Genomic DNA, 143,156 nt, shown 5'->3' on the forward strand with positions numbered 1-143,156 from the left:
GCAGGCCCCGACAAGTGGTGGGAGCAGGGAGCAGGGCTGGTGAGCAGCCAGCCAAGGTGGGTGCAAACAGGGGCCCCTGATTGTCCCGCCAGTCGCCCTACAGATCATCCCTGATCCCTGGCCAGGCCTAGGGACCCTACTCATGCACAAATTTCGTGCACCGGGCCTCTAGTTTAATTATAAAGGCTTTTCAGAGAGCAGAATATGACAGGTGAATGTCTTGCTCTTTGCAGTAAATAATTCAGAAGCTCAATTTCATGAAGGCAAAGATATATAATATGTATAGATTTATCTTGAACCAGATCTGGTTCCACAAGGCTAAACCTTCCTAATTACTAGTAGTAACTTGGGGATTACTGGGCTGTAAGTTACCCAGTTTTTTGTCTTTTTTTGTGTATAGCAAAGGTGGAGATTTATTGAAGAACAAGTACAGACTCCCACGTGGGGGAGGGGAAAGAATCTCACAGCACAGACTCCCATGTGGGGAGGGGGAAAGAGTCCCTCTTTTGTCTTTATTAAAATAAAATAAAATAAAATAAAATAATGACCAGCCCACCACTCTGAATTCTCCACACTCTCACAACTTCTCAAAGATTCTGATTGCATGGTTGCCCGGGGATGGACCCTGGGCAAGTAGCTCAATTGCTTAGAGCTTTGTCCTGATATGCCAAGGTTGTGGGTTTGGGTTCAATTCCCAGTCAGAGCACATACAAGAATTAACCAATGAATGCATAAATAAGTGAACAACAAATCCTTGTTTCTCTCTCTCTTTCTCTCTCCCTCCCTCCTTTCCTCTCTCTCTCTCTCTCTTTATTTTTAAAAATATATTTTATTGATTTTTACAGAGAGGAAGGGAGAAGGATAGAGAGCTAGAAACATCAATGAGAGAGAAACATCGACCAGCTGCCTCCTGCACACCCCCTACTGGGGATGTGCCCACCACCAAGGCACATGCCCTTGACCGGAATTGAACCTGGGACCCTTTGACGCTCTGTCCACTGAGCCAGACCGGTTAGGGCTCCTCTCTCTCTCTTAAAAAAAAAGATCAATAAGCCTGGCCAATGTGACTCAGTGGTTGAGCAACAGCCTATGAGCCAGGAGGTCACTGTTTGATTCCTGGTCAGGGCACATGCCTAGGTTGTGGGCTCAATCCCCAGTGTGTGGCATGCAGGAGGCAGCCAATCAGTGATTCCCTCCCATAATTGATGTTTCTATCTCTCTCTCCTTCTCCCTCCCTCTCTGAAATAAAAAAAATATATATTTTTAAAAGATCAATTAAAAAATTAAAAATATTTTTAAATCCTACCTAATAATAGACAAATATGCAAATTGACCATACCTTCGCTATGCCCGCGATTGGCCAGGAGGCGTGGGGGGGCGGGACTCGGGTTGGCCGGTGTGGCCAATTGGGCCGGCAGGATACTGAGCTTGCGTCGCCAGCGGCGGCTCGAGCTCAGCGTCTGCGCCATGGCTGTGCTGCGGCACAGAAGGGGCCTCTGGGGCAGTGAGCTCACGTCCCACCGCGGACCATCAAAAGCGGGGGAGCTGGGTGCCTGTCCACTCAGGCACCAGGCCTTTCAGAAGCCTTCGCCGCGCCGGAGGCTTCTGAAAGGCCTGGTGCACCAGCGGACAGATACCCAGCTCCCCCACGATCGAAAGCAAAAGCGTGGGAGCTGGGTGCCTGTCCGCTCAGGCACCAGGCCTTTCAGAAGCCTCCGCGGCGCTGGAGGCTTCTGAAAGGCCTGGTGCACCAGCGGACAGGCACCCAGCTCCCCCGTGATCGAAAGCGAAAGCGTGTAGGGGACCCTACACGTGCAAGATTCAATCATGCACTGGGCCTCTAGTAATATAATAAAAATATATTTAAAAAAAAAGAGATGGTGCTGGATTGACCTGCAGGTAGAGTGTCCTCAGTGAAAAGAGCACAGATGTGAACTTTGAGCTGCCTGCTGCTCCCCGTCAGCATGGCTTCCCAGAGCCTCTCAGGTTCCCCCTAAGAACCCACGACCAGCAGATCCCACCGGGTGGGAAAGGCTCCTGTTTTGCATGCTTCTGGTCTGTTTGTTTGGTTTTTTAAAATATATATTTATTGATTTCGGAGAGGAAGGGAGATAGATAGAAACATCAATGATGAGAATCATTGTTCAGCTGCCTCCTGCATGGCCCCTACTGGGGATCCAGCCCACAACCCCGACCGGAATTGAACCCGGGACCCTTCAGTCCACAGGCTGATGCTCTATCCACTGAGCCGAACTGGCCAGGGCTGTTTGTTTGTTTTTTAACCTTCTGATCCTCTTTCCCACCTAACACTTCCACAGGCTTAATTGTCCTGCCACCAAGTACAAAATGCCTCGGTATTTTCTGAGTACATCCTGTACGTTTTAACCCACACTCGGTGTGCCCTTTAACACACCATTTTGACCCAAGGGACCTATGTCATAACCTGAAACAAAACAGACCATTACAATGACATCGTTTTTAAAATATGCCATATCATGTGATCCCTCAGCCTCATTCCAGGACTGAGCTTCACTCCAGCCCCCATGGGGCATGCTTGGGGGAAGGGGTGGAATAACAGGGTCGGGGGGTTGGGACAGGTTCAGGCACGGGAGGGCTGCCTAGGAAGCAGGACAGTGGTTTGCACAGGACCTGCTAAGGCTGGATGCACCCAAACCCCATGCCTCAGCATTCCCACTTTGCAGGTTACGCACGGCATATGTGCACACGTGTGTCTATTAAAAGGCATTATGCAAATATGTTCACCGCAGAACCACTTATAATAGTCCCACGCCGGATATCATTGCATGCCCACCAACTGTAGACTGGATGGATAAGTGGGGGTTTATTCACAATACTGGTGAGCTAGACAAAAGTGTGAATGAGCCGAAACCGGTTTGGCTCAGTGGATAGAGCGTCGGCCTGCGGACTCAAGGGTCCCAGGTTCGATTCCGGTCAAGGGCATGTACCTTGGTTGCAGGCACATCCCCAGTAGGGGGTGTGCAAGAGGCAGCTGATCGATGTTTCTAACTCTCTACCCCTCTCTCTTCCTCTCTGTATAAAATCAATAAAATATATTTTAAAAAAAAAAGTGTGAATGAGTCCTGGCTGGTGTGGCTCAGTTGGTTGAGTGTCATCCCTTGCACCAAAAGGTTGCCGGCTCCATCCCCAGTGGGAGCAAATATAGGAGGCAACCGATCCATGTTTCTCTCATACATCAGTGTTCCTCTCTCTCTCTCTCTCCCCCTCCCTCCCCCACCCCTTTAAAATCAGTGTGAGGATTTTAAAAAGTGGGAATGAATGTACAACATAACTCACAAACATAAGGCTTGAGCAAAAGAAGTCAGACACCAAAGCTGACATTCTGTGTGGTTCCATGGAAGTGCAGTTCCAAACCAGGCAAGGGTGCCCATCGTGGGTGCCTGTGAGGTGGGGATAGTGATTGGAGGGACACTTCTGGAGTTCTGAGCATCTTCTCTTTCTTAATCTGGGATATACACGTCATTTGGTGAAACACTCATTGAGCCATATGTATGACTTAGGCATTTTCCTAACTATATGGTATACTTTGAAAAAAGTTTACTTTATTTTATTTTATTTTATTTTTTAATATATTTTTTATTTATTTTTTACAGAGAGGAAGGGAGAGGGACAGAGAGCCAGAAACATCGATGAGAGAGAAACATCGACCAGCTGCCTCCTGCACACCTCCTACTGGGGATGTGCCTGCAACCAAGGTACATGCCCTTGACAGGAATCAAACCCGGGACCCTTCAGTCCACAGGCCGACACTCTATCCACTGAGCCAAACCAGTTAGGGCACTTTATTTTTTTTTTAATTTAATAAATCTTTATTTTTCAGATTATTACAATTGTTCCTCTTTTTTCCCCCATAGCTCCCCTCCTCCCGGTTCCCACACCACCCTCTGCCCTTGCTCCCCCCCACCCACTGTCCTCATCCATAGGTGTACGATTTTTGTCCAGTCTCTTCCTGCACCCCCACACCCCTTTCCCCCCGAGAATTGTCAGTCCACTCCCTTTCTATGCCCCTGCTTCTATTATATTCACCAGTTTATTCTGTTCATCAGATTTTTTATTCACTTGATTTTTAGATTCACTCGTTGATAGATATGTATTTGTTGTTCATAATTTTTATTTTACCTTTTACTTCTTTTTTTTTTATATACCTTTTACTTCTTCTGCCACTTCTTAAAGAATACCTTTCAGCATTTCATATAATACTGGTTTGGCAGTGATGAACTCCTTTAGCTTTTTCTTATCTGTGAAGCTCTTTATCTGACCTTCAATTCTGAATGATAGCTTTGCTGGGTAGAGTAATCTTGGTTGTAGGTTCTTGCTATTCATCACTTTGAATATTTCTTGCCACTCCCGTCTGGCCTGCATAGTTTCTGTTGAGAAATCAGCTGACAATCATATGGGTGCTCCCTTGTAGGTAATTAACTGTTTTTCTCTTGCTGCTTTTAATATTCTCTCTTTGTCTTTTGCTCTTGGCATTTTAATTATGATGTGTCTTGGTGTGGTCCTCTTTGGATTCCCTTTGTTTGGGGTTCTGTGCGCTTCCTGGACTTGTAAGTCTATTTCTTTTACCAGGTGGGGGAAGTTTTCTGTCATTATTTCCTCAAATAGGTTTTCAGTATCTTGCTCTCTCTCTTCTTCTCGCATCCTCATAATTCGGATGTTGGTACGCTTGAAGTTTTCCCAGAGGCTTCTTACACTACCTTGATATTTTTGGATTCTTTTTTCTTTTTGCTTTTCCGGTTGAGTTTTTTTGCTTCTTTGTCATTCAAATTTTTGACTTGATTCTTGCGATCCTCTAGTCTGCTGTTAGATCTCTGTATAATATTTTTTATTTCAGTCAGTGTATGCTTAATTTCTAGTTGGTCCTTTTTCATATCCCCGAGGGTCTCACTAAATTTATCGGCCTTTTCTAGAAAATTCTTGAAAAACCTTATAACCATGGTTTTGAACTCTATATCCAATTGTTTACTTTCCTCCATTTCTTTCATTTGTGATCTGTTTCTTTGTCTCTGCATTTTGGCTGCTTCCCTAAGTTGATAGAGTGGCTTTGTGTGCTAGGTGTCCTATAGGGCCCAGTGGCTCAGCCTCCCAATTTACCTGAGGTGGACACTCTTGGTGCACCCCTTTGTGGGCTATGTGCATAGTCTTGTTGTAGTTAAGCCTTGATTGTTGTTGGTATCACTGGGAGGAATTGACCTCCAGGCCAATTGGCTGTGAGGATCAGCTATGTCTATGCTGGGAGAACTTCTGTGCTAGAGACACCCTTATGAGACAAGACCTGCAAAAGCCTCTGTGCTCAGCTTGGATGGGGCGGAGTCTCAGGGTGGAGCAGACAGAATTGGTTTCCCATCAGCCCTGCCCTAATAGGCCCCTGTGTCTCAGTGTCCCGTGGTAATCTCTGTAAGCACCTCTGAGAGAAAGCCACCCTCGAGGTTTGCCCACTGCCAGACAGTCCAGTTTCTCCCCAAATGAGTCTGGGTCCCCAGAGTCTTGCCCAGAACTGGAGTTCAGTGCAGTCAGGAGCTTTTGTCTCCCTCCCACTTGAGAAAGCCAGCCACGTACTCAGTTGCCAGCCCTCTCTGCGTGCGCCTCCATACCTCTGCCTCCGGCAGCTCCTCTGAGTCTCAGTGTGCTTTTCTCTTTCTTCCTAGTTGTAGAATTTCCACTCAGCCAGCCTTTCTGTGGTTCTGGATGATGTCCATTTTGTCTTTTAGTTGTAGTTTTGAAATTGTTGTGCGAAGCAGCAGTTTAGGTGTCTAACTATGCCGCCATCTTGGTTTCCTCTCGAAAAAAGTTTACCTTAAAAGAAAAGAGACAGCCCTTGGTGGATGGCTCAGCTGGTTGGGTGTACGTTCAATTCTCAGTCAAAGCACATACGTAGATTGTGAGTTCAATTCCCAGTTGGGGCGCTTATGGGAGACAGCTAATCGCTGTTTCTCTCTCACATCAATGTTTCTGTGTTTCTCTCTCACTTCCATCCTCTCCCTCCCCCACTGCCTCTCAAAAATAAATTCATTTTGAAACAGGAATTTTTAGGGGTGAAAAAGATAGGTTTAGGAAATTTTAGAAGAGGACCATGGAAGAATCACAGGGCTGCAGGGCAGCAGAAGGTATATTTCCATAGAACAGGGGAGCTGAAAAGCTGCAACAGGTACATTTCCATAGAATGAGGGAGCTGGGCCGAAACCAGTTTGGCTCAGTGGATAGAGCGTCTGCCTGCGGACTGAAAGGTCCCAGGTTCGATTCCGGTCAAGGGCATGTACCTTGGTTGTGGGCACATCCCTAGTAGGGGTTGTGCGGGAGGCAGCTGATCGATGTTTCTAACTCTCTATCCCTTTCTCTTCCTCTCTGTAAAAAATCAATAAAATATATTAAAAAGAAAAAAAAAAAAGAATGAGGGAACTGGGAACAGCAGGTCTATATTTACAAAATAAAGGGAAGGACGCCCTTCATCCAGAAGGAGAAGAAAGCCCAGAGGGAATAGGAAAACAATAAGGAAGGAGGGGAGGAAAAACCTCACCTGTCCCACGTGAGGTTCGACCTTTGAGCTCAGGAGTTACCATAGTAACCAGTCAGGGACTAGTGACTAATCAGAGGGGACATCAAGGCACAAAGGTCTGCAGCCTTTATAAATCATAGGCAAAGGAACTCAGTGACACTCTTTCCCCCTCCCCACGTGGGAGTCTGGACTTGTTCTTTAATAAATTTCCACCTTTGCTATTCATTCTTCCACTCCTGCGGACAAAGAATCCGGGACATCCTGACTAGTCCAAAAATTCTGCTTCAATGAAAAAAAAAAGAGAGAGACAAAGGGGAAAATTCTACAGTGCCTGTGGTAGTCAGAATAATGGCTACCCCAAAATGTCCACATCCTAATTCCCAGAATTTGTAAATATATTCTATTATATGGCAGAAAGGACTTGGTATGTGGCTTAGTTAAGGGTCTCAAGATTATCCAGGGGGGCATAACATCATCACAAGGGCCTTAGAGGAAGAAGCAGGTTCCAGAAGCATTTCTACGCAAAGGAAGGCCGTCCAGCGAGGAAAGTGGGCGGCTTCTGGAAGCTGGGAGGGGAATAAACAGACCCTCCCCTAGCGCCTCCAGGGGAGACAGCCCTGCTGGCACCTTGACTATGACCCACTGACACCCAGTTTAGACTTCTGACCTCCTCCACTGTAAAATCATAAACGTGGGTTAAGCCACTAAGTTGGTGGTGATTTGTTACAGCAGCAAGAGGTGCCAGAAACAACTTCCTTCTTCGCTTAATTAGATGCTTCTGGGAATAAGTTCAGATGTGACTCCAAGCTATTTAAATATGAATGATCAAAGTTAGTTCCGTGAGGCCACCTACATTCTTTCTTAAAGTTCTGGCTTCTAGCAATAATTGGAGTTCAACCACAGAAGCAGATCCCCGGGGTCTATGACGAGGAGCTGACCTGCAGGTGTGGGAGGAGCTGACCTGCAGGTGTGGAAGCTGGTTAAGCCTTCTCTGTGTCTCTTCCAGGCTGATATCTTCCTTTCTGATGCTGGAGCCTGAAGCCCTGGGGCAGGCAGCAGGGAGAGCACGTGGGGTGATGGAGGACAGGCTGGAATCCACAGGACAGACCTGAGTCCTTTGAGGATGGCGGTGTCCTGTGAGAGAAGGTGACACCCTTTGTCAAAGAGCTAAGTCACAGCTGGAGAATTGGGTAAAAGAGTAGCTCTGGAGAGGCTGGGTGGGCAGGTCAACTACATGGTTGCATGTGAACGCCAACAGCTCCTGGGTGCCCACGTGGCTCTGGCTCCACGCCTGCCTCCCCATCTGCTGCTGCTACATGGCTTTTGTGACCCACTCTGCGAGGAACACTCTGAGAGGAGAATGCTGGGAAGCGAGGCTCAGCTCACCAAGTCGGCCCATTTCACAGCTACCACGTGGCTGCACCCTGATTAGCTGGCATCCCTGGGGGAAAATTCCTTCACTCCATCTGCACAATGTAAACAATAATAATGACCCATGGATGGGATTTGTGGACAAAAAGGGGCCACATGCTAACCTGAGTCGTACAGGGAAGGCCTGCATGGCAGCTTTGCAAACTCAGAGACCTAAAGTAACCACAAAGGATGGTCAGAAATTAAAGCTTTTTTAAACTACTAGTAAAAGCAGTTAGTCATGTCCCAGGCCGGTATCTTCCCTGACAAAGGTCAATCTTTATCTTGATTAAGTCTGTCTATTGTCTTTTGCATCTATGATAAAATCCTTTGGAATGTCAGGGTAACTCCCCTTTTTTCCAGACCCCACACACAGGGCACAACTAGGGCAGAGACCGTAAATCCTCTCATTGTTGTACCCTGATCATTGTTGACTGTTGACTATCCTGTACACACCTTTGTAAAAGATGTATGTGTATATCATGTTACTTTTAATCCAATTCCAGAGGTTTCTCCCCCAACTCCACTTTGCTTTCTCCCACCTCCTCTTTTGAGTGTAATCCTATCTAATAAAAAGGTAATATGCAAATTGACCATACCATCGACACACCCACCAGCCACGCCCACCAGCCAATCAGAGTAAGTATGCAAATTAACCCAACCAAGATGACTACAGCCACAGAGAGCAAGGTTTCCCAGGTAACAGCAAGCCAAGCTTTCCTCGAGCTGTTGCAGGCCTAAGCCTCCACTCAAGCTACAAAGTTTCAATTATAGAAGGTAAACAAATTCAAACAGAAATGTCGCAGAACGGAGCTTGAGAGAGCAAGCCAGGGTTGCCGGCGGCAACAGGGGAAGCAAAGCTTTCCACACACCCTGGCCGGGCCCAGCCTCCGCTTAAGGCTACAAAGTTTCAATTATAGAAGGTGAATTAACTACCACAGAAATGGCTGCAGGCCGTGGAGAGAGCAGCAGGCTTGGCTCCGCTCCAGGCTACAAAGTTTCAATTGTAAAAGGAAAATAAATTCCAGATACCAGGGCCTCCTCTTGGGTTGCCAGGGGGCGTGGCTGGCCTGCAAACCACCACAGGCCCCTCGCTCAGGCCGCCCCATGCCCCAAGGGAACCCCCACCCTGATCCGGGACACCCTTCAGGGCAAACCAGCTGGCCCCCACTCCTGCACCAGGCCTCTATCATATCTAATAAAAGAGTAATATGCAGATTGACCATCACTCCAACACACAATATGTCTGCCCCCATGTGGTCAAAGATCCTGCCCCCATGTGGACACAAGATGGCCAGTAGGAGAGGGCAGTTGGGAGGTACCGGGCCTGCAAGGGAGGGCAGTTGAGAGGGACCAGGCTTGCAAGGGAGGGCAGTTGGAGGTGATCAACCCTGCAGGAGAGGGCAGTTAGGGGTGACCAGGCCAGCAGAGGAAGGAAGTTGGGGGAAAACAGGCTGGCAGGGGAGCAGTTAAGCATCAACCAGGCTGGCAGCGGAGTGGTTAGGGGATGATCAGGCTGGCAGGCAGAAGTGGTTAGGGGCAATCAGGAAGGCAGGCAGAAAAAAAATAAAAAAAGGCAGGCAGGCAGGCAAGCAGTTGGGAGCCAGCAGTCCTGGATTGTGAGAGGGATGTCCGACTGCCCGTTTAGGCCCGATCCCGGTGGGCAGTCGGACATCCCTCCAGGGGTCCCAGATTGGAGAGGGTACAGGCTGGGCTGAGGGACAACCACCCTCCGTGCACGAATTTCTTGCACCGGGCTTCTAGTGTATAAAATAAGGTGCAAAACTGCCATTCTCTGGAGCATAGTCTCAATCCCTTGAAATTCTGTTTCCTGCCATTTGTCGACAGTTTGGCTCAAATAAAATCACAAAAATTCTTAACAGGTTTGAATGTTTCTTACGCTAACAAATTATGTGAAATAATATAAGTTCTAGGTTCCATGTCTAGACTATAAGATACTCAAATTTTTGAATTAGTTCATTGATCCCATTACTAACTTAGATGCTCAAAGAATGTGCTTTTTGTTTAAATGTGTCACTCATAAAGATAATTAGTTCTTTAAAATGGTAAAAGACATCTATTACATGCAAGTGAATAAAGTATTTTTTAAAAAATATTTTTATTGATTTTAGAGAGGAAGGGAGAGGAAGAGAGACAGAAACATCAATGATGAGAAAATCATTGATTGGCTGCCTCCTGCAGGCCCCACACTGGGGATTGAGCCCACAACCTAGGCATGTGCCCTGACTGGGAATCAAACCATGACCTCCTGGTTCATAGGTCAACCCTCAACCACTGAGCCATACCAACCAGACTAAATTATTTTATTATTATTTTTTAATGAAATTATCTTTTTTAAAAAATATATATTTTATTGATTTTTTACAGAGAGGAAGGAAGAGGGATAGAGAGTTAGAAACATCGATGAGAGAGAAACATCAATCAGCTGCCTCCTGCACACCCCCTACTGGGGATGTGCCTGCAACCAAGGTACATGCCCTTGACTGGAATCGAACCTGGGACCCTTCAGGCCGATGCTCTAGCCACTGAGCCAAACTGGTTAGGGCTAGGCTAAAGTATTTTATACTAAACCAGAGGCCCAGTGCACTGATTTGTGCACCAGTGGGGTCCCTCAGCCTGGCCTGTGCTCTCTCGCAATCCAGGACCCCTCGGGGGATGTTGGACTGCCGGTTTCAGGATCAGGCTGAAACCAGCAGTCTGACATCCCCTGAGGGATGTAGTAGTGCATGAAGCGGCTGGGGAGGAGCCAGAGCCCGGGCTGGGCACCACACCACTCCCGCTCATCCCCGCTGTGCTGCGCCCGCCACCTCTTGGTAGCGCTGCCATGGTGGCAGGAGAGGCTTGAGCAGCCACAGCTGCACTCGCCAGCCCTGAGCCCAGCATCTGGCGCCCATCAGTCAGCTGAGTGGCGCTCCCACTGTGGGAGCGCACTGACCACCAGGGGGCAGCTCCTGCATGAGCGTCTGCCCCCAGGTGGTCAGTGTGTGTCATAGAAACTGGTTGTTTGGTCACTTAGGCTATTATATATATACTAGAGGCCCGATGCACGAAGATTTGTGCAATAGGCCTTCCTTCCCCTGGCTGCTGGCACCGGTTTCCCTCCGGCACCCAGGACCCAGGCCTTCGCTCTGGCTGCTGCCTCCCGCCTTCGCTCTGGGCGGGCTGCCATCTTTGTCACATTAATTTGCATATTTCCTCCTTATTGGCTGTGGGCACCTCCATCTTTGACACGAAGTGATGGTCAATTTGTATATTACTCTTTTATTAGCTAGGATACACTAGAGGCCCGGTACATGGATTTGTGCACTGGTGGGGTCCCTCGGCCTGGCCTGCAGGGATCAGGCTGAAACCGGCTCTCCGATATCCCCCAAGGGGTCCTGAATTTCCAAAAGGTGCAGGCCAGACTGGGGACTCCACTGGTGCATGATTGGGGCTGGGGAGGGTCCACGGGAGGGCTCCAGGGTGTGTTCAGCCCATCTCACCCAGTCCCGATTGGTTGGACCCCAGAAGCAAGCTAACCTACTGGTTGGAGTCTCTGCCCCCTGGTGGTCAGTGTGCATGATAGCAACTGGTCGAATGGTCAGACACTCAGCATATTAGGCTTTGATTATATAGGACTAGAGGCTTGGTGCATAAAATTCGTGCACAGGGGTGTGTGTCCCTCAGCTCAGCCTGCACCCTCTCCAATCTGGGACCCCTCGAGGGATGTCCGACTGCCTGTTTAGGCCCGATCCTACCAGTAGGATCGGGCCTAAACAGGCAGTCAGACATTCCTCTCTCAATCCAGGACTGCTGGCTCCCAACTGCTTGCCTGCCTGCCTCCCTGATTGCCCCTAACCACTCCCCTGCCAGCCTGATTGATGCCTAACTGCTCCCCTGCCAGCCTGTTTGCCCCTAACTGCCCTCCCCTGCAGGCCTGGTCCCCCCGCAACTTCCCTCCCCTGCAGGCCTGGGTCCCCCACAACTGCCCTTCCCTGCAGGCCTGGTCACCCCCAACTTCCCTCCTCTGCAGGCTTGATTGCCCCCAACTTCCCTCCTCTGCAGGCTTGATTGCCCCCAACTTCCCTCCTCTGCTGGCCTGGTCACCCCTAACTGCCCTCCCCTGCAGCCTTGATTGCCCCACAACTGCCCTCCCTTGCAGGCCTGGTCCCTCCCAACTGCCCTCCCCTGCTGGCCATCTTGTGGCAGCCATCTTGTGTCCACATGGGGGCACCCATCTTTGACCACATGGGGGCAGCCATCTTGTGTGTTGGAGTGATGGTCAATTTGCATATCACTCCTTTATTAGATAGGATAGAGGCCTGGTGCATGGGTGGGGGCCAGCTGGTTTGCCCTGAAGGGTGTCCTGGATCAGGGTGGGGGTTCCTTGGGGCATGGGGCGGCCTGGGAGAGGGGCCTGTGGTGGTTTGCAGGCCGGCCACGTCCCCTGGCGACCCAAGCGGAGGCCCTGGTATCTGGGATTTATTTATCTTCTATAACTGAAACTTTATAGCCTTGAGTGGAGGCCTGGGCCTGCCAGGGTGTGCAGAAAGCTTGGCTTCCTCCATCACTGGGGGCAACCCAAGCCTCCTGTTCACAGCCATATTGGTTGGGTTAATTTGCATACTCGCTCCTGATTGGCTGGTGGGCGTGGCTTGTGAGTTTGAGTGTAGCAGAGTGATTGTAGGTGTTTCTCTCTTTTCCGCGTCCAGAATGGAAAAGGAGCTAGGGATTAAGAAATAAAAGAAAGAGACCAGATAGCAGGAAAAAGCTGGGAGCCGGGTGGGACCGCTGTCCTCTCTGATGGACGGACAGGGACCCAGAGCCGACACAGCAAGTTTATTATATACCCCCAAATACCAGGGGGTTTCACCAGAACTTAGGATCAAAGGAGCTTATTTGCATTCTTGAGTAGGCCCAAGCATTCCTGGTGCTTGACTGGATTTAAATATCAAAGTCACACTCCCCAACACCTGGGCTGAAATGAAGGCCAAGCTGATAACACTCTTGCCTTTTTGGCAAAGCATGTTCCCAGGGCGCGGCTCTGCCTGTCGCCCTGAGTTCAGCTGACGATAATTAAAGAAATGCCCATGTGCCTTCCCAGGGGGCCTTCTACAGTGATGGTTAATTTGCATATTACTTTTTAAAAATATATATTTCATTTATTCTTCACAGAGAGGAAGGGAGAGGGAGAGTCAGAAACATCGACCAGCTGCCTCCTGCACCCCCCCACCGGGGATGTGCCCGCAATCAAGGTACATGCCTTTGACTGGAATCGAACCCAGGACCCTTGAGTCTGCAGGCCGATGCTCTACCCACTGAGCCAAACCAGTTAGGGCTTCTTTTCTTTTTTTAAATATATTTTTATTGATTTCAGAGAGGAAGGGAGAGGGAGAGAGAGATGGAAACATAAAAAAGGAAAGAATCATTGATCGGCTGCCTCCCTGCACACTCCCTACTGGGGATCAAGCCCTCAACCCAGGCATGTGCCTTGAATGGGAATCGAACCACGACCTCCTGGTTCATAGGTCGATGCTCAACCACTGAGCCACCGCGGCTAGGCATTCTTTGTGCTTTTTCTATGTCTTCAATATCGTCTGCAATAAACTTACACATTATTTTTGAAACGGATCACCACCCTTTGTCTTTTTTCGGAAGTCCTTTTTTTAAAAATACGTATGTTTTATTGATTTCAGAGAGGGAGAGGGAGAGAGAGATAGAAACATCAAGGATGAGAGAGAATCATTGATTGGTTGCCTCCTGCATGCCCCCCACTGGGGATCGAGCCCACATCCAGGGCACATGCCCTGATCGGGAATCAAACTGTGACCTCCTGGTTCATAGGTCAATGCTCAACCACTGAGCCATGCCGGCCGGCGGGGCTCATAAGTCCTTTGACTCCATTCACATGATCTCTATTTTTATCTTCTCCTCCATATATAAATGTTTAGAATTAGGTCCTTTCTGTGTTCCCAAGATCAAGCATGCATCTCACCCTTGCTATATAGTTTTCTATCATTACCCCATATTTTTGGCCACCTCTTGCTCCTCCTTCTGGCATTCCAGAAGAGTGACAACTTCTGTCTAACTCCTAACAGTAAATGCATCTTCTGAATAGCTGTACTGTAAAATTCAAATATGATTAGCCGAGGGAGAACATTTTCTTCTAGCCAGTAGGTAAGGTATATCCTGCCAAAATCAACTCTACCTTTTCAATGTCTGATTCAAGGAGCAAACGTTTCTCCATGGCTACCCTGTAATCTAAATTTAGAGGCTTCAGCAAAAGCATCCACATTTTAAAAATATTTCAAGATTCCAAATAAATGCAATGCCAAGTGTAGCAATGTCTAAGCACAAGCCTGTTTTATTAACCGAGTGATGGTTTTCTTTTTCTGTTGTTTTTATTCCTCCTCAAATTTTTATTTTGAACATTCTCAAGGCTATAGATAAGTTGAAAGAATGGTATAAAGAAATTTATAGCCCTCGCTGGTTTGGCTCAGTGGATAGAGTGTAGGCCTGCAGACCGAAGGGTCCTGGGTTCGATTCCAGTCAAGGGCACATGCCTCGGTTTCGGGCTCAGTCCAATGTGCAAAAGGCAGCCAATCAATGATTCCCTCTCATCATTGATGTGTCTATTTCTATCTCTCTCTTTCTCTCCCTTCTTCTCTGGAATCAATAAAAATATATTTAAAAAATTTACATATCCTTCATGTATATCAATTATTTACTTAAAATTGTTAAAAATGTTTTGATTTTTAGAGAGAGGAAGGGAGAGGGAGAGACAGAAACATCGATCAGCTGCCCCCTGCATGTTACCCACTGGCGATTGAGCCCAAAACCTGGGCATGTGCCGACTGGGAATTGAATCAAGGATGTCTTAGTGCATGGGAGGATGCTCAACCAATTGAGCCATACCGGCTAGGCCCAACTGTTCACTTTTTGCCCCATTTGTTTATTTATTATACTGAACCGTTTGAAACGAAATTGCACACATGACTTTCCTCCTCAAATAATTAAATATGTGCCTACTAAGAATAAAAGATATTTGTATACTTGTGTTCATAGCAGCATTCTGCAAAAAAGTCAAAAAATGAAAGCAACCCAAGCGTCCATGAACAGATGAATGAACAAACCAACTGTGGGACATACATACAATGGAATATTATTCAGCCTTAAAAAGGAAGGAAATTTCTGACATATGCTACAACAGGGATGAACCTTGAGGACATTGTGCTAAGTGAAATAAGCCAGTCACAGGACAGGCTATATAATTCCACTTCCATGAGGTCTGAGGAGTTACTGTTTAACAGGCACAGGGTTTGTTTTCCAAGATGAAAAGGGCGATGGCGATGGACTGTGCTGGTGGTTGTACACTATGGATGTATTTAAGACCACTGAACTGTGCAGCTGACACCGACCAAGACGCAGTTTGAGTCCCGGAAGTTCGGGAGAGCAGTGAGCTCCCTTGCCAAGCACTCAAGATTTTTTCTCCTGATATCTGAGGGACCATCTTATTCATAGTAGCTCAGTTAAATTTGTTGAATTTAATATTTAGTTCTCTTTGGCTTCAAAGATAAGAAGAAATGAAGCAAAAGTGAGTAATCAAGTTAAGACTGCCTTGAAATATATTTCTTGTGAAAACCCAAGTCAGCACTGGTAAAAATTATAACCTGTACAGTATAATGTGCAGCCAAACCTGACACGGACACATCCAAGCATGAAGACTGTCAGCTTTTCCTCTCTATGAATCATGCGTAACAGATAAGCGTACTTAAATTTCTCATGTAACTTGAACTTATCATTAGCTTTCATGTTTTTCAACTAGAATTTTCTATGGGTAACATAAAGTGCCCATCCATTTTATAAAGAGATAACATTTAAAGTTAACATTATTTACAGTTAAGAAGCAAAACTAAAACACAGCAGTAATCCTTCCAGTTAAGGATGTAAGGAAACACTGGATTTAATAATTGTCATAGACCAGTAAGATACCACAGCTGGGTCTTCTCCATCATAACTCTCACCTAACGTTAGTTAAGTCTAATGTATTTTCTAAAGCTTTCCTCAATAACAGATGTGTTTCGTTGTAAAGGTGGGGGGAACCCACCAGGAATCCAGTGCGCCTGGCACTGCAGATTCTCAGACCCTCTGAGAAAGGAATTATGGCTTCAGGTAAGCCCTAGTGCCCATCTTCCCTCCCTACCACTGGGGGGGTCACCTTCATATCCAACCAAGACGGCGTGCAGTGACCGCCCCTAACTCCACCTGCACGGGCACCACCCTGAGAGTCCCTCTTGCATCTCTGGGCTGTGGCTTCCCTCCTCCCGATGCTTTCCTATCATTTAATCACATCACTTTACATTTCCATGCCCTCAAAGGATTTCAAAACACTCACTTACTTACTTGGTTTTTTTAATCCATTCGAATTAGCTTCTGGAAAGACGTATGTTGATTCTAAAGATGGAACTAGCCACATTGGATTAAAAGAAAACTTCTTGTTAAGTTAAATTGAATTTGCATCCATTCCTGATAAAATGTGTAAAACTTAAATTTGCTTTATGTGAATTTTGTTCACTTTTAATTTCACATATATATAATTTTTAAAATGTTAATCTTTATTTGCTTCAAAATAATCTGGACAACAGTTTGATGGCTGTTGGGAGTGACTGACTGGTACATGGGGATCAATATACTGTACTGCCTTTGACTATGGGTAAAATTATTCCTAATTAAAAAACCGCACACATCTAACTGTAACGGCCAAATTATGGCATAGTCACAGGATTAACTATTAAGCAAATATTAACACATTTTACAAATAAAGAAAAACTCAAATATATATGAAGAAAATTCATCATGTCTAAAATAACTACTTTTAACTTTTGGGATTAAACGGTTTGACTTTATATTTATTTTTCATGGTTTTTTAAAAAAATACATTTTTATGGATTTCAGAAAGGGAGAGAGAGATAGAAACATCAATGATGAGAGAATCATTGATCGGCTGCCTCCTGCACACCCCACACTGGGGATCAAGTCCAGAACCTGGGCATGTGCCCTGACCAGGAATCGAACCATGACCTTCTGGTCTGATGCTCCATCACTGAGCCACGCGGCTGGGCTCAGGTCTTTGTTGTTTTTTTTAAACAAGGTATTACATATTATTGCTGTAATGTAAACCAACTTGTTACTGAGCTGCTTCCCATCATCTATTTAAGACTCTTTCTTACCTATTCAAAGCTTAATGTTTTGAAACTTGCAACTGTCTTGCAATTAAGTATTTTTGCTGCAAATTCATGGAACAACTGTGGATTGTGATAGGCAAATATATCTTTAGGATGTATCTGTAAAGACTAGTAGAAATTACCCATATTTTCATTCCACCATGCTTGTTTCAATGGGAAAAATCTCTAAATCAGACAAAACCATGTTCTCAAAATGCTATACAGCACTTACAAATGCTATAGAATTATACTAACATAGAAGTATGAGATCTGCCCTAGCTGGTTTGGCTCAGTGGATAGAGCGTCGGCCTGCGGACTGAAGGGTCCCAGGTTCAATTCCGGTCAAGGGCACATGCCCGGGTTGTGGGTTCGGTCCCCAGCTGGGGGTGTGCAGGAGGCAGCCAATCAATGATTCTCTCTCATCATTGATGTTTCTCTCTATCCCTCTCCCTTCCTCTCTGAAATCAATAAAGATATATATTTTTTTTAAAAAATGAGATCAGACACATACACATTTCTCCCCCTGCACCTGCCGAAACCCCTACACTTTTACATACACTTCTGAACATTGACTTCTACAACCAAATCTTTTCCCTTGGGCCTCCATGAGTACTAGGCACTGGTTCGGTGCTTTAAGACCTGATTAATCCTCATTGGAAAGGACAAATTCCACCTGACAAGCCCGAAGGGTGCTTGGTAACTGGTTTTACTAGTTAATTAGATTGACTTGTTTGCATCGTTATTAAAGTTATCTTCCTTGTCCTTTTAGGATGTCTGAATTGATGTCAAGCCAGACATTCTTTCTTTTTTAGCCATTCTTTCTTATCACACAGTTCTTTGTTCAGAACTAGTTGTTGAGCCCTGGCTGGGTCGTTTGGTTGGTTAGAGTATGGACCCCATACACCAAGGTTGCGGGTCTGATACCTAGTCAGGGCACATACAAAAATCAACCAATGAATGCATAGCTAAGTGGAACAACCAATCAAAGTGTATTTCTCTCTCTGAAAAACAACAAAAAACTAGTTGAAAGGGCAAGAGATTTTTTTTTTGTAACTGATCCCACATTACATCTCAAAGTGGATCAGTACTGTCAAAAGAAAAAAAAATTTCTTTTGACAATAAAGGGTTAAGGGTTCATTTTATCACAAAAGGATAATGCTTAAGGCAAGTAGCATCTGGAATTACTTCTATTCCAATTTTCTGTAGAGAAGACAATCTTTTAGGTATCAATCTATAAGAAATAAAAAACCCTTGTACTATTTTTAAAGAAAAATGTTAGTAGTGATGAGAACAATTGAGAAACTTTTTTTTTGAGAAACTTTTTTTGACGGTACAATTTATCACCATTCCTAGGGCTGAGGAAGCTGGACAGTACAAATGAATACTGCTGGATGGGTTAGTTAAAATTCAGCAGTTTGTTTTTAGGTATCCCTTTAACTGGTACAAATAGGAGCTAGAGAAATCCTGGCGCACACACAAAATTGCTCAAGTGTGAGAATGCTTTATTTAATTTACATATTGGGGAACCTGCTTGGAGTCCTTTTCCATGCCCCAGCGGTTGCCAAAGCCCTCCTTTTGCACCTGCTTTTCCTAGTCTCACACTTTTAAGATGTCATTACCTCACCACTCCCTGTGAACTCTGTTCAAAATGGTCATTTGTGTAGTCCTTGCAGAGATGTGATCCCCTATGAATCCTGTTTTTAAAGCATTCTTGCCTCCCACCCATCAGTCTACAGGCAAAATCACACACCGAGTGTAGAGAATCTCAACTTTGTCCCAAGGCCCCCTATTCAGCAGTAATCTTGGCAAGTGCCTTCTCTGGGCCTCATTTTTGCATGTGCCAAATCAGCACTAGTGCCCAACACCAACCATCTCTAAAGACTATTTTGATGGCAAAACTCCAAGTCCAATATACAAGAAAGCAAATTTCAAAAATATGCAAATACAAATCACACTGAGCCTAGATCTAGCAGTCAGTCCTTACAAGCTTACTTCCTGTGAATACTTACTTTGCTCCAGAGGACATTGGACTATTTCTCCCATTATTGAACCAATGTAGCCACACAAACATCTTTAACCCTTTGCACTCGCTTTTTTCTTGATTCCTTTATTCTAATGCTAACCGTGTCGAGTCACACTCGACATCCGAGTGCAAAAGGTTAAGGTACAATGCAGCCCTAGCCGGTTTGGCTTAGGGGATAAAGCACCAGCCCTCAGACTAAAGGGTTGCAGGTTTGATTTGGTCAAGGACAGGTACCTAGGTTACAGGTTAGATTCCTGGTCCCTGCCAGGGAGCACGTGGGAGGCAACCAATTGATGTTTCTATCTCTCCCCTCACTTTCACTCTCATAAAAATAAAAATCAATGGGAAAATATCTTCGGGTAAGGATTAACAAAAAAGTACAATGTAGATGTGTTCAAGTAATTTACAACCCTGGCGATCAATGGGGTAACAAATGTCGCAGCCAGATCGCCCACACATCCCAGACTGCCTTCACATCCAAGTAGTTTACAGTAAAATTAAATTTTAACAGTTTTGGAAGTGCATGGAACTTGTTTAAACAAAATTTAAGCCAGAACTTAATCCATGTGCCTCAAATAATTCTTTCATAATTGAGATTTTATTGTTTTGAGGATCAGTACACAGACATTTCAATTTGTACACAATTCTTAACATACGTACCAAAACTGTAAAGTCATGTAGTTGTGATTCTTTTCTAAACAGTTATTCCAGTGACTTTCCAGCTTAAAATTTAGAGGCCAACTTTCCTTAAGAGTATCAAGTACCAATATCTTCAAATGTTGATACGCTGTTACATCAAAGTCCCACTAATTCACAATTTAATATCATATATACTACATAATCAAATCTTCAATCTTTCACAGCACATTGACAAAGTTACTAGGAAAACTGGACTACCACACCAAAGATGTTACAGATGCACAAAATTCTGACAGGGAGAGCCAGGATCAAGGAGTGGTTTTCTTTAGGAAATAATTCTACCAAAAACATGTGAATAGAAGTAATTTAAAATGTTCAAGACATAGCAAACGCACGACTGACTCCAAACTGCCATTTAGTATGCTTTGTATTATAGGATATAAAAACTACCCCCATCTATGGAATGTTAAGCCGACACCCAAGACAATCAAAGTCTCCCATATTCAATATCCCACTATTTTCTGGTTGTACCAAAAAATAAACAACCAGCAAATGATTTCACCTCTTAAAAAAAAGCATTTACACTTAAAAAAATGGGATGAGGTGGAATTCCCTCCTTCTTAAAAATGTTTCTAGAGCTACTAAAAAACTTGCATTTACAAAATAGTTGATAAAAATATTCCTCTGGATTGTACAAGAAGGGAGACAGGGACCACTGATAAGACATGGTATATGACATTAATCAGACTTGGCTTCTTTTTCTCCTGCTTCATCTGAGGTTGGACTCTGCAAATCAAAGGAAAAATAATGATTAAACATTTGGTTTCTGTGTCATTGCTATGATCTTTGAGATTAGAATTTAACACAATATAAGCTTTACATATATATATATAACTAATATATACATGTAACTCTTAGGTCTTAAAAATACAGTCAGTTCTTGCCCTGGCCGGTGTGGGTCAGTTGGTTGATGTGTTGTCCCACGCACCAAAGGGGTGCGGGTTCCATTCCCAGTAAGGGCACACATAGAAGGCAACCAACTGTTATTTCCCCCTCTCCCTAGAAAAAATGGAAAAAAAAAAAAGTGCCCTCAGGTGAGGATCAAAAAAGAAAAAAGTCAATCCTCATTATTTGTAATTCACCCATTCACTAAAATTTATTTATAACCCCAATCAATATTCATGGTGCTTCCATGATAACACCAATAATCTCAGTCATCCAACATGCACATTCCTGGCTGAGGCTGTGCTGCCCCCCCCCCCCTTAAATATATTTTTGATTTTTACAGAGAGGAAGGGAGAGGGATAGAGTTAGAAACATCGATGAGAGAGAAACATCGGTCAGCTGCCTCCTGCACACTCCCTACTGGGTATGTGCCCGCAACCAAAGTACATGCCCTTGACCGGAATCAAACCTGGGACCCTTCAGTCCGAAGGCCAATGCTCTATCCACTGAGCCAAACTGATCAGAGCTGTGCTGCCTTCTTGTTTCAGCGCTAACACAATAAACAAGCATCTTTTCCACGCTCTATTTAGTGCCACACATTTCACATTTTTTCTTTTTTTTGGGGGGGTGGGGGGTGGAGTTGGGCGCGGAGCGGTGGGGGATGATGTTGTCTAGACAAGTATAGAATTGTCTTCTTGTATTGTCAAGTGCAAGAATGTTGTGTGTTATGGAGAAAATACACATGGGGGGGGTAGCTTCATGTAGGCATGAGTTACAGTGCTGTTTTTGTTGGCCCCAAGTTCAATGCTAATGTACTGACAACATGTATTAAACAGAAACACACATGAAATAAGGTTATAATCAGTTGATTGAAGTGTTATGATTAGAGTTGAAGGGTTCTAACCCTCCATTTCCCCTAACTGTTCAGTATTCACAGCAACCTCTTAAAACATAACCATCATGAGTAACAAGAATCAACTGTAGTTTGATAACATGTATTCAATACTTCCCTCATAACTAGTTTAGTAATGTCTTCTTATATCACATATTAGATGTTGTGGTTAAAACTAGGAATTCAAAGTATATTGTGATTATAAATCTTACAATTTAGAAGGGGATGATTACATTAAAATTTGATCTTTAAATAGAAAAGCTTAAAATTAAGTACCTAAATTATTTACCTTTTCTAGTTTAGCCAATATAATGTAAAAAGAGGCTTAGTTGGCTTAAGAAGTTATCAAAACCTTGCAGTCCACTTATTATTTATTTATTTTAAAATGCTTTTATTGATTTTAGAGTAGGAGAGGGAGAAAGATATAGAAAAATAGATGAGAGAAACATCAATCAGCTGCCTTCTGCACACTCCCCTACTGGGGATTGAACGCGACCTCTCTGTGCATGGGATGTCAGCCAACCACTGAGCCACACAATATTTAATATAAAAAATAGACTGTCTTATCAGCTACATAACCTACTATCTACTGTCGGAGTAAAAAAAACCAACAACAAACATGCCGACCTCCTCGTTCTTAGTTTCCCCGTTTTCCGCAGGTAGGTCCTCTTTAGGTTCCTGGTCAGCCGCTTCGGCCTGCTTTCCCTTTGCTCCCCGTTTCCCTTTCGTTTGCACTTTTTTGTCCGCAGACTTATCCTATGAGAGAGACAGTAGCCACAATAGTTGCAATGTTAAAAATGTTCTGTTGCACGTCAGCCTGAGTCACATGACACTTTTTACACGAGCCACCTTAAGGTCCACCCCCCCCAGTAAGCAGGACAACCAAGTCCACTAAGGAGAACTGTAACAGGACTTGCCTAGCAAGCCTTAATGATGTTTAAACCTAAGGCCTGAGCTACACAACTTCCCCCCACACCTTCCTCATCACCCACTATTTTCTGAATTTCCTCACGGCAGAACAAATGAGTTGGAGGGATCTCTTTCCCTGGTAACTCTCAAACTTCTCTTAAGCATGATCAATAATCAAACAGTCAAAAGTCCACTGAGCTGACAAGACAATCACCCTCACAGTAGCCCATTCACCTGAAAGATGTTGTATGGTCAGGTTGACTATCATATAATGAGTAGCTAAAAGGATCAATTTTGAGTTTATCGTTATCATTTAGGTGTTTTGAAGAATCTGAAAGCACACATATTAATTAGTATGATGATAAAATAGGTTTAAAATTTAAGCCACGTTTAAAGCACTACAGAACAATATTTTTGGACACCACCCATCAATGGAAAGTTTAACAAATATTTTAACATTTCCTATAAATAAAGAATGTAGCAACACCAAAATTAAATTATATTAGGTCACCAGAAGTTGTATCAAGACCCCTATCAATACTGATCAATACCCCCCATACTTGAGTTAAATGGCCACAAAGGCAGGCGTGTGGTCTCACAAACATCAATGCTAAGAGGGAAAAATCAAGTGCACTATATTCTGTACCAGTTGTGGTATTCCATACATAAAGATTGCTTGATAACTATTAATTCCATACCTTTAGGATAAATACTAAATTAGGTAAACAAACATATTTGGGATAATAACACTGTTCCACAGGTTGCTACCATGAAGTGGATTGAAATAATACCACTTTTTATTTTATTTTTAAAACATATTTTAATTTCAGAGAGGAAGGAAGAGAAACATCAACGAGAATCATTGAGTGGCTGCCTCCTGCACGCCCCCTATTGGGGCTCGAGTCCGAAAACCGGCATATGCCCTTGACCAGAATCGAATTCGCTCACTCTATCTGCTGAGCCAAACCAGCTAGGGCTGAAATAATACCACTTTTTTAACTATTAATAGTCAGACAACTAGAGGAAACAAAATAAATTAACACATTTCTCTAATGGATGCTTCTACTTTCAAAATCTTTCTAAGGAAATTATCCAAGTCAGGAGCACATATTGGATATATATGCTTTGAAAACAGCGTGTCTAACCTGTAGTATAGTAATCAATACAGCAAAAGCTTTACTTTCATTTAAGGCTTTAAATGGATTATGGGAACAAATAGATCAATTATAAAACCAAAGATGTACTACGTAAACTAAAGGGAAAAGCCACTGACCCTCTTTTTCCTTTGGGAAGACGAACTGACAGGCTTGCTCCTTAAGGAACACTGAGATGAGGACTTACCTGTTGACCTCTGAGAGGAAGGAAATAAAATGTTTATTACATTTGATGTCCCAAACTGGAGTTAAAATTGAACTGTTTACATTAAAATAATTTTAAGGCAGACCAAAATATAGACAGAGGTCGATAAGAAAAGCAAGAACAATTTAACAGGTAAGTAAGCATAGTCTTTAATCCAACTGGTTTATTAAAATAAAGCAAAGAATAAGCCCTAGCCAGTTTGGCTCAGCTGTTAAGAGCCCGATCCCAGTAGGGGGCATGCAGGAGGCAGCTGATCAATGATTCTCTCTCATCATTGATGTTTCTCTCTTTCCCTTTCCCTTCTCTGAAATCAACAATATATATTTTTTTAAAAAAGCAAAAAATAAAAGATGGGTAATAATAGTACACTGTTCTTGCCAACATTTTGCAACATGATCCACCTTTTTTTTCTTCAGCCAAGAAAACTTTCTGGGGAACTCGAACTTCGTTTACAGAGAATTTCTGCGTTATCTTCTGGTGTGACAAATTCTAAGCTAACATACTATGTTCATACCTTCCTTGCACCCTTAAAAAAACCACCACAAAGCAGAACTTTTCTTTTAAAGAAAAATTAAGATTTTTACACTCAGCTCTGTACAATGTTTAAATAAAGAACCGCTTTTAGAAAAGGGGCGTTTTTGGGGGAAGAGATCGAAAATACCAAACTCTCAAGTTCTGAGTGGACAGAAATCAATCACACCATGTGCTCGCCTTGAAGAACACGGAGAGCTCAGCAGAGGGTGATTTCTCTGCCATACCCAAAAACAGAGTTACAAATGATTTACATGTGTCCTGCCTTTCCAACTTAAACTTTCACATGTACACATCCCCAGGTACTTCATTCCAGCGACCTGCAAGGTGAGCAATGCGATCACCGATCTCTTCCAGAGCAGCAAGTGTCATGATGAACACGGTCAGGAAAAAATGGTTTCGTGAACTCCTCCACACACGACTGCAAGTGAAATACTTTCAGAATAGCATGTTCTCAGAGAACGCAACTCTGGATCTACCCACACACGAAAGAGAGGACCCGCTACCTCGGCTTGTGAACTTTACATGCAAAAACTTACACATTCCTTTCCTCCTGGCCTCAGTCCCGGCCTCGCTTTTATTGTCAAAAGAAACACAAGCATGCGACCACGGACAAGCACCGACTATACACACGCACACAACACAAAGGAGGGTTTCCTTGGCAAGCTCAAGTTAATATTTAATACTTTGTCATCTTAAGTTTCCTAAATTCTGCAGCAGCGTTAATGTGACACATTACAGCCCCGTAAGCCAGGACAATTATGTCCACATTTTACTCAGACCAGAAAAAAAAAAAAAAGTTTATAAAGATGTAAAGCTTAAAAAGGAAAAAAAAAAAAAGTGAAATGCCGACATTTCAGGAGCCTGACATTTAACTTTCCAAAAATCAATGTCTTAGTCGCCGGCACCGGCGTTCTGTTAAGGAAAGAGTCCCGCGTTCAGCAGCAGCATTTCGAAGACCCGAGGGCCCGTGAAGGTAAGTCGGGGACCCACCTTTCCCGCCGCCTTTTTGGGCTTCGCTTCCACTTTTGCAGGAGCAGGTTTCTGGAAGGCAAAGGGAGCAGCACTGAGTCTCCTCCCTGGGTCCGAGCCCACGAGAAGGAGACGGGGGTGGGGTTTGCTCTACTTACGGCTGACAACCGGGCCGACCTCCTCTTCGGCTTTAGGAGAGAAAAGGAAAATGAGCGACGAGTGAAGGCTGCGGCTCCAGCCCCCCCCCCCCCACCCCAAGGCCAGGAGCAGGGCCCTTACCTCCTCCTTGGCCGCCCCCTCCGCAGAGCTGACCTGTGGGAGGAAGCGCACGCGAGTGGGAGCAGCCCGCGAACAAAAGTGCCGAGCGCCCCGCGCCCGCCCGCCCGCCCGCCCGCCCGCAGAACAATGCCCGGCTGACGTCAGGGGCTTCCCGCCGCCGGTTCGAATCTCCCCCCGCACCCCCCGGAGCTGCGGGCACCGCGCGTCCCCCGGCACCGCGCACGAGGCCGCAGTGCGCCTGCCCGCCCGCCCGCCGCCGCCGCCGCCGCCGGTCCCGGGGCGCCTCCTGGGCCCACACCGCCGTGACCGCGCCAGGCCTGGGCCTCGCGGGCGCCGCAGCAGGCCCGGGCGGCGAGGGGGCGTGTGCGGGCCGCGGTCCCCGCTCACCTTCCTCTTGGGCATCGTGGCGGCGGGCCGGGCGCGTGCTGGGTGCCTGAGGGCCGCGGCGCGCCTACTGGCTTGGCGAACCTGGGCTGCCTGGCCGCTGCCGCGTCTCCCGCCGCCCAAGCTGCTCGGACCCGCGATGGGGGCAGTGGGAGAACCAGATGAAACCGGATTGGGAGCCCGCCTTCTCCTCCCCCCGCGTCCCCCGGCCGCTCGCTCCCCCTCCTCGCCGGCCGGGCCGGCCCCCGCCCCTTCCCATTGGCTGCGGGGCCCACTCGGCTGCGGTCCGCGTCCTGAATAGGTGAGGCGGGCCGTCACTCGACCACTGCGCCCCGCCCCCGCTCCCGGCGCCCCCACTCCCGCCTGCCATCTCGCGGGGCCCCAGACCCAGGCGAGGGGGGCGGGGCCTCGGAGGCCGCTCTCACCTCACGGCAGTTTGAAGCCGAGCCGCAAAGTGCGGTCTGCCTGCCGATTGGTGGACGCCCGCCACGTGACCTGTGCGTGATCCCACCCACAGCGCTCCAGGATACCTGGGCTCCAGCCAGCTCTGCGTGCCACAAGGATCCATTCCCTTCCATCCAGGGTGACTGGCGATGAGACACTTAGTCTCGTAGACTGCGAAGGGAGAGGGAATGGTTGCAAGTAGGATCCATTTCTCCCACCTCAGTCGGCAAGAAAGGATATCTAGGGTCTCTAGCTTCGCAGGCCGGCGGGAAGCTGGTCTCAATGCGCAGGCGCCGGAAGGGAGGCCGTGGGAAGGAAAGCGGGAGCGGGCGACTCGCGAGGCGCCAACCGCGCAGGCGCGGGTCTTTGCGACGTCCGCCGACTCCGGCCGTGTTCCCCAACCGGGCTGTTCGGAGTCCGCTCTTTCTGCGTAGCTTCCCTTTGATCACCCATCCATTCAGGAGTGCGGGGTGCACGGGGGTCGACTCAGGAGCCTTGTGCGTTCCTGAGCCACGGTCACCCTCTAGCGCTTAAGTGAAGCGGGAAGCACACCCACGCAGTTCCTGCCTGTTTTTCTTTTTCTTTTTTAAATATATTTTATTGATTTTTTACAGAGAGGAAGGGAGACAGTTAGAAACATTGATGAGAGAGAAACATCGATCAGCTGCCTCCTGCACGCCCCCCACTGGGGATGTGCCCGCAACCAAGGTACGATCGAACCTGGGACCTTTCAGTCCACAGGCCGATGCTCTATCCACTGAGCCAAACCGGTTTTGGCTCCTGCCTGTTTTTAACCGCTGCTCCCATGAGCACCTTTTAAAGGTGAAAGAAGGGCTTCTGACTTGGGGGTCTGAGCTAGGAACCCCAGAATCAGTGAGGCCGTACGTTATTCTGTTGTTGTTGTTGTTGTGTGTGTGTGTGTGTTTTAAGTGAAGAAATAGTTACGTGTAAAAGATGGAATTGAGTTGGGTGATTATAGAAAAAGGTTTTAATCGGAAAATTGTCAGCTGGAATTCTTGGAGAGGAAGAAACATTAGGCTACTCCGAACCCAAAAGCTTGGAGATGGACCAAATGTCGATCATTTGAGGGGCCCAGATAAACCATGGCATCTTCACATAGTGAAAACCGAGCCATTGGAAAGAAAAATTGAGGCATTGCTTTACTAAGGAAGTGAATTTTGAAAGTTATTAGACTTAACTCTTGATCAATAACTCTAGTGCCTTCGCTTCTCATTCAAGAAAGCCTGAAATCTTTAGAGTGGCTTATACAGCCCTCTGATCTGGCCCACTTCGATGATTTTCACTGCTGCTCACCCTGTTCCACCTTCCGAACCACAAACAGGCCCGGCACTCCTTGCTTCAGGGCCTTGTCGTCTGTTGCTCCCTCAGACCACTGCAGTTCTCTTCCTCAACCTCCTTCCGGTCTGCACAAATGCCACCCTCTCAATGAGGTCTTTCCTGACTTTTCCATTTAAAATAGCAACTCCTTATGTCCACCTCAGCCTTGCTTTTCCATAGCATCTATTGAGTATATAGGTATATTGAATGTGAAATTATACACTCATTGCATATCTCAGAAAGAATATACAAGGAAGTTGCCAGTGGATGCTTCGGGAGAGAACAATTGGGGCAGCAGGGTAATATTAAAATTGATCCTTTTCTCTCCGATCTGCATTTAAAAGAAAATGACACCAGAGAGGGCCTGGCACAGATATGTTCTGAATGCCAGGCATTATGCTTGGCCCTGGGGTAGAGAGACTGCAGGCAGGATACCTATCCCAACGACTCGGGGTGGTAATTTAGTGGGAGAGAAAGCACCCAAACTGGCGAGGGGGACAGCACATTCCACAGCATGCGGTCTTAATAGATCCTGACAGCCCTCTGGGCCTTCAGAGTGGCAGGTGATATGGAGATATGGAGAGTGGCGGTGAAGATTTAAGGGAAGAGACAGAAAACAGTAGAGCCACAGCCTACAGGAGGTGTTTGATGCCAGGCTAAGCAGTTTGGCTGTTATCCAAGGAGTGGGAGACACTACAAGGTCTTAAGACATTGATAGTGCTGAGATCTGAATTTAGCTCATAAAGATCTTTCTCCCTGGAGAACTGAAGATGCCTAGGTTAAAGGTGACAAACTGGTGGCATACACATTTTTAAAAAATAAATATTTATTGTTCAGATTATTACAATTGTTCTTTTTTCCCCCCATAGCTCCCCTCCACCCAGTTCCCACCCCACCCTCTGCCCTGACCCCTCCCACTGTCCTCATCCATAGGTGTATGATTTTTGTCCAGTCTCTGCCTGCACCCCCCCACACCCCTTTCCCCCCAAGAATTGTCAGTCCACTCCTTTGTATGCCCCTGATTCTATTATATTCACCAGATTATTCTGTTCATCAGATTTTTATTCACTTGATTTTTAGATTCACTTGTTGATAGATATGTATGCCCTTCAATTCTAAATGATAACTTTGCTGGGTAGAGTAATCTTGGTTGTAGGTTCTTGCTATTCATCACTTTGAATATTTCTTGCCATTCCTGTCTGGCCTGCATAGTTTCTGTTGAGAAATCAGCTGACAGTCGTATGGGTGCTCCCTTGTAGGTAACTAACTGTTTTTCTCTTGCTGCTTTTAATATTCTCTCTTTGTCTTTTGCTCTTGGCATTTTAATTATGATGTGTCTTGATGTGGTCCTCTTTGGATTCCTTTTGTTTGGGGTTCTGTGCGCTTCCTGGACTTGTAAGTCTATTTCTTTCACCAGGTGGGGGAAGTTTTCTGTCATTATTTCTTCAAATAGGTTTTCATTATCTTGCTCTCTCTCTTCTTCTGGCACCCCCATAATTTGGATGTTGGTACAATTGAAGTTGTCCCAGAGGCTCCTTACACTATCTTCATATTTTTGGATTCTTTTTTTCTTTTTGCTTTTCCGGTTGGGTGTTTTTTGCTTCTTTGTATTTCAAATCTTTGACTTGATTCTTGCGATGCTCTCGTCTGCTGTTGGATCTCTGTATATTATTTTTTATTTCAGTCAGTGTATGCTTAATTTCTAGTTGGTCCTTTTTCATATCCTCGAGGGTCTCGCTAAATTTATCAGCCTTTTGTAGGAAATTCTTGAAAAACCTTATAACCATGGTTTTGAGCTCTATATCCAGTAGTTTGCTTTCCTCCATTTCTTTCATTCGTGACCTGTTTCTTTGTCTCCACATTTTGGCTGCTTCCCTGAGTTGATAGAGTGGCTTTGTGTGCTAGGTGTCCTATAGGGCCCAGTGGCTCAGCCTCCCCAGTTACCTGAAGTGGACACTCTTGGTGCACCCCTTTGTGGGCTATGTGCACAATCTTGTTGTAGTTAAGCCTTGATTGTTGTTGGTATCACTGGGAGGAATTGACCTCCAGGCCAGTTGGCTGTGAGGATCAGCTGTGTCTATGATGGGAGAACTTCTGTGCTGGAGACACCCTTTTAAGACAAACTTGCTTCAGTGGGGCTTTGGTGCTCACTGAGTCTGCCCCCTGAGTGTGTCCCTTATGGATCTGAGGAATTGTAATCTGGATGGTCCTACTCTGACCCCTGGGTACACTGGCTCTTGGATCTCCAAGGAGGTGCTAATTTAGCCTCTGCCTGAGGCCACCCAGCAGGAGCAATGGAGAGATCTGCAGATTCCTCTTCTTTGTTTGGGTTTTGGAGGTGCCCAGATGAGGCCCGGCTGTGAAGCAATGCAAGCTGCTGCGGGGCCTTGGGCCTTCTGTTGGATGTTCTGGGTCTCACTAACTCAGCTGCAGTTTGTTAGGTAAGTTTAGAATTCAAAGGACCAGGCCATTCATATGCAAAAGCCTCTGCGCTCAGCTTGGATGGGGCGGAGTCTCAGGGCAGAGCAAACAGCAATGGCTTCCCGTCAGCCCTGCCCTAAGAGGTCCCCGGGTCTCAATGTCCCTTGGTAATCATTGCAAGCACCTCTGAGAGAAAGCCGCCCCCGAGTTCCGCCTGCTGCCAGACAGTCCAGTTTCTCCCCGTATGAGTCTGGGTCCCCAGAGTCTCGCCCGGAACTGGAGTTCAGAGCAGTCAGGAGGTTGTGTCTCCCTCCGGATTGAAAAAGCCAGCCGCGTCCTCAGTTGCCAGCCCTCTCCTAGTGAGTGCCTCCGTACCTCTGCACTTTACTTCCACAGCTCCTCTGAGTCTCAGTGTGCTTTTCTCTTTCTTCCTAGTTGTAGAATTCCCACTTAGCCAGCCTTCCTGTGGTTCTGGATGATGTACGTTTTGTCTTTTAGTTGTAGTTTTGAAGTTGTTGTGCGAGGCAGCAAGTTAAAGTTTAACCTATGCTGCCATCTTGATTTCTCCTCCAGATTTTTTTTTTTAAGTTGCCAACACAAGCACATGGAACAACTGGAATTCAGTAGGAAAACTGTTTGGCAGTATCTTCTTTTAAACAAATCCATGCCTGAGGACATGCTTATTGATTTTATAGAGAGAGGGAAACGGAGAGAGGAAAACATTGATCAATTGCCTCCTCTACCTTCCCCTACCAGGGATTGAACCCGATATTTGGGTATGTGCCCTCACTGGGGAATCGAACCAGTACCCTTCGGACATTGCTCAACCAACTGGGCCATACCAGGCAGGGCAGGACTTATAGTATTTGTTTAGCCAAGTCCGCAGGAGAATAAAGACTGGGGATGTTTTGTTCACCATCATTTTATACCCTGTAGTTAGTATAGTGTCTGACACACCCAAGGGTTTCATACCTTAATAATTAAAAAAAAATTAAAATTGTACTAAAAGACCATTGCATAAAACTCACTTGCTTTAAGTGTAAAATCCAATGATTCTTAGTAAATCTACAGTTTTGCAATCATCACCACAATCCAGTTAGAGAACATATAAAACACCTGGAAAAACTTCCTCCTGTCCATTTTCAGCCAATCTTTGTCACACTCTCAGGCCCTAGGCAATCACTGATCTGCTTTCTGCCACTAGTTTAACATTTTCTGCTCCTCAAAGAACATTTTTAAGAGAATGAAAAGACAAGCCACAGAATGGAAGAAAATATTTGCAAAACATATACCAGATAAAGGACTTGTATCCAGAATGAACTAAAAACGCTATCCAGTTCTACGAAAATAACTAAGTAAAAAGGGGGCAAAAGATTTCAACAAATACTTCATCAAGAAAGACGTAAGAGTGACAAATGAGCACATGAAAACCTGCTCAATATCAATAGTCATGAAGGAAATACAAATATAGCAAAATAGTCTAATGAGATACCATTACATACCTATTAGGATGACTAAAATGTAAAAGATTGATGTTGGATAGGATGTGGAGGAACTGAATTCAAATCTTGTTGGTCAGAGAGAGAGAGAGAAACATCGATTGGTTCCCTTCCATAGGTTCCCGAGTGGCGATCAAACCCACAACCGTTTGATGCATGGGAGGACACTCAACCAACTGAGGCACTCCAGGCACGCTAAAATAAAATTTTAAAGGTTATTTGGTTCTAGCAATTATTTTTTAAAATATATTTTTATTGATTTCAGAGAGGAAGGGAGAGGAAGAGAGAGATAGAAACATCAATGATGAGAAGGAATCATTGATTGGCTGCCTCCTGCACATTGGACCGAGCCCGCAACCGAAGCATGTGCTCTTGACCGGAATGAAACCCGGGACCCTTCAGGCTAACGCTCTAGCCACTGAGCCAAACTGGCTAGGGCGCTAGCAATTATTTTTTATTTTTTAAAATTGATTTTAGGGAGAGAGAGATCAATTTATTGTTCCACTTATGCATTTATTGGTTGATTCTTATATATGCCCTGACCTGGGATGGAACCAACAACCTTGGCTTCTGGGGTCAATGCTCTAACCAACAACTACACAGCCAGGGTGGTTCTAGCAGTTTTTAAAAATTTAGGTGAAATTTACATAACGTGCAACTAACCATTTTAAGGGGCATTTAGTATATTCCCAATGTTCAATATCTTTTTTTCTTTATTTATACCTAGCAACATCCACAGTGCTGTCTTTACATATACTTTAACATTTTTTCATATTTTTTAACAAGTTAAAAAACAGCAAAATAGCTCAAATTACAATGTTATGTTCTTCATTCTGATTAGCTCCTCACACACACATACACATATACAGTACATATATGTGTGTGTGCACAGAAAGGGAATACTTGAATATTCATCTATGCTAGAATTCAATTTCCTATGAAATCCTCATACTTCATTCATTATTAGTTATCCTGGATCCTAAAACAGGCTGCCAACCTATCGGACTGTGACAGCTAATGAAAAATATGATGGCTATAAATGTGTGCATTCAAGGTAACTCCCTGAGTTTATTTGGTGCCAGTCACCAAAATAAACACTGCAGATTTCACTTAATTCATTCTGGAAAGATGGTCAGTCTGCTCTTTGATTCAGCACTGTGTGTGCTCATCATCATCACTGTCGTCGTCATCATCATTTTCATTTAATAAAATCAAGTGGGCAAACCAAAGAATAGGTAAATCCATTCCCACTAAATTGTTTCTTCTCATTGTACCCTCTGTTTTCACTATTTTGGGAATAGTTGAGGCCATCTTTGCTTCACCTTGTAGTTCAGTGCTGCCTCTGGGTTGCCTGTCTTGAGAAGAATTCACTTTGTGCTGGCTGTCCTCAGTAACTGACTCTAAGGCACTCAGTTTTGAACACATCTCTAGTTCCTAGATCTAGACTGATTTCTCCTGAGATGTCCTGGCTTTCATATTTTCTTTCCACATGTTAGGAAACTTTAGCCTTCCATTGTGCTTTTTTTGAGCCCTGTCCAAATGAAGCAATAGGAGAGAGCTGAGTTATTCAGGTTGGGTTGCTCCTGAAGGCCAGGTCCTCTCCCATCACTGCTGCACAGTCAGGGATATTTCTCTTTTCGGTATGTTTTTTGTTTTTTGTCAAATTCTTGCCTCACCAGGAATTGGTGAACCTCTTCCTGGGAGGATGTAATAGTGGTGTATGGTGTGGTAGGGGTAGGGAACAGCGGAAACGCTCCTCTTCAGCCCAAACGGTAGAGACAGAGGGGGAGCTGCCATCACTTTCCATGAGGTGGTTTCTCCCTGTAAATTCTTCTAAATCGCTAGTGTGTAGAGGAGCCAGTAGCCTGGCTGCATTTGCTGGAGGGGAAGGCTATGGAGGAGAGGCAGACTCCGAGCCTGTCTTTTGGGCAGTTCAGCATCACCTACCAGCCAAGATGTGTTTCCACAGAAAGAGTTCACTCTGCAGTTATTAAGTAGCTTAGCTTCACGTGTTTTCTTGAAACAGAAATTTGTAGAACCACAGCTCCATGATCCGTTTTAATTAGGTTTTAGTTCTCAGACTCCAATCATAGCAGAAGAGGCAGCTAGACATCTTTTATTTACTATACATAAATATGAATTGCTGTTCTTTTGCTGTACTACCCCATTTCCACCTATATGTAGGGTAACAGGCTGATTGTAAACTGCTTTTTAATTAGGTATGCTGTTTTGGAAATCGTTACAGTGTTTAGTTTTGACATGTAAAAATACATTTTACATATAACTCCAAAACATTTCTCTTTACAGATACCTGCCACTATAATCATGGCAGTTTTCTATTTATAAAAAGGTTTATTTTATTTTTTATTTTTTTATTATTATTTTTTAATTTCTTTATTGATTAAGGTGTCACATATTTGTCCTCATTAAAAAGGTTTATTTTAAATAAAATAAAAGTGAATCAATGTAAAGAAAGTGGTACATAATAACACAAGTGGTTTGCAGATGCACCCAAACTAGAGACAGTGGTACCCGAACCACCAGAGTTTGGGAAACTGGTCTCGCGGGAGTTGAGGGGTGGGTGCGAGGAGACTACGGAAGCCCGGAAGACCATGGAGAAGGCCGGGACTTAGTGGGAAAGCGGCCCCGCCTCCCTGTCAGCGCGGCGCAGTGCGCAGGCGCAGCGGGCTAGGCCTCAGTGCGCAGGCGCGGGTGCGAGCGCCGGCTGGGTCCCCGGCGTCCGCTGGAGCGGAGTTCACGCTGCAGGCAGCGTCCGCGATGAGCGCCGTGGAGGCCGACCACTGGGCGTGGCTGCTGGTGCTCTGCTTCGTGTTTGGGTGCAATGTCCTCAGGATCCTCCTCCCGTCCTTCTCCTCCTTCGTAAGTGGCTGCCTCGCCTTCCAGGGGCCGGTGGGTCGCGGCCTCAGTCCCGCCGAACCGGGCGTGGACACGGGGGTCTCAAACTGGCCGCGTGATGGCCGCATTCGGCCTGCAGAAGCGTCTTGGTTGGACCCTTCTGTGTTTTAAGAAATACTCAAATCCATACATACACACGTAAAAGAAACACCTGGCAACACTTGGCCACGTTTTCAGGCGGCAGCAATGTTCAGGTTGGGCGTTCTCCCCCCACCCCCCGCCCGACTCCCCGCACTCATTTCCGTTATTTCCTCGTCTCTGGGGGCATCCGGCAGCCCTCGGCTGCTAGGGGCACAGTGCCCGGAGCAACGCGGCGCCCAGGGGTTGCCGGAGGCCTCGGCCTTCCTCGCAGGTCCCGGAGAGATGGATGTAAGGGTGCAGGAGCCCCATGCTGAGGGGTGGGGTAGTTGACAGTGTGGACCGAGAACCTCAGGATGGTGTGATGCCACCTTTCTTCAGGGCAGCGCCGGGCGCCGGGGAGCACTGTCTCAGCGGGGCACCTTACCAAGGCGCGTACATTACCTCGTGTCCAGCTGTCATGGCTGCGGAGAGAGGTGCATGTCGTCCCCTCTTCCTTGACCTCCCAGAGGAGTCTGACTCAGATAGTCATCCAGTTAGTGACTGTTGGGTCGGAAGTTTGAGCCTTGTTTTGTGATTCTCTTCCTTCTGCTCCGACTGGAGCATGAATAGGGGCTACCGTGGCAACTTGGATAGGGAATGTGTGGGAGAAACCTGAGCTGTTCCCTGGGGAAGGGCGCCCTCTGTTGCCCACAGTGGGAGTGAGGGGCTGTCTGACCTGGACTGAGACCTTGAACATGGATGGGTGCAGGGGTTGCAGCATTATTCTGGAAACTCACTTCTCCCTGCTTTTCTCTCCTGATACAAATTGCTGCTGGTGATGGGTATTTAAGACCAGGCAGGATTTCTACTTCTTTGTGTTTTGTTCTGTCAGTATTCACTGAGTGCTTGTTTTGTGTATTGCCCGAGGCCCTAATGTTCTGAGGCACAGAGACTTCTCTCTTAGCGCCCATTCAGAATCTTGCCTGATGCTGCTTAGTCTTTAAGATGATGTCCCAAGTTCTTAAAATTGCAGACTCTTGAAGAGCTGGCCCCTGGCCATTTTCCTTCTTTAAAAAAAATTACGCCCTAACTGGTTTGGCTCAGTGGATAGAGCGTTGGCCTGCGGACTGAAGGGTTCCAGGTTAGATTCCGGTCAAGGGCATGTACCTTGGTTGCGGGCACATCCCCGTTGGGGGGTGTGCAGGAGGCAGCTGATCGATGTTTCTAACTCTCTATTCCTCTCCCTTCTCTCTGTAAAAAATCAATAAAATATATATTTAAAAAATTATGGTGATCCATACATCCTCCTATATAATAAAGAGCCAATATGCAAATGGTCTTCAAGTCCTCACGCCATAATGGCTCAGACACTCAACACTGGGGAGAGAGGCATGGGGACCAGCCAGGCACAAATGAGCTCAGGAGAGAGGAATGGGGACCAGCCAGGTTGTGGCCCGGGAGAGGGACAAGCTGCCCGCCCCGCAGTCCTGGGCGCCAGCGGCTGTGCCTGCTCCTGCTGCTTGGCTGTGGGGCGAGGCAGAGGCAGTTAGGGGCAATCAGGCCAGCAGGGAAGCAGGTAGGGGCGATCAGGCCAGCAGGGGAGCAGTTAGAGCTGATCAGGCAGGCAGGCAGGCTAGTGGTTAGGAGCCAGCGGTCCTGGATTGCGAGAGGCAGTCGGACATCCCCCAAGGGGTCCCGGATTGGAGCGGGTGCAGGCCAGGCTGAGGGACACCTCTCTCCCCCGTGCCCCCCTCCCCCCCGTGCACAAATTTCGTGCACTGGGCCTCTAGTGTGTGTATGTATATATATATATATATATATATAAAATAATTTTAACCATTTTTAGGTGTAAAGTTCAGTGGCACTAAGTCCATTCACATGGTTGTGCAGCTATCACCACCATCCCTCTCCAGAAGTTTTTCATCTTCCTAAACTGAAACTGTACCCATTAAACACTAACTCCTATTCTCTCTCTTCCTGGCACCCACCATTCTACTTTCGGTCTCTATGAATTTGACGACTCTCAGTACCTCATATAAATGAAATAGTACAGTATTTGTCATTTTGTGACTGGCTTATTTTGCATATCATAATGTCTTTAGGGTTCTTGTAGTGAGTGTTAGGATTGCATTCCTTTTTAAGGCTGAATATTAGTCCATTATATGTATGTCCTACATTGTGTTTACCTGTTCATCTTTAGATGGACATTTGGGTTGTTTTCACCTTTTGGCTATTGTGAGTAGTGCTGGTAGAACATTGGTGTACAAATATCTGTGCGAGTCTCTGTTTTCAATTCTTTTGGGAATTGGTGTTGCGGGATCATATGATAACTCCACATTTAATTTTTTTGAGAAACTACCCTTCTACTTTTCACAGCAGCTGCACCATTTACATTCTCACCAGCACTGCACATTCTCCACCACTTGTCATGTTAGGTTTTCTTTGGGAATTGCCATCCCAGTAGGTGCAAATGGTATATCATTGTGGTTTTGATTTACATTTTTCCTTATGATTAGTGATATGGGACATCATTTCTTGTGCTTATGGCCATTTGTATCTCTTCTTTAGAGAAATGTCTGTTCAAGCCCTTACGCCATTTTTAAATTGGGCACCACGAGCTGTCCCCAGGGGAAGAGCGCCCTCTGTAGGCCCACAGCAGGAGTGAGGGGCTGTTTTGTTTTTTCTGTTGTTGAATTAGGAGTACTTTATATATTCTGGATATGAACTCTTTATTCCACATGATTTGCAGATGTTGTCTTCCATTTTGTGGGGTTACTGTTCATCTTTCATTTTTCCTCCATTCTTCCTATGTACCCCATCCCATTTCACCTCATGCTGGAGCCACATGCAACTAATCTCAGTTCTCAGAGGCTGTGTTTTACGTTCCTCTCTGAATTGTTTGTAATTGCTCCTTAGCTGAGGGGGGAGTTGAAGTGTGTATGTGGGGTATGCCAGCGGCTATAAAGAAGACCGGTTATGTCAGGCTTCTTCACCATGCCTACACCATGCACTGTCACAAGAGGTTATTGCTGCAGTCTAGACTCAGGTCAGCTGCTGCCCCGTACAGGTGGCTGTTCATCATTTAGAATGAAAGAGGATTTGGTTTGACCTTGGACCTGTGTCACATCAATGCTGCTTCTTACAGGCTCTATAACCTTTCTCAAGGCAAACCAGTTAGCTTTCTTAAATCTCTTTCCCCTTGGTTATGGCACTCTTGGTCGGGATTGTTAGCCAGGTTCAGGTTTTCTTAGTGTCCAGCCCTGTTGCTCCACCTGGTCTCTGGGTTGGTGCTGAGGGTCAGTGCACAGCCGTAAGGAATGTACTGGTCCCATGTAGGTAAAGTGCTGCACCATCACAGGCCCTGATTTAGGACCCACGTGGGAACGGCTCCTAGGAGGAAGAGTTGGATTGGGAATGGGCCACACCCCTGAACTTCAGATCAGAACCTTCTTGCAATGTTTCTGATGGTTTCCGCTCAGCCAGAAGCAAGGGAGGGGTGCACCATCCCACTGGCTGAGCGGCTGGCTGGCCCCCTGGCCCGAGCCCTTGAGGAATACTAATGTCGGGAATCCTCTGCCCAGCAAAGCCTTGCAAGGTCCTGGGTGGGGCTCTCAGCCGATTATTGGGATGGGATGCGTGCTTGGATAAGGACACCTAGTCCCTGGTGTTGACTTGGAATTTTCCTGAGAGCGCTTGCTTTTTTCCCCTTCCAGCTGGTCACAGGACACATGGATGAGGGGACCTTGTTCATTTTGCAGGACTTGCTTTAGTCAAAGGCGGCCGAGGAGGAGGGGGACTTCTTGAGCACCCAGTCTGCGTGGGGTACTGGAGGCGCACTGCGCAGGCGCCCCAGGACTGCGCGGCACAGGGCGCTGAGAAGGTCTCCGCAAGCAGTGTGCACTGCGCAGGCGCCCCGGACTGACACGGTGGAGGGCGGGGTGAGGGTCTCCGCGAGTGGTGTGCACTGCGCAGGCGCCCCAGGACTGACACGGTGGAGGGCGGCGTGAGGGACCCAGCGAGTCGCATGTTCTGCGCAGGCGCCCGAGGCCTGACGGTGCAAAAACTGGCTCCCCTTATCCTTAATATGTTTATTTGAGGAATCCTTTATAACTGCTCTCCCACTGCCACCCCCTGTCGAGAACGGATGCCTCTTGGGCTCTGCTAGTGTTTGGCTGGGTACCTTCCTCTTACCACGTATGTGCCCCTTACCCTGCTCCTTCTCTGACTCCCACATCGGGCTACGCTTTCTGGAGACCCCCATAGCGCTATGCTTGGCTCTGACCCCCTCCCCCGGCCCCTTCGTGCCAGGGTGCCCCTTTGCAGGAATGCCCTCTCACTGTGCTTGGGCTCTGAGTCCTCCTCAGTGGCACTCTGCGCCCGCACCCTGCTGCCTACCTAATTTAGGGCTGGATTCTTCAGGGAGGGAAGGAGATGCCTGGTCCCTGCACCTGAATGACAGCTCCGGGAATGGAAACAGTTTTTATTTTATAGTTCCGATTTTATAGTTATAGTGAAAGATACACATATTTGTACCATAGCAATCCATTGGCGTGTCTTCAAAAGGAAAAATGTAATGTGAATAGCGATTCAAATCACAGGGAGGATTTTTATTTTTTTAAATATATTTTTATTGATTCCAGAGAGGAAGGGAGAGGGAGAGAGATAGAAACATCAATGATGAGAGAATCATTGATTGGCTGCCTCCTGCATGCCCCCACAACCCAGGCATGTGCCCTGACCAGGAATCGAACCCTGACCTCCTAGTTCATAGGTCGACTCTCAAACACTGAGCCACGCTGGCTGGGCAGAAGGGAGGGTTTATGTTTGCGGCTGTGGGGAGCAGGACCAGGACCAGGCAGCAGAGGCTGGCTATCTAGGTAAAGGGCAGCCTGCCCAGGCGAGAGAGGCAGCAGGTAGGATGGTGGAGGCGAGGAAGAATTGTTCCCCACGGGGAAAGGCACTGACCCTGCTGTCCACTCCACCAGATGTCCAGGGTGCTGCAGCAGGATGCAGAGCAGGAGGCTCAGATGAGAGCAGAGATCCAGGGCATGAAGCAGGAACTTTCCACTGTCAACATGATGGACGAGTTCGCCAGATATGCCAGGCTGGAAAGGAAGATCAACAAGATGACAGATAAGCTCAAAACTCATGGTGCAGTTTGTTTTGTTTTGAAATTTTCTAAGAGTTTATTTGAGCCAAACTGATGACATTGCCGGGAAGCAAGACCTCAAATGCTCCCCTCATGGTACTGTTTTCATTTGTAGTTTTTGGAAAGCTTCCTAAGAGCTGATTCATAGAAAAATCTTTTCTGTGAGGATTCGTAGAATACATGCACTGATTCTTGGATGTTCTAAATGTTGATATAAACTTTGAAGTTGTCCAGAAGAAACCCAATAATAATAATTACTTTACTTTCTCTTTATTTTGCTGGTGTACCTTTGCTTTCTAACAGAAACATTCAGGATACTCTTAGAGTTTCTTCAGAGCCAACTTGATAGGTTGTCATTTTCAAATTCAACACTTTTCTGAGAGAAGCCTAGAAAAGAATCTTACAGTGGATACTCAGGGGCTTTCTTTCTTTTTTCAAAAATATATTTTTATTGATTTCAGAGAGGAAGGGAGAAGGAGAGAGAGGTAGAAACACCAATGATGAGAGGGAATCATTGATTGGCTGCCTCCTGCATGCCCCCTAGTGGGAATCGAGCCTGAAACCTGGGCATGTGCCCTTAACTGGAATTGAACCCGGGACCCTTTAGTCTGCAGGCCAATGCTCTATCCACTGAGCCAAACCGGCTAGGGTCTCAGGGCCTTTCTTATTCTGTTCTCTAAAAAGTGCTATCCGAGTGTAGACTCAGGCTAGGGCTCAGGTCTTCCTCATTTTGATGTTTGCCACTGTCCCTAACAGTCTGCTGTGATGACGATGATTTTCACAGGGCAGCCTGTGTGCTGAGAGCATGCACTGTGAGAGAGCCGTCTGCATGGCTAGTAAAACAGGCAGAGCGGCCTGCCCAGCACCCAGGCAATTCTCCTCCCTTGTGGATTAGTGTACAGTGTAGACCGGGGAATCGGGGAAGAACCTTTAGTCCTATTGATTGGTAGGTGCATTGTGAAAAGAATCTCTGATTTAGATGAATAGCTTTTTCTAAAAAATATATTGATTTCAGAGAGGAAGGGAGAGGGAGAGAGAGATAGAAACATCAGAGATGAGAGAGAATCATTGATTGGCTGCCTCCTGCATGCCTCAGACTGGGGATCGAGCCAGCAACCTGGGCATGTGCTCTGACTGGGAATTGAACTGTGACCTCCTGCTTCATAGGTTGATGCTCAACTATTGAGCCACACCAGTGAGGCTAGATGAATAGCTTTAAGGTTTTTTTTTAATTAAAGCTGCACATTTCCCAATCTGTGTGTGATTCTATTTTATTTTTAATGTTTGAAAAATAATTTTATTGATTTCAGAGAGGAAGGGAGAGGGAGAGAGAGATAGAAACATCAACGATGAGGGGGAATCATTGATTAGCTGCTTCCTGCACGCCCCACACTGGGGTCAAGCCTGCAACCCGGGCTTGTGCCCTAACTGGGAATTGAACTGTGGCCTCCTGGTTCATAGGTTGATGCTCAACCACTGAGCCACTTTGGCCGAGCTCTATTTTAAATAATAGCATAGTGGGCGATGTAAGACATTCTATTTTATATTTACATGCATAATTAGACAATATCTTGTGAGACAAAATAGCACTTCTGTGTATTTGAATATTTTCTTCTCTTTTTAGGGCTGATATAATCATTTCATCTTGTTTTTCCTTTCAGTGAAAGCACGGACAGCTCAGTTGGCCAAGATAAAGTGGGTTATGAGTGTTGCTTTCTACATATTGCAGGTAAGTGTCCTATTGTGTCACTGGGGTCATTAAAGTTGGTAATGGACTTTGCCCCACTTCAGCCCCTGGAATCCAGGTTTTTACCTTCAGCTGCTGTGCTGAGTGTCCTGCAAGCATGTAACTCCGAACACTCTGAATTTATAAGTTAGACGTAAAGGCTTTCTCTTGATTAGTGTTGTTAACTCTTGGGATTTTTAAGCAAATGAACGCCTAAGCCACTCCTCTGGAGTTCTTTATGTGGCCTTTACTCCAGCGCAGGTTTGGGAGGCTGGGGGATGAAGTGAGAGAAGTTTACTTAGAAATTGTGTTTTCTGAGATGGTCAGTGATTTTGGCTGTTGCTTCCTACATGGTATACAGATGGGTAAGTGACTGTCTACTCTCCAGGTAGGGAACCCGTTATTGTCATTGAAGTCCAGTACCACTGACTCACAACTTTCTTATGGGGGGACTTTTACTTGCTTTACCCTGAGGTTGCGGATCTGCTATGGCTGCTTTAAATGGTCTCTGAGGTTCAGTGTTGTGAATGATGTGGACTGGGGTAAAGGACTCAGGCTATTTGGTTATAGTAAGTACATTGATCCTGAGGCGCTGTCACTGTTGTGAGATAGGTTTTTCCAGGGACTGAAGTTAAGCCAGAGGCCCTCTTTTTATTAAAAAATAATAACTTATTGATTTGAGAGAGAGAGAGAGAGAGAGAAGGAGAGAGAGACAGACAGATAGAGTCAGAGACATCGACTTGTTGTTCCACTTATTTATGTATTCATTGGTTGCTTCTTGTATGTGCCCTGACTGGGATCGAACCCACAATCTTGGCGTATTGCAGGTGTGGGGACCTTTTCCTGCCAAGGGCCATTGGGATATTTATAACATCTTTGGGGGGCCGTACAAAATTATCGACTTAAAAATTAGCCTGCTGTATGTGGTCAAACATTTAATTAACTCACCCCTGATGCCTTAATAGGGCCAGACCAAATGATTTTGCTGGTCTTATATGGCCCGAGGGCTGGACGGTCCCCCCCCTGGATGTTGGGACAATGCTCTAACAAACCGAGTTACCGGCCAGTGCCAGAGGCCCTCTTTCAGGGCATATTTGAGTGACATATTCAGGGCCAGAGGGGACAGAAGACAACTTGAGGGAATGCTGCTGGGGAAAGGAGGGGAGAGAGAGCATCTCTTCTCTCCCCACCATTGAAACTTGCAGAGGCCCACTTCTGCATGAGAAGGCCAGCGCTAGAGTGTGGATGGAGAATTAACTACTTTTTCAAGGATCTAGAGGCGTAAGGTTGCGTTTGTCCCTGGTGCTGTGTATTTAAAAGAGATATTCAATGAGAAAAGAACACTTGTGTTATGGGAAATCTTCGTTATTTATCGGCTAATTTAATAGTGTATTTAGTTGATGTTCAAACAATATGGGTTTGAACTGCATGGATCCACTTATATGTGGATTTTTTTTCAATAAATATATTGGAAATTTTTTTTGGAGATTTGTGACAGTTTGACAAAACTCACAGGTGAACCACTGAATAGCCTAGAAATATTGAAAATATTAAGAAAAAGGTATGTCATGAATATATAAGAGATATATTTGTATTTTCTCTTCCTTATAATTTCCTTAACATATCTTTTCTCTAGCTTAATTGTAAGAACACAGTATATGATATATATAACATAAAATATGTGCTAGTCAGCTGTTTATCAGCAGTAGGCTATTAGTAGTTATGTTTTTGGGGAGTCAAAGGTTACACCGGGATTTTTGACTGTGTGGGGTCGGTGCCGCTCACCGTATTGTTCAAGGTCAGCTGCATATGTTACTGGCGGCCGTGGGCTGCAGGGACTGGATTGATAGAGCTGGAGGTCGTCGCTGTGGAGCGTCCTCTTCCTGTGAGGACTGGCCGCGTGACGGCAGGTGGTTTGCACTCAGCACAGTGTCTCCGCAGGCGGCCCTGATGGTCTCCCTCATTTGGAAGTATTATTCTGTTCCTGTGGCTGTGGTGCCAAGTAAATGGATAACTCCGCTCGACCGGCTGGTAGCATTTCCCACTAGAGTAGCAGGTAAGAGCTTCCTGGGAAACATAGTGGGAGACTGTGGAGAGGCTTAGGAGGAGGTGTGTGGTAGGTTAAGGCAACTCGACCTCATCATCCATTTCACAGGGGGGAGAGAAGAGGGGGGTAGGGCTTTGTGTCTCAGCCTTGAAGGCTGGCCGTGAGGAAATGCAGATCCAGAGAAGTTCTTTACCTTGTCCGCTGTCACCGAAATGTTAAATAGCAGAGCTAGAGCTCGAGCCACGTCTGCTTCTGGACTCGACCAGTAAGCCCATCCCTGCAGTTGATAGCCTGCTTATTCAAACACTACTTCTGGTTCCCAGGTTTTGCAGCCTCTTTTCAATTCTAGGCATAGCGAGGGCATTTATGGCTCTCGGCCATTGTTTTACATGTGAAAGATAATTTCTTGTGGATGTTAAAAGTAGTACATGCCATTATAGGATGACTAAAAATAAAAGAAAAATGAAAGAAAACCCATTAGCTATGGATAACCCCTCTTAGATTGTGCTATATTTTTCTATTAATTTTTATACAGGGGTGGGCAAAAGTAGGTTTACAGTTATGACTACATGAAACACAGTTTATTCTTGTATTATTATTTATTCTTGTATTATATATTCCATTCGAACAACTGTAGACCTACTTTTGCCCACCCTTGTATAGTTAAGGTTGTCTAGTTTTTTGTCCCTTTTTACTTTATATTGTAAACCTTCTCCCATATCAATAAACGTTTCTTTATTAAGGAATTTTGAATAGCTGTTCTTCATTTGGATGTGTCATAATTTACTAATTTTCCTGTTAAAAATTAGGCCCTAATTTTTTCTACCAAGAATCATGCTGTAGTACACCTCCTTTTCAGTCAGTTTTTGGTTGTGATTTGTGGTAATGCTGGAGGTGAATTACTAAATTAAAAGGAATGACTATTTCAATTTAACCACTTCCCTCCCCCACCCCCTCTGTTGGACTCAGCCTTGAGGGCAGTACTGGTGCAAGAGGCCACTCTTCCCGGGAGCCAGCAGGCCACTGGCCACTCTTACAGCCTGTCTGCCTGTCTCTCATTGACCAGTGGGACAAGACCGGTGTGGGTACACATTGCTTCATTCATGACGCTCTCTGAGACGGGAAAACCAAATAATGTCACAGAGTGGTCTTCTAGCCTGTTAATATCGTAAACAATAAAGCATATTTCTTGGCAGAGAAGAGGAATTCAAACCAGTGCTCATTGTTCTGTATAATTCCTGCTTAGTAAGGAAGGCAGCCCTGTGAATTAATCGAAAGTCTGATGCATTGGAAATACAAACTTTGTCTTAGCCCAGCACTGCTCCAAAAGAATAGAACTACTCTTACTTCCTCTAAGACAGTGATTCCCAACATTTTTTTGGCCATGCCCCACCTAAGCATCTCTGAAATCCTGATTCCCCCCCTCCCCGTGACATATAATTCTTACTATTCAAAAAGTGAACTCCTGTTCATGTGGAGGAAGCCTAAAAGGCCATTAACTTGGTCTAAACAAGATTCCAAAGAACATGGCATCCATAAACAGAAAAATAAAAGAACAGAAGGACAGTTGAAGTACTGAGGAAGAAATCACTAAGAAATTGTTAAAAAAAATAATATGAAGTGATATGAAAAAATAGCAAAGTTTCAAAACATATAATAGAGAACTGGCATAAATATGTCACAATATATATTTATATACTGTATATGAGGCCCCTAGAACCATAAGAAATGCAAAAAATGCTCTGATAATAACTCATTCTCGGTGGGGCGTGTGCCCCACCTTGGGAACCACTGCTCTGAGATGGAGGTCGCAGAGGCGGGGAATGTGGGCGGAACTCTGGGTGTGCTCTCATGTTGAATTTCTTTATTTTTAGGTGGTGTTGGAATTACCTGTTGGATTTTAGTCTGTAACAAAGTTGTGGCTATTATGCTTCATCCTTTTAGCTGAAAAAGAAGATGAATACAGCTCTGATACTTTTAAAAATGAATTTTCACTTAGGTTAAAAACCTGACTTATACTGTTTTATTGTCTTTTGTTTATTTGTTTAAGAAACAAAAGAGCACAGGTTAGTTCTTTCGATGAACCTGCCTGTTCTTGGACTTTATGTGAGATTCTTATAGGAAATAGATTTGTACACTTGTCATTGAGGCAGAGAGGTCTGTTACGCCTCTGTACTGGCCAGCAAAGCAGCAGGTTTGTGATAAGAAATGTGACATTACAGGCATCTAGACGTTTTACTTGTGATTTGCACATTTGACATATTTTAAGTATTTTTTTTTAAACTGATTTCAGAGAGAGGGAGAGGGAGAGAGAGATAGAAACATCAATGATGAGAGAAAATTATCGATTGGCTGCCTCTCATGCACGAACCCTATTGGAGATCAAGCCTGAAACCTGGGCATGTGCCCTGACCAGAAATTGAACTGTGACCTGGTTCATGGGTCGACGCTTAACCACTGAGCAACACTGGCTGGGCATTCTCTTGGCATATTTTAAAGGTCACATTGCCAATTGGAAAGTCAACATTTTCTCATAACTTAAGTACTTTAAAGACTTCATACTACTTGTAATCCAGATTAGAAAGCAATTTAATATCACTACTAGAATTTGGAAATTGGTTTTTTAATCTCATGCAGTATCACTAAAAGAACACTAACTGACACTGCCTGTGCTTACCTTTGGTTTAAAATGTCACCTGTTGAGCAAGTCTTTGTGGAGTATTATCTCCTTATTTGAAGCTGTTATTTTTTCATTTCCGGGTTTTATAAATGTATTCGTGAGATCATTACATATTGTTTTGTGCTTGAATTATGTGTTTTGTACTTAAAGCATTTCAAATGAAGTGTATTTATAAGCATTTAATATTTATCCTCCATAGAACGGAACAAAGTTAAAAAACAAAGTAGGAAGCCTGATTAAATGAATTTAAATGGATACATGTTTGGCCCGTAAAGTATAATTCTGCTAAATATTTTTAAAACACTTCTTTACTAATTAAAATCTTTGCAAGTGCTTGTATGACTTCCTTCTTACAGCCACGCGTTTGCTGGGACCAGTCTGTAACCGACAAGTCGCAGAGGGCTTTAACCATTACCTCAGTCGGCTGCAGCACCTTAAAGCAGATTCCATCACTCGTTTTGAAAAGATCATATTCTTGTGTTCCTTAATGATCCAGTAGGGAGCTCCCTGTGATTTCTGCTAGTTGTAGCATGAAAGGACAAAGTGCTGTGTTTACTTTACTTATCGTGACTGGAGTGGTCTCGGGTTCCCCGGTCATTCAGACGTACCTGCAGCAGGTCGACGGGGCTTTGAGGAAAGATGCAGAGCGAGGAGCACAGCTGTGTTTCTACGGACAGCATCGCGAGGATCCGACTCCAGCTTCCGCTGTTAGTCACCACAGGGCACACGTGGCCACAAGGGGGAGATGCCAACCTGAGGGGGAGATGGCAGCCGCACAGGGAAGTTGGCAGGGTCCAGGGTCCGTAGAGGCCACAGTCTGATGCCCACTGGTAGTGAGCGGCAGGCAGCTGGACGGGTTTCGTAGTCACGATCGAGCGGCCAGGTGCACATGTCCAGGGACGTCCTTGGGACACTAATCCGTTTCGAGCCTCCCTGACAAGACCCTTATTTATCTCCTAAGGATAGATTCTCAGTTAGTACTGCAATTCTGACAGATTTCACTGAGGCTAGAGGAAAAGATTTACATTTCACAGCTGTGAACGCTTTCCACAGATTAACTAGGGCAAGTTTACATGTTCGTCATATTTCACATAATTGTTTTAAAATAGATAATAAACTTGGTATTGCCCTGGCCAGTGATCAATGGTTAGAGCATTGGCCTGTGGACCTAAGAGTCTTGGGTTCAATTCCTGGTCAAGGGCATGTACCTGGGTTGCAGGTTCGTTCCCTGGGCCCAGTTGGGGCGGGTGCAGGGGGCAACCATTTGATGTGTCCCTCTCACCTTGATGTTTCTCTCTCTCTACCTCTCCCCCTCCTCCCTCCCTTCCACTCTCAAAAAAAAAAAAAATCAATGGAAAAATATCCTCAGATGAGGATTGAAAAAAACAAACATGGTACTGAATTTAAAACATAGAAAGGGATACATTTAAAAGTTCATTGGAGGCTGGTGTGGCATAGAGAGGGTCAGTGGGGAAAAAAGGGGGACATCTATAATACTTTCAACAATAAAGATAAATAAAAAAACACCAAAAAAAAAATCTCCTGACCCTTTTACTGTTGTGTCACCCAATTTTCCACTGTTACCAGTTTCTTAGGATTCTTCCGATGATCCCATACATTTATGGATATTGATATGTGTGGTTTTATTTATTTATTTTTAAAAATATTTTTATTGATTTCAGGAAGGAAGAGGGAGAGAGATACAGAAACATCATTGATGAGAGAGAATCATTGATCGGCTGCCTCCTGCACGCCCCCTACTGGGGGGTCTAGCCTGCAACCCAGGCATGTGCCCTTGACCAGAATCGAACCTGGGACCTTCAGTGCGCAGGCTGACACTCTATCCACTGAGCCAAACTGGCTAGGGCGATATGTGTGGTTTTAAAATAAATTTTTTTTAAAAAAATAAATTTTATTGATTTTTTACAGAGAGGAAGGAAGAGGGATAGAGAGTTAGAAACATCGACCAGCTGCCTCCTGCACACCTCCTACTGGGGATATGCCTGCAAACAAGGTACATGCCGGAATCGAACCTGGGACCTCTAAGTCTGCAGGCCGACGCTCTATCCACTGAGCCAAACCAGTCAGGGCTAAAATAAAAAATTTTAAATTATGAAAGTAGTACCTAAGAAAATAACTGGTGCTTTTTTTTTTTTTAATCCTACTTGAAGAGTCTAGAAAAGGAGTAAGGAAGCAAAGTCTCCCATGATTCCACAGAATGGGGATTACCGGTATTAATGTTAGTATATTTATGTATACTTATGGATAGCTGTAGGTTTGTGTTTCTATTAAAAAATACTGGGTATAGTTTCTAGCTTTAGATGAGACATCTGTTTGATTTAAAATATCTAAAGCTCTCTTCATGCCAATTGGGTTTCCTGTATATTTATGGTAAATCAAGCAGGGAAATATTTCTATATACAAATCCACAATCTTTTTTTTTTTCCTCACCTGAGAATATTTTTCCATTGGTTTTTAGAGAGAGTGTAAGGGAGGGGGAGCGACAGAGCGAGACACACACACACATGGATTGGTTGCCTCCCGCAGGCACCCTGACCAGGGCTGGGGATTGAGCCTGCAGCCACAGTACATGCCCTTGACCGGCAAACCCATGACTCTTCAGTCCACAGGCAACGCTCTATGTGCTGAGCCAAACCAGCCAAGGTGAAACAGATGCTTGTTCAACGTTTTCACTCTCCTCATGTCTACTAACCTCCTATTTCCTGTCTCTGCTTCCATACTGATCAGTGCTTCAGACCTGTCGTTTACTCTCTTCATTCTGGTCTCATCTGCTGTTAAGCCTGTTTGTTAATTTAAATTATTTGTCTTCTGAGTTGTCACATATGCTGAATTCTTATTCTTTTTAACCTTTTGCACTCGGATGTCGAGTATGACTTGACACGGTTAGCATTAGAATAAAGAAATCGAGAAAAAAGCAAGCGAGTTAATTCATGTTTTCCAAAACTATTATTTCTTCAGACGTTTATTTTCTGTGTATAATTCCAATAGGTGAAGTCTTTGCAGATCTGGTCCTTATATGTTGTTCTTCTTGGTTCTCTTAGCACCTTGTTTTTGTGTGTGTTTAACTCTGGGAATTTCCTGAGGCCTGGGTTAAAGATAGGTTCTTCCAGCCCGGCTGGCCTGGCTCAGTGGTTGAGCATCACCTATGAACCAGAAGGTCACAATTCAGTTCCCAGTCAGGGCACATGGCCGGGTCGCTGGCTGGATCCCTGGTAGGGGGCATGTGGGAGGCAGCTGATCAGTGATTCTCTCATCATTGAGGTTTCTATCTCCCTTCTCTGAAATCAATATATATATTAAGAAAAAAAAAAAAAGATAGGCTCTTGCAGAAAGGATATGTATTTCTACTGCTTGGGCTACTACCAGCCTAGATCTCTTTAAACTTTACTTTTAGGTTCTATCAACCAATCCAGTTTCAGTCTGTCAAACAGGTTCGGGTGGACTGGCTACAGTCTCTGGGTTTAAGCCAATTTTCTGAGCTTATTGAGGCTCGAGGCCCTGGCTGTCCAGGTTCTGTGGGAGGGGCCTCCTATCAGGCTTCTGCTTGGGCTGATGTTCTTTGGCTTTGGCCCTAGAGGCTTTTCTGGTGCTCACTTCTCCAGTTTTGGCAAATGCCCTTCAGCCAAAGTTGACGTCAGAGCTCTGCTTGCCTGCCTCCCTGGGGACCTGCTTCACTTGGTGTTCACCAGCTGATCCGTCTAACACGTTTGTTGTGAGGGAACCTTTGGAGCAGCGGTTGCCAGCCGGTGGCGCAGACCACTGGCGGCCCGGGAGGTCCGAAAGGTTGGCGGCCGCTGTTCTAGTGCAGACGGCATTTTCAGCTTTTTTATAGCAGGAGCACCAGAGTACCTGTCTACCAGAGCACAGGAAATGAATTTCTTCTTAATATTTTAAAATATGTCTTCACTCTCAGTGAACAGACTGAAAGGAATTTGAAATCTTAAGAACTTCTCTTAGTGAAGTTTTCCCATTTAAAATACACTGGAACTTAAAATGTTTTGTGGACCCATTCAGTCAGTCTCTTTTCTTTGGTCAATGATGCTAAGTGTTGAAAACGGAAGATTTAATCAGATTCTTGTTGCTCTCAGTAGCAGTAAAGTAAAATTGTACTTCATTCTCCAGCACTTTCTACACCCAAGTGTCTAAAATATTAAACTGGTTATTATTTCCATAAGCCTAATGCTGTATATATGTTAACACATGGGAAATGCTGTTTTCTAACAATCAAATATTAACATTTATGCTTTGGTGCTTGACTTAATTAAAAATATTTATTATAAAATATGTTTTTATTGATTCAGAGAGAGAGAGGAAGGGAGAGGGAGAGGGAGATAGAAACATCCATGAGAGAAACATCATCAGTTAGTTGCCTCCTGCACACCCCCTGCTGGGGATGGAGTCTGCAACCCAGGCATGTGTCCTGACCGGGAATCGAACCAGCGACCTCCTGGTGCATGGGTCGACACTCAGCCACTGAGCCACATTGGCCAGGCTGGGTCTCTTTTTATTTAAAACTTTTTCCTTCCTATTATACAGCTATATTCAGTATAGAAAGTCATAGAAAATACACTGAAAATAAATACACTGAAAATAAATTAAAAATGGACAATCTCCTTCCTTAGAGATAGAAGTTAGCATTTTATTATATTATGCATATATCTTTAAAATAATCTTAATTAGATGACTAGAAAGTAATAAGCTTAGATTATATTTTTATTAAATAGTGCCCTACAGAAGCACTTCTAGGTAGTTCTGATTTAATGTTATGATTGTGCTTTTGTAGGTAGGCTTAACGAAAGATCCCCTGAAAATTCCTCCATCTGCTATCGGGAGTAGACATTGTAATATTAAGTAAATGTCTTCAGAATTTAGGGCTAGGCAATTATATCATTTCACGTGCATTTGCATAGTCCCCTGTGTAAGCCTATGAGAATTCTAAGTGTTCTCTCTTCCCCCTCCCCTGTCTCTCTTTCCTTCTTTTTTCCCCACTGTAGTTTTCATAAAGGTCAAAGCTTATGCCATTTGTAGTCTTTTTAAAATATATTTTATTGATTTTTTTTTTTTTTTTTTTTTTTTTACAGAGAGGAAGGAAGAGGGATAGAGAGTTAGAAGGAAGAGGGATAGAGGGATGAGAGAGAAACATCGATTAGCTGCCTCCTGCACACTCCCTACTGGGTATGTGCCCGCAACCAAGGTACATGCCCTTGACTGGAATTGAACCTGGGACCCTTGAGTCCGCAGGCCAATGCTCTATCCACTGAGCCAAACCGGTTAGGGCGCCATTTGTAGTCTTTTTTTAAAAAAAAATTGTTAATAAATCTTTATTGTTCAGATTATTACAATTGTTTCTCCTCCCCCCCCCCATATCTCCCCTCCTCCTAGTTCCCATCCTTCCCTCTGCCCTTACCTCCCCCCTCGCTATCCTTATCCATAGGTGTATGATATTGTCCAGTCTCTTCCCGTACCCCCCACACAGACACCCCCTTCCCCTGAGAATTATCAATCCACTCCCATTCTATGCCCCTGATTCTATTATGTTCATCAGTCTATTCTGTTCTTCAGATTTTTAATTCACTTGACTTTTATTTTTTATTTTATTTATTTAAAAAATATATTTTATTGATTTTTTTACAGAGAGGAAGGGAGAGGGATAGAGAGTTAGAAGGAAGAGGGATAGAGGGATGAGAGAGAAACATCGATTAGCTGCCTCCTGCACACTCCCTACTGGGTATGTGCCCGCAACCAAGGTACATGCCCTTGACTGGAATTGAACCTGGGACCCTTGAGTCCGCAGGCCAATGCTCTATCCACTGAGCCAAACCGGTTAGGGCGCCATTTGTAGTCTTTTTTTTTTTTAAATTGTTAATAAATCTTTATTGTTCAGATTATTACAATTGTTTCTCCTCCCCCCCCCCCATATCTCCCCTCCTCCTAGTTCCCATCCTTCCCTCTGCCCTTACCTCCCCCCTCGCTATCCTTATCCATAGGTGTATGATATTGTCCAGTCTCTTCCCGTACCCCCCACACAGACACCCCCTTCCCCTGAGAATTATCAATCCACTCCCATTCTATGCCCCTGATTCTATTATGTTCATCAGTCTATTCTGTTCTTCAGATTTTTAATTCACTTGACTTTTATTTTTTATTTTATTTATTTAAAAAATATATTTTATTGATTTTTTTACAGAGAGGAAGGGAGAGGGATAGAGAGTCAGAAACATCGATGAGAGAGAAGCATCCATCAGCTGCCTCCTGCACCCCCCCCATGGGGATGTGCCCACAACCAAGGCACATGCCCTTGACCGGAATCGAACCTGGGACCCTTCAGTCCACAGGCCGACGCTCTATCCACTGAGCCAAACCGGCCAGGGGCTTCACTTGACTTTTAGATTCACTTGTTGATAGGTATGTATTTGTTGTTCATAATTTTTATCTTTACTTTTTTCTTCTTTTTCCTCCTTTTAAATAATACCTTTCAGCATTTCCTGTAATACTGGTTTGGTGGTGATGAATTCCTTTAGCTTTTTCTTATCTGTGAAGCTCTTTATCTGCCCTTCAATTCTGAATGATAACTTTGCTGGGTAGAGTAGTCTTGGTTGTAGGTTCTTGCTATTCATCACTTTGAATATTTCTTGCCACTCCCGTCTGGCCTGCATAGTTTCTGTTGAGAAATCAGCTGATAATCGTATGGGTGTTCCCTTGTAAATAACTAACTGTTTTTCTCTTGCTGCTTGTAAGATTCTCTCTTTGTCTTTTGCTCTTGGCATTTTAATTATGATGTGTCTTGGTGTGGTCCTCTTTGGATTCTTTTTGTTTGGGGTTCTGTGCGCTTCCTGGACTTGTAAGTCTATTTCTTTTACCAGGTGGGGAAAGTTTTTGGTCATTATTTCTTCAAATAGGTTTTCAGCGTCTTGCTCGCTCTCTTCTTCTAGCACCCCAAAAATTCGGATGCTGGTACGCTTGAAGTTGTCCCAGAGGCTTCTTACACTATCTTCTACTTTCTGAATTCTCTTCTCTTCTTGCTTTTCTGGAGGCGTGTCCTTTGCCTCTTTGTATTCCAAATCTTTGACTTGATTCTTGCGTTCCTCTAGTCTGCTGCTGGGTCTCTGTATAATATTTTTTATTTCAGTCAGTGTATGTTTCATTTCTAGTTGGACCTTTTTCATATCCTCGAGGGTCTCATTAAATTTATCGGCCTTTTCCTTGAAATTCTTGAAAAACCTTATAACCGTGGTTTTGAACTCTATGTCCATTCGTTTGTTCTCCTCCATTTCTTACGTTTGGGATCTGTTTCCTTGCCTCCTCATTTTCGCTGCTTCCCTGAGTTGGTAGGGTAGCTTTGTGTACTAGGTGTCCTATTGGTTTAACGGCTCAGCCTCCCAGTTACCTGAGGTGGACGCTCTTGGTGCACCCCTTAGTGGACTGTGTGTACAGCCTTGTTGTAGTTAAGTCTTGATTGTTGTTGGTGTCACTGTGAGGAATTGACCTCCAGGCCAATTGGCTGTGAGGACCCGCTGTGTCTATAAAAGAAGAATTGCTGTGCTGGAGACACGTTTATGGGCCGGGACTTGTTCCAGTAGGGCTTTGGCGCTCACTGAGTCTGCCTCTTGAATGTGTCCCTTATGCGAGTGGTTGAAAACGGGTGTCATCTCACACCGACCACTAGATGCCCTCGTTTCTGGATCTCCAATGGGGTGCAGGTCAGCTACTGTCTGAGGCCACTCAGCAGGAGCTACAGCAAAAACTGCAGTTTTCTCCTCTTTGCTTGAGTGGTTTTGGAGCAGTCTGACTGGAGCTGCAGTTTATTTGGTTAAGCTGCCATAGGGCAGGCCATTTATATGCAAAGCTGCTGTTTGGAGCCTGGGCGGGTTTGTAGAATGTGAGGGGCGGGTCTCAGGGCGGGGCAGGATCTCAGGGCGTCACTAGGTTAGGGCGTGGCAAACAGCAATGGCTGCTAGTCTGCCTTTTCTGCCTTTCCCGTTTCCAAGTCCCTGCGTCCCGTGCTCCAGCTCAGTAAACACTGATTGCTGGGCGCACCTCTGCAAGAAAGTCACTCTCACTTTCCGACACGATGGCCGAGAGTCCAGCTTCTCCCCGTAGGTGTCTGTGTCCCCCGCGCATCCCCAGAAACTGGATTTCAGAGTGATCGGGAGCTTATCTCCCTTCGGGTTGGAAAAAAAGCCGCGCGTCCCATCGCCCGCCACCAGCCCGATTCACGCACCTTCGTACCTCAGCTCTTCCGCGTTTGTTCTTTCTTTTTCCTTCTTAGTTGTAAATCTACGATTCAGCCAGCTTTCCTGTGGTTCTGGGTGGTAGATGCTTTGTATTTTAGTTGTATTTTTGAAATTGTTGTGCGCGGCGACAGTTTAGTTTTTTAACGTTGCCGCCATCTTGGTTCCTTCGCCATTTGTAGTCTTTATCTTTGGTTTTAAATACATTTCTTTTCCCATCATGACTTATACTCCCTCCATCCTTTTTTACACTTCCTTTTAAAAGTTTATTTTTTATTTTCAATTTTTAAAAGTGTTAACATTACACACCAACCCATAAATATCCTTGGAAATACTATGGTCTAAATCCTACATAATAAAAAGGTAATATGTAAATTACCATCACTCCGCTACGCCCACGATTGGGCCAGGGGAGGCGCAGGGGGCGGGACTCGGGGTGGCCGGGGTGGTGATTGGGCCGGTAGGACGCTGAGCTCACGTCGCCAGCGGCGGCGCGAGCTCAGCATCTGCCCCATGGCTCTGCTGTGGCACAGAAGGGGCCTCTGGGGTAGCGAGCCGGGCGTTTGGAGGCCCCGGCTGATGAGGCGGCGCGGGCGGGCGGGCGGGCGGGCGGGCGGGCGGCTCGGCTCCCGGGGGAGGAGTCTGGCGGCAGTTGGGCCGCAGGAGCGCGCAGCGGTGTCCACAGAGGATGCGGGTTTCTGCGCAGCCCGGGGCCAGCCGAGGGAGGGCTCATGAGGGAGCTGGAAGGCAGAGGAGGCGGTGGCCCCAGCCTTCCTGGGCGGAAGGCGAAGGCAAGACCCCGGCCTGGGCTCCGGCCACTGGAGGACCACGCCCCCGCCCCGCCTCGCCCTAGGGGCCCAGGGACTTCGGAGCTGCTGGCCACACCGGGTCCCGACCTGCGGATAGACAGCCTACACGTGCATGATTCAATCATGCACTAGGCCTCTAGTCTTACCTTATAATAGAGAAACATGCAAATTGACCGCACCTCCGCTATGCCCACGATTGGGCCGGCAGGAGGCTGGGGGCGGGACTCCGGGTGGCATATCTGCCGTTGAGAAGATCAAGAAGGCGGTGCCCAGTGGCCGGGCCCATGCCGCCGCTCCCGGGGGGGGCCTGGGGCGATCGGCCACCTAGGGGGCATGGCCGGGCCCCTCCCGCCCCTCCCGCCCCTCCCGGGGGTCCCGGGGTTGATCGGCCACCTGGGGGGGCGTGGCCCTGCCCCTCCCGCCCCTCCTGGGGGTCGATTGGCCACCTGGGGGGGCGTGGCCCGGCCCCTCCCGCCGCTCCCGGGGGTCCCAGGGGAGGCTTTTCGGGCCTTGGGCACCAGCGGGGAGCCTGCACCGATCGCAGGAAACCACTGGGGGTCGGCTCCTGTGATGGGTAGCAGGGACGCTGGGTGCGGCGAGCCCAAGGCCAGGAAAGCCTGGGGCAGAGGCTTTCCCGGCCTTGGGCACCAGCGGGGAGCCTGCATGGATCGCAGGAAACCACTGGGGGTCGGCTCCTGCGATCCTTAGCAAGGATGTTGAGTGCCGAGCCCAAGGCCACTGCCTGGGGCCAAGCCCCGACCCTGAAAAAGGCAGAAGGCTGTGGCCACAGCCAAGGCCTAGGTCCCTGGTGCCGGCAGAAAACTGGTGCAGGCAGCCAGGTGAATGAAGGTCTGTTGCACGAATCTTCGTGCAAACGGGCTACTAGTATATATATAAAAGCCTAAGCGACCATTTGACGGTTTGGCCCATAGCTATGACACGCACTGACCACCAGGGGGCAGATGCTCTGACTGGTAGGTTACCTTGCTGCTGGGGTCTGGCCAATCGGGACTGGGCCAGTGGGGCCGGACATGCCCTGAAGCTCTCCCAGGATCCCTCCCCTGCCCCGATCGTGCATCGGTGGGATCCCTCGGCCTGGCCTGCACCCTCTCACAATCCGGGACCCCTCAGGATGTGGGAGATTCACAGGCCAGGCCGAGGGACCCCACCAGTGCACGAATCTGTGCACCAGGCCTCTAATTATAAATAAGTTGCTCTTATAAATAAATGAAGGCAGCCCTGGCCAGGTAGCTCAGTTGGTTACAGTGTCCACCAATGAGCCAAGGTTGAGGGTTCAGTTCCCATTCAGGGCACATGCAGGAAGTAACCAATGAACGCATAAATAAGTGAAACAATAAATTGATGTTTCTCTCATAAAATATATAATCTAAAAAAATTAATGAAGGCAAGTTAACTGATTAACATTGAGAGTACAGGCATTTTTGTATAGTCATTAAATATTTTAGGTGTAAATAATACATTAATTAGGAATGAGCAGCTAACTTGTGTGGACACTATACCCATGTGCTTTAAAAAATATATATATTTTTATTGATTTCAGAAAGGAAGGGAGGGGGAGAGAGATAGAAACATCAAGGATGAGAATCATTGATCAGCTGCTTCCTGCACGCCCCCTACTGGGGATCGAGCCTGCAACCTGGGCATGTGCCCTTGACCAGAATTGAACCCGGGACCCTTTCCAGGCCGATGCTCTATACACTGAGCCAAACTGGCTAGGGCCCCATATACTATTTTGAAAGAACAAGATTAACAGAAAAAAAAGGTCAAGGTGCAGGTATGCAACAAATGTATTAAAAAATGCTGAATCCTAGGTGCACATGGGAAAGTGTTGCCCACAAAGGCAGGATATTAGATGCCCAGGTTAGCTGAATAAGATAACACTCAAAAGATAATTTTTAAAAAGTATTGATTTTAGAGAGAGGAAGAGAGAGATTGAAAAACAAATGTGAGAGAGAAACATTGATTGGCTGCCTCCCACATGCACCCCTACCTGGGATGGAACCCACAACCTGGGCATGTGCCCCATCGGGGAATTGAACCATTTACCCTTCGGTGTATGGGATGACACTCTAACCAACTGAGCCACACCAGTCAGGGCTCAAAAATAATTTTCATAAAACCAAGCTTGGTGATCACTGCTATGTTTGTGGTTTTTAAAAAATATAGAGCCCTGACCGGTTTGGCACAGTGGATAGAGCGTCGGCCTGCAGACTGAAAGGTCCCAGGTTCTATTCCGGTCAAGGGCATGTACCTTGGTTGCAGGCACATCCCCAGTAGGAGGTGTGCAGGAGGCAGCTGATCGATGTTCCTCTCTCATCGATGTTTTAAACTCTCTATCCCTCACCCTTCCTCTTTGTAAAAATAATCAATAAAATACATTTAAAAAAATAAAATTAGATTAGCAATAAAACAAAACCTTAATTATACAAAGTCAATTTATGTACTGAAAACACACACACACACACACACATACACACACACAGTACAAAATTAAAGGCACAAAAGGACCAGAATGTATTAGAATATCGATTTTATTTAAATAATTATTTTTATTTTTCCTTCTGTAGGTGACGATGACTGAACAGAATTCACCACAGTTACTTTAGAATCTCCAAAAGCATTGCTGGCAGAGGCCTGACTAGCGGGTGGCTGCTGCATCTTCTTACTTTTCCAAGTCTCCTCAGACCCTTCCTTAGCAGTACTTGCTGGGTCATTTTTAAAGACACAGCCTGATCCAAAGAGTTCCTCCATCAGATTGCTTTTCTTTTCTCTGAAGGTTGCGTCTTTTGCTTTTGTTCTGGAAGACTTCCCAAAAGAGGGCTCATACCCGCTCCCGGAGTGCCTGGGCTTCAGGTCTTTGGCACCACCACGCCGTTTGCCTGTGCTGTGGTTGCATCTCCAGGCACCTGGTTTGGCTGGCCCACCTGAAGCAGGAAGCCCATTATGCAAATTTTCCGTGGCTTCTGTGAATAAATAATGCTTTCTTTGTCGCAGGTGTATCTTGGTATTCTGGACATTTTTATTCGGTACCTCATCCATGTTGCTTTTTGGGACACTTTTTTTAAGCTCTTTTGCTGCATCATTTTCCTGTTGGCTTCCCTGTTCAGGGTGAATGACTTGGATTCTTTTTGATGGTAGTTCTTGTTCTCTTTCTAAAGTGGTTCTCTTCTCTTGATTTGCTTTTTTCTCTCTCTGTCTTCCAGTATTCTCCGGAGCTGCTGGTACTTTCAGGTGTTCCTCTTCCTTTGATAAATCTGTATTAGAAAAATAGTCAATTTGGCGATCTTTAAAATAATGGCTTTTATGTCAAGATGGCATGCATGTTTGCCACACTTATTCACACCTCCTGACAAGCACATTAAAATGACAAAAAAGGCCAGGCAATAAGAGCATTTAACACTAGAATACAGAAAGGCGCTACTAACAGGCAGGAATGTGCACTCTCCTAAACACACCAAATGAGTGAGAAAGATGAAACCAAAAGAAAAATGATATTCCTGAAAGAATGAAAAGTTGCCAATAGGTTATTACTAGATGTTCAAACTCCACTAAGCTGGATGTAGTGCCAGTTAAAACAATAAAGATATTTTTACCCAACTGGCAAGTCAACTCCAGAGCTGGTGAGACTATCGGGAAATTGGACCTCCTGTTCCCAGTGAGTGGGTGTGTAACTTGGTACAGCTTTGTCTGGGTGGCAGTTTGGCAGGACCGATTACAGTTTTGAGTGAACATGTTCTTGGCCTCAACAACTTCATTTCTGGGTCCAAGCCCTACAAACACACACACTGGCACGTCGTGTAAGGATGTTACCGAGCATGGTTAAGTAACAACGGAACGTCCTAAATGCCCGTCAGAGGGCCCTGGTTAAATACATGACGGCATGTGCGGCCTGCGGGATTCTGGGCATTCGTGATAGACAACGACGGGCATGGAGGTGCCGACAGGAAGAGGTTTCAGTGTGTTAGTGAGACAGCCACGGGAAGAAGGACTGTCCTTTCCCGTCCTTGCCAGCAGCAGGGAGCCAGCCGGCAGCCCTCCCCTCCCCTCCCCTGGGGGAAGGCCTGTTGCAGGCACAGCCCGGCAGCCACAGCCCCGCAGCCAGGACCAAGGAGCTGACCAGAGGCGGCCGTCATTTACAACGCAGAATGGCAGTCCTTGTGAGGGAGAGGGACAGAGCTGGATGTGCGGAGCTGGAAAAGTTCCTCGCGTATTCCACACATTCTGAAATGGAACTGTTCACGTATACTCGAAAATAATCAGAGATGTATTCTAGCAAGAGACGAAATGTGTTTCAAGAATTAGTGGTGAGCAAAGAAGCCAGCAAGATGCGTAGTTGGTTCTAAGTAATATTATGCCCTACTGATACTTAATGCAAACGTTAAACTTTGCTAACAGGCGAAATTGCTTCTTTTCCACCGCCACGGCGCCCAGCCCCCGTCCGGGCCACCTGCGTCTCTTGCCTGGGTGATGGCACCGGGCTGCGGCCTGGCCTCCCGCCCTGCCCTTCCTTCACCGCAGTCGGAAGAGGCGCCTCTGGTCCCGCTGGTGAAGGCGAAGCCAGGATGATGGCTGCACCCCAGAGGCAGAGGGCCACCAGTCTGTTGTGCTTTTAAAAAAATATTTTTATTGATTTCAGACCGGAAGGGAGAGGGAGAGATAGAAACAGCAATGAGAGTGAATCATTGATCAGCTGCCTCCTGCACGCCCCACACTGAGAATCCAGCCCACAACCTGGGCATGTGCCCTTGACCGGTATTGAACCCGGGACCCTTCAGTCCACAGGCTGACGTTCTATCCGCTGAGCCTACCCAGCTAGGGCAAGGGCCACCAGTCTGGTAGTAAAGAGGCTCGAGCATTAAGGGCTGGTGTCACCAAGACCCCTGCTCCTCTGTACCTCTGGCAGCGATGCCAGGTGAGCCGGTCCTGGCCGGTCTGGCCCGCGGCCTGCTGGAGACGGGCCCTGTCCCTGTGCTGCAGCCCGGGTCGGCCGAGGGCTCCCATTCATCCACAGCGTGTTCTGCTCCCACCTACTCCAGAGCTGCAGGTGAGCTCTGGGCTCTCAGAACGGGAGGTTCGGAGCAGCCTGTTCCACCCGAACCTCTCCCAGCCCCGCAGGGCAGCCCTGCCGGAGGCCGTGCGCGCTGGGTTCCCTGTGCCCAGGACGGTGCAGGACCTCGCCCTGACGGGCCCTTGTACATCCGGGGCCAGAAGCCAGAGTCTGCCCCGCTGACCCCTCCCTGGAAGTCTTCGGTTGGTCTCATGAGTGACGGTGTTGCCCTTGACTCAGCTGGGTTTGTCTGCCACTCAGTTTGTCAGGAGTGAACATAATGCTTAAGGATACACACAAGGACAGGGAATTGGGAGGCAAAGCAAGGGAGTGAATGCCGGCGTCAGAGGGAAGGCTGGTTGTTTCTGGGGGCAGGGAGGGATGTGGTTGGGCAGGGCCCAAGTGTGCTCTGGGGACTAACGTTCCATTTGTTAGGGCTAGTGGCTACACAGTGTTAAAGTCTATAACCATTCTTTGAACAGTATATAAGTCTTATGTATACTTTTATACCCGGACATACAGAATTCACAACTTACAAAAAAATAGAATAAATATGACTTAAAAGTTGCTAAGTCACCTTCATATTTTCTCTTGGACTCCTCTTGGCTTGGCAGTTTACTGCTGCAGTGAGGAATTACATGGACTATGCCAGTGGCTTTTTCTTTATGACCCGTGTTTCCTGTTATCTTTTTACCCTAGAATTCAGAAAAGCAGCAAAAGCTCATCTTTTGGGTAGAGATAATTTTAAATTGTATTTAATTCAATGAATACAAATAATTTTTTGTATAGATCAAGTGACTGCAGCCTATTTTGTAAAGATACGTTTAATTAGATGTTGCAAGATTTCAGACTGGCTGTACCTTCGTCGTCAAAGATGGCACGTCTTCTGATTTCTGGGTCCCCTGTTGTCTCGTACTTGTAAATGGAACGCTTTTCCTGTCTGTCTGCACTGATTTTGTTGAAGAAACTGCAGAACAAGTACATTGCATAGAAGAAACATGGCTGACATTTGGAAGCAATATTGACTGCAAGGATAAAATGACACTCTGCAGCATAATGAAGCAAAGTACACTAGATGCTTTCTAAAACCTTTCCATCTATGTGCGACATTTGCCACTATCATCTCTCTCCTACCATTTCACTTTTATCTTATTATGGGTGTCCCAGAGGCCGCGTCCAAAGCAAGCTGGCGTTAGGATGGGTCTGCGTGGCTGTTTGAGGACAGGGCTGTCCCTGCTGCAGCCAAGACTCACACTTAGACATGCAGCCATGAGAGCGAGCACTGCCACGCGTGCCACCCGTGCCAGAGCTCCGGCCTGCTCACCAAGGGTTAGGTGGCCCAGGCGAAGGGGTGACCGCTTCTCTCTCCCATTTAAACGACCCCGTGGGTGGTTTTATCATTTTCTCTGCTGGCTGTTATTCTGGATTGTAAACCAGAGGCAAACAGGAATGCAAAGAAATGTGAGGTGGTTGCCTTTCAAAGAGCCGGCTGTTGTGGCTCAGTGGTTGAGCGTCAGTCTATGAACCAGGAGGTCACAGTTGGATTCCCAGTCAGGGCACATGGCCAGGTTGTGGGCTTGATCCCCAGTAGGGGGCGTGCAGGAGGCAGCCGATCGATTATTCTCTCTCATCATTGGTGTTCTATCTCTCCCTCTCCCTTCCTTTCTCTGAAGTCAATAAAATACATTAAAAACAGGTAAATGCATAGTTACTTCTACTGAAACAGGGAGAGTGTCCCTAGTGTTAGGCTGGGAGCTCTGTGGGGTGGGAAGCAAGCACATCTTGTCTGGAGGGGAAAGTGCTGCTCAGGAGTAAAAGTGACTAATGACAGTAGCAGCAACATGGGTGAACCTCAGAAACATGGTGCTGGACGGAGAAGCCGGACCAAAGAGTAGCCACTTAGGATCCCAGTTAATGGAGCTCTAGAACAGGCACACCATGCTGCTGTGACAGGAGGGACTCGGCGGATGCCTCGGGCCAGGGATGGGGACTACTGGGCGCAAAGTGGGCACCAGGGAACTTCCCCAGGAGAGGGACATGCTCCATGCTTTGACTGTGGTGGTGGTTACATGGGGATAAACATACATTTGTCAAAACCCATTGCATTGCACTCTTAAAATGGGGGCATTTTAGTGAGGTAAACTGTAATTCAATAAAGTTGATTTTTATTTATTTTTAAAATTTCTTTATTCTTTAAATGATTTTCAATTGATTTTTTAGAGAGAGAAAGGAAGAGGGAAAGAGAGAGAGAAACATCAATGTGATAGCAGAACTTCTATCAGCTGCTCCTGCACACCCCCTACCAGGGATTGAGCCCGGGACCCGGGCCTGTGTCCTGATCGGGAATCGAACCAGCACTGGACGATGCCCAACCAACTGAGCCACACTGGCCAGGGCTAATGTTGATTCTTATTTGTTTATTATTTATTTTTAAAATATATTTTTATTGATTTCAGAGAGGAAGGAAGAGGGAGAGAGAGATAGAAACATCAATGATGAGAGAATCATTGATTGGCTGCCTCCTGCATGCCCCACACTGGGGATTGAGCCTGCAACCCTGGCATGAGCCCTGACCGGGAATTGAACTGTGGTTCCTAGGCCGATGCTCAACCACTGAGCATACTGGCCAGGCTAACGTTGAGTTTTACATCCACACTCTGGCTAGTAGATATTCTTAGCAAGTTCAACCTCTGGCAGCCACTTTGCTTCAAGCTGAGAAGTCCCCCTTTCACTCGACCTGAAGTAACAGCAGGACTGAGCAGAGGGTGGGGAGACAGGAACGGATTTCTCTTCTTCTCTACTTGTTGCAACCATAGCACAGTTTTATTATCCTCCTAGTCACAAGATGTGTTTCAATGCCCAATAAAATGCTTTTTTAAACATCCATTATTTTGGTGATATAAGGTAGGAAAATCTGACTAGATACTTAAGAACAGATTTTGAGGGAAAATAGTTAAAACATACCTATTGGATAATCTTCTTTGTCATGTAAATTTTTCACTATCCGATTAGTGTAGATGTTTTTAATGTCAAGCTCTCGATCTTTCTCCTAAAAAGAACCACAAAACCAATTTTTCTGTAAGTATTTGTTTTTATCAACTTTGATTTCTTCTAAAAAACATTTGAGTTCAGTATTTTCTTTTTTAGAGCATATCTTTTTTACTTTTTATTATGTTTATTTTTATTGATTTTAGAGAGGAAGGGAGAGAGAGAGGGAAACATCTATGTGAGAGAGATACATCAATCTGTTGCCTCCATATGTGCCCCAACGGGGACCAAACCTCAACCTAGGTGTGTGCCCTGACTGGGAATTGAACCGGCGACCTACTGGTGCACGGGACAATGCTCCAACCAACTGAGCCACACTGGCAGGGCAAGTTCAGAATTCTTTGAATAAAGTCTGTATTTCTAGCAGAAATAGAAATAGGCCATACCATTACATATCATTCCTGACATACAAAAACACTTTTTAACATATTATTGTGATGGGACAATGTTTTTGAAAAATTTCTGAGCTAGGTTCTTTCACTTTTTTCTATTCCCTATGTTTCTTATTCTTTTGCATGGTGCAATATAGTGGCCACTAGCCATGTCCTGATTTAAACTAATTAAAAAACATAAAAAAGAATGAAATCTTACCATTTGTGTCACATGGATGGACCTAGAGGGTATTATGCTAAGTGAATAAGTCAGTCAGAGAGAGACAAATACCATATGATTTCACTTATATGTGAAATCGAAAGAAAATAAACAAACAAAATAGAAACAGACTCATAGACACAGAGGAGAGGGGGATAGGAGGATGGGGTGAAAGGACTGAGAAGTACAGATCAGTAGTTACAAAACAGTCATGGGGGCATAAGGTACAACAGAAAATACAGTCAATAACATTGAATAACTATGTATGGTGCCAAGTGGGTATTGGAAATATTGGGGGGACACTTTGTAAAGTATATGGGTGTCTAACCACTATGTTGTACACCTGAAACCAATACAAAATAATATTGAAAGTAAACTGTAAGTAAAAATAAAAATAAGCCAATTAAACTAAACTAAACTCAAAAATTCAGTCCTCAGTCACACTATCCATGTTTGGCGTGCTCGGTAGCACACGTGGCTGCTGACCACAGTCCTGGGCAATGCAGACAGAACATTCCATCATCTCAGAGCGCGCTGCTCCGCAGGGCTGCAGGAACCCAGCACGTGCAGCATGGGGAAGACTAGAACAGAGACATCACTGTTTACTGTTTAACTTTAGATCCCAATATTCTTTTAAAAGTCTCAGCAAAATAAAAGGGTTGAAATCCTGGCTTGTTGAGGAAAAGTAAGATTCCATTAAATACTGAACACTGCTTCTTACACATACATCCAGAGGCACGCCTGTTAGAATCAGGACCAGTGCGGTGGGCCTATGAATTAAGGGTGTCTCCCACGTCCGAGCAGGGAGGACAGCCCAGGAAGAAAGGGCCCAGGGATGGGAAGTGAAGAGAGACAAACAAGATCTTGATGTTTAGAGGGGCAAGTTTTGATGATCTGGAAAATTCAGTTATATCTTTTTATTTGAGGGTCAGCATGTATGTCAGCAGCGGAGAGAAGGAAGAGGCCGGTCAAGAGCTGCTGACTGACAGGTGCAGGATGGCCGGGTCAAAAGGAAGGAACATGAAGGACAGTCCTCCTTCATGCTGGGAACAAAGGTTTAAGTCGGTACCCACCACAGAGCGGGCCCAGAATGGAAGACGACAGGGTCAGAACACAATCCAGGATACCGTGTGGGTGTGTTCAATGGGTTAATCAAGGGAAACAATAAGAAAGAAAATCAAATCCATATCTCGGAACGCTCATGGAATGTTTGTTCACTATTCGTAGGAAAGAATAGCCCTGACAATGTGGGAAGCAGAATTTCACCAATGTTGTTGCCTTTTGCTTTAAAGAAGTACCTTCAGTTTTTGCTGGAGGAGTCTGACTTCCGTCTGCAGAGTCTCCTTAGCGGTCTGGGCGGCTAGCGTCTTCTGGTTCTCGATGGCCAGCTGCCGGCTGAAGGCCTTGTTGTTCAACCGCAGCTGCTTCTCCAAGCTCTGGGAACAGTGCATGTTTCAACTGCTTGTAACCAGTGTGGTTTTATCAAAGCTCCGACTTTAATGGCACTCATCACACTTAGGAGAAGTGCAAATTTTTAATACAATATTAGTGATGGCTTGTACAGGGGACATTTACTAGAACGAAGTAGAACCACAAAGAGACACAATCCCTGAGCACGACTCTAGAGAATAAATATCATGTTTGAGCTGAATGTTTTTTATATTCTGGAATTTGATAAACATTTTTTTGAACAGGTTCTGAAAATCCATTGATATAATCACTGTCACACTTCAAGCCTAAGTAGGTCTGTTATGTGAAGTATTCTGCTAACCCGGCATAGGTATAATAAGTCCTCACCTAACGTGGTCAACAGGCTCTTGGAAACTGTGACTTTAAGTGAACGATGTATAACAAAACCAGTGCTCCTTGGGCTGATTGATATAAATTAGATGAAGTTCCTATGGCATATTTCTGTCATAAAAAATCACCAAACCTCTAAACAAAGGCCTGAAACATTCTAATATTAAACATGGAAATAAAGGTGAGCTCTACACACATATAAGACAGGTGAGTAAAAGCAAGCTAGTTCTTTCCAACCTGCTGATTCCGGCTCAGGGTTGTGGGGGGCCGGAGCCTCTCCTGGCAGCTCAGGGCGCCAGGCGGGACCTCCCTGGACCGGACACCCTACAGCACAGGCACACTCACCCCACAGCCCCTCACACTGGGACCCTCACACCACATCTCTGGGGCGTGGGAGGAAACCAGAGTCCCAGGGCAAACCCACTCAGACGTGGGGAGCAAATGCGAACTCCCCAGAGACAGGCCCGGCCAGGAATCGAGGTTTTTTCCTCACCCGTGCTATCATGAAATGACACTGAACGGAAGAAGTCATTCGAGGACCTGCTGTGTTCTTTAGAAGTCTCTCAGCCTCTCCTCCCAAAGCCGTGTAGCCCCTCGTGGCCCACGGGCCTGCTACCTGGGCCGGAGGGCTCCTGGTCTCAGCGCCCCACGCAGAAGGAAGCGGCCACAGCCCCGGGCGCTCAGGCCTCGCTGTGCAGCTCACCTCCCCGGAAGAGGACTCTTCAACTGCAGATGTTTGGTCTGGACTCTGCAGAGGCTTGGCCAAGGGCCTTGTCTTTATTTTTTCCATAAAGTATGGTTTGCCCCATTAAAACATTAATTCCTTCTCATTACAGGAACGTGGGAAGTATGGTACGTACAAGGGTGATATAATCACTAAAACCCTTGCTCCCTAAAATATTAACACTAAAACATACCTACATGTTTTGGCCCACAAACCTCTCCCCCCACACAATGCCCTACAACCAAACGGAATCCTCTCTAATAAAATGGTAATATGCAAATTAACCATCACTCCGCTACATAAGCCACGCCCACCAGCCAAGCCATGCCCACCAGCCAATCAGGGCGAGTATGCAAATTAACCCCAATCCAAGATGGCTACAGCCACAGAGAGCAAGGTTTCCTAGGTAACAGAGCAAGCCAAGCTTTCCATAGCCGTTGCAGGCCTAAGCCTCCACTCAAGCTACAAAGTTTCAATTATAGAAGGTAAACAAATTCAAACAAATGGCGGCAGAATGGAGCTTGAGAGAGCAGGCCAGGGTTGCCGGCGGCAACAGGGGAAGCAAAACTTTCCGCACACCGTGGCCAGCCCCACCCGCTTAAGGCTACAAAGTTTCAATTGTAGAAGGTGAATTAACTGCCCCAGAAATGGCTGCCGCCCCAGAAATGGCTGCCGCCCCAGGCTACAAAGTTTCAATTGTAGAAGGAAAATAAATTCCAGATACCAGGGCCTCCCCTTGAGTTGCCAGGGGGCGTGGCCGGCCTGCAAACCACCACAGGCCCCTCGCTCAGGCTGCCCCACACCCCAAGGGAACCCCCACCCTTATCTGTGACACCCTTCAGGGCAAACCAGCTGGCCCCCACCCGTGCACCAGGCCTCTATCCTATTTAATAAAAGAGTAAGATACAGATTGATCATCACTGCAACACACAATATAGCTGCCTCCATGTGGTCAAAGATCCTGCCCCCATGTGGACACAAGATGGCCACCACAAGATGGCCAGCAGGAGAGGGCAGTTGGGAGGCACCCGGCCTGCAAGGGAGGGCAGTTGTGAGGGACCAGGCCTGCAAGGGAGGGCAGTTGAGAGGGACCAGGCTTGCAAGGGAGGGCAGTTGGAGGTGATCAACCCTGCAGGAGAGGGCAGTTAGGGGTGACCAGACTGGCAGAGGAGGGAAGTTGGGGGCAAACAGGCTGGCAGGGGAGCAGTTAAGCATCAACCAGGCTGGCAGCGGAGTGGTTAGGGGGTGATCAGGCTGGCAGGCAGAAGCAGTTAGGGGCAATCAGGAAGGCAGGCAGGCAAGCAGTTGGGAGCCAGCAGTCCTGGATTGTGAGAGGGATGTCCGACTGCCCGTTTAGGCCCGATCCAACCAGGATCGGGCCTAAACAGGCAGTCGGACATCCCTCCAGGAGTCCCAGATTGGAGAGGGTACAGGCTGGGCTGAGGGACAACCCCCCGCCGTGCACGAATTTTGTGCACCGGGCTTCTAGTTTCCCACATAAACAAGTGCTTCTCATGAGAAAATACTCAGTTACTTCTTGAATTCTTGTTTTGTTTATTGATGTAAAAACATGCAGATGTAAAGATATGTAGATGAGATAAAAACAGTTACTTTTACATGACAGACACATGCCGAGATGGACCCCCTAGTACCTCACAGCCACACGGAGAACTGCGGTCTCCTGCTAGCACGAGCGTGACGAGGTTGCGCATTATTTTCTGTAGCTCACAGCCACTCTAGGTGAGAAAATTCTCTTTGAAAATAGAGGAGGATTTTACCAAAGAAGAAATAACTGAGATTAAAAAGCGGATTGAAACCAATTGGTATTTTCTAATTATTTCAAGTTGTAAAAAATACTTGTCTCTCACCAACACATATTAAGGAATTAAACAGTAAATCAATTCCACTTACATGTTTATGTCTAAAGAGACCAAAAACTGCCCGACACAAAATAGGCGGAATGCTCAGGGTAATCCAGGTGTTCTCCCCAGTCATCCCTTCAACGGAATCCCCACGCTCCGGAAGCCACACAGCATGGAGGGAAACCAACCCATTCATTTCTTCAGTTGTTTTCATTCCTGTCCCTCTGCGCTCACAGGAGTGTTATCTGGGAGAAATTTCTATTCTAAAATACCAACAATGTCTACGTGTAGTGACTGGACAAACCGATGAGGGAGAAGGCAGGGGGAGGGATTGAAGACACGCGTGAGGTTTTCAGGGGAGGAGCCTTTTAATAAAGAGCTTGAAGTAGAGGGCTGCTTTCTAAGACAGTTGCACACCGCACCACACCACACCACATACCACACACACACACACACCCCACACACACACTCCACTCCACACCACACCACACACACACACACACTCCACACCACACCACACACCACCCACACACTCCACACACCACACCACACCACACACCACACCACACACCACACCACACCACACCACACACACTCCACACCACACCACACACACACTCCACACCACACCACACCACACACACACACTCCACACCACACCACACACACACTCCACACCACACCACACCACACCACACACACTCCACACCACACCACACACACACTCCACACCACACCACACACACACACCACACCACACCACACCACACCACACACACACACTCCACACCACACCACACACACACTCCACACCACACCACACCACACACACACTCCACACCACACCACACCACACCACACCACACCACACCACACACTCCACACCACACCATACACACACTCCACACCACACCACACCACACCACACCACACACACACTCCACACCACACCACACACCACCACACACACACACACACCACACACACCACACCACACCACACCACACCACACCACACACACACTCCACACCACACCACACCACACACACACTCCACACCACACCACACCACACCACACCACACCACACCACACACACACACCACACCACACCACACCACACCACACCACACACACACACTCCACACCACACCACACCACACACCACCCACACACACAACACCACACACACACACACCACACACACACCCCACCACACACCACACACACACCACACCACACCACACCTTACCACACCTTACCACACCCCACCCCACCCCACACCACACCCTATCACACCACACCACACACCACACCACACACTTACCACACCACACCTTACCACACACACCATACCACACCACACACACCACACCACACCACACACCACACCACACCATCTTTTCACGTAAACCATCTCCCCGAACAAGAGAACCGTCCTTTTCAGATCCAGAGCCGAGTGCTCGCTCACTGTGACAGAAGAGCGATGTGCAGATCTGGGCTGTTTCTGTCTTTCCTGTGAGCACCCGCTCCCCTGGTCCCTGCCCCCGGGGACACATCATCAGGGTGAAGGCCTGCAGAGGGAGGCACTTGGGCGAGTAGGCACGCGCATGAACCCTTAGCACGCCTAGGCCTAGGCCGGATACAGACCTGGATTTGCTTGTCGTTGGCCTCCATCTTGGTGGTCAGGACAGCCAGCCTTTCGGTGAGCTCCTCCCGCTCCGCCAGGCTCCGGTCTTCAGAGAGTGTCTGCAGGGCCTGCAAGGCGTCCTTGGTCTTCAGCAGTTTGCTGTCCGTTTCTTTAAGTTTCCGGGACACAGTTCTTTCCTTTTCTTTGGATTTCTTAAGTAGCTGCCTTAAATTTTTCACTTCATTCTGATGTTTAGCCATAATCTGAGGTACATTATTTTGTGAAGTCTCATATCTTCCTATAGCTTTCAAGTGCCTAATCTCAAGCTGTTTCAATAATTGGTTCTCTAAGGTCGTGGCTTCCATCTTCCGATGTATGTCAGTTAATTCGTTTTTCAATTCTTTAATCTTATGGAGCCTGGCGGAGAGCACGCGCTGAGTTATGGCATCTCTTCTCTGGGTAATCATATTGATTTTAGAACTTAGAAGTGATGCATTCCACTTCTGCTTTTTTTCAACTGAGATTTCCTTCTGGCCTGTGAAGCAGATAATCCAGTTAGTTACTAGTTATATATACAGATAGATATGCAGGTATGCAAATATATATACCCCCCTCTCCTGCACAGATGTACATATTCATGAGAGCTAGAAGGGGAAAGAACTAACATTGAACGAATATCCATGCTTAGGCTAGGCACTTTATATATAGCTATCTCATTTAATGCAGTTCTTTAAGGTCAGTAATAGTCTATTTTATAGCTAGACATTTTTAGTTGTTTGTCCAAGGTTACATAACCACAAAGTGACATAGTGGATTGAAAGCCAGGTCTTCTTTGACTCTGAAACCTGTACTTATATCTTTTATAAAGCTAAACTAAAGCTCATGATCATAGGTAACATTTATTAAGTGCTATCATATGTCAGAAATTGAACTAAATGTTTTATATAGATTATCGGATGAAATCCTTCTAACAATATCTTATGGGGCAATTAGAGTGTAACATTAAAGCCCAATGTAATATATGAATATCTCATATATTTAAAAAACCATTTAAAACCATTACACTGCTTAGAGAATATATACAGATATTCAATTTTTCAATACATCCAACAAAGACCCTTTTTCTTCCATTACTTTGGCTGGGCACTAAATAAAGTAGTCAGGGGGCTTGTGTTCAGGAGTTTATTTAAAACAAAATGTTTCTAAACAATGTTACAGCAAACTTATAAGCACCAAGCTTACATAATGGAATTCGAGTATGTCAAATGTATGTGCAACATCACTGATTGTCATCCTATTTTAAAGATGAACAAACTGATGCTTAGCGATGTCACTTGTCAATGGGCACAAGTAAGTGGTGAGGCAGAACCCAGGTCTGTGTGCCTACACCACTGCCTCATATCTATATTCTTTTGTATGATGTATATGTATATATGTGTGTGTGTGCATCTGTGCATGTAAACAAATGTGTGTGCATGTGTACATATTAGTATATCTATATTGAGAGAGACTGAGTCTGGATTCTAGAATGTAAAATATCTGGTCCTCATCCTGGAGAGAGAGGGAATGTCAGGGCCAAGGCCACTGGTGTCCTAACCTTAGGCTCCTGCCCAAGTGTGGACACATCCTCTGAGACATGGCTTAGCATGTTTGGTATGGGAAAGGCGATTCTGCCTGCGATAGAAACAATGAGCCAAGAGAAACAGCTGGTGCTTTCTGGGGACACAACATTTGAATGTTGGCTGTGAAAGACCACATGGATTTGACCACCATTAGTGCCTGTGCACGTCAATAATTGATGAACTGCTTTACAACTGTGCCTCTAATGGCATTTATTCTCCCACTGGCGACAGTTAGTAGGGCTGTGGCTGAATATTGAGTATTTTGGAATCAGCTTTTGAGTACATTGAAAATTGGAAAGCACAGCAGACCAGACTCTGTCACACCTACGGGAAGGGCAGAGAGCAGGTGCTTGTGGTTGTGTTGAGGCCACTTGAATAGGCTGGCCACTGGCCAGGGGAACCCTAAACCCAGGCCATGTGAATCAGGCTGGACTAAAACAGGGGGGAGGTGGCGGTGTCACGTTCTTTGCCATGTACACCATGAACTTGACCTCCAACTTGTACTGTCTTCCAGCTCTTGGGTGACATGACCCTGAACAGGAGAGGGAGTTCCCCGAGACTAGAAGGGTGAGGGGTGGTGGGTCACGTGGGCAGTGAGGCTTGCGTCCCTGTCTCACATGTATTCCAGTGACTGGAGGGTGGGCAGTCAGAATGAGCGGGTGCCTGGGGACGAACCCCACAGCCCTGGCCAAGGCCATAGGTGGGGATGTATACAGAGGGCATGGGTGCTTTGAAAAGAGGAGGTGTCAGCCTTTTAAAGATCACATGGGCCCGACTGGTGTGACTCAGTGGTTGAGCGTCGACCTATGAACCAGAAGGTATTGGCTTGGTTCCTGGTCAGGGCACATTCCTGGGGTTTCGGGCTTGATTCCCAGAAGGGGGTGTGCAGGAGGCAGCCAATCAATGATCCTCTCTCACCATTGATGTTTCTATCTCTCCCTGTCCCTTCCTCTCTGAAATCAAGAAAAAAAATCACATGGGCTTGGACAAGAACACATAAGTGATAAAAATAAAGGACCAGAGGCTCTTCTGAAAATCTTCTTGTCTGTGAAAGATCTTCCATATGCCCTCCACTCCCCAAACACACCTGAGATTACGTTTCTTGCCTACCCTACTGGGTGGGTCTGAGAGAATAAGCCAGTTTGCTTCAGAAAGGTAAATATATCACTTGCCATTTGAGTGGTAGAAAACAAATTCATATTCTACACATCATGCATACTTATATAACTATAAAGCCTGTAGAAAATGAAAATAGGGTTTAATCCTTAATGCTTTTGTACGTCATTATCCTAACCTACACATAATAAGGGTAAAACAATTTCTATCCCACTTCACACAATTAAGGCAGATTTAGCTCAATGATTAAACTACTCTTGGGATACTTAATTTTTAAACCACTGAGCTGAAACACTCAAATTAAGTTAATTCATAAAAAACATGTACATTGAAGTCCATAGTTAACCAAAAAGGTGCTCATCACATAAGGCAACGTGCTCTTCTGAACATTCCAAGAATGTGCCCGCACTCACGCTTCCCCGTGCCAGCCTCTTCCTTCCCGGGTCACCCTACCCTCCTGTCTAGGAGCTATTGTCCTCCACCCCCACCCCCGTCCCCCCGGCCTCTTCTGGTCTCTTCCTCTTTGTTTCAGTGTCTTGTTCTATCGTCAAGGCCTTCCATGCCCTCAGTCTGGTTCTGCTCCTTATCCTGAGCCATGTTCCCATCACTCCTGCGGGGCTGCCCTCCACCAGGTTCTCTCTCTTCCAGGTAACACTGTATTTCACCTTGATCGAGATGCCCACTTCCGCCAAGGCCCGGGGTGAGAAGAGGGTCAAAGGAAGGCCCTTTCCCCTTCTGTTCTCCACCGTTCCCGCTGTGAGTCTGCTGGCGCGGGCCTCCAACACTGCCTCCACCTCCCACCTGCACCTGACTACAGACAACAGGCCAAGGTGTGCTGGCCATCGCAGGCAGGGAAATAACTTCCTTTTCGGTATACCCAGTTTTCGAATGACTACCACATATTTTGGCACTGTATTAGCAAAACACATCAAAGAAGAATATACGGGTGGGGCAAAAGTAAGTTTATAGTCGTGAGTGCGTGAAACAGTTTATTTTTGTATTATTATTTATTATTGTATTATTTTCCATATGAACAACGATAAACCTACTTTGGCCCTACCCTGTATAATTTGAAAGAGTGCTGAAAGTACATTTTCTACAAAAGGTACAATGAAAAAAAATTAAATTGTAGATATATATTGCTTGCTATTATTTACATTGGTTTAGGTAAATCTCTTAATACTTGACCAAAGCAAAAATCCTATCAAATTGAAGTCCTCATTTCATCCTTATAATTTTTCTTTATGAAATATCTTTCTGCCATAAGCTTTGCCTTTCTAAGCTGGGACTTGAACATGATCTCTGATGTTATTATTCTTTAGTGAATGCCGGGTCTCCATTGGTGGTTCCTAATCCAGTGTTCCCAGCCCCTGAAGGTCAGCCATCGACTTTCAGCATACGAGAATGATGAGCAGATGCTGCCCATCCACGGAGAAGGGGCTGCACTGGCGAAAACATAAGCCTCTTAGCTTTGGGTTAGAATTTTATCAATTACTTGCTGCTGAAATTTCTTTGGCAAATACTTGCAAAACATGAGCTGTAAGGGAACAAAAGAATACAAGGATAAACCTAGAAACACTTTCTCATTCTGTGACAAAGCTTGATGTGACAACAAGTGTTTTAAGTTCCTGATGCACTGGTACCGGGGTCCTCGGGGGCAGGTAATTTGAGTTAAAGATGCACCTAATATTTAAAACAATTTCAGAGTATTCATACACAAAAGAGTGCCCTTCAGAATTTGAGTGCACTGTCAGGTGACTGAATTAATTTAGCTTACTCCCAGTTTATGGACAGGTATCTTGCATAAAACACATAATAAATATCTGTGGAACAAATAAAGGAAGAATCAGTTTAAAAAAGTTAAATCATAAGGTGCTTAGAACTCAAAATGCAGTTCATTTTACGTAGAAAGTTTTACAAATGCTAACAGCCTTCTCACAGTCCCACAAAAGCGTAGACTCAGAATACAGTGCAGTGCTGTACATAGATCCATGGTCCCTTGTCATAACCTTGGGGCTATGCTGTTTCTGAATTTGGGGGTTTTGTTTTTTAAGGTGCATGTATGGTATTTTCCACAGTGCTTCCTTCCATCCTAGTAGGGTTGGGTTCAGTAGACTTTAATCAAATAATGTTTTTAGGTGAAATAGATTTAACTATTCACACTAAGTGAAATAAAGATCAGTCTCATGTCAGTTCAAATCAGGTTTATTTTTTTAACGTAAATTTCATGCCCAGCCGGTGTGGCTCAGTGGTTGAATGTCCACCCATGAACCAGGAGGTCATGGTTTGATTCCTGGTCAGGGCACATGCCTGGGTTGTGGGCTTGATCCCTAGTGTGGGGTGTGCAGGAGGCAGCCGATCAATGGTTCTCCCTCATCATTGATGTTTCTATCTCTCTTTCCCTCTCTCTCCCTTCCTCTTTGAAATAAATTAAAAATATATTAAAAAAACATGTAAATTTCATATATACTTCATGTGTAGAATATATGTGAAAATCCACTACAAACTTAAAAAAATTTTTATTAATTGATTTTGAGAGAGAGAGAGAGAGAAAGAGAGAGAGACACTGATTTTGTTTTTCCACTTATTTATATATTCATTGTTTGATTCTTGTATGTGCCATGACCGAGGACCAAACCTGCAACCTTGGCGTATCAGGATGATGCTCTAACCAACTGAGCTACCTGGCCACGGCCCAAATCAGGTTTTTGTTGCTAAAGTAGTTTTGGTGCCAAACATAGGGAAAATGTTTGGTTATCAGAGCTTCCTAAGTTTCCAGTGCAGTTAAGGGATCGTGTAACCGTGGAAGCTGACTGCGATGCATGTTCTGGTGTGATAACCGCTTCCAAATGCCAGTCCCACTGGGAGAGATGTGCTGGGCTTTCCGTCTTCTGCCCCAGGCCTTCCCAGAGGGTCTGGGACTCCCACCTTCTAGAAAAGGGGCTTCTAACCTGAGAATCTGCTGCAAGCTGTGGTCCCTTCTCCCTAGCAGAGGTCACAAACGGAACTCTGCATAGAGGTTCATGGGGTTCCCAGGCCAGGGTCTTAGGTTAGGAGCCCCTGCTCTCTAGCTAGGAAGAGGGGGAGCTGGAGATTCTAGACGGCGCAGACATGGCACAGTGTCCTAGTCAGGCTGGGTGACAGCTACCGGGTAAATGTGACAGATGTGCCCCACACTTATAGGCTGTTAGTTACTTTCCACCTGCTGACTCATGGCAGTTCTCCTGGTCGCAGTGGAAAAGTCCCGGCTGTTTCTCACATAAACAATATTTCTAAGCCCAGGATTGCCTGAAAGGGGAGGGAGTGATTGAGTCTGGGCAGGGAGGCAGGGGGTGAGGCGGTCAGGCCATCACCAGGCTAATTCCAGTTTGGACAGGTAGGAGTTGAAGGTGTTGGCACTTCTAAAATCCACAAGGCAATGACATAATCAACAGCCTTTTGCCATCTCTGTTTCAAAGGGTCATCTTTGCCAGTATGCCTCACCAGAGTTGGAGAACATCTTCTCGGGCTGTTGAGACAGGAATTGGTATTTCATTGGTGATTCAAACCATAACTCTCCAGCTGAGATGTAAGGCAAGAAGCCACTGAAATCCAAGCACCGTGGTGCTCTGTAACAAGGACACCTGTTGGCTAGAAAGGGAAGCGGCCTCACTGTGGGCGCCAGCAGGTCAGCGTGCAGAGGGCTGGCGCATTTCCAGCCAGCTCTCGGTTATTCTGTAATTACTCTTTTGTCATCAAACATCTATTGAGGGCATGACCATTTTTGGCTAGTTTCTTTTTCTGAATACAAAAAGTGAATTTAAAAAGAAGTCATCTGTGAAAGTAGACTAAATGTCAAGTCTTCAAGTTCTGCAGCAAGCACAGCCCATCCAGCTCGTGGGAAAGGTAACCAGCAAAGCATAGCCCTTCGTAATTATTCTTTTTTTTTTTTTTTAATGTTTTCATTGATTTCAGAGAGGAAGGGAGAGGGAGAGACAGAAACATCAATGATGAGAGAGAATCATTGATCAGCTGCCTCCTGCACGCCACCTACTGGGGATCGAGCCCGCAACCCAGGCATGTGCCCCCGACCGGAATAGGACCCGGGACCTTTCAGTCTCAGGCCGAAGCTCTATCCACTGAGCCAAACTGGCTAGGGCCGTAATTATTCTTAATTTCTCTACTTCCAAGCTCCTTCCGTAAAACTTCACTTATAATACACATTGACAATATGGAAAGGTAATAAAACTGAATGTGGCCATTTCAAATATTAGTGCATTAAATAATGATGTCATTGAAAGCAGACACTGGGTCTCGGTTGGGACATTTTGCTTACCTTTAGGTTGGAAGAGTTCAGAAACGTAGTTTTTCTTCTCCTTTTTTTCCTTTGTCACAGGCTTCTCTAAATAGTTTTCGTTAGCGGCTGTTTCTGAACACTCAGAGAGAAAGTCTTCCGAGTAATCATAGTAAGAAACTAAGCTGCAGGAGCACTGAGATCTGCTGTAGTCGACGCTCTTATCGGAGGCGTTGCCATCCCTGGGACGGTCGGCCAGGCTGGGGCTGCCCCTGGGCTCCTCGGGCAGCAGGCTGCTTCCCAGGGCCACGGCGGGGAAGTGCTCATCGCCATGGGTGCCTGCTGCGCCAGCCAAAGACATGGCACACCTGATGGAAGAAAGCGGCTTTTAGATCCACAGCCATTGACATTAAAATGGACCTGTGCGTTATTACATTGAACTATCTCTCTATATAAAAGCCCAGCAACCGGAATGGCAGTACGACCAGAATGACTGGTGGCTATGATGCGCACTGCAGTAGCCAACCAGCCTGATCCAGGCCCCAATCGGCCCCCAACACCCCAATTGGGGGCGGGGCTGGCTGCCAACCACCCATGGCCCCTCCCCACTGCCAGCCCAGCCTGATGGGCCCCCGTTGGGGTGGGCCAGCCGGATCCCACCCATGCACAAATTCATGCACCAGGCCTCTAGTCATGGATAAGTAAGAATTCTGAAGTATCTTCTGGAACCATTTCAGTTTGGTTTTTATAGTTTTCTTCATAAACTATAAGAACCCTGAGACCAGACTTTGGTGAAATTATATTCACAGGTAATATAAGATAAAGTTCCTACCAGATAGAAGCAATGACAACAATTTACCAATTAGTGAAATGTACCATACTCTTGTTCTCTAAGCCTGACTGCTTGTTGGGATTTTTTTTTTTTGCCTTGCTCAGAACTGAAGGAAGTGACCACACTTGCTCGGTCTGGAAGGCTCATATGAAATGCAACGCTTACGAAACCCAGACATATTTGTCCAGATGTACACACTTTCCTTTACTAATGATGAATCACATACATTTGAGATTAAAGATACAGATCAGAATTAATCTACTTGATTCATAATAGTAAGGTTTTTTATATTTATCTCAGGAAATTTGCATTCCTTTTTATGTTTTACTTAGACTACTATAACATGAACATCATTTCCCTGATTATATTCTACACGATGAAAGATGAAGCAATTCAAAAAAACATGCTGATTTGCATAAGAAAATCATCAGGGATCAGAATCCTTTTGAAGAAAATGCACTGGGTGCATAATTTACATTTGTTTAGCAAATAACTAACCATATTTTCAGCTGTACAAAACCCAAAGTTTTATAAAGAATGGATTTGGAAAAAAATCAAACTAAGTTTGTCTAGTTATTATACAGTTAACTCTTCAATGTGAAAAATAAAAATATTATTTGGGAACTAAACAATAGTACAGTAGACTTCAAATAAATATATTTAAAAGATAAAAATAATGAGTCCTGGTTGGTGTGGCTCAGTTGGTTGGAGCATTGTCCTGTGCACCAAGGGGTTGTGGGTTCAATTCCCAGTTAGGGCACATACCCAGGTTTCAGGTTTGATCCCCAGTTGGGGCACATACGGCAGGCAACCAATCAATGTTTTTCTCTCTCTTGCTCTCTCTCCCTTTCCCTTCCTCGTTCTCCACTTAATATACATTTATGTTGCTATGAAAAAAACTCCTAGGTTTATTGAATTTCGAGTCCCAGCTATGGTTGCCTTGGCAGGGCCAGACCAAATGAAGTCGCGGGCCTTATACCGCCCAGAGCTGGCCGTTCCTCACCCCTGCCTTAGAGTTTTGCCTGTCCTTGTCCCTCCCCACCTCTCCTTACTCATGACCTTGGCCCCTAATTTCCTCCCCATGCATCTTGACAAATCCAGACTGCCTGAACATGGTTGCTAACCCACAAGAATAATTTGGCTTTTGACCAGTCGTTCCTGCCACAAGCTAAACTTTGGCTGACCTCTCCTCCTCACCCCCAACTCAGAACACATCTTTGAAAAATCGCCCCCTGGGCACCGTGGGACAAAGGCTTCATTCAAGGGTGCTTTTCATGTTACAGTCACAGATTGTCTGGCTGCCACAACCTGGGCGTGTGACAGAGTAGGTGACAGACAATTTGCAGGCTGACCAACTTGGGTTTGAATCTGGGTCGGTCACTTAGCTAAGTGATCTTGCCATTTGTAAATGTAAGAACTCCAATGTTACAGGGGGAAATGAGTCTGTAAAATACCTATCCCAGTACTTGTCACACAGTCCGCAATCAACACACAGTAGGCTCCCTTCCTGGAAGAGTAATTCTGGGACAAGACCAGGACTGTCAAGGACGCCGCTGGTGTCTGCACGTGATGGATACGAGTTGGTCGGTTTCCCATCACCTATTTTACCTGGAACAACTCCTTGGGTAATCTCATTAGACTGAAACACCCTGAAGACAGACTCTTTTATTTTTTATTTATTTTTTATTGATTTCAGAGAGGAAGGGAGAGGGAGAGAGAAACATCAATGATGAGAGAGAATTATTGATTGGCTGCCTCCTGCACGCCCCTTACTGGGGATCAAGCCCACAACCCAGGCATGTGCCCTTGGCCAGAATCAAACTTGGGACCCTTCAGTCCGCAGGCCTGACGCTCTATCCACTGAGCCAAACCAGCTAGGGCGACAGACTCTGTCTTGTTCTGGTTGTAGCTTTAGGCCTAGCGTGGTGCTGCCACCCAACCACTATTGTAAATACCTGAATGGTGATCACACCACCTTCTACTGTGTGCCAAGTACGGAGGTAGGCGCTTACATATATTAGCTTACTTAATTACAATGATAGTGCTGAGAAAGAGGCACCATTAACCCTGTTTTACAGATGAGCAAATTAAGGCTCAGAATGGTTAAGTAACTTGTCCACGGTCACTAAGCCGGTGAGTGGAAGCACTGAGTTTTGAATCCAGGTCTGTCTGCCTTTAAAGTTCTTTTCACTGTGCCATACTGCTTGACCCAAAATGGACATAATCGGACTCAACTCATTTACTACTACAACCTTAAGATGTCAGAGATTGTGAAAACCTGCAGTAAGCCTATGGCCGTGGTCGGCAAACTGCAGCTCGCGAGCCACATGTGGCTCTTTGGCCCCTTAAGTGTGCCTCTTCCACAAAATACCATGGCCTGAGCGAGTCTATTTTGAAGAAGTGGCGTTAGAAAAAGTTTAAGTTTAAAAAAATTTGGCTCTCAAAAGAAATTTCAATCTTTGTACTGTTGATATTTGGCTCTGTTGACTAATGAGTTTGCCAACCACTGCTCTAGAAGATTGTCTGTTAAATATCAGTTTTCTCATTGACCTGATAAAAATTGATCGATTACTAGTACCAGACCTGTAACTCCACTTTTAAGTTGATTACATTGTTTTAGACTGTCTTTGTATTAATAGAAATAGGCTATACTTCACCATTGTTATCAGTAAAAACATATATGGATTTCTGGTTATGTGGTGCATTATTGAAAAATCCAGGTCCTAGGCCAACTGCCTCATGTTCTTCATGAACTGAATAATTCATTAACAGTTTAGTCAAAGAACAGTTATTTAGTGTCTGCTGGGGACAAACTTCTGCCTTCAAGGATTTGAAAATAAGCAAAGTTAGTAATCATGTAATCAAGCAAAGTTAATAATCGTGTAATGCTTATTATAGTTAGCACACTACATTTTGATACATGAAATTTATGGTAGTATATAGCTCAGGTCTTGACAGCATTTATACTTTGAACCATCAGTGTTTCCAGTATAACACTGCCTGTTTTACTGCACTTGAGGCATAATTTCACTATGTCTCTATCAGTATAGGGCAGTGGTCGGCAAACTGCGGCTCACGAGCCACATGCGGCTCTTTGGCCCCTTGAGTGTGGCTCTTCCACAAAATACCACGGCCTGGGCGAGTCTATTTTGAAGAAGTGGCGTTAGAAGAAGTTTAAGTTTAAAAAATTTGGCTCTCAAAAGAAATTTCAATCGTTGTACTGTTGATATTTGGCTCTGTTGACTAATGAGTTTGCTGACCACTGGTATAGGGTTTATAGTAGTTCCTTTACTGTTATGACTCGGAAATACAACCCACAATTAAAAAGCAGGTGGGGAGGGTAGTAAAGGGAAAAGAGGGCCAAATATATGGTGACGGAAGATGCTGTGACTGTGGGTGTGGGCACACATGCAATATACAGATCATGTATCATAGAAACGCACACTTGGGACCTATATGATCCTATAACCAGTGTCACCCCAATAAATTTAATAAAAACAACAACGAGCCGAAACTGGTTTGGCTCCGTGGATAGAGCGTCAGCCTGCGGACTGAAAGGTCCCAGGTTCGATTCCGGTCAAGGGCATGTACCTTGGTTGCGGGCACATCCCCAGTAGGGGGTGTGCAAAAGGCAGCTGATCGATGTCTCTCTATCATCGATGTTTCTAACTCTCTATCCCTCTCTCTTCCTCTCTGTAAAAAACCAATAAAATATATTTAAAAAAACCCAAAAAAACAAAAACAAAAACAAAACAACAACAACGATGCCCTAGCCAGTTTGGCTCAGTGGATAGAGGGTTGGCCTGTGGACTGAAAGGTCCTGGGTTTGATTCTGGTCAAGGGCACATGCCCAGGTTGCAGGCTTGATCCCCAGTGGGGGAGTGCAAAAGGCAGCTGATCAATGATTCTCGTTCATGATTGATGTTTCTATCTCTCTCTCCCTCTCCCTTCCTCTCTGAAATCAATAAAACTATATTTTAAAAAATTAAAAAATTCTAAAACAAAACAACGAAAACACTGTTCTAAATGAAAAAAATGTGATCCAGTTGATCATGCTTTTCTGGAAGACCCCATGGTGAAGGAGTATCTACTTGTGACAATAATACATTTGTATAGCATGTTCATTTAATTACAGAATTAGAAATAAGAAGGTTCAAGGTCAAGAAATACATCTGGGTCATTCTGGAATACTACATCCAGTTGTCTTCAGTTCTGCTTTTGCAACAAGGCAGACAAAAGAATGAACACGCGCTAGAAAGTTTAAAACGGACGCATGCATACCTGCTGCTCTGTATGCACCCTGCCCAAGACTAGGAAGATCAGCTGTGTGTTCGGAGCGGGGGTTCCTCACACTGCAGTATTTAAGGGGTTTCCGAGGTAGTATTTTTGGACATGCTTTGGCCTCTTTTTAAACAAAGAATATGTTTCAAAAACACCTAGAATGATATTACAGAAAGAAAATGTTAAGATCTCACCAATAAATATGGAAACCTGGTGAAAGATCAAGGTGAAGACAGTGGACATTTAATAAAGGGTGGGGAGACACGGGCTAGGAACCGGTCTGGAACTCAGAACAAAAGTGAATCCTTATTTCATTCCTCACAGTAAAACAAATATAAGAGAATTAAAAATGTAAATGTCGCCGAAACCGGTTTGGCTCAGTGGATAGAGCGTCGGCCTGCGGACTCAAGGGTCCCAGGTTCGATTCCGGTCAAGGGCATGTACCTTGGTTGCGGGCACATCCCCAGTAGGGGGTGTGCAAGAGGCAGCTGATTGATGTTTCTCTCTCATCGATGTTTCTAACTCTCTATACCTCTCTCTTCCTCTCTGTAAAAAATCAATAAAATATATATATTAAAAAAAAAGTAAATGTTGCCCCTTTTCCCAGCTGCCGGTAGATGCTCGGTTCTTCCGAGGCAGCTAAGGCCGCGTTGGGTGAGGCCCTCACTTCATCGGGCGTCTCGCTGGCCCAGCACTCACCCTCCCCATGGCCTCAGTCTCAGAGCTCGCCTGCATCTACTCGGCCCTTATCCTGCAGGACGATGAAGTGAGGTGACGGAGGACAGGATCAACGCCCTCGTTAAAGCAGCCGGTGTAAATGCTGAACCTTTCTGGCCAGGCTTGTGTGCAGAGGCTCTGGCCAATGTCAACACTGGGAGTCCCATCTGCAGTGTAGGGGCTGGTGGACCTGGCCCTGCAGCTAGTGCTGCACCAGCAGGAGGTCCTGCCCCTCCACCGCCGCTGCCCAGCTGAGGAGAAGACAGTGGAAGCAAAGAAAGAAGAATCTGAGGAGCCTGATGACGACATGGGCTTTGGTCTTTTTGACTAAACCAGCTCTTTTGTAACACAGTCAATAAAAGCTGACCTCTGTTGCAGTTGGACTTACAAAAAAAAAGTAAATGTTAAAAACAAATCTTAAAAGAAAACATGGAGTGCGGTAAGAAATAAAGCCCAGAAATCACAAAGGAAACAATTAGTAAAAATGGTGCATAAAAATTTTAAATTTCTGTGTAACAACAACAACAAAAATCAAGTTAAAAGGCACATCAGAAACTGGGTAAACTATTTTCAATATATAAAAAAGAGCTAATTTCCTTAATTTACAAAGGACCCATAATAATCCATTAGTAAAATGGGCAAAGGATATGAACACATTACATAAAAAGCACGTTACAGAAACATGGACAACCAATATGTAAGATGTTCAGATTTGTTCTAAATTAATCAAATGCAAATTAAGACAATTAGATTCCAGTTTCATCTATCAGAATGGCAAAAAGTAAAGAATTGGATGAAACACTGTCATTGTAACTATGATGAACAGTAATACTGATTCTGCATAGTTTTTAAAAACTCAAAGAATGAAGTATATCTCTGTAGCTGTGCATATGGAGAGATCTCCAAGACACGTTCATTTGCTAATCAGTGTCTACATGTAGTTCATTATGTGTTATAATAAAAAGATTTAAAATCCCACTTTTAAGATTTGAGACTTGCTTAGCCATATAAAAGAACAAAGTTTTACTATTTGTGATAGCATGGATGGACATGCTAAATGAAATAAGTCAGACAGAGAAAGACAAATACCATATCAGTTCACTCGTGTGTGGAATCTAAAGAGTAAAATAAATGAGCAAACAGGACAGAAACGGACTCATAGATACAGAAAACAGACTGAAGGTTGCCAGAGGGGAGGGGGTTTGGGAAACTGGGTGAAAAAGGTGAAGGGGTTGAGAAGTACAAATTGGTAATTACAAAATAGTCATGGGGATGTAAAGTACAGCATAGGAAATACCCTATATAATAAAAGGGTAATATGCAAATTGACCCTAATGGCAGAACGACCAGTCACTATGACGCGCACTGACCACCGGGGGGCAGACACTCAATGCGGGAGCTGCCCACTGGTGGTCAGTGCGCTCCCACAGTGGGAGTTCCGCTCAGTCACAAGCTGGGCTGACGGCTGTGAGTGCAGCAGTGGTGGTGGGAGCCTCTCCTGCCTCCTCGGCAGCCTTAAGGATGTCCGACTGCGGCTTAGGCCTGTTCCCCAGAGCGGGCCTAAGCTGGCAGGTAGACATCCCCCGAGGGCTCCCAGACTGTGAGAGGGCACAGGCCGGGCTGAGGGACCCCCGAGTGCACGAATTTTTGTGCACTGGGCCTCTAGTATTTAATAATGCAGTAACTAGTATGGTGTCAGGTGGGTAGTGAAAATATCAGGGGGAACACTCTGTAAAGCAAATGATTACCTAACCACTATGCAGTATACCTGAAACTAATACAAAATAATATTAAATGCAAACTGTAATTGAAACATAAAGTAAAATAAAAGGAAAAAAAGATTTAAGACTTGCATTTGGTAGTGTGGTAGGCTGATTACCACCCCTCAGGACGTCCACATCCTATCTTCCAGGATCTGTGAATCCCTAGACCCTGGGGACAGAACCTGTCATGTTATATAGCAAAAGGGACTTCGCAGAGTGATGGATGGATCTCAAGGTGAGATTATCCTGGATTATCCACGTGGGCCTGATGTGATCACAGACACCTTTCTTTGTAAGAGGGACACAGGAGTCAGAAGAAGGCACTGTGATGAGGGACGCGGGTCAGAGAAAGAATGCCGACTCTGGAGATGGAGGAAGGGGTCACGGGCCAAAGGCAGGCTGTCCTGTAAATTGGAGAAGCACGGAAATGGATTTCCCCTGGAGCCTTCAGAAGGAGCCACAGTGAGACTCGTTCCAGACGTCTGACCTCCAGAGCAGTAAGAGAGTAAATCTGGGTTGTTTTAGGCCAGAATTTGTGGTAAGTTCTTTTTACAGCAGCAATAGGAAACGAATACAGGTTACCTCAGAAAACACCAACAATCAAAATGAGACCAAAAGCAGGCTATTGAAATGTAAATGAAATGCATTATTATAAACTAGAGGCCCGGTGCACGAAAATTCATGCACTTGGGGAGAGGGGTGTCCCTCAGCCCGGCCTGCACCCTCTCGCAGTCTGGGAGCCCTCAGGGGATGTCCGACTGACGGTTTAGGCCGCTCCCTGCAGGGAACAGGCCTAAGCCACAGTCTGGCCTCCCTTTGCGGGAGGTGACAGGCCGGTGAGTGGCTGGCCCCACCCCCCAATTGCCCCTCTGCAGCTGCTGGTTGCGGCTGCCCCCGATCGCCGTCACCCCCCCTTTGCCTGTTGGCAACCACCTTGGCTGGCCTGGCGCTGCCCACTTGCCAGGCCTGGCCTCCACCCTACCCCCCAACCCCACCCCCTGCCGACCAGTTGTTCCACCATTTGGTTGATTTGCATATGAGGCTTTTATTATAAAGGATGTCAAGAAGTCAAAGAAGAGGGTGAGTTCAAAGGCTTTGGGGAAGGAACTTCATGCTTCCAGAACCTGTCACCTGGACTACATCTGGGAATATGACGCCAACCCTGGGAGCTGGTGGGACTGTTAGTTTTGGAGAAACCAGCAGGACTAAACAGCAGACTCTCCTGCCAGCATCTGGATGCAGAGTCAGAACAAAGCCAGAAGGCTGGCCTTCAAGCAGAGGCGTAGTGGAGGCACGCCAGGAGGCTGAGGAAGCAGCGTGGGGAGGGGAAGACTTGGGGAGGAAAAGGTGGTGACAAAAGATGACAGGAAGTTGATGAGGTCAGGATATTAATTACACAGAGCAAATCAGTCAGTAGAGGAAATAATATACTTAGACTCATGGAAGCCAAGTTTCTTGGTGCCTGAAAGGGTTTTATTTACATAGAAACAGGGAAGGCTGAAAGAACCTGAGGTGTTGGATCAGAATAGGAAATATTGGGTTAATATAGATATCTATGTATCTATATAGATACGTATGTAGATACAGAGTTATAGATCTGTGTGTGTGTGTGTGTGTGTGTGTGTGTGTGTGTGTGTGTATGCAGGTATCACTGTGTATTTTTCCTACCTCTGCTCTCTGAGAAGGCCTAGAAGCAATGACACCCCAGTAACCACAAGCACCATGCCCCACTAAAAGGACAGGGTTCCTTGCAGAAATGGATGATTCAGGGCTGGGGCAGGTGAAGAACAAGGTAAGGCTGGTTTGTGTCCTTCAAATCTGGGACATTTGAGATCAGAATAAATGAGGGGGATATGAGAGGACAATCTGCTAAATCAAACAAGAATCCACGAGTTCAGCCGAAACCGGTTTGGCTCAGTGGATAGAGCATCGGCTTGCAGACTGAAGGGTCCCAGGTTCGATTCCGGTCAAGGGCATGTGCCTTGGTTGCGGGCACATCCCCAGTGGGGGGTGTGCAAGAGGCAGCTGATCGATGTTTCTCTCTCATCGATGTTTCTGGCTCTCTATCCCTCTCTCTTCCTCTCTGTAAAAAATCAATAAAATATATTAAAAAAAAAAGAATCCACGAGTTCATACTGATATAAATGAGGGAGAACGGAAGAGGAAGCCCTTCCTTACGGAAGAATAACAACTAATAAACACACTAGGAATGGTAGAAATAGACAATGGCTATTTGGCAACTATCCTGGAGGTAGATGAAACAGGCAAGAGTTGTCAATAGATGCTAAAGACCAGTGAATGTAAATTTGATAAGGAACAGGATTTGGCACAATACTAACGAAAGGGGAAGAAGGTGACCTTGTAGAGAAAGAAACCTGGCAGACACCACCCCCTTGATCAGGTCATCAAGGTTCATCAGCAGTGGTGGGACAGGTGGACCTCACGTGCCTCCCTGTGAGGGAGAAGGGCTCTGGGTCATTTCTGTGGTCTTCCTGCCAGGAGCTCAGCCTGAGTCCGGTCAGGAAACTCCAGCTGGACCCAGGCTGAGGGTCTTCCCACAGAATGAAAGGCCTGAACTTAAGCAGGATGTTAAATGAACAGAAACACTCTCCCCTTAACTTATAAAAACAGTATTACATAGACAAGATGATCACATATCCTAGGGGTTCAGGAATACTATTTCAAATGTGCATCCACTTTTGAGATTATATGTCCCAATTTTTTGCTTCATAAACTTGGCCACTCTCATATTGAAGACAAGTTTAAGAATGAACACACTGAGAAGAGAGGGAGTATGCTATGCAAGGACAAATGCTTGTGTGGAAAGACATCTGAGTTATATATAGTACCAGCTCTGCCAGGACAAGTAGTGCTTGTCCTCAGTTGTTTAGTGTATGGTATTAGCTGAGTGGACTTCTAAAGTCCTGTCCAGCACGAAAATCCGTAAATTAAATCTACCTATATAGATCAGAAATCTTAAGCTTTATCTGATTACTGGAAATGTACTATGTTCAAAGTTTGGATGGTTATAGACAAGTTATGTAGGTTTAGATAATTTAACAATCTCTTCCCACCCGCCCCTTCTCCCCCGTTTCCTCTGAGATTCATCAGTCTGTTCCATGTTTCGATGCCTGTGGTTTCCACTCCTGCATTGAGCATCTGCCCTCTGGTGGTCAGTGTGCGTCATAGCTACCGGTCATCTGGTCCCTTAGGCTTTTATATATATGCATACTAGAGGCCTGGTGCACAGATTTGTACACCAGTGGGGTCCCCTCGGCCTGGCCTGTGGATATCAGGCCGAAACCTGCTCTCTGACATCCCCCGAGGGGTCCCGGATTGTGTGAGGGTGCAGGCCAGGCTGAGGGACCCCACTGGTGCACGAATCCGTGCACCGGGCCTCTAGTTTTATTTATATTTGACAAAAAGCTTGAATTCCTTGCCAGAGTGAGCATCCCAAAGAAGCGCCTTCAGAATGAGAAACTGTGCCTCTACTGCCACCAAGTGGTGGCAAATGCAACGGACAGTGCAGGCACTGAAGGAAAACAAGTGTGAGTTCCAGGACTCCCCCTCCTGGCCACCGCCACATTTCTCGTTCATTTTCAGTGTTTACCTAATTATTTTTACTACAATTTTCATTCTATTTTAATAAAACTGTACTAAAATACCACACATTTAATACGTCTTACCCATTGGATGCTCATTTCATTCCTTTTCTACACATATTTGGGTGCTTACCATGTGCCAGGATCTGTGTGAGGTGTAGGGGGTATAATGAGCACAAACAGAAGCGTTTTTGTTTTGTGGAGCTTATATGTCAGTAATAATCACAGCAGTGACTGTTCTCAGTGTTTTCAAGGAAAGAGAGACAACTCTTTGAGGAATATGACAAAGGCATCTGACCCAGACAGTGACCTGGGAAGTCCTCTGACAGAAGCACTCCCTGAGCTGAGAAATGGAGCACCAGTGGGAACTAAGTAAGCTAAGAGGGCTGGAGGGGAGGGAGGGAGAACACCGCAGACACAGAGAGGACAGCCTAGGCCAGTGGTCGGCAAACTCATTAGTCAACAGAGCCAAATATCAACAGCACAACGATTGAAATTTCTTTTGAGAGCCAAATTTTTAAAACTGAAACTTCTTCTAACGCCACTTCTTCAAAATAGACTCGCCCAGGCCGTGGTATTTTGTGGAAGAGCCACACTCAAGGGGCCAAAGAGCCACATGTGGCTCGCGAGCCGCAGTTTGCTGACCACAGGCCTAGGCCTGTTGGGTGGAGAAGACAGAGCCAAGGCCTGTTGGGTGCAGGAGGCCTATGTGACTGGGGGCCAGTGAGAAGGACCAGTGGTTCCAGGATGTACAGAGGTAGGTGGGGGCGAGCAGCTGCAGGGTCAAGGGGGGCACGTGTACAATTTGAATCATTAATCCAAGAGCAACGGGAAGCCAGCATAAGCAAAAGAGGGAGACTGGGAAAAGGATGACATAGTTAGCAATGCCTTCTGAAGAGGCGGCTGGGGCTGTGTGTAGAGCGTAACATGGAGAAATCCAGAGCAGAGATTGCAGAAGCCTGGATGAAGGGAGGCTTGAACTAAGGCGCCAGTGACGATGCAGAGATGCGAAAGATGCACAGGAGACGAGGTCACCAGGGCTTGGTGATCCACTGGATGCTGGGGTGAAGGGAAGGTAGAGGAGGAATCCCAGTTTCCCATTATAGAGGTCCCAGAGGGTGGCCTTGTGGGAGATTGTTCGGACTTGTGGGTGTTGAGTTGAGGGTGTCTGAGAGGTCTTAGGAGGCAATGCCATTCAGCTAACTGGACACAGGGGTCTAGCTCAGAAAGGCAGGCCAAGCTGGAAGGACAAAGTTGGGATTCAAGATGGCAGGCATGTATCTGTGCCCAATGTCAGAATATAGGGCACATGGGGGGATAACACAATGAGAAGACGAGGAACTGCACTATTAATGACCCCAGGAGAGCAGAGTGAGGAGAGTGGTGGCAGGAGGAGCAGAAGGCTGGGGGTCGGGGAGGGTGCAGCAGCCAAGGGAAGTCAGTTTCAAAAGTGAGACGGGAGCAGCAGCATCAAATTTCAGCTGCTGAGAACCAGCGAGCAAGATGAGGCCCGGAACGTCTGAGTGGCTTTTGTTTTAGTAGAGAGATAAGGGCAGAAGGCAGACTCCAGTGGGTTGAGGAAAGAGAGACAGGAATGGATGCACTGAACAGGGCAGCTCTTTAAAAATCTGGCCCTTCAAAGGGGATGGGAGGTTGGGCAATAACTAGAAAATAAAGGGGAACGTGGGGTCAAGGGAGATTCACCCTCTTTTTTTTTGCGATGGGAGATTTGAGAATGGGAAAGAGCCAGTTGAGAAGAAGAGGTGGCTGCACAGGTGAGAGAATGAAAAGCTGACAGTGACAGGGTAGGGTTTTTGACAAGTGGGAGGAGATGACATCGGAGTCACAGGGTAGCCTAGGACAGGAAGAAGGAAGATAAGATGGGTACAAGGTAGGTAAGGCTTTCAGCTCTGGTAGCGGGAGAATAGGGAGATTCCCACCAGGTAGTGTTAGGTGCCTCTCTGAAGTGATAGCATGAGAGACAGGTGGGAGATCAAGTTTGAGTGAAGTAGCCCAACCGGTATGGCTCAATGGTTGAGTGCCAACCTATGAACCAGGAGGTCACGGTTCAATTCCTGGTTGGGGCACATGCCCTGGTTGTGGGCTCCATCCCCAGTGTGGGGTGTGCAGGAGGCAGCCAATCAATGATTCTTTCTCATCATTGATGTTTCTATCTCTCCCTTCCACACCCTCCCTCTCTGAAATCAATAAAATAATATATATCTATTAAAAAAAAGTTTTCTAAAAAACACACACAAGTTTGAGTGAAGTGGAGGTTGATAATCTGCTATATCCCATAGACCCTTTGCAGGTTGCAGCAATCCTACCATGTTACTTGGTCAATCAGGGTTTCACTCGATGGAAAAAGAGAGAAAATGGGGGTTTGATATTGGCAAGGCTACAGGTGTGTGGGGGCCATTAGTTCCCCAAGGGCGGGGACCTGTCATATCCATCACGGCATCACTCTGTGACTGACGGATCAGAGTATCAGAGCCCAGGTAATGACTACCAAATTGATCAGCACAAGGGTGAGCATTTGTCTCCATTTCAATTTGCCTCATTTGGTGCTTCCCTTAAAAAAACAACAACCCCCCAAAACCCCCCAAAGAGTAGGAAACAAACAGCCTAATTTCCTACATGACTTCTCCTCACTGGGAAGAGGCCCGTGGATTATTTTATCCTCCGGACAGCCAGCTTTAAGGCTCTTGCCATAGTTCTATCCAGGGACACTGTCATACTCCTAAGAAAGCTAAGGGACGTCTTTCAACGTTTAGCTTCATAGTTAGGCGCTTATGTACCTGGTTTAAAAATTGTGATTCTCAAAAATACATGCTTAAAACATTGTATTTGTATCCACAGAACTCATCTCCATTTTTTTCTAAAGTTATTTACTTGAAGTGACAGATAAAGGGAAATAGCATAAGACTGTCAATACTGAAGACTGGGGGATGGCACGAGCAGGGAGACCAACTAGAAGGCTGCTGAGATAACCAGGCACCTGATGACGGTGGCCTGGACCAGGGTGGTGACAGTGGTGTGTGTGTGTGTGTGTAAAAATGGTAGGACTGTGCATCTATTCTGGGTACATGCTGAAGGATGTGTTGACACACTGAATGTGGGGAGGAAGAAAAACAATGGTCAAGGAGGACAAGGCCTGGACAACAGGGAGAATGGTTTCCAGCAACTGGGGTGGGGAAAGGTGAGGCGAGAGCAGGTTTGGGGGAATGTCCAGGAGCTGTTCTGGACCTGCTTGTGCCGGGGACCCCTTAGACGTCTAAGGAAAAGTGTGGGCAGACATGTGAGTAAAGGGTCACGGCTGGAGATACTACTGGTGGGGGGTCCCTCTCATTTAAATGGGTTTTGAGTCTATGAGACTGGATGAATTCACCCAGCGAGTGCAGACAGGAAAAATGTCCAAGGTCATGCTCAGCGGGGGAAAACTGGTCTGAAACGAGTTACCTGTTGGCACCAGAGTGGTAATGAAACGTTAAAGCACAAAGGGGAAACTGTGGGCGAAGAGCTCCGAGGCTGAGCGGGTGAGGGGCAAACTCATGGCAGGCATTTCAAAGGGTTCAGAGTTCCACGGGCTGGGGCTGGGGCGATGTAAGTGCTAAGGTCAGAGAGAAAAAACAAAAACAAAAAGAGCAAAACCATGCCCGGTGGGTGTGGCTCAATAAGGGTGGGTGTTGACCTATGAACCAGGAGGTCCTGGTCGGATTCCGGTCAGGGCACATGCGCGGGTTGTGGGTTCAATCCCCAGCAGGCGGCGTGCAGGAGGCGGCGGATCAATGACTTTCACTGATGTGTCTCTCCCTCTCTCTTCCTCTCCTAATTCATAAAAACATATTAAAAAAAAAAAAAAAGCAAAAGTGCGCAGGTGCAAAACTGAAGACAGATTCCGATATAACAGAAAAACATCGGGGAAAGCCTGCAAGTCAGGGGGCGGAGGTGGAGAACGCTGCCCTATGACCGGGGTGACCGGAGGCTGCCCAAGGGCCAGGCCCCTTCCCCAGGGCGTACCTGGCCAGCTCGGGGCAGCCCCTGCCCGAATGCCCCCAGCGGCCAGTCCTCGTGCGGGCGGGTCCCCGGACGGAGCAGCGCGGTCCTGCGAGCGTGTTGCGTGGGTGCCGTCCCTCTGAGCGGGGCGGGCCGCGCCCTGCAGGAGGAGCGGGCCGGGCCGCCCGGCTCCGTTCCCCACCGGAGTGCGAGCGCAGCACCGAGGCCCAGCCGAGCAGGGGCCAGGCGGAGGGACCCGGCGACACGGAAGGCCCGGAGAGTTTGGCAGGAGGTTACGGTTGGCGCTGGGCCGGGCCTGGGGCTGCAGGGGGCGTCGGTGGCGGTGATGGCGGCTGCGCGGCCGTTACCTGCTCCGCCGGGCTCCCGCGGCCTCAGACGCGTCGCCTGGAAACCCGCCCGCGGGGCCTGCTGGGAAAGGAGAGCCAGGGGGCGGGACCGCGAGGTCCGCGCGCCTGCGCACTCCGGGCCACGTGGGCCGGTGGCCGGTTACCGGGGGCCAGAACGGCGCCCGGAGTCAGGCCCTGCCTCTCCGCGAGGGCGCACGGAGAGGACTTGTGCGGACGTCCTAACGGTGCCGCCCGCCGCCCCTCTTCCTCGCCCGGGCGCGGAGGGGGCGAGCGAGCCGGGCCGAGCGTCCCCGTGGGCGCGAAGACCCCGCTGTCCCGTCCGCGCTGGGGTGCTGTCGCCCACGCATCGGGTGGTGTGAATCCGAGTCCGGGAGGGAGTCTGCGGGCCCGGAGGGGCGGGACCGAGGGCAGAGCGCCCCCTGGAGGCTGCTAGGCGCGCGGTGTGGACGCCTCGTCTCTGCCTATTAACCTCTCCCTATCAAGTTGGGTTTCTTTGGAGAAAGAACATCTGCTCACAAAGCAATTCATGCAGAATTTAGAATGAACAGGAAATTGTCAAGAAAAAGAAAAAATTACCTAGCCCAGTGGTTGGCAAACTCATTAGTCAACAGAGCCAAATATCAACAGTACAACGATTGAAATTTCTTTTGAGAGCCAAATTTTTTAAACTTAAACTATATAGGTAGGTACATTGTTATTAACTTAATTAGGGTACTCCTAAGCTGGCCTTTGCTAAAAATTCAAGGGGCCAAAGAGCCGCATGTGGCTCGAGAGCCGCAGTTTGGGGGCCACTGACCTAGATGATGGAATGTGTAATTAGCAAACATGTATTTTTTCTTCTCTTCTACCTCTTCCCCTCCCCCCCCCATTGTATCAACTGCCTTGTACCCTGGTAGGTGAATCTTGAGGTCACCCCTGTTTCCTTAGGATAAATTCCTACCTGAGAAGTTGAAGGATCAAAGGATATGCCCAGTTTGAGGCTTTCTGAAGATAGATGAAAGTTTGCCTTCCAGGCAAATGTTTCCAATCCTTCCCCCACATTGGGGATAACCTTATTTCTTTTTAAAATTCCTGTTGTATTGTCAGAAATGGGCATCTTTGATTTGCTCCACTAGGAAGGATAGGCATTTTCCCATATTGCTAGTGACCATTAGGACTTAATCTGTGATTTGCCTTTTCTGGCCTTTTGCCCATTTTTTTTCACTTGGTGTTTGTTCATCTTTAGAAAAAATGATTTCTTAAGAGTTTTTATGTTCCATGAAACTCAGGCCTGTGATATATGTTGCAAATATTTCCTCCAGCCAATTACCTTTTAATTTTGCTTACAGTGTATTTTGATATTTGTGTAGTCACATTTATAACATTTTTCCTTGATGGTTTGTGCATTGATTTTTCCGCAATAGGGGCATTGCCCATTTCCAAGCAGACGGTTTCATTCCAGCGTTGTAGGGGTGGGTGGGGCAAGCCTTTCCCTTCAGGTCACCACCCCGTCCTCCATCTGCTGTTAGATTGATTGCCCAGCCTCAATTTCGTTGGTCCTGTGTTCCTACAGCCTTAGTTGGTGAGTTCTCCTTATCAGATGGCTGGTGGTATAGGTATATATTTGTTGTTGGGGAGCATCTCCAGGTAGACATGCATGAGACAGGTGTCACCCTAGACTTGACATTTATGGAGAGGCAGCTAGTTCATGGCTGGTGGTCTGCCCAGGACAGTAACAAAATCAGCAGTTTACTGTGAAGGGACCATCCCAACACTGGTTCTCAGGACTGGAGGAACCTAAAAGATGGTGGTTTCTCAGAACTTCCTTTCCCAGTCTGAATGGTCTCTCCCTGTCTCTTTTACTAGCTTTTCCAGCCTTCTCTTCTGCCTTTGAAAGGGGTGCTTCCACCTCAGGTGGCAGGAAGAGAGGCTTTGGGGGTACAAAGTTGAAGAACTGCCTTTGAGGTTTGGTGGTCACCTCCATCATGCTACGTACCAAACATAGGCATTTATTTCTCTGTAGTAGTTTCCTAAGGTGGCTGTAACGAATTGCCACAGGTCTGCGTGGCTTAAAACAACAGGAACGTCTTCTCTCACAGTTCTGGAGGCCAGAGGTCTGAAATCCAGGGCCATGCTCCCTCTGAAGGTTCTTGGCGAGAATCCTCCCTGCCTCTTCCAGCTCCCGTTGGCTCCTGGGGCTCCAATCTCTGCCTCTGTTCACATGGTGTTTTCTCCTGTGTCTCTCCACGTGTCTTCTCTTCCTACAATGACACCAGTTCCTGGATTTAGAGCTTACCTGAGATCCAGGATAATGGCACCTCAAGATCCTCAACTCGTTTCATCTGCAAAGACCCTGTTTGCAAATAAGGCCACATTTTGAGGTTTTGGGTAAACATGATTTTTTTTTTTTTTTGCGGGGACACTATTAAACTCACTTCAGTTACTGTGGTGGTCACCACTGTTGTTCTACATAACAAAAATATGCCTTTATTTCTGGTTTTATATTACTCATGAAGTTAGCTAAATCAAACATAGCATCTGGTTTCATTATTCATGAGATCATCTGAGGAGCTCTGTGAAGCTTGGAGCCAGTATCCCATGCTTTAACGTTCAAATGAGGTCAGATCCTCCTTTCATAATGTACACATATATCAGATCATGCCGATGTACAGTTTAAATATCTTAGAGTTTTGTCAATTATCTATACATATAAAAGCCTAAGTGACCAGTTGACAAGTTGCTATGATGTGCACTGACCACCAGGGGGCAGACGCTCAATGCAGGAGCTGCCCCTTGGTGGTCTGTGCGCTCCTATAGTGGGAGTGCTGCTCAGCTGACTGATGGGCGCCAGAGGCCAGGCTCACGACTGCTGAGTGCAGCTGCTGCAGTGAGCCTACTGAGCGGTGGCGGCAGGCACAGCGGGGCGGGATGAGCGGCGTGGTACCCACCCAGGCTCAGGCTCCTCCCTGGCCGCCTGCCGCTTCGCACTACTACATCCTCGGGTGATGTTGGATTGCTGATTTTGGCCAATCCCTGCAGGCCATTCCGAGGGATCCCACCGGTGCATAAATCCATGCACCAGGCCTCTAGTACCTCAATAAGGCTGGGAAAAAGAAAGTTCTGTTAAAAAATTGGGTCAAACCTGAAAGTATTATTCTCTGACTTGAACATCAAGGACTAGGGATGTGAAAGGGTTAGCCTCCTGTGTCCCCACTGGATCAGGCAGCTTATTTCTGAAGTGCATGTGCTGTCTGAGAGGCACTGAGCTTTATTTTAGGACTCCTTTGGAATGTTCGGTATTCCTGTTAGTTATCCTGAAGCTCATTGGTGTCCCCGTAATAAATTAAAAGACCTTTCAGCTAGAGTTTTCAAATTTCTAATTTGTACATTTTCATGGCATTATTAAAAGGATAAATTTCTAAAAGTGATTCATAGTGAAAAAAGGGAGCTCTGGGAATTTGAGGTAGGCTGTCAGGAATTTTTCCGGTGTGGTGTGGAGATGAATGTGTTCAGTTCAAGTATTGGGTACACCGTTCACTGTGCCCATCAGCTCCAGTGCTGAGTCCTCATCCGGAGGGGAGAGAATCGTTGAGCCCAGTTTTAGGGTGCTTGTGCGGGTGAAGGGAGTGGTTTATGCAAAGCACTTAGAGCAGGTCTGGCACGGGCAAACACCTACACATGGCTATCTATTATTTCAAACAGGAAATTTATTTCTCCTGAGGGCACGCAGATGGGAGGGGTTTTATTACTGAAGGCAGTTTTGCCTTATGTGATCAGGGGATGTGTGTTCTCTAGGGCACATGAGGATCCAGCTATAGTTCATGTTACTAACTTACAAAGTTAAGAAGTATGCATAGCTTGTTACTTTCTTAAATAATATCTGGAGAAAAAGAACATGCTTATGTGACAAATTTTATGACCAAGGTGTTAAAATATATTCTTTTATGTTCTTAATAGTTTTTAGAGAGAGAGAGGGGAAGGGATTCTAGATTCTAGAACAGAGATAGAAACATCATCGATTGGCTGCCTCCTGCATGATCACCCCCTTCTGGGGATTGAGCCCACAACCCAGGCATGTGCCCTGACCCGAACCACCATCTCTTGATTCCTGGGTTGATGCTCCACCACTGAGCCACACTGGCTGGGCAAAAAAAAAAAAAAAAGATATTTTAGATGACAAAAACTGTACATACTCAGTGTAGAAATTTTGAAAATAAAAGAAGAAAAGCAACAATGACCTATGATGTATGGTAGACTTTAAAGTAAAATTTACACAGCTAACGTCTTAAACTTGGGGCACCACTGATCTTCACCAGGGCCTACTCTGGGGAGTAGTTAACCTGGCATGTTGAGGCTCTGGTTACATCATGGAGAAGTCATCGCACGCCTTCATCCTGATGTAAATGAATCTGAGCTATATGCCAGGGACAGGGAATCCGTTCACATCCAAGGCGCCCACCCACCGTGGGGAGGAGAGCAGGCTCCCAGGCCTCTGGGGCTTTGGTGAACAGGCCTGGCCTTGCCTAAGCCTGACATCCCTCCCTGTTCTAGAAGCCAGTGCCCCCTCCTTTTGGAGGATCAGGAGACTTCAAACACCAGAGACTGGGTTATCTAAGAGGAATGGATACCCCCCAGGGGGCTTTTGCCTCCAATGCCCTTGATCTGGGCGTTGAAACCCATCAGAAGAGCTGGCGGCTAGCATCTGGGCTTTCCTGGAGTTTGAATTCCTCCCACTTTGGACATAAGTGAGTGATCTATAGACATAAGATGGATGGAGCCTGTTACAAACAGATCGTTCGCACACACCCCCCCTTCCCCCTCCTGCCCCGCATAGCGAGGACAATTTGTTTGCTTGTTGAAGCGCTGGTACTGCTCGCCCGGCCTTGTCTGGGATGTCAGGGAAACCTTACCCGGCTACGCCTGTCAGCGTCTGTGCTTTCAGAGAAACAGGTGGTAAGGGGCGAAGTGGAACCGGGCCACTCCCAAAGACACCTATTGTGTGGCCGCTCACCGGCTTTCTTTCTAATCGGCCGGACTCCTACGGGAAGGAAGCTGTTCTTCCTTAGTTTAAGGGCCTCTGTGGCTACTCTGACCCTCCCCGTGTGTTTGCCGGCAGCCCTGCACACACGGCCTTGTCCGAACCCCGAGCTGGTGTGTTCTGGGCCTTTCCAGCCCCCAAGAGCGCCTCCCTCTCCCGGTCGCCTCCGCCCCGCGCCGCACCCGCTCCGGCCCCAGGCCTCGGTGCCCCGGGCTCTGATTGGTGCGCGGCGCAGCCTCGCCTTTTAGGGACTGTCGTGGGGCCTTCTCGGCGATAAGGGAAAGGGTCCAGGGGCTGCTTTTATCAACCAATCAGATGTTTCCCGGACAGGTCCCCCAATACCCCCGGGCCAATGGCAGGGGCAGGCCAGGATGCCGGGGCTGCTCCCGGGAGAGGCCGGGCTTAGGCGGCGGCAGGCGGGGCCGGGGGCCCAGGAGCGGAGCGCCCCGCCCGGCGCGCGCCCGGCTGCGGCTGCGGCGGTGTGGCTCTCAGGATTTGTCTAGCGCCCCGCTCCGTCACAGGGGTGTGTTGGGGGGAGTCCTCTTTCCGGCTGTCAAAATGGTTATCAAAGTGTTTGTTGCCACATCTTCTGGGTCCATAGCGGTAGGTGTCGGATGGAATCGGCGGGCGTTTTTTTCCCGGGGAAGGCGCGGAGCGGCCCGCGCTGGCGCTCAGTGTCTGGGTGAGGGGTGAGCGAGCCCGCTCCGGGGGGAGCCCGCGCGCCCCGCTTTCCGCCCGTGTGCTGCAGAAGTGTGTGAAGTGTGGGAGCTGGGTGTGAGCAGAGACTGGAGGAAGGGGGCGTGCTGGGGTCTAGGATGTGTAACAAGTGCTCTGTGTCCTGCTGTGCCGCATCTATTACAGAATCAAAGGTTTTTGTGTGTGTGTTTTTGTTTTGGGGTGGAGTGTTTTTGCCGTTCATCCTGCAAGATCGATGAAAGTTGCCCAAAAGAAAAATGACACATTGTGTAACAGTATTTGGAGCTAGGAGAACCAGATTCCTAAAGTGACTCCTGGGTGTACTTACGTGTGTGTGTGTGTGTGTGTGTGTGTGTGCAGAAACCATACCCAAAGTGTACCATTAGCGCGTGTAATGCTCTTATTTGAGGAAGATGATGTCACAGTGACCAGAGCAAACACCGCTAAGGCCCCAGTTTTAAACGCTCTAGGAATCCAAGCAGACCCAAAATAGGCCCTCAGAGCCGGCCTCCCTACACTGCTTTGTCTGATCGCCTGGGGACCTCCGTCTGTCCAGCCCCCGCCTTCATTCTGGGCCAGAGAGACCTGCCTTCAGAAACAGGGGTGGTGGACGGTGACTCAGGCTTCGACACTGCCGTTTCCACCAGCATCTTAGCAGCAGTTTGGGAGGCTGTGGCGAGAAAAGGGTTTGGTTGATCCTGAGAGTTGGAGACCAGCGAGAGGGGTGTTTCCTTTTAGATCCAGGTCCTGGCCATCTCGGCCGCAGCTAGGGTTTCAGGCTCACGCAGCCAGGGCCGGTACCCCAGGCGAGCCGCTGGCGGGCGCAGTCCCACGGGCAGCTGGCGGATGCCACCACTCCTGGTTCACCGCTTCCAGAGAGGGCGAGCCGAGAACAAGAGGAAGGGTATCTGTTCTGAGCCCGACTGGTCAGCAAGTGTCTAGTGATTTCTAGAACATCTTTTAACAGAAAAAATGAGGAGAAATTCCAGATGTGAAAACTGCAAATCCTTCCGGGGCTGTGGATGACCTCAGAATCTCTTTGCTGACCTGCAGTGAGCACACGTTTTTGGGTTATTTAGGTAAAACGAATGTTGGAGGGAAATGGTCTTAGTGGGCATTGAGCATGCTGCGGATATTCACTGCTGGAAGCGTTATCACCGACCTGCCAGCCTTCTCACATCGTGTCGACCAGGCCATCCTTCCGGAGACAGTGAATACATTTGTGGGGTTTTTCGGGTTATTTGATAGCCTACATTCCTGAGGTTTGAGCTTGATTTAGTCAGCCTCGGAGGGCCTGGAGGGGTATCGTTCATTCCAGGATCTTGGAAAAGCCAGGTTAATTCCTGTTCCCCGAGCAAATGTTTTGGTGCCACTCGGAACCGTGTGACCTTGGGAAGGTGACTTCACCTTGCAAAGCCTCGATTTCCTTACCTGTAAAACGAGGACCCGCCTAGCACTCACCCGCCAGGTGGTGAGGACTTAGAAATAACTTGCCTGGTGCCTGGCGTGGTGTCGGGTGCTTAATAAGTATTATAATTGTTAGTTACTGTCATAATTATTAGCTCCAGTTAGTTAGTGCTAGAACAGTTATAACTTATCCTTCTATCTAATAAAAGAGTAATATGCAAATTGACCATCACTCCAACACACAAGATGGCTGCCCCCATGTGGTCAAAGATCCTGCCCCCATGTGGACACAAGATGGCCACCACAAGATGGCCAGCAGAGGAGGGCAGTTGGGAGGGACCAGGCCTGCAAGGGAGGGCAGATGGGGGCAATCAAGCCTGCAGGGGCGGGCAGTGAAGGGGTGACCAGGCTGGCAGAGGAGGGAAGTTGGGGGTAAACAGGCTGGCAGGGGAGCAGTTAGACATCAATCAGGCTGGCAGGGGAGTGGTTAGGGGGTGATCAGGCTGGCAGGCAGAAGTGGTTAGGGGCAATCAGGAAGGCAGGCAGGCGAGCAGTTGGGAGCCAGCAGTCCTGGATTGTGAGAGGGATGTCAGACATCCCTCGAGGGGTCCCAGATTGGAGAGCGTGCAGGCTGGGCTGAGGGACAACCCCCCACCCCATGCATGAATTTCGTGCACCGGGCCTCTAGTAGTTATTATAATTGTTAATATTAATATTATAGTAGTTGTTATAATTGCTAGTTAACACTAGTAGATCTGAGTTTATGATGATTATTTTTCAGAAGAATTGTGCTAAGCCACATAAATGGAAGAATTTCTGTCTTATCCTGAGGCATGAGACCTGATTATTTCTGTGGGGTCAGTGCTAATGATTTTTCCTGGTGGGGCGTTTCACTAGAAGCTTCTTTTAGGAGAACCGCAGGGGAGGTGCCAGGGCTTGGGCTGTGTGTGGTGCTGGCCTGCCACCCTTTACTCCTTTCGGCTTTGGCCTGTGCGCTTCCAAAACGAACTCTTGCCTGGGACCTCGTCAACAGGGCAGCAAAGCTTCTGTTACACGAATGACATAAATGAAGGATGAAAAAACAAATGATAACTTCTTTATGAGGGAATGCACATATACTCTGGGCATTACAGCTCTTGGCTTTTTGGTTGTTTTGTTAATCCTCACCTGAGGTTATTTTTTCCATTGATTTTTTGAGAAAGTGGAGGGGGAGAGAGAGAAACATCAATGTGAGAGAGAAACATTGGCTGCCTCCTGCACATGCCCTGACCCTCAACCGCGGTACGTGCCCTTGACTGGCTCGAACCTGAGCCACACCGGCCAGGGCTACAGCTGTTTTAATGTTGACATGAAAGCGAGGTTGCAGGTTTTTACGGCGAGCTTGGGGCCAGAGACCCTCGGAGCGGGAGAAGCCTGTCCTCTGTGGGACCCTCCTCTCTCCCTAAAAGCCACCGCCACCGCGGGCTGGGGGACGAAGGGAGAGAGGCCGGTCCTCACCGATTCCAGGGTGCACAGCCCTGCACCCACAGTCCTGGGACAGACCCTCCTGGCGGCTCCTGGGCTCCTCAGCCCTTTCTCCCGCCCCGAGTGAGTGTAGGAACCGTGGGAAACATGGCTCGTGAATTACATGGATCTGGGTGGAAGCCTTGGAAACTTCTTTAATTCGCTGCCGCCTCAGCTTTGTCATTTTAAAACGGCGATCAGCCCGGCTGGTGTGGCTCAGTGGTTGAACATCGACCCATGAACCAGGAAGTCAGTGTTCGATTCCCGGTCAGGGCACATGCCTGGGTTGCGGGCTCCATCCCCAGTGTGGGGCGTGCAGGAGGCAGCCGATCCATGATTCTCTCTCATCATTGATGTTTCTATCTTTCTCTCCCTCCCCCTTCCTCTCTGAAATCAATAAAAATATATTAAAAAGTAAATAAAACGGTGATCAGAGTGCTTACCTGGCTGGGGATGGAGACAGGTAACGGGGTCCGTGGGCTGCTGGGTGTGTGGCGGCACAGATGCTTTGCCACGGTCCTCCTGGGTGCTCACCAGCACCCGGGCGGGGGGCGCGCTCTGTCCCTTTGCGGGTGGGGCGGTCGGCCAGCTGCGCCCCTGCTCAGGCAGCACCCTCTGAGCCGGGATGGCGACGCCGGCACCTCCCACTCAGTGCGCTGTGCCTGCTGCCGCGGTACAGTGACCTCGGTTGGAAAGGCTCCTAACTGTACCAGACAAAACAGGCGAGTGGCCCAGAGAGCCCTCCAACACGTTAGTGTGACCGCCAGTGGCCGGGTGACTTCAGGACAGAGAGCCACACTTCTGTCTGAGTCTACGGAACAGGAAGGAGGACAGAGCTCTCGGAGCCAACGCCGGGGTCCCAAAGGTCCAAATGGCACAGGCCCCAAGGACCCCCCGATCCTCAGGAGGGGGCCCACCTTCATGGGGCCACCATTGGCCTGGCACCCTGCGGGGGAAGGGGGAGAGTGGAGGGGAGTGTGTCTGGTGAGTACTGCTGGGTGCTGTGCGTGCCCCTCCCCCGGAAGCCATGAAGGGGAGGCGCCTATGGGACTGAGGCCTTGTCCCTGGAGGTCAGCTCAGGAGGCCACATGGAGAGGAGCTTCACTTTGACGGAGGGTCCAGGGGGCCTTCTTTATTTATTTATTTATTTTTGTAAATTTCACTTTATTTTTTTTTAAATAAATCTTTATTGTTCAGATTATTATAATTGTTCCTCTTTTTTCCCCCCTATAGCTCCCCTCCACCAGGTTCCTACCCCACCCTCTGCCCTTACCCCCCCCCCCACGCAGTGTCCTCCTCCATAGGTGTAAGCTTTTTGTTCAGTCTCTTCCCGCACCCGCACTCCCCTTTTCCCACGAAAATTGTCAGTCCACTCCCTTTCTATGCCCCTGATTCTGTTATATTCACCAGTTAATACTGTTCATCAGATTTTTTATTCCCTTGGTTTTTAGATTCACTTGTTGATAGTTACCTATTTGTTGTTCATAATTTTTATCTTTATCTTTTTTTTCCTCTTCTTAAAGAATACCTTTCAGCATTTCATATAATACTGGTTTGGTGGTGATGAACTCCTTTAGCTTTTTCTTATTTGTGAAGCTCTTTATCTGGCCTTCAATTCTGAATGATAGCTTTGCTGGGTAGAGTAATCTTGGTTGTAGATTCTTGCAATTCATCACTTTGAATATTTCTTGCCATTCCCGTCTGGCCTGCATAGTTTCTGTTGAGAAATCAGCTGACAATCGTATGGGTGCTCCCTTATAGGTAACTAACTGTTTTTCTCTTGCTGCTTTTAATATTCTCTCTTTGTCTTTTGCTCTTGGAATTTTAATTATGATGTGTCTTGGTGTGGTCCTCTTTGGATTCCTTTTGTTTGGGGTTCTGTGTGCTTCCTGGACTTGTAAGTCTATTTCTTTCATCAGGTAGGGGAAGTTTTCTGTCACTATTTCTTCAATTAGGTTTTCAGTATCTTGCTCTCTCTCTTCTTCTGGGACCCCTATAATTCTTATGTTGGTACGCTTGAAGTTGTCCCAGAGGCTTCTTACACTATCTTCAACTTTTTGTATTCTTTTTGCTTTTTGCTTTTCCAGAGGAGTGTTTTTTGCTTCTTGGTATTCCAAATCTTTGACTTGATTCTTGCGATCCTCTAGTCTGTTTTTAGGTCTCTGTATAATATTTTTTATTTCAGTCAGTGTATGTTTAATTTCTAGTCGATCCCTTTTCATATCCTCGAGGTTCTCGTTTAATTTATCGGCCTTTTCTAGGAAATTCTTGAAAAACCTTATAACTGTGGTTTTAAACTCTATATCCAGTCTTTTGCTTTCCTCCATTTCCTTCAATTGTGGCCTGCCTCTTTGTCTCCGCATTTGAGCTGCTTCCCTGAGTTGATGGAGTTGCTTTGTGTGTTAGGTGTCCTAGCAGGGCCCAGTGGCTCAGCCTCCCCAGTTACCTGTGGTGGACCCTCTTGGTGCACCCCTTTGTGGGCTGTATGTGCAGTCTTGTAGTTAAGTCTTGATTGTTGTTGGTATCACTGGGGGGAGTTGATCTCCAAGCCAATTGGCTGTGAGGATCAGCAGTGTCTCCGCTGGGAGGGCTTCTGTGCTCAGCTTGGATGGGGCGGAGTCTCAGGTTGGCACAGACAAGCTTTGGTTTCCCATCAGCCCCGCCCTAAGAGGGCCTTCTTCTCCCTGTCCCGCAACAATGGCTGCGCCCCTCTGAGAGAAGGCTGCTCTCGAGTTTCGCCTGTTGCCAGACAGGCCAGTTTCTCCCCGACCGGAGCTGGATATCAGTGCAATAGGGAGGTTTTGTTTTCCTCCCGAATGAAAAAGCTAGCCACGCATTTGGTGCCCGCCCTCTCTGCGCGCCGAGAGTAAGGCAGTCGCATATTCAGCCACCCGCCCTCTCCGCGCTCACAGATCTCCGCACCTCCACAGCTCCTGAAGCTCAGCGTCCTTTTCTCTTTTATTCTAGTTGTAGAACATCCATTCAGCCAGCTTTCCAGTGGTTCTGGACGATGTCCGCTCTGTTTTCCAGTTGTAGTTTTAAAATTGTTGTGGTAGGCAACAATTAGGTGTTTACCTTATGCCGCCATCTTGGTTTCTCCTCTCACTTTATTTTTTAAAAATATATTTTTATTGATTTTTTACAGAGAGGAAGGGAGAGGGATAGAGAGTTAGAAACATCAATGAGAGAGAAACATCGATCAGCTCCCTCCTGCACACCTCCTACTGGGGATGTGCCCGCAACCAAGGTACATGCCCTTGATGGGAATCGAACCTGGGACTCTTCAGTCCGCAGGCCGAGGCTCTATCCACTGAGCCACACCGGTTAGGACCAGGGGGGCTTCTTGAACAGAGACCCATCAAGGGGAGGGCTGCAGGGGAGTCCCCACCGCTCAGGGTGGGCATCAGGGTGTGGGCGAAGGCCACCGTGCCAACCAGGTGAGCGAGCTCACATGCTCCCTACTGCCCTCTCCCCTCTTCTGGCCTCTTCCTAAGGCCTGTCTCCAGCCCTGGCAGAACTCAAGGTCAAGGGCTCCCACAGGCAGATGCTATGCTTTTGGCCCAGTTTAAGGTTCTGGTGTTTGGGAAGTGCAGAGGGGCACATTTAATTGCTCTTCTCTTTCTTTGTCGGGGGGCTGAGAAATAGCATTTAACACAGTGTTATGCACCCAACAGTCAGTTAACTCCCCAAAGATGCAATTGCTTGTCTTGCGAGAAATAACAGCAAACAGACCTTCCCTTCCGTTTTCTCCACCTCTGACTTCCTCACAGAAGAAACATGCCAGGACTTCAGGAAATGTTTCTCATCTATTAATCATGGAATAGAGTGAGATCCCTTTTTCATCCCGCCGCAAGTCCTGAGGGATGATTAACAGATGGCAATAATGTGGGGGCCTTGGCCAGGCTGATTTGACTCCTGGGAGGTGTTTGAGAAGGAAGCGAGATGGGTTTGGACAGAATAAAGGAGGTTGTCTTCTGAATATTAATAAAGGTAAACCTGCCTAAAACGAAGACACCTCTACTCTTCAAACAGCAGAGTTATCTGTGACAATACCTAAAGGAATAAGTCATTTATAAAGCGGCAGGAGTAATTGTGGCCAGGTTGGAAAGCATGTAGAGAAAACACAATTCATTAAGGTAATAATTTAGTCCAACAACCTGTCATCAGGTCTGAAGGGATTTTGTAATATTCAGAAATCCAGCCGCGGCTGTGGGCTAGGGATTTCCTGAGGAGGACAGAGGTCAGGGCTCCCCCAGCGCAGCCCCGGGGAGGGCCAGGGTGCAGGCCACGCAGGTCCTCCTCAGGAAGGTGCTGGAGCGCTTAGGCCAGAAGCTCATGGAAAGTTCCATCATTCCACAGCTTCCTGTGTGACTTTTATTTTTATCTTTTGCCCACGCTTGCCCCAAACTGAAATAGATATTGTGGCACAAATCTTACTGATTAAGTGTTGTATGCTGGTTAATAGCCACCTTTAATTTATTGATCTAGTGCTTTTATTCGCAATATCTTTGTTAGGTTGATGGTACAAATGTTAGTTAAAAAGCAAATGTGCGATTACCATTTATGTATGTGCATATGTAATTTATATATAATTTTCTTTATGTTAAAAATTTAAATTATTTAATATTAATTTTATATTTATAATTAATATAACATGTACAATCAAATCACCACCAAAACCAAATTATGCAGAGTTTGCTTTTTGGTGATGATTTGATTCCAGGGCTTAAACATTCATACGTGCCTTACTTTTCCTTTAAGAGATACTAATACTCTGGCTCTGGCTGGGTGGCTCTCGTGGTTGGAGTGAGTTTGATTTCCCATCAAGGCACATACCTTGGTTTTGGGTTCGATCCCAGGTCAGGGTGGGTGCGGGAGGCAACTGATCAATGTTTCTCTCTCACATCAATGTTTCTCTCTCTCTCTCTTTTTCTCTAACAATAAATAAAAACATACCTTGGGTGAGGGTTTAAAAAAAAGAAATAGCACTCTACTAGTACACTCACGTCCTTGATAGAACCATTCACTTTTGCAAAAATGAATGAAATAATTTTTTTGGCATACTAATCTCTATGAAAGGAATTGGGTTTGCCAAAAGAGGGTTTGACTCCAGACTTCCGGTTTGGGCAGGGCACGTGTTTTCACAGCACTTGTTTGGAATTCTCAAAGTCTACTCCGCTGGTAAACAAGTTCTATGAAAACAACCAGGGACCTCAGGCCCTACAGACCGTTTTAATGACTGGATTTCATCAATCATTAGGCAATATTCAGAGGACTAAAAAATTGTTCTTTTAAAAAATTAAGATACTGGATATTTTCATGTAAAAAATACTTATTTAAAATTTTAATCTTAGTTTTAAAAATTGAGCATATTTTGCCTCTATTTTCTTTAGCTTGTTCTATATCTAGTTTGTGTATGTGAGTTCTTTACATTTTTTCACCTTAAATAAACAGCTTATGAATCTACTTAAAAATATTTTTATTGATTTCAGAGAGGAAGGGAGAGGGGGAGAGAGAGACATCAATGATGAGAGAGAATCATTGATCGGCTACCTCCTGCATGTCCGCCACTGGGGATCGAGCCGAAACGTGGGCGTGTGCCATGACCAGGAATTGAACCATGACCTCCTGGTTTATAGGTCAGTGCTCAACCACTGAGCTACGCCACCCGGGCCGGCTTATGAGTCTGTTCAGATGAAGAGCTTGGCACAGTCTTGCGCAGAGGAGAGAGTCAATGAGTAAGTGTGATTGAGGTTGTTAAAGTCTGCGGGCCAGAGTCTGCTGTAACTCGTTTACCAGGGTTTATTCGAGAGGGCATCACACATTTCTGGGAGCGAGTGCTTTGGCTGAAGAGAGAAAAACTGTAATTGTTTCTGGAAAGGAGTTCTAAGCTTTAAGGATGGCCACCTCCATCGGAAGTCATTGGCGTGACCCAGGGGCTGAGCACGGTGCTGTGGTCTTCTCTCTCAGGTGTGGCTGTCAGAGGTGGTGTGAGCAGGAAGGGAGAAATCCGTGGGAGAACAGGATGTTTCACTGTGTTCCTCCTGTACGCCAGCAAAAGCACCCACCAGCTTTTCCCAACTTTTCCTCTGTCCTTCCCACCCACATCTCCCCGTGGGCTTTCAGTGTCCTGTACCAGGAAAGCTACTTTTGTGAATAAGAACGTGACTCGTGTTCCTGTTTTCATAACTGTGACTAAGTGCATTTTAGTGTGGGTATACTTGGTACTTGAGTTTCATAGTAAATTCACTTTTTTCTCTTTTCTTCTCTCACTCATCATGTTTCTTCATAACCAATTCTTATTTATTTTTTGGCATTAAAGCTTAACAAAGAAGATCTCACACAGAAGCTATGACCAAAGCATGTCTGTTCTTATTGGGTTGGCTATACCATGATTTAAACATTGGTGAGATTAAAATTTCAGAATTTATGTAATCACTCTATTTACCCTTTATAACGAAGAGGCGTGGTTCTATTGTTTTTGTTGTTGTTTAAATACTTTGTGAAATTATTTGTGTTGCATAGTGTAGTTGGAGAAAGGATTTAATTTATGTAAATATAAACAAAGCATTTTAAAAAACGAGTCTAATACTTACCTGTCTCTCCTTTGACCAGATTAGGAAAAAACAGCAAGAAGTAGTGGGCTTTCTGGAAGCTAATAAAATCGACTTTAAGGAATTAGATATAGCCGGAGATGAAGACAACAGGAAGTGGATGAGAGAGAATGTCCCTGGAGAGAAAAAACCTCAAAACGGGATCCCTTTGCCCCCCCAGATCTTCAACGAAGAGCAGTATTGTGGGGTGAGTGTTTGGTTTCTTGGAAAATCCTTCCGTATGTGTGTTTCTCAGAAATTGTTTAAAGCAGATTAATTTTGAGGCAGCATTTGGAATTGTTCACAACTTTCAGGTCATGACCTATTTCTACCATCCAAGGTCTGGATGGTAGAGCCATTGTGACTAAGCAGCATTTAAAATTTACAAAATGATGGAAACAACAGAAGGATGATTCAGAAGTTCTTGGGATTATTTTAGTTTCCTTATTTCATTTTGAAGAATTGAGGCCAGTTGTTCAAACAAAATGAGCCGTTAGTTGGCAAGGAGTTCTAGTTCACCTGGCAGTGGACACATATATGCACCCACAAAAACACAGGGTGGGTTTTCACTTTCATAACGAGTGATGTGCAGAAGTCAGCTCTTCCTGTGGATGCAAAATAAATTTGTGCAAGTGTATCTAAGTAGTTTGAAAACTGTACCGGACATTCTGATTACAACAGCAACTTTCTTTTCTATATTTAATGGTTCATTTTGCCATAAAATCACTTTTTCTTTGGAGTTTACAGATTCTGTTTAGTAAATCAAATTGTTGAAAAGACAAATTGAAACACTCAAAGGACTTTAGAACCTGAGAATTGGAAGTTATTTTAGGGGTCATCTAAGGTCACTGTTCTTTTTATAAAAATCCTCACCCGAGGACATGCTTTATTGATTTTAGAGAGAGGGAAAATGAGAGAGAGAGAGAGAGAGAGAGAGAGAGAGAGAGAGAGAGGAAACGAGAGGGGGGGGGGAGGGGAGATATCAAATGGTACAACCTACATATGTGCCCTGACCAGGAATCAAACCTGCCACCCTTCAGTGTACAGGACAACACTCAAGCAACTGAGCCACACGGGTCAGGGCCTGCTGGTCACCTTTCAGATGCAGTGATCAGGGCTCTGGAAATCAGAGGAATTGATCAGTGTTGTGCTGCTTCTCAAGGCTGGAACGGGGTGTAGGAATCTTAGCTCACCCTTTCTCTTCCTCCTGCACAGAACTGCTGGTGCTTCAGGCTAGCTTCTCTATTATTTTATTTCTTATCTAAAGCAGGTGTGGCCAGACTATAGCTGGAGGGCCAAGTCCTGCAGCTAACTGTTTCAGTCAGGTGTTTCTGGAACACGTCCACACCGATTCGTTCACCTGTTGCCCATGGCAGATTGCTCACCGAGGCAGGGTTGAGTAATTGTACCAGAGACCACAGGACCCACAAAGCCCAAAATATTCACTCTCTGCCCGTGTACAGAAAAGCATGCCGAACTCTGCTTTCAAGTGTGAATTGTTTAGTTTGGGGGTTGACATTAGATTCTTAGGCCTGTGGTAACAAAGTACCACCAATTTGGGGGCTTAGAACCACAGAAATGGATTGTGTTACAGTTCCGGAGGCCAGAGCTTCCAGATCAAGGTGTAGGCAGGGCCGGTCCCTTCTGGAGGCTCCAAGGGAGAATCAGCCGCGGTGTCTCCCAGCTCCTGGTGGCCGCCCGCATCCCTGGCCTGCCTGGGCTTGTGGGTGCATCACTCCCGTCCCTGCCGTTGTCTTCACAGCGCATTCTCCTGAGTGATGCACCCACAAGCCCAGGTGTCTTGATGCACCCACAAGCCCAGGTGTCTTCGCGTGGCTGTGTTATAAAGACAACACCCTAAGCCGGTGTGGCTGCATCGTAACCAATTCCATCTGTAACTGTCGCATTTCCAACTGCGTCACTTTCTGAAGTTCTGGGTGCACTTGGATGTGTGGGGCCACTTTTCACCCCCCTTCAGGGCTGCATTTACTTGGCTGTGTGAGCTTTCTTCAGCGGCTTCGCCCAAAGTTTTGTGGCCGTGGCGGTATTTTCAGTCTTTTTAAAAAATATATATTTTTATTGATTTCAGAGAGGAAGGAAGAGGGAGAGAGAGATAGAAACATCAATGATGAGAGAGAATCATTGATTGGCTGCCTCCTGCACGCCCCCCACTGGGGATGGAGCCCGCAACCCGGGCATGTGCCCTTGGTCAGAATGGAACCCTGGACCCTTCAGTCTGCAGGCTGACGCTCTATCCACTGAGCCAAACCGGCTAGGGCGTATTTTCAGTCTTAATGTGGCAAGCACTTATTTTATGAAACCTACCGTATTTTTCTGGCATATAAGACGACTTTTTAACCCAGGAAAATCTTATACGCCCAGTCGTCTTATACGCCGGAAAATATGGTACATGGTCCAGTCCGACTCTCTGTGGATTTGGAGTGGGGCGTCCCAGAGCACAGAGGGGATTTCCTCTGAGAGGAAGACTCTCCCCCTCCTCCCCCTCCTCCCACTCCTGTCCTCCCCACGCCCTCCCACCTCCCCACATCCTTCCCCTAGACCCACATTCCTAAGACTTGTGGCTCTTTGTGGATGAGGAAAGTAGCTCTTTTGCTATCATACTAGTAGATGTTACAAATAGTTTTTCACCTTTCTTATTTGTCTTTTGAGTTTTTAAAGTGATGTTTTTTGGAATGCAGAACTTAATTTTTTTAAAAAAAATATCTTTATTGATTTCAGAGAGGAAGGGAGAGGGAGAGATAGAAACATCAATGATGAGAGAGAATCATTGATTGACTGCCTCCTGCATGCCCCCTATTGGGAGTGAAGCCTGCAACCCAGGCATGTGCCCTTGACTGGAATTGAACCTGGGACTCTTCAGACTGCAGGCCGATGCTCTATCCACTGAGCCGAACCAGCTAGGCCTAATTATTATTATTTTTTTTGTATAGACAAATTTATTAATCTTTTTTTTCTTTATGGTTCCTGCAGTCTTGTTTAAAAAGGCCTTCTGTACACTAGAATGATTAAAAGCATCACCTCATGTTTTCTTTTAGTGCTTTTCCAGTGAAAGAAGGGTTTTAAATCTCTTCTTATTTTAACCATGCTTTTAAGTTAAGACTAGTGACAGTCAAGACAATATTGAGCTGTGTACTTCCAACCTATGTTAACTCGGAGAGTAAAAGTTCTGAGGATTTTCTGCTATAAAAGTGAAACCTTAAAGGCCTGTCTTATCCTGTTTTGTTGTGATCTAGCACTTATAATTTTTTTTTAGTTGTGGAGGAGAAAGAAAGGGTGTTCCAAATAAGAAAAAAAAACCTTATATTTAAAAAATGTATTCTCCTGTTACAAATATGAGTCTAATGAGATGAGCATTCAAATTATTCTATGTTTAAAAATAATTTTTTTCAGCACGTTCTGCCTTCACAGAGGTATTAGCAGCTCATCTTATTAGTATTTTTGCTAAATCTGTTTTCCTGCAGCCTGTGGGCAGCCAATCAATGATTCTCTCTCATCATTGATGTTTCTCTCTCTCTCTCCCTCCCTCTTCCTTCCTCTCTGAAATCAATACAGGTACATTAATGAGGCAGAGGGCTTTGTTTCCAGAGTAGGTAAAAATGATATTGTGTATTGTAGGTTTAGATTTTCAGAAGAAAACTCAAAGGACCTGAAGGACATGTCCATTTTAAAATGGCATAAATCTGGGTGGTTAGTCACTGTATCTTTCTGCTCGCTTGAAATGTGCACTGTAAGAAAAATTCCATTATTTCACTTGAAGCACTGGTCTCTGAGGGGTCTCCAGTGGCCCCTGATGGGCCAGACCTGGTGCGGCCGCAGGTGGAGGAAGCTCAGAGTCAAGCAGTGGTTTCTCTGTGCCGGGCCGCGGGAGGGCTGCCTGGCAGGGCAGTGCCGGGGCCCGAAGTGCCCGCGGTCTGAGCTGCTGCTCCGGGCGGCCCAGATGGAGATGTTATCCCGCGGGCTTGGCAGACAGCTGTCAGCAGGGAAAGGAGACACCCGCTGGGAGCCCGGCTCAGAGGAGGCCAGGGGAAGCAGCAGACGTGAATGTCGCTGCCAAATGGGAGCCCGTGCGTCTCAGCCCCGGTGAGGGCAGGGGTGCCTGTCTGGGTCCGAGCACAACCAGGGGGACCGTGGCCATTCAGCAGAGAGGCAGTGTCCTCAGGGCTGCAGGGAGGGCAGGACGAAGCCCAGTTAGGTGCGGGGAGGACTTTTCAACACATGGATGCCATTACATTTTATGTAATTAAAAATTTATTATGAGCCCGGCTGGTGTGGCTTAGTGATTGAGCGTTGACCTATGAACCCAGAGGTCATGGTTCGATTCCCGGTCAGGGCATATGCCTGGGTTGCAGGCTCGATCCCCAGTGTGGGGTGTGCAGGAGGCAGCTAATCAATGATTCTCTCTCATCATTGATGTTTCTGTCTCTCTCTCCCTCTCCCTTCTTCTTTGAAATCAATAAAAAATATATATTTTAAAAAATTATTATGAAATATGTCATATGATAATAACATGTGTAAAGACCAGTAATAAGATGAGCAACGTTGTGCGCACCACCCAGTGTTAGAGGTACAATGTGCACAGACATGTAGACGTCCCCATGTGCTTCTCTGTTACGGACACCTCCCTCTGCACCGGAGGGAGGGTGTAGTGAACTTCGTGTTTATCATTCCCTTTCTTTATCTGCAGGGTATATGTGCCTAAAGAATACATTGTTTTGTTTTGCCTATTTTTAAAAAAATATATTTTTATTGATTTTTTACAGAGAGGAAGGGAGAGGGATAGTTAGAAACATCGATAAGAGAGAAACATCAGTCAGCTGCCTCCTGCACACCCCCCACTGGGGATATACCCGCAACCAAGGTACATGCCCTTGACCGGAATCGAACCTGGGACCCTTGAGTCCGCAGGCCAACGTTCTATCCACTGAGCCAAACCAGTTAGGGCTGTTTTGCCTATTTTTTATTTTATTTTGTTTTTGTTAATCCTCACCTGAGGATATTTTTCCATTGATTTTTAAGGAGGGTGAAAGAGAGAGGGCAAGACAGAGAGAAACATCGATGTGAGAGAAACACATAGATTGGCTGCTTCCTGCACGAACCCGGACTAGGGCCCTGGCTGGGAAGGAGCCTGCAACTAAGGCATGTGCCTTTCACTGGAATTGGACCCAGGACCCTCCGCAGGCTGATGCTCTATCCACTGAGCCAAACGGGCCAGGGCGGTTTTGCCGATTTTTGAGCTTTATATAAATGGACTCATATTGCGTGTATTCTTCTTTGACTTGCTTCTTTTTTGTTGTTGTTGTTAATCCTCAGCTGAGGATATTTTCCCATCGATTTTTAGAGAGAGTGGAAGGAGGGGGAGAGACACAGAGAGAAAAACATTGATGTAAGAGAGACACATCGATTGGTTGCTGCACACGCCCTGACCAGGGCCAGGATCAAGCCTGCAACTGAGGTTCGTGCCCTTGACCGGAATTGAACCCAGAACCCTTCAGTCCGCAGGCTGACACTCTGTCCACTGAGCCAAACTGGCCAAGACTTGACTTGCTTCTTTCACCAACATATTTTAAAGATACACCCACGTTGATTGGTGTTGTTCATAGTTTATTCATTTTCACTGCTTCAGAATGGACATCAGAGTTTGTCTAAGTCCATTGGGACTGTTGTAACAAAATACCTCAGGCTGGGTAGCTTATCAGCTACACAGGTATTTCTCACAGTCTGGAGGCTGGGAAGTCCAAGGTCGAGGTCCCAGCACGATTAAGTTCTGGTGAGGACCCACTTCTGTGTTCACTCCCAAAGGCCCCGCCTAATACTGTCATCTTTGGGGTTCAGACATTCAGACCCAAGTAGTGTGATTTCCAGTGTGGGCTGTCACAGACAGTGCTGCTCAATGGGTGCTCTCCACAGCTCTCTGGTGACGGCAAGTTTCCCTTGGTTCTGTAACGAGGGGTGGAAAAGCTAGATCACAGCTATAAGCATGTTTAGCTTGAATGAATAACACAAAGTGTTCTTTTATTATTTACTAGAGGCCTGGTGCATGAAATTTGTGCACGGGGGGGGGGGGGGGGGGCGGTGTCCCTCAGCCCAGCCTGCACCCTCTCCAATCTGGGACATCCCTCTCACAATCCAGGACTGCTGGCTCTCAACTGCCCTCCCCTGCAGGCCTGGTCCTCCCCAACTGCCCTCCCCTGCTGGCCTGGTCTCCCGCAACTGCCCTCCCCTGCAGGCCTGGTACCCCCCACTGCCCTCCCCTGCTGGCTTGGTCTCCCCCAACTGCCCTCCTCTGCTGGCCCAGTCACCCCTAACTGCTCTCCCCTGCAGGCCTGGTCCCCCCCAACTGCCCTCCCCTGCAGGCCTGGTTCTCCCCCAACTGCCCTCCTCTGCAGGCCTGGTCCCCCCCAACTGCTCTCCCCTGCAGGCCTGGTCCCCCCCCCAACTGCCCTCCCCTGCAGTCCTGGTCTCCCCAATTGCCCTCCCCTGCAGTCCGGGTCTCCTCCAACTGCCCTCCCTTGCTGGCCTGGTCTCCCCCAACTGCCCTCCTCTGCCGGCCTGGTCACCCCCAACTGCCCTCCTCTGCAGGCCTGGTCCCCCCTAACTGCTCTCCCCTGCAGGCCTGGTCCCCCCCAACTGCCATCCCCTACACTCCTGGTCTCCCCAACTGTCCTCCCCTGCAGTCCGGGTCTCCTCCAACTGCCCTCCCTTGCTGGCCTGGTCTTCCCCAACTGCCCTCCTCTGCCGGCCTGGTCACCCCCAACTGCCCTCCTCTGCTGGCCTGGTCACCCCTAACTTCCCACAACTGCCCTCCTCTGCAGGCCATCTTGTGGTGGCCATCTTATGTCCACATGGGGGCAGCCATCTTTGACCACATGGGGGTGGCCATCTTGTGTCTTGGTGTGATGGTCAATTTGCATATTACTCTTTTATTAGATAGGATTTGTTTATTTATATTGATTTCAGAGAGGAAGGGAGAAGGAGAGAGAGGAACATCAGTGATGAGAGAGAATCATCGATTGGCTGCCTCTTGCACACCCCCCACTGGGGTTCGAGCCCACAACCTGGGCATGTACTCTGACCAGGAATCGAACCATGACCTTCGGGTTCATAGGTCGACACTCAACCACTGAGCCACGCCAGCTAGGTGACTACCTGGTTTTAGATCACAGTTGTCCCCATTTTGCCAAAACAACCTCTGCGCTAAGCCCTCCATAATCCTGTGGCTCCTGGTATCAGAAAGCGTGAGAGGAATCTGGGTCCTTAGAAGCTACTCTAATAACAGCAGAGAAATCCTGTGCTGTTTCAGTCTCTGCTGGTCAGGTCTCATCCATGGGGCCAAGTTGTGAGGAAATCAGCCAACGATGTGAAACTCCTGGAGAAGCCTTTTACTGTGTATAGCTGAGTCTTAGCAGTTCCTGAGCATGAACAGTGCGTGTGTGTGTGTGTGTGTGTGTGTGTGTGTGTGTGTGTGTGTGAATTCTCACTACACTGTAACAGGCACAAAGTGTGTAAAAACAAATGTCAAGTTCACAGTTAGAGTTCTTAACGTTGGGATTAGTCATCTTTGGCCAAGCAAACTGGCATAACATTTTGTGTTGGCTCCTAAATTAATGGCAAATAAAAAAAGAGATCAACTTAGGTAAAAATCCTGGCTCTCAGGTGTGCAATGTCTTAAACATTCTTTTTCTTTGCTTCAAGGATTTTGACTCTTTCTTTTCTGCAAAAGAAGAGAATATTATCTATTCATTCCTTGGGTTGGCTCCCCCTCCAGGCTCAAAGGTAAGCTTGGACACCCTATGGGGTCCCAGTACAGGTCCTAATAAATGAAGCTAGAGATCAGCACCTAAGACTGTTTAATAAATGAGGATATTTAAATCAACATGATTTTAATACACTCCTTATTCTGATGAAGTCTTATGTATAAGATAATGCAAGCTTTTTACTAACCCATGTTCCAAAACTGTGCTTTTCTTGTTTTTGCTTCATTATATTTTATTATACAATACAAATAAATAATAAATGTAATTTTACAATACTTAAAAAGAAATATCATTGCATTCAATAGTCTTAACCCTTTGCACTCGCTTGCTTTTTTCTCGATTCCTTTATTCTAATGCTAACCGTGTCGAGTCATACTCGACATCCGAGTGCAAAAGGTTAAGTGTGGTAATTAAATATGCAAAAATATGAGTTCCCAGGTTGTGTTTATGAAATTTTTGTTATGAATTGACTTTTTATATAGCTTATATTAGTTAATTCTATAATGATACAGCCACTATTTTAATTCTTTTTTATTTAAAATAAAGTAAACTCTGCTCTTTTAGTCTGATAAAGAGGGAAAAAGTAAGATCTGGATTCAAGATCAAGATAAATTTTATGAGTTTTCTCCCCCCTGGTGCTGTTTCATCTTTGATGAGGTATAATCATGTCTATTAAATAAAGAATTATGCTAATAAAGTTAATATCATGAATTTCTCTATGATGTTCACCGGCTTCACCCTATGCAATGGCCACTGCATTCCTTGCCTCCAACCAAGATCTCATACAGGCCTCTCCGTAGATACAAGACCTTTCTTTCTTAATTCATTTGTTTGTTTGTACCCGCCTTCATTTCTAAAGAGATTTGTGATGACTGAGCCCAAATCTATTCTCACAGAGGAGAAACCACTCAAAATCCGACCTTGTAGAGATGGGCTTGCCTCAGAGGCATGGCTTTCACATGTCAGCAGGCTCAGGTAATGGCACTGAGGTGCTCAGCGCTAGGCTAACGCACGCAGGCCTGGCACTAACGCCTTCTCAGGTGGTAACATGCAGATTCCATGGTTGTTTTTGAAGATTTGCTTGCCCAGAATTTTTTAGTATACAGAACCCTGCAGAGATTGTCGCCACAAAATAGCATTCTTTCTTCTGGAGTGTTTATTTCTTTCTTTTTTAAAATATATTTTTATTGATTTTTTACAGAGAGGAAGGGAGAGGGATAGAGAGTCAGAAACATCGATGAGAGAGAAACATCGATCAGCTGCCTCCTGCACACCCCCCACTGGGGATGTGCTCGCAACCAAGGTACATGCCCTTGACCGGAATCGAACCCGGGACCCTTCAGTCCGCAGGCCAATGCTCTATCCACTGAGCCACACCGGTTAGGGCCCGAGTGTTTCTTTAGGGCACATTCCCAGGGGTGCTTTCAGCGAGGCAGGCCAAAGTGCCTGGGCATATTATGGGCTTGAAATGTGACTCCGGATTGCCCTCTGCTAGGGCATAACGTGTATCCCGCCGCGCCACGCTGCACCCGCTTCACTGAGCCAACCGGGAGCATACTCAGTCGCCTTGATTTCAGGGCCATCAGATTGTATTGTAAAAATTTGTTTCTGATTTTATTGTGCTATGGAGAGGGAATGTGGTGTGATGATTTTCTACCACCTTTGTAACACAATGTGTAGTTTTATTTCCCTACTAGAGGCCCAGTGCATGATTGAATCATGCACGTGTAGGGTCCCCTACACGCTTTCGCTTTTCGCGGTGGAGCTGGGTGCCTGTCCGCTGGTGCACCAGGCCTTTCAGAAGCCTCCGGCTTGGCGGAGGCTTCTGAAAGGCCTGGTGCCGGAGCAGACAGGCACCCAGCTCCCCCACTTTTGATGGTCCGCGGCTGCTGAGGGGGGCTACCCTGCTGTTGAGAGGCGCAGGGGGCGGGACTCCCGCCCCCTGTGCCTCTCAACGGCCACATCCGTGGCCGCTGAGGGGGCCTGCCGCGGACACCCAGCTGCGCCTCTCAACGGCCGCTGAGGGGGCTGCCGCGGACACCTGGCTACCCTGCCGTTGAGAGGCGCAGCTGAGTGTCTGCGGCAGGCCCCCTCAGCGGCCACGGATCTGGCCGTTGAGAGGCACAGGGGGCGGGAGTCCCGCCCCCTGCGCCTCTCAACAGCAGGGTAGCCCCCCTCAGTGGCAGCGGATCCATGCCTCTCAATGGCCGGATAGGCCACCCCGAGTCCCACCCCCCAGCCTCCCGCCGCCCAATCGTGGGCATAGCGGAGTGATGGTAATTTACATGTTACTCTATTATTAGATAGGATGAAAAGACTCTTTTGAATATTATAAATTAGTTTTCTTATCAAGCTAATGTTTGTATATTGGGAAGGTCGAATAGTGCTACCAGAATTATTGCAAAAGCCGGCAGGCCCTGCCCCCAACCCTGCGGGTTTAACGTTTTCTCCAGCGGGTGCTCAGGTGCGGGATTCTGGGTGGACGTCATTTGGCCTCGGAATTGAGAAGGCGCCGGCTGCTCCGGGTTCTCTAGTCCCAGAGTTGCCGCTCGGAGGCCTGATGCCGGTCTGTCTCTTGACCATTTATTTGCGCCTGCTTTTGTTCTCGTTTCTGGGAGGTCTTAGGGTCCTCCTTTTCATTTTGAAGGTGTCTAATGAGGTGTTTGGAATAGGCCTTTTCTTCATTATTTGTGCTGGGCCCTTGCCCGGCCCTCTTCTGTAGAGAATAGACCTGCTCATTTGGAGGGGGAGGCAGACATTACAGAGAAATCATGAGGTCACGTTGTTTCTCTCTCCATCCTTGTTTCCCTCCCTCCTTGGGAGCCACCAATACCATGAATTAAAAAAACACACACACCTATTTATAAAACTATATGTTTAACTCCACCAGCAATACTTATGTTCTTCTGTATTTTTAATGCCAAATCGGTATCATATTTTTTGGAATGTTCTGCAACTTGCTTCTTAAAAACAACAACATTGTTTTGAGATGTATCTGTACTAAAATATGTAAATGTATTTCAGCTTCTGCTTCGTTCCATCTTATCCCATTTAAAAATATTCCCTCTCTTCCACTTGGTGAAAGAGAATTTCATGCAATGTGACAGTACCTAATCACAAACCAGGGCGGGTACTGTCACATTGCATGACATTCTCTTTCACCAAGTGGAAGAGAGGGAAGGCCATGGATGAGAAAACCGGCCTAGAGAGGCCCCGGAGGCCAGCCAGTCCCGGTTCTTCTCCTCCCCGAGGAGGAGTGTGAGGCCCAAGGAGCTGAGGTGATCTGCACCAGGCTCGTCCAGCAATTAGCAGCACAGCCCCGCCCAGAGCCTTCGGTGGTGTCAGTGTTTATAGGTGTTTATGTGTGCACACGGGAAAGTCCTTCAAGTTTCCTTTGGGAAGACAGACACCTGATGATTTATGGAGGTGATATTATAGCATCTCCGTAAATCACCAATTGTCAGAGTGTCTTTTTGTAGTAAACAACATTGTGGAGAAGTCAGCAAGGAAGTTAATCTTGTGCTAAGGCTAAATATAGACATTTGACAGTTAGGTAGACATGTATGCTCATATCAGCAGCGTTACTGCTTTAGACAACTTTTCTTGCCTTGGGCAGGTTATACGAGACCAAGTAGCAGGCCAGTTTTCCCAAGGGGCTTTGTCAGTGCACTTCGTTGCCATAAAGTCCACCTTCGCTCTTTGCAAGCATCTGGTCACATCCGATGAAATGAGCACCACTCTTCATCCCACACTCCAGTCCAGGCCTTGGTTGCATAACCAGTTTCCAATTATGCCCTGGTAATAAGGAACACAGATTCGTACTGAGCCAGGCATGTAACTGTATTGCCATAAATAGTGAAAGGACTCAATAAGAATATTAAATTCTGGAGGGGTCAGGCGGAGAGAGTATCATGTACAAACATTTCATTTCAACTTATAAAAGCAGAATCTCTTGCATTGTTATGATTTATAAGAAGCTTAAGAGGAAGAACAGGGCTTCCTTATATATGCAGAATATAGAACATGAAGGTGTTCTATATTTTGTTCCAAACAAAAACAACCATCATCCCTCATCAGTTCATTCGGTCCTGTGTGATTGATTCTTGTTCCACTGGATCTGGGGATAGTAGTCTATGAACCTGCCTGCCCCTTGACTACAGTTGTGGAAACCCCAACAGCCCACTGGTATGGTCTCAAAGTTCTTTAAGTGATGCCATCAGAAGCCTGTGCCCCTACGCACATGGCATGTAACCTTTTTCTGTGGGGCTCTGAGCAGTCATTCTACACGGAAGAGGAACCATACTGGCCTGTGGCCGATTGCAAACGCTTTTAGGGAAGCATCGAATTCAGACACGCTAAAGAATATACCCATGGACGACAAAAGGCCTACAATGACTGTGGTTAATTTATTAGTGGTAATTTTCAGATGTGAAAGTCTTGATGAGAATTATAACAAGATGAATGCACCTGACAAGAAATTGGTTTTTCCCTCCATGTGGCATGCAAAACAACAAAAAAAAGTTAATCCAAGAAAGTTTTAGAAAATTATCTACGTACGTAATCACAAAGGCTATAAAAAAAAGACAGCAACAATTATATTTTATTTGTAAAAATGGATGAATATAGGAAAATGTTAATTTTCTAGAGACATACTATACTGCAAATAGCCAAAGAATGTGTACCATGCAATGTACCATGAATGCTAAGCATATTCTTACCATATGTGGTGGGGATATATAAAGACTATCAATAATGAGATCTGGTAGGCCTGGTCCGAGTCACCGGTATATTAATAAAGCCATATGCAGATGACGGGAATCCCCAGTTGAAAACCACTGTCCTAGAACATGCTGCCCATATTGAAATAGTTTTGCCACCACTCAAAATTGCTTTCAACAGAAGCGCTAATCCTACCAGAAAACGAGTATCGGAACTTTTGGTTACACGTCAGTTTTGGCTAGATCGAAATGAAAGAAGTCAAGTTATGACCGAGCTAACACTTAAAGCAAATGACTGAAGTTATGACTGAAGCTAACCTGTACCATCATTGTCCAATGTCAGGCAAAGAAGCCCTAGGATCAGTGCCTTTTATGCCTGTTTTAGTCAGGGGAATATGTTAAGATGCCAGTGGAAGCTGTCCAGGTAAGTCTGTGAAGAGATCTCCCCCTAACTGGTAGAGACAAGTTCGGCCATGGCAGGGTTAGAGCATTGCACTTACAGAATGCTGTCTGGTGGACTCTTTCACCCGAGTCATTCCCTGGGCGAGGGGCCTGGAGCAGAAGGTGGGAGGGGCTCCCCAGAAAAGCAGCGGCAGGTAGACCAGGACTACCTGACCGCCTTGTCCCTGCAGCGGCAGCAGCCACAGGGCACGTTGGGTCTTAGCGATTTGGAGCTGGCCCAGCAACTGCAGCAGGAGGAGTGCCAACAGCAACAAGGGGTCCAGCCTGTGCCAGCACGGCCCCGTCGCCACCGGGGAGGGGAGCCCCACTTGGACGTTTGGTGGGAGAGTGGCAGCGGCGGCCCAAGCAAGAGTCTGATTGTGTCTCCCTGTAGCGCTCAGTGCCCAGAGCCTGGTGCCTGGTGCCAGGCTGCCTGCCTCTTCTTTCAGAGGCCCTGGCTATTTTGCTGGCTCTCCCAGGTCAACCCCTGAGACATGCAGGGTAACTTAGTTATGGAGCAGGAAGGAAATGTCAAGGTCAGACTCAGTGACATCCTTGCTCACTCGCTGCAGCCTTCTCTTCCTCCCAGTCACCCAGGGCAACAGTGGGACTGCTGGGGTGAGGCTGCCTGGTTCCCAACCCCCTTTCCCCAGAACATCACGCTAAGACACAGACTCAGGCTCCAGCGGGAGGTCCCTGCCTAGACTGCATCTCCCCTGCTTCCCCCCGACGGGCCGGGTCCTCCTGGCTATCCTGCAGGCCCGTCTCCCTCTGTGTCAGGATTTGGTTTGGGTTTCTATCTTCTTTATTGTAATGCCTTCCTAGGGGTTTGGAAATAACACTTGTCTCATGAGAAAAAAATGGGCAAAACGTTTGTTTGCTTTGTTTACATGCCTTTATTTTCTTGTCTCTAAGGTGTGCGTGGTAGTGACTAGTCTACTGACTGAGGTCTCAGTGCTGCTGCAGAGATAAAATGAGGGATGAAGACAACATAACTGGGAGAGTTAAATGATGTTGAAATGCAAGCTATTATTTCCTCAAAGAAGTTCTCACACACTTTCAATCCGTCTGATGCAGGAGACAAAGCCGCTGGAGGAAGAACCGTCCCTGCCCAATGGCGAGGTCGTGGGCGAGGCGCAGAGCCCCGCAGAGGTAAGAGTTGGTTTCTCGAACCATCTTCCCGCAGACCAGTCTCCTCAGAACGCCAACGTGGTCCTGATCTTTCTGCATCTGTCTGTCCGTTCTCTATCATCCGTCTATCCTTCCGTCCTTCCTCCCATTCCTCCATTATCTGTGTCTGTCTGTCTACCTATCTTACCTTTTTGAATCTCTAAAATGATAAAGCCTCCTTTCCCCATGAACAACACAAAACAAACACTGCCTCGATATGGGACCTTTGGCGCTCTCTCCGTAAACCTTCGGTGGGTAAATGGCGACTCCTCACATGGGAGGTGATTACTCTGCCACGCTCGTGAATCAGATCTGTTGAATCTCACCCAGAGCTCCCATCAGCAGTTTCTTTCTTTCTTTTTTTTTAAAAAAAATATATTTTATTAACTTTTTTACAGAGAGGAAGGGAGAGGGATAGAGAGTTAGAAACATCGATGAGAGAGAAACATCGATCAGCTGCCTCCTGCACACTCCCCATTGGGGATGTGCCTGCAACCAAGGTACATGCCCTTGACGGGAATCGAACCTGGGACCCTTCAATCTGAAGGCCAACGCTCCATCCACTGAGCCAGACCAGTTAGGGCCCATCAGCAGTTTCGATGGGTGGCAACCCTATACCCTAGGACAGCGATTTGGACCGGTGTGCTGCACGAATGTGTAAAACGGGCAATACCTGGCTATCTAGTCAGGGCCACTGACCTCTTTCCCCTTAGATTGACAAGTTACAAAATGACAGCAGCCAACACAAGAGCTGTCTGGTGTGAATGAATCAAAATCATCCTATTTAAAAAAATTAGATTGGTAAAAAATATAACACTTTTTGGTGTGCTGCAGAAGTTTAGTAATGAGTTATGTGGGCCAGGAGGTGAAGAGGTTGAAAATGGCTGTCTGGGAGCCAAGTGGCCTCAAACAGGAGGCCTCCACTGGCTTTGTGTGTGTGCTCTGGGTCCAGATAAAACCCACAGCACGTATGGCCTGGGGGTTCCTTGGGAGCTTGGCTCCGGTCAGTGACACGGTGGGTTTCCTTGACGACCAGGGAACAGAGGAGGCTGGAGAAAGTGGAGAAAATGAGGCACAAAAGGAGGACAAGGAAGACGAGGGCAACCTCGCCGAATCCCAAGAGGAGAAGGTGAGTGTTCGCCTTTGCACCGTGGTCTCACTGGACGCAGCTCTGTTCATGAGCAGTGTGAGCGCCTCCCAGGGGCAGGAGCCTGTCTGGCACACAGGGGTGAGGATGGAGGGGAGGCGCCGGGAGTCTCGCCGGGGAAGAAGCAGGTAATTTTCACCGGACGTGTTAACTGCTGTGGTGGAGGTGGGGACGGGGTAAGAGGAAGTCAGAGGAAGGACCCGAACCCAGGTCTGTAGGTGGGGGGGGGGGGGGGGGGGGCGGGCAGTCTCCACAGGACTTGCGTGGTGTGTGGTGTTGTTAGGCTCAGGTGGGTTCCCTGTAAAACAAGGGGCCTTCTTCCTTGGTCAAGATGCCAAGATGGGTGCCAGCTGCTTGCTGACGGGCTGGGCAGCGTTTGGGAGGCAGGTCGGGGAGGGCTGAGAAGACCTTTGAACTTCTGCCAAAGATGGTCTGGGCTGTAGCTTCAGACCCACAGAGGGGACTTCGGGGCCCCGGACAACCAGGGGGCGTGGGGGGCTAACAGGGCGTGTGGATGGCGCCAGAGGAGGGAAGGAGGAAAGCAGAAGGCCCCCAGCGTCTGGGCACTGTCTCTGGAAGGCCCTGCAGACCCGGGCATCCCGAGAGCACAGCCTGCTTCATGCTTCTGCTCGGTTCTCATCAAGGTCCGTGATTTTAGGCTGTGTTCTCTGCCAACCCAGTCCTCTCCACAAGCTCTAAAGACCTTGGCCGGTTGTGGTCTATCAGTCACCCCACTCAGCTTCCCCACAACCAGTCGGAGGAAGGGTGCACCCTCGGGGGGAGGTCGGTCGAGGTCCTCGAGGGGCTCCGAGCCTGGTCCCCGTGGAGCCTGAGGACCCGGGGAACCAGGTCTGCCCTGATCCCCAGCCGCCAAGGCCAGCTGCCTCCCAGGCCTCTCCTGGCAGCCCTCGGCGTCCCCCACACCACACCTGCCCTCACCCCTGGCCACGGCCACCCAGCAGCCTGCCTCCTGGCCCCCTTCCCTCCAGCGCAGGCTCCCCACCCCGAGGCTCCCCGACCAGCTCCCTTAGGAGAGCCGCACGGTGTCTGCGGACCCTCACCTACTCCTCTCAACAATCAGGTGGTTTTTGTTAAAAACAGGCCGGAGAGGTAACGGAGGAGGGAGCAGGAGGGGACGCAGAGGAAGAGGAAGCTGAAAAAGGAGAAGCAGAAGCAGGAGGAGAAGCAGGAGGAGAAGAAGGAGAAGAAGGAGGAGAAGAGTCTTAGGCCTCTCGTGCCTTATTTCTTCGGCGTTTCCAGGTAGCCGCGGTCCCGGGTGACACTGTTCACTGAGGAGCTCTCTGTGCTCCGCTGAGTGTAGTGGGTTCTAGTGCAGGTCGATGCCTCGCCCCAGGCCTGGGCTGCCCTTCCAGAGCCACAGGGCTGGTGAACTGCGGACCCACCGCTCAGGCACCGGGCACGGAAGCCTACGGTCGAGATGACTGCCAGGAAGAAGTGATCCTTTGAGGAAGAGTTTGTTTTGTTCTTATTTTCTCCTCTTTCTCTGCGTGACCTTCATTTATGCGAAGGTACAGGCAGGGTCCCGTTCCCGGCCTTCTCTTACTGACTCTACTGACCAAACGCTTACCTATTTATAGGGGAATGACAGTGGAGGCCCATGATGATGGCAATGAACTGTAACTTTAACAAACCACAAAGCCGGCTGCTGTTCATGAAAACAAACATGGCTGATAGCTATCTAGTGATAAGAGCTGGATATCAGATATTCACTTATACACATTAACCAGAACACTCATTAAAACACCATGGCGGCGCCTCAGGGCATCTTTGACAAGGGCACTTGCTGCCTTGTAGTTTTAGACTTCTACTGGCCACGAAAAAGAATCCTGTAATGCTTCACAGTTTGGTAAGTGCCACAGAAATATGTTCACAAGACAATGACAGTAGCTAACGACAGTGGATACAAGAACATGGGGGCGATGCTCAAATGTCGTGGGCCATCCAGATAAGAAGGAATGTGTGAACACACCTAAAGATCGTAAGTGCTATAAAAACACCTGGTTTGACAAGTCATACAGCAAATCCCCATGTAAATGTGTAATTATTATTTGACCCTGCAACCAAATTTGAGGCGGCAGTTTGCTTTGGTGCTAGCAGAGTTCTTTTTCACATTTACATTAAAATTAAGAATATTCTTAAGTCTCCTTAATGTCCATATTATGCTTCTACTGACATCATAAGACAGATTTGGGGGCTGTTGAGGTCAGGGGCGCCAGGGAAGGAGAGAGTGAGGGAGGAAGCCTTCAGCCACACAGCAGGTCCCCAGAAGGCTCTCTGAGGAAGCTCAGAGCTGTCTAGGGAAGGGTGGACAAAGGGCTCAGTTGGAGAAGAAACAAGAAATCCCCGGTGCTTCGTAAATATCCGCTAACAAATAACTCCACTCTGTGTGCCAAAGACCAATTTGAATAGCACAGTCCTCCCCTTAGACATGAAAAGCTGACGTAAAATCTTGAAGCTTAATCCATTTTGAGGGAATCTTAGAGCTGGTGAGAGGAGCCATCAGAATTTATGAATGGACCAGGAACGTTTCATCACTCATTTATTTAAATTGCACAGCAAACCTAGCCCATCATCGGTTGTTTTCCCAGGCGGGCTCTTTCATGTCCTGGGCGCATGGATTTCTTCTTCTTTTTTTTTTTTTTTTTTTAATATATTTTATTGATTTTTTACAGAGAGGAAGGGAGAGGGATAGAGAGTTAAAAACATCGATGAGAGAAACATCGATCAGCTGCCTCCTGCACACTCCCCACTGGGGATGTGCCCACAACCAAGGTACATGCCCTTGACCGGAATCGAACCTGGGACCCTTGAGCCAAACCGGTTAGGGTATGGATTTCTACTTGAAGGTCTAATGTTGTCGTTTTGGGCACGAGCCCTTTTATTTTATTTATTTATTTTTCCATCGGTTGTTATTATTGAGAAATCTGTTGTCAGTCTCCTTGGTGCCCTAATCCCATTCTGAGGGATGGGCTGGGACCCATTTTTTCTAAAAAGAATATCAGCAAAGTAACTTTTCAGCAGTTCATCTGAAGAATGGTTGGAAAGGAAAATAGGCTCATATTTGCCCTTATGCAACGCCCCCCCACAAAACCACAAATAACCCCAAACACCAAACAAACCCGCAGTGAAAGACTCGTCGGTACTGTTTAAATCCGTTTCTCGTCACGGATGTCAAGTTCCCTAAGAAGGACGCAGTGCTCACGTGGCACCTGTAACAGAGGCCCTGCGTGTGAACTGGCACAGCCGAGAGCCCTTCACGGAGGCGGCTGGCCTCATAGGCCGATGGCAAAGGAAGCCGCTGCAGCGGTGGCAGCGCACCAGCCAGCTCTTCTGGCGGCTTCTAGTTTGGAATCCAGTCCTCAGCGGTCTGTCCTGAGGTCAAAGTGCCTGACAGTGAAGGAGGGAGTCAGGCAGCTCCCTGCCCCCCACCCCTGACCCCTGCGAGGTTCAGCATCCTCCTTTACAATGCAACCTGGCAACGCAATCCAGCTGCCAAAGACAAGCCCATCTCCTAGCTCATGGGTGTTCCAGGCCTTTTCCTTGAAAAGGTGGTTTTCAGGGAGAGCATGGCAGTGCATGGAACTGTGAGGGAGGCCTTGTTTTGTGTTTGAAATGGATGCTCAGTTGGTGCCCCTGGAGAAGGCCCCTACTTACCTCTGCTTGAGTCTACCTCGGGCCATTTATTATTGGTTGATTGACTGGTTGATTGATTGTAAGTGGAAACAACATTTATTGAGAGATAGATGGACTTCCTGCAGCGGGCAGGGAGGGGGCCAAAGTGGGGTGCCCTCCACAGGCGCTCCATTCATTCTCCATGAAAACACAGCGGGGACACCATCATTGAAGCTGTCGCCTTCCTTAAGGTGTTTGATAGGTGCACATACAGAGGAAGATATAAACCTGGTTGACTTCCCAAGAGAAGCATATAATTTCCTACCTGCACTTGGGAACAAAGGATGAGTAGTGGGTTATGGAATAAAAGGAAAATATTTCCTTGCATGGTAGATAATGAAGATCGTGCGAAACATTCTCTGTCTCCCTTTAACAGTTGTCTCCTTAATGTTCCTCCTTTCTTTTAGAAAACCCCAGTCACGAAGCAACACTTCAGCTGTCTTCCCCCAAACCAGACTCAACAAACGCTTCGGCCTGAAGCCTGTCCACCTCTCAGTACACCTGGGGCTGACCGAGGAATCGGACTATCTGACACGGTTCCGTGTACATGGATCCCTCTTCCTACCATATCAACATGAAGTTCATTGTCAAGACAACACGTGCATACCTTCATGGGCCTGACATTTTGGCCCTTTGCTTAATTTTCTCCTTTTTTTTTTTTTTTTTTTGCTCTGCATGAGTAGACCTTCTTACTAATACCCTGAAAAAGAAAATGATTTCAAAATATAGAATTCCTCTTGGTGCTAGGCCGAGAGTAATAATCTTTGTATGGGCCTTATACTACTTGTCTCAGAATTAGCTTTCGAAATGTAGTGCCTTCCAGAGAACAAGCATACAAATAAAGATGGATAGCAAAGACCTTGACCCGAGGGGCATCGGTTTCTTAGCTTTCGGTCCCTACTGTCTGCCTGAACTCCTGTATCTGTCGCCACCTCCGCATCCTCAGCAGAACTTTCTGTCTGCATCGGGGTGGGTGTTTCCCATTTCACTGATGGTTGGCTCTGCGTTTTCGGATGACACTGATGGTCTCGTTACGTCATGTTCTGTATCACACACTGCTGCGTGCGTCATCTCGGAAGCCTTACCCGGCTGTACCGCGATCGCCCACACGTGTGGGGATAATAGTGAGGACAAACACATTTGCAGCCCAGGGCCCTTCCCACGTTTTTGCGCTGAAGGGCGCGGCTGCTGCTTTCTCTCCTGCCGTTGATTGATGGGCAGCCATGGCTGCTCGTGCCGAGCCGGTCCTGTAATTTTGTCTCCCGATGCCAGAGTGTCTGTTCCCGGAGCTGGTCCAGCCGATGGCTTGCTCACCAGGTAGGCGTGACAGTGTTTCTCTGCCCCACCTCCGTTTGTCATGGATGCTTTCTTTGGGGACGATTTTGTTGACATCCCTCTCTCCTTGGTGAATGTGCTAGTCCTTGTATTTTTCTCGCCACAGACGTTGCTTCTGTCCTGTTGCAATAGCTCGCCTCCTCGCTTTAGGGCGATTTTCTGCTTTAAGGACGATCGTGGCAATTCGACGTGGGGCGGCCATCAGCTTCTCCTGAGTCCGCCGCTGGTTCTGCAGCTGAGCCTGCTTGTGTCACTCGAGGCTGATTTCTCTGGTGGCAGAAGCCGTGGATCCCAGGAACTCTGGAAACCAGCTCTTTTCTGGTTACCCTAGTAACTAAAGGAGGCATGTTGAAGTGAATTAAGCTTATTTTGTTCCAGATAGTTGACGGAGATGGCTTTGAAAGCATTTCTCCCTTTGCTAAAAACAAGATGAGAGACATCAGTGAGACAGAAGTTCCTATAATTAAAAATTAATTTCCATCTGCCCTTCACTGCACTAAATTATGGCCCGCTCAAAGCATGTGCCATTTCGTAGCAACTGCATGCACACGTAGGCCTTATGCTTCTGCTGCTCTTCGGGCCGGCGTTTTGTCTTCTGTGATAGGGTGGGGTGGAGATAGGCTTGTTGATCTTCGCGCTGGTGTTGCTCCTGTTTCTCACATTTGCAAATGAAGAAAGTATTTGTGCTAGTGACAAGCAACAATAACCAGGCCACTGATGTACTTACTTATTATTATTTTTTTCCAGACCACTTATTAAAGTTGGATTATTTTTTTTCTTATATTGTCTTGCTGTCATTGTAAAAGGAACATTCTAGGAGCATATATATTTTTTTAAATTTTATTGATTTTTTACAGAGTGGAAGGGAGAGGGATAGAGAGTTAGAAACATCGATGAGAGAGAAACATCGATCAGCTGCCTCCTGCACACCCCCTACTGAGGATGTGCCCGCAACCAAGGTACATGCCCTTGACCTGAATTGAACCTGGGACCCTTGAGTCCGCAGGCCGACGCTCTATCCATTGAGTCAAACTGGTTAGGGCTAGGAGCATATTTTTATTTATTCACATTTCATTTTCTTTGAAGATGATTGAAATCTACTAAACAATAAGTGATCCCTTTCCCACTCAGTCTTTCCCCCTTGTTTTGGGTTGAGATAATTTGGTAAAAGGACCCAAGGTACATGCTGTGGATGCTTTGTGGTTATCAGTTTTCTCGATTAAAAGTGAAAGGCATAGCCTGGCTGGCGTGGCTCAGGGATTGAGTGTCAACCTACAGAATAAGTGGTCTTGCAGATTTGGTTTAGCCTTCAGTGGCTAGTGGGCCCAGGGGCACTGTGAGGATAGTCCCCAAATATGGACTGTGCAGCATCAAAATATAATGTAAATTGATAAACCACGTGCTTTATCAATATGGAAGTCTCTGGACCCTGAATTATGAATACATAAAAAAGAATAAAGAAAAAACCCAAGCGAAGCAAAATCACCCTGCAGAAAAAGGAACAAGACCATAAAATGGAATAATTATATGATTTACACACAGTTAAATGATGTTTTGAAGCTGATAGAAGTTCTAAGAGTTTGGTTTATAGTCTTCAGGAGGCTGCACATTCGAAGTAACTTTTGTATTTTTTAACTAGAAAAGCAAGTGCACAGAAATGTGAAGGCGTTCTTTTTCCAGCCACTAAACACGTGCTCCCTCTCCGCTCGGCCTTTCCCCTTGTTTCCTGGCATTTTTGGGGGCTGAGGTCGTTTGGTACAAGGACCCGGGATGTGCTCTGTGGCTGCTTTGTGGTTGTCATCAGGTTCTTAGTTTTCTAACTACATGTGAGGGGTATAGAAGGAGGACGAACTGTGCTGCCAGCGAAGGTCCTTGAGGAATATTTAAAACTGTTTTCTTTCCAGAGCAGTGCAACCGTTAACACCTGTGCACGCATTGTAAGCTGAGTGACTCCAGCAAAGTGTAATGATAGAGAACGACCATTAGGTGGAGACAACACACAAGCTGCTTGATAGAGTGTCGTGGCCCCAGAGCCCCCGGCCACATGTGCAAGTGAGGGTGCTGTTTAAACCAGACAGAGGAAAAACTAACACACAAACCCACACACCAGTTGTCAGTTAGTGTATTTTTAAATAAGGTTTTTATCTTATTTTGGATAGAATGCTATGCCTTCTTCAAAGCCATTAAAACCAATGATTGTTTGGACTTCACAGCTTTGCATCACACACAGGAGTCTAATGCAGTCGGCAGCTGATCGCCTACGGACAATTTTGATGATGATGCAGGACCACCTGTAGCCTATGAATGGGTCTAGCTCAAGCATGTCAAACTCAAGGCTAACACAGGCCAAGTAAACAAGGTTTAGGTTTATGTGGGCCGAAAAAACAAAAGCTTCAATTTTCATAGAAACGTAGGTTTATTTTGACAGAGACATGCTGAATACAAAGGGCTGAAATAAATGAATCATCATTAACATAAAATAACAACATTTAAATAAAAATTAATATTTTTTCTTGAACATTAACTTACCAGACACTGAATAACTGCACAAATTAGTAAGCGTAACGCAAATAAACCTATTTTTCTTGTTCTCTGAAAGCGAAATATTTCCTGTTGCGCACACCAAACAAGCCAGTCTAAGACTAATGCCGTGGCAATCGGCTGCTAAAATATTCGCTGCTAGTATTAGCGGAGAGAAATGGTGCATCTGTGCATAAGGCGTGTAAGGGAAATGAATGCAACACGATTATAGTGATCAGTCATTAGCGAATGTTATAGTTCGTTATTAGTAATCATGTATAACAGGATATTGTAAAAATTAAGTCATGAAATTTTTATTAAAACTTTTCTTACATACCGTTATATTGTCTGGGCACAAAAATATTCATTGTGGGCCGCAAGTTTGACACACTTGGTCTAGCTCCTCAGAGCCGTGTAAACAGAACCAGGTTGGCCACGTGGCTGATTGTCATTCTGTTTCAAGCCTTTTAGTCCTCATATCAGATATCTATATATATAAAAGCCTAAGTGACCATTACGATGGAACAACCAAAATGGCTGATCACTATGACATGCACTGACCACCAGGGGGCAGACACTCAATGCAGGAGCTGCCCCCAGCCCGCAGGCCCCGATCACCTGATCAGGCCCCGGGCTGGGACAGGGAACTGGACTCAAGTGGGGAGGGAAGGCCAAGGGGGGGGGGGGGGGGAGGCGGGGAACCTGATTGGCCCTGATTGCTGGCTAGGCCTAGGGACCTGGCCCATGAACGAATTTTGTGCACCAGGTGTCTAGTTTCCAAATATTTGCAAATAGACTCAGGATTCTCACAAAAGTGTTTTATTTTATGGTTGTCTAAGATACTTGGTTATTTGTTTATTTATTTATTTTTACTTCTTTTGGAAGGACTTTCTCGTAAGTGGGAAATTGAGTTGCAAAACCTTGAAAACATATCAGTAGGGCGGGTTGTTCTCCAGAACTCGAAACCCGGAGAAGAGTGTTCAGAGACGAGTGTTCAGAGACGTAGCAATGCTCTCAGGGGTGGGAGATTCGTGTGAGCAGCATGGAGGGGCCGGGGGGTCGGGAATGACCCAGGAGGAACTCGCTCAAGTCCAGCAGGTGGATCTTGTCAGTGCAGGTGCGTGATGCCTTCTCTCACCGGCTCACAGGAGTCAAACTCAGTGTAGGATTGAACATAGACCGCGGTTATTGTGTGTCAGAGTATTTTTATTTGCTAACATTTATCAGGAGCCTGCATGCGTCAGGCTCTGTACTGAGGGCTTCACGTAATCCAATCTATGGCAATCCAACGAGGTGGACCCCAGCCTCATTTTATAGATAGGGAAACTGAGGCAGGGGTGCATTCAGTACGTGGGTCAGGTTCCACAGCCTGGAAATGGCCAAGCTGGGACTCAGATCCACCTGTGTTCCACTCCGAAGCCTGGACCGGCCTTCCCAGCAAACCTTTCCTCCCTGTCCTTGACCAAGGCCTCGCCCCCTGGACAGTGCCTGGCCGGGCAGGGGTCAGTGTGCACCCTGCCCTCAGAGTGCCTCCTCTGGTCCACCTATTCTGTCTTTAGACTTGAAACCTTGGTCAAGACGTTTGGACCCTGGAGTAAGGGGACTTGGACTTCTCAGCTGGGCTGGTTTCTTAGTTGAACCAGGGACTGGTGGGACAGGGGTGGGGGGACTGGTGGAACAGGGGTGTGGGGTGGGGGTGGGGGAGCAGTCCCATTTCCTTCCTTCTCAAGTTCTCAGGCTGCTTGCTGTGGCCACCACCAGTGATAGAGGGAACTGAACCCCCCTTCTAGTGACAATTTACTGAAATGACTCACAGGACTCGGGGAAGCATAATGGCTACAATTACGATCTATTATGTAAGATACAAATGAACAGAGCAAGGTCCAGAGGGTCCTCAAGGTGGGGCCTTTGTCCCTGTGGAGTGGGGTGCGCCACCCTCATGGTACATTGTGTGTTCGGCAACCAGAAAACTCCCCCAAACTCATCTTTCTGAGGTTCTCATCAAGACTTCAATGCGTCGGCAGGATCAATGAAGTCATTGGCTGTGGGTGCCTGAGCTCAATCTCCTGCTCCTCCTGCTCCTCCTTCTCCTCCTGCTCCTCCCGCTCCTCCTTCTCCTCCTGCTCCTCCTGCTCCTCCTGCTCCTCCTTCTCCTCCTGCTCCTCCTGCTCCTCCCGCTCCGCTCCTCCTGCTCCTCCGGCGATGGGGTGGGATGAAGTTGAAAGTTCTAACCTAATCACGCGGTTGGCTTTCCTGGCAGCCGGCTCCCATCCGAAGCTCTCTAGATCCCCCTCCTCACGCGTGGTCTCATGATCCAAAGGGGCTCATTGTAAATAACAAAAGATGGTCCTTCCAAGGACACACCAAGGTCACTAAGAGCTCTGTGCCAGGAACTGGGACCAAGACCAGATATATTTCTTATTATGCGATGACACCCATGTTACATGTATGGTCTGATGAGTTCTGACAATGTGTACATTCATGGAACCAACACCCCAACAAGCTCCAGAACATTCTATCACCCCACAAAGTTCCCTCGTGCTCCTCTGCAGCTGGTCTCTCCCCTCTCCCCCGTCCTCAGGTGATCTCTCCTCTGCCCTCTGACGCTGTAGTGTTCCCTTTCTAGAACTTCTATTGACTCTCTTCTGTCTGGCTCCTCTCCCTCCACAAAATGAATTGGAGATTCACCGCGTTGGCACCTGCCTTGTTCCCTTCACTGCTGAGTAGGACGTCAGAGTTGGTCTATTCATACTTCTGCTGAGGACACCTGAGTCATTTCCAGTTTGGGGCTATTTTGAATACAGACCATGCACACTTGTGGGCAAGTGTTTTGTAGACAAAATGTTTATTTCTGTTGAGTAAATACCAAGCAGTGGAATTTATTTATTTGTTTTTTAATCCTCACCCGAGGTTTTCTTTTTTTAAAAAATATTTTTATTGATGTCAGAGAGGAAGGGAGAGAGAGAGAAAGAAACATCAGTGATGAGAGAGAATCGTTGATCGCCTGCCTCCTGTACTCCCCACACTGGGGATCGAGCCCTCAACCTGGGCATATGCCCTGGCTGGGAATTGAACTGTGACCTCCTGGTTCATAGGTTGACGCTCAACCACTGAGCCATGCTGGATGGGCCCGAGGTTATTTTTCCACTGATTTTTTAGAGAGAGTGGAAGAGAGAAATATTGATGTGAGAGAAACACATCGATTGGTTGCTTCCTTCACGTGCTCGGCCCAGGGCCCAGGCTGGGGAGGAGACTGTCACCGAGGTACATGCCCTTGACAGGAATCCAACCCGGGACCCTTTGGTCTGCAGGCCGATGCTCTATCCACTGAGTAACACCGGCCGGGCCAAGCAGTGGAATTCAGATGGGAGGGTTAGAGGACAGCGTGCATGTGTCATTCATCGTTGGGACCCAGAGCACCGTGCCGTGAGCCCGGGTGTCAATGAATTTCTTGGTTAGAAAAGGAACTAAGCTTACTGACTGTTTACTGGGCGCCAGATACTCTTTAAAAGATTTTCCATGTGTTGTCTTATGTCATCCTTCCAACGACCGTAAGACCTAAGCGTTATTTCTACAGAATTGTGTTTCTGGCTGGGGAGAAGGAGACTCAGCCTAGTAGAGGCTCCTCCATGCTAGGCGCACGTGGCTGGTGAGTTGTGGGTGAGGATGCAGCCCTCTGTTTGACCCCAGAGGCGAGTTGGTTACTGCTATTTCTGGCTGCCTATCCAAACCACCAAAGCCATTTCTCTTACGGGAGGATCTTAAATTCCCCAGACACCTCTGTCCTCTGTGGCTGGGCACCTCTGCCCTGGGCTAGGCCGCACCCTGCCTCAGTAACCCGGAGAGTCCCCGGAACGCCGGGGCTATGACCATCTTGTCCCATCATTGACTATTACAAATGAGAGACTCATCAGCTGGATTTATTTATTTTTATTATTTAAAAAAAATATATATCTTTATTTTTTATTTTTAAATATATTTTATTGATTTTTACAGAGAGGAAGGGAGAGGGATAGAGAGTTAGAAACATCGATGAGAGAGAAACATCCATCAGCTGCCTCCTGCACACCCCCTACTGGGGATGTGCCCGCAACCAAGGTACATGCCCTTGACCAGAATCAAACCTGGGACCTTTCAGTTCACAAGCCGACACTCTATCCACTGAGCCAAACCGGTTAGGGCTTAAAAATATTTTTATTGATTTCAGAGAGGAAGAGAGAGAGGGAGAGAGAGCTAGAAACATAAATGATGAGAGAGAATCATGGATCGGCTGCCTCCTGCACGCCCCACACTGGGGATCGAGCCCACAACCCTGGGCATGTGCCCTGACTGGGAATCAAACCGTGACCTCCTGGTTCATAAGTCGATGCTCAACCACTGAGCCACACCAGCCGGGCTCATCAGCTGGGTTTAAACATTTACCTGCATTTGCCATGTTATCCATTTTTTGCGATGAAGCTAATTATTAATTGTGACCTTGTGGAGATTTGGACTGATTATCTGGCCTTGATGTCCTGACTCAGTGAACCACACTTCCCCTCAGTCTGCAGGCTGTTCTGAGCCTTCTCGTTGAGCCGCAGGAACCAGTTGGAGAAAAAGAGAACTTGGTGGGGATTCGGTGTTCTGTGAGTTTTCCGTCCATTCATCTCCTCCACGTGGGTGTGAGAGGCAGGCGTGTGTTGGCTCCCGGCGTCCAGTGGGGCACGTACCCCAGAATCGGGCCTGAGCGGGCTGGGCCGGGCTGGCCTGTGCTGGGACCCACTGGCTCGGCCTAAGGATGGACAGTGATGAAGTAATACTCCTGCAGCACAAGGGAAATGGCTGGCTGCCCTGGCTGCTCCTGGGCCACCCGCCCTGCCCCTCCCCGCAATCCAGCCTCTAACGGGGCGGTTTTCAACCAGTGTGTGCAAGAATGTTTACAACCTGCAGTGCCTGACTGTAGTCAGGGGCACTGACCTCTTTTCTCTTAGATTGTCAAGTAAAAAAATGACAACAGCCAACACAATAATAGCCGTCGGGTGTGAATGGATCAAAATCATGCCTACTAGTATGTTTTTTGTCAGATCAGCAAAAAATATATTTCTTGCTGTGCCGCAGAGTGTTAGTAATTAGCTTGTGTGCATGGGAGGAGAAAGGTTCACCATCGCTGCTCTCACGGGTTGACCCCATCCCTGCAGGGGCCGCAGAGCCCTGTCTCAATGTCTCAGCCACGTCTACTGCACCTGGGAGCCCCCACCACACACACTGTCAAATCGTTTGAATGTAACTCCTGGCAAAAGTTATTTTCAAAACAGAAATGGACAGGTATCTGGTCAATTGTATTCCTACCCCACTTTTCTACATTAAAAACCCAGCAAACCATTGTTTTCTCCCTTCACAATGCAAACACAGGCTTTCCGTACAAACCAGCCAGTTAAAGGTTATCTCGTTACAGTCAGATATTCTTTCTCTTAGGATTCTTTGATTTAGGAAGTAAAGAAAAAAAAAGGGATTTAAAAATGAAAAGCAGAGGATGGCAGGGTTTGCATGTGCGGTCTCTCCTCCTCCAGCCTGTGCCGCTTGCTGGGGGGAAGCTGACAGCCCCGGTGCAGAGAGGGATGGCTTCTCTGAGCGGAAGCCCTGCACATTTCTTTGGTTTTAAATCATAGTGACAAATAGACTCATATTTTGCATAGCCATTCTTTTCCTTGATCAGACTGTATTTATTTTTTTAATTTTTTTTTTAGCAAAAGTGGAAATTAATTGAAGAACAAGCACAGACTCCCACATGCGGCGGGGAAAGGATCTCACAGCACAGACTCCCACGTGCGGGAGGAGGAAAGAGTCCCCAGACTGTATTTTTTAATCAAAATAACAAACCCAGCTTAAGGCAAAAGCAATAGCAGCCTTCATTTAAAAAATGTCAGGGCCCAGCCGGCGTGGCTCAGTGGTTGAGTGTTGACCCATGAACCAGGAGGTCACGGTTCTTCGATTTCCCCGTCAGGGCACGTGCCTGGGTTGCAGGCTCGATCCTTAGTATGGGGGCGTGCAGGAAGCAGCCAATCCATGATTCTCTCTCATCATTGATGTTTCTCTCTCTCTCTCCCTCTCCCTTCCTCTCTGTAATCAGTAAAAATATATTTGAAAAAATGCCAGGAAGTGAAGATGGAAAGGTGTGAGTGTGTCCGTGTGAGTGCGTGTGCATGTGTGTGCGTGTGTTTGTGTCTGAAGGAAATAATACCAGAGAGATGGAAACATTGAGCAGGGAGCTCGGGACCAGGTGCCCACTCCTCGTGATGGCAGTGCCCTGAGCCCCCGTTCTCCTGTCAGTCACACAGACCCAGGGCAGATGGGCATAGGTGGCGGGTGTGGTTCCAAAAGACTGTGGTCATTTCCATGTAGGAGTGCTTCCTCTGGACATCCATTCTTGGTTCAAAGGTCATTTGACTTATCTCGGGGAAGCCAAAGGAAGCAACTAGAAATATACCTAAGAAGTGGAAGGATTTTGTGTGCGTGATGATGATGGAATCCTTTTCTTCAAAGATGCAATTGCAGATATGCTTTTATTTTTTAATGAAAGGTAATAATATAATCGAGGCCCCAGAGTCCCCTTTTCTCTTACCAGTATAATCTCGATGTCAGTGAAGCTTAGCTGCCCTTTAAGATTTACTTAAATTTGGCTCAAACTCCTGTTTCATTCATGGAAGGAAACCTGTTCCCCACTGGAAATTTCCCAAGGGAAAATATCATCTTGGCGACATGTCTCTGCAGAAGATAAAAGTCGGGGCTGCACTGATTCCTAAACCTGATTCTTATTTTTACGAGAATTTCTATTCTGTGCCTCCAGGTCCAGCTCTGAGACCAATGCACGTTGCCAAAGGCAACCGATGACCTCCTACGTCTCCTGTGCCTTGAAGTCCGGCCAATATCCATTTTTACTGCCCCTGGTTGTGTGGTGGCCCTGGCAGGAGCCAGCTTTATGGGGATGGGAGTTCAGTAGTCCCAGGTAATCCTGAGTAACCACCCAGCCTCTGAGGCCTCCCGCATGGCCACGCTCCAGAGAAGAGCCGGAACAGAAAGACTGTTCTGCAGAGACCAGAAGAGGAAGTGGGCCAGGGACGCTGAGTGCCTCAGGCCTCCTTCAGCAGGAGCCTGCTTGTCTCCTGCCTAGCGCTCCTGTTCCCACAGATGGTGGTTCGGGGGGTCCTTTCCTTTAGTCAAACTAGACAAAAAAGGGACCCAGGTGTGAGGCAATCTCTCACGGTGGTTTCAATTCGCATCTCTCTGATGGTTAGTGGCCTTGAGCAGCTTTTCGTGTCTGTTGGCCATCTGTATGTCCTCTTTGGAGAACTGTCTGTTCAGGTCCTCTGCCCGGTTTTTAATTGGGTTGTTTGTTTTGTGTGTGTTGAATTGTCTGGGTTCTTCATAAATTTAGGCAAACTATAATTAAAAACTAAAATAAAAATGAAAGGCTAAATATAATATAAATTCTATAATCAGTATAAGCATCTTAAAGAAAACGTGAACCTATGTGGTCGGAAAGGGAAGGCCAAATGGTAAATTCTGGAACTACTAGAGAGCGTTTCAGGGGTCATGGATATATATGCGTTAGAGTCAGGATTTGAACCTGGGTCACACGATTCATCTTCCCTATCCCTGTTTGCAGGGACGTGACATTGTAAATATTGCACATACTTCCCACTCCTCCTTCCTTCCGATTCTTCCCCTCCTTCTGTTGTTTCTGTATTTCCTCCTCCCTCTCATCTCTTCTTTCTCCTCCTCCTCCTTTCTCTCTCTTCTTCCTGTCATTCTTCCTTTTCTTTCTCCATTTCCGCCTCCTCCTCCACCTTTTCTTCTCATTGTGATGACAGCTACCCCTTATTGGATGTTTCCCATGTCCGGGTGCTGTGTCAAGCACTTTGTCTGCAATTTCTTATGAAGTCATCCCATTGGTGTTATCCTTCCCATTTTGCCACGGGGAGACGGACATTCGGAAACCGCTTGCGGCTCTCTACGTTCTCACGGTAGCAGGGGCAGGGATTGACCCCAGACCTGCCTAGCTTCAGAGCTGGTGCTCAGAACTGCTGTGGGCACGGCTCCTTGACATCCACTCATGTGTCTCAGTCTTAATCATGCAGAAAAAAGCACACACTTTTCCTTCTTGGCCTGGGTTCTGTTATCCTCAAGGTCTTAAAGGCCTTGTAGGTTTTGTAAAACTCCAAGGTGGTAACTGCCCTGTGTGGTTTTATGTTTATGTAGGTGGGATTGATGTGACCCTCACAATGAGCCGAGGTTCTGGTGCCCACATGGAGCGGTCTGTCTCAGCTTCCGCCTGCTCTCTCCATGGTTGGTGCACGGGACCGGCTTCTGTGGGCTCTGAGAGACCCTCCTGGATCTACTTCAGGGCTTGTGACCCCCCTACCCAAGACCTATGCTTCTCTCTAGGACCCAGTATACACCCGTGCCCTACCTTGAGTAATTCCGATTCCTGGAAAAGAATTTATGCTCACGAAACGTAACGGATGGTTTTAGTTGCTCGCTATTATTTTTACTTTAATGTATCAGTAATGCATGTTTGAAGAGGAGTGGGTTTATCCTTATTGAAGTAACTCATCATGGGATTCCCACCAGGCCTGACATGGACATGATGTAAAGACATGTATGTAAGGCATCTACACTAATAAAAGAGTAACATGCTAATTGACTGTACCTTTGCGATACCCACCAGCCAATCAGGAGTGAGTATGCAAATTAACCCAACAAAGATGGCAGGTTAATTTGCATATACAGGTGCCGAGCGTCCTGCCCCACCCCAGCTGCTCTGGGCCTCTGGGCAGCGTGGGAAGGCGGAAAGGCGGCTCTGGCCAGAGTGAAGGCGGTGCCGGCAGCCAGGGGAAGGAAGGCTCATTCTTGCATGAATCTTCGTGCATCGGGCCTCTAGTAAATTCTATTTGTCAAGCTGTGGGCATGATTTGGCACCTTCACACCATGCTCCCAGCTCTCAATTACCAGAGCTGCAATATGTGATTTCCCCACATTAGAGTGCCACGATGTTTTTTTTTTAATTAATTAATTTTGAAAGGGTTTTATTTTTATTTTATTTATTTATTTATTTTTAATAAATATTTATTGTTCAGATTATTACAATTGTTCCTCTTTTTTATCCCCATAGCTCCCCTCCACCTGGTTCCCTCCCCACCCTTTGCCCTTACTCCCCCCCAAACTGTCCTCATCCATAGGTGTACAATTTTTGTCCAGTCTCTTCCTGCACTCCCCACACCCCTTTCCCCCCGAGAATTGTCAGTCCACTCCCTTTCTATGCCCCTGATTCTATTATATTCACCAGTTTATTCTGTTCATCAGATTTTTTATTCACTTGATTTTTAGATTCACTTGTTGATAGATATGTATTACACCAATATAGATATATTTTTCATAATTTTTATCTTTACCTTTTTCTTCTTCTTCCTCTTCTTAAAGAACACCTTTCAGCATTTCATATAATACTGGTTTGGTGGTGATGAACTCCTTTAGCTTTTTCTTATCTGTGAAGCTCTTTACCTGACCTTCAATTCTGAATGATACCTTTGCTGGGTAAAGTAATCTTGGTTGTAGGTTCTTGCTATTCATCACTTTGAATATTTCTTGCCACTCCCGTCTGGCCTGCATAGTTTCTGTTGAGAAATCAGCTGACAATCATATGGGTGCTCCCTTGCTGCTTTTAATATTCTCTCTTTGTCTTTTGCTCTTGGCATTTTAATTATGATGTGTCTTGGTGTGGTCCTCTTTGGATTCCTTTTGTTTTGGGTTCTGTGCGCTTCCTCGACTTGTAAGTCTATTTCTTTCACCAGGTGGGGGAAGTTTTTTTGTCATTATTTCTTCAAATAGGTTTTCAGTATCTTGCTCTCTCTCTTCTTCTGGCACCCCCATAATTCGGATGTTGGTATGCTTGAAGTTGTCCCATAGGCTCCTTACACTATCTTAATATTTTTGGATTCTTTTTGCTCTTCTGATTGGGTGTTTTTTGCTTCCTCATATTTCAAATCATTGATTTGATTCTCAGGATCCTCTAACCTTCTGTTGAATCCCTGTATATTATTCTTTATTTCATTCAGTATATGCTTACTTTCTGACTGGTCCTTTTCCACTTTTTTTGGCATTCTCACTAAGATCCTTGAAAGTATCACTACTTTCCTTGGCAGTTTCTAGAAGATTCCTGAGTAACCTTTTAACCGTGGTTTTGAACTCTATATCCAGTAGTTTGCTTTCTTCCATTTCTTTCATTTGTGATATATTTCTTTTTTTCCGCATTTTGGCTGCTTCCCTGTGTTTGTTTCTATATATTGGGTAGCTGCTAAGTTTCCTTGAGTTGACAGAGTCGCCTTGTGTAGTAGGTGTCCTATAGGACCCAGTGGCTCAGCCTCCATAATCACCTGAGATGGACACTCTTGGTGCACCCCTTTATGGGCTGTGTGCACAGTTTTGTTGTAGTTGAGCCTTGATTGCTGTTGGTGTCACTGGGAGGAATTGACCTCCAGGACAATTGGCTGTGGGGACCAGCAGTGACTACAGTGAGAGAGCTGCTGTGCAGGAGAAACCCTTACGGAGCAGGACTTGCTTCAGTGGGGCTTTGGTGCTCACTGAGTCTGCCCCTTGAGTGTTTCATTTATGGATGTGAAGAGTTGTAATCTGGAATGGTCTCACTTTGACCACTGGGTGCACTGGCTCTTGGATCTCCAAGGAGGTGCAAAGTCAGCCACTGCCTGGGGCCACCCAGCAGGAGCTACAGAGAGATCTGCAGATTCCTCCTCTTTGTAACGGGTTTGGAAGTGCCCAGAGAGGCCCAGCTGTGAAACAATGCAGGCTGGTGCTGGTGCTGTTTTTTGGGCCTTTTATTGATAGGTTAGGGATCCCTGACCCAGCCGCAGCTTGTTTAACAGAGGTTAGCCTGAGCAAGGACAGGCCGTTCATATGCAAAAGCACTGCACGCAGCTTGGGTGGGGTTGTAAATTGGGTGGGGCAGGGTCTTATGGAATCTCCAGGGCGGAGCAAACAGAAATGGTTGCCAGTCAGCTCTGTACCGGGGAGGTCCCAGCACAGGAACAATGACCCTTGAGAGCACCTCCGTCTGGAAGAAAGCCGCCCCCAAGTTCCTGCCCTGATGCCAGACAGTCCAGTTTCTTCCTGTATGTGTCTGGGTCCCCCAGAGCCTCACCTGGCACTGGAGCTCAGAGGAAGTGGGAGTTTGTAAATTCAGTTCGTGGTGCCGGCCTTTTAAGAGGAGCAGCTGGGTCTCCAGCAGCCCGTGTGTCACTGATCCCCAGTCCGCACTGGTTTTTACAGTCCGTAGTTCTTACGGCCCAGAGGGACTTCTTTCCCGGCTCTGGGACCCTGGGCTGGGGGTCTGGTGTGGGGCTGGGATCCCTCGCTCCTCCAGGCGGCCTCCTTCCTGATTAAAAATAGTGGCACACGTGGGTGCCGGACCAGCCTGTTCCGTGCCTTCGCACCCCCGCACCTCCTACCAGTCTCAGTGTGCTTTCTTCTTTACTTCTCTAGTTGTAGTACTTCCACTCAGCCAGCTCTCCCACGGTTCTGGATGATAGTTCTGTATTTTAGTTGTAATTTGATGTGGTTGTGGGAGGCAGCAAGTACAGGCGTTTACCTATGCCGCCATCTTGGTTCTCCCTTATTTTTATTTTTTAAATTTTTATTTACTTATTTTTAATCCTTCCCCGGGGATATTTTCCCATTGATTTTAGAGAGCGTGGAAGAGAGAGGGAAAGATAGAGAGAAACATCGATGTGAGAGAAACACATCGATTGGTTGCCTCCTGCGCGCCCCTGACTAAGGCCTGGGCCGGGAAGGAGCCTGCAACCGGGGTACATGCCCTTGACCGGAATCGAACCAGGGACCCTTTGGTCTGTAGGCCAGCCGATGTTCTATCCACTGAGCCAAACTGGCTAGGGCCCACGATGGTTTTTAATCCAATAATAAAACCAATAGAAACTGTGTGAATAAAAACCAAGAAATGAGCCTGTTTTCCAGCAATATCTGTAATCTGGAAAGCATCCTGAGAGGGCCTGGTAACCATGGCAACAGCACCAGCACAGTGAAGTGGCTCTCAGAGCTCAAGGCGCTCAGGCGGGAGGCTAATCCTCTAACAAAACTGCCTCTGTGTTACGTGGGCCGAGGAAAGCCACGGGCTGTGACAGCAGCCACGTAAACCCTCAGTCCTAAGACCCAGCAGCCATGGGCTGTGACAGCAGCCACGCAAACCCTCAGTCCGAGGACCTGAGAGCCATGAGCTGTGACAGCAGCCACGCAAACCCTCAGCCTGAGGACCCGGGAGCCACGGGCTGTGACAGCAGCCACGTAAACCCTCAGTCCTAAGACCCAGGAGCCACGGGCTGTGACAGCAGCCACGTAAA

At 46.8% G+C, this 143,156-nt stretch overlaps 4 protein-coding genes and 1 pseudogene across 6 annotated transcripts; 3 read left to right on the forward strand and 2 right to left on the reverse strand.

Moving 5' to 3' along the window:
• Window positions 1-19,771: 19,771 nt before the first annotated feature.
• HMGN1 (high mobility group nucleosome binding domain 1) lies at window positions 19,772-26,293 on the reverse strand. Its single transcript, XM_079762965.1, has 6 exons — window positions 26,106-26,293; window positions 25,719-25,751; window positions 25,598-25,627; window positions 25,461-25,511; window positions 22,296-22,424; window positions 19,772-20,617 (listed from the first exon to the last, which is right to left on the reverse strand). The coding sequence occupies exons 1-6, from the start codon at window positions 26,118-26,120 to the stop codon at window positions 20,570-20,572; spliced, it is 306 nt and encodes a 101-aa protein (XP_079619091.1). The 5' UTR covers window positions 26,121-26,293; the 3' UTR covers window positions 19,772-20,569.
• An 8,210-nt stretch (window positions 26,294-34,503) lies between these two features.
• Window positions 34,504-58,135, forward strand: GET1 (guided entry of tail-anchored proteins factor 1). Of its 2 annotated transcripts, none has more exons than XM_079762346.1 (5): window positions 34,504-34,684; window positions 39,766-39,931; window positions 41,591-41,658; window positions 43,597-43,711; window positions 58,032-58,135. In XM_079762346.1, exons 1-5 carry the CDS (start codon window positions 34,583-34,585, stop codon window positions 58,043-58,045), a joined length of 465 nt encoding a protein of 154 aa, XP_079618472.1. In that variant the 5' UTR covers window positions 34,504-34,582; the 3' UTR covers window positions 58,046-58,135. The 2 variants fall into 2 exon arrangements, with proteins under 2 accessions (XP_079618472.1, XP_079618471.1); XM_079762345.1 differs by lacking the exon at window positions 58,032-58,135 and adding an exon at window positions 45,577-46,715.
• LCA5L (lebercilin LCA5 like) lies at window positions 57,775-77,536 on the reverse strand (the record flags this gene model as incomplete). Its single annotated transcript, XM_079762266.1, has 8 exons — window positions 57,775-58,718; window positions 61,089-61,206; window positions 61,372-61,478; window positions 63,476-63,560; window positions 65,449-65,586; window positions 70,185-70,699; window positions 76,386-76,532; window positions 77,218-77,536. 8 exons carry the CDS (start codon window positions 77,534-77,536, stop codon window positions 58,000-58,002), a joined length of 2,148 nt encoding a protein of 715 aa, XP_079618392.1. The 3' UTR covers window positions 57,775-57,999.
• A 5,458-nt stretch (window positions 77,537-82,994) lies between these two features.
• On the forward strand, window positions 82,995-83,336 carry LOC307096332 (large ribosomal subunit protein P1-like; annotated as a pseudogene). Its single transcript has one exon. The product of its transcript is annotated as a large ribosomal subunit protein P1-like (transcript).
• Window positions 83,337-98,185: 14,849 nt separating this feature from the next.
• SH3BGR (SH3 domain binding glutamate rich protein) lies at window positions 98,186-128,549 on the forward strand. The gene is made up of 7 exons (XM_079762335.1): window positions 98,186-98,354; window positions 107,973-108,158; window positions 115,664-115,744; window positions 121,962-122,036; window positions 123,091-123,183; window positions 124,303-124,461; window positions 127,302-128,549. Exons 1-6 carry the CDS (start codon window positions 98,310-98,312, stop codon window positions 124,426-124,428), a joined length of 606 nt encoding a protein of 201 aa, XP_079618461.1. The 5' UTR covers window positions 98,186-98,309; the 3' UTR covers window positions 124,429-124,461; window positions 127,302-128,549.
• The last annotated feature ends 14,607 nt before the right edge of the window (window positions 128,550-143,156 follow it).

This window comes from Cnephaeus nilssonii, assembly GCF_951640355.1.
Source record: "Cnephaeus nilssonii genome assembly, chromosome: 3".
Taxonomy (NCBI): Eukaryota; Metazoa; Chordata; class Mammalia; order Chiroptera; family Vespertilionidae; genus Cnephaeus; species Cnephaeus nilssonii.

Coding starts and splice junctions, on each gene's coding strand:
- HMGN1 (XM_079762965.1), bottom strand. Junction 25,512..25,597: donor GGTCGGCCCGGTTGTCAGCC/GTAAGTAGAGCA, acceptor TTTGCCTTCCAG/AAACCTGCTCCTGCAAAAGT. Junction 20,618..22,295: donor GGGAAACTAAGAACGAGGAG/GTCGGCATGTTT, acceptor TTTGATTTGCAG/AGTCCAACCTCAGATGAAGC.
- SH3BGR (XM_079762335.1), top strand. CDS start 98,310: ATGGTTATCAAAGTGTTTGTTGCCACATCTTCTGGGTCCATAGCG. Junction 98,355..107,972: donor CATCTTCTGGGTCCATAGCG/GTAGGTGTCGGA, acceptor TCCTTTGACCAG/ATTAGGAAAAAACAGCAAGA. Junction 123,184..124,302: donor CCGAATCCCAAGAGGAGAAG/GTGAGTGTTCGC, acceptor TGTTAAAAACAG/GCCGGAGAGGTAACGGAGGA.
- GET1 (XM_079762345.1), top strand. CDS start 34,583: ATGAGCGCCGTGGAGGCCGACCACTGGGCGTGGCTGCTGGTGCTCTGC. Junction 39,932..41,590: donor AGATAAGCTCAAAACTCATG/GTGCAGTTTGTT, acceptor TTTTCCTTTCAG/TGAAAGCACGGACAGCTCAG. Junction 41,659..43,596: donor TTGCTTTCTACATATTGCAG/GTAAGTGTCCTA, acceptor GTGTCTCCGCAG/GCGGCCCTGATGGTCTCCCT.